The following is a 144,179-nucleotide window of genomic DNA, read 5'->3' on the forward strand; positions in this document are numbered from 1 at the left end:
GTCCCTTGGACTGCAAGGAGATCCAACCAGTCCGTTCTGAAGGAGATCAGCCCTGGGATTTCTTTGGAAGGAATGATGCTAAAGCTGAAACTCCAGTACTTTGGCCACTTCATGCGAAGAGTTGACTCAATGGAAAAGACTCGGATGCTGGGAGGGATTGGGGGCAAGAGGAGAAGGGGACAACAGAGGATGAGATGGCTGGATGGCATCACTGACTCGATGGACGTGAGTCTCAGTGAACTCCGGAAGTTGGTGATGGACAGGGAGGCCTGGCATGCTGTGGTTCATGGGGTCACAAAGAGTCGGACACGACTGAGCAACTGATCTGATCTGATCTGGGTGAAACTGCCACTTGGCATGCCCTAATTTCAAGAGAGACTTTGAAAGTTAGTATTTAGTGGCTCTAGTCTTTTTAGTGAAAGTGTATAAAGAGGAAGGAATCTAGGAACGCTGTGCACTGGCCAGGCAGTAAGACTCATCACATGCATTAAGAAGAGTTGCAACAGGAGAGAACAAAGAGAATGTCACTGAGGCAATATTTGAGAAACATGATGTCTGACATCATCTAGAATTTAGTAAAGACATGAATTAAAACTCATGACTGAAATTGCCCACTTATTTCCAAGCAAACTGAACAAGAAATTCACATCTTGTTAAAAGTTAAATTGTTCCTCCTAAAATGCAAAAAAAAGTGTTGAAAGCAACCATAAACAAAAGATGAGTTACATAGAAGGGAACAACAATTAGACTGACAGTTTTCAATAGCAAAGAAAGAGGCTCAAAGACAAGCAAACCTTCAAAGTGTTCAGTTCCGTCACTCAGTCATGTCCCACTATTGCGACCCCATGAACCACAGCATGTCAGGCCTCCCTGTCCATCACCAACTTCCAGAGTCAACCCAAACCCATGTCCATCGAGTTGATGATGCCATCCAACCATCTCATCCTCTGTTGTCCCCTTCTCCTCCTGTCCACAATCTTTCCCAACATTAGGGTCTTTTCCAATGAGTCAACTCTTCGCATGAGGTGGCCACAGTATTGGAGTTTCAGCTTCAACATCAGTCCTTCCAATGAACACCCAGGACTGATCTCTATTAGGATGGACTGGTTGGATCTCCTTGTAGTCCACAGTACTCTCAACAGTCTTCTCCAACACCACAGTTCAAAAGCATTGACTCTTCGGTGCTCAGCTTTCTTTATAGTCCAATTCTCACATCCATACACGACCACTGGAAAAACCTTATCCTTGACTAAATGGACCTTGTTGGCAAAGTAATGTCTCTGCCTTTTAATATGCTGTCTAGGTTGGTCATAACTTTCCTTCCAAGGAGTAAGCATCTTTTAATTTCATGGCTTCAATCACCATCTATAGTGATTTTGGAGCCCAAAAAATAAAGTCAGCCACTGTTTCCACTGTTTCCCCATCTATCTGCCATGAAGTGATGGGACCAGATGCCATGATCTTAGTTTTCTGAGTGTTGAGCTTCAAAGTGTTAAAAGAAAATAAATGTCACCTGTCTTGTAACTTGTTCAATTATCATTCAAGGATATAGACTATATAAAGGCATTCTCTTTCAAATAGTGGAAAATTTTATCACTCATACATATTTGGCTAAAGAATTAGAGAGACTTTACCTCAATAAAAAGGAAATTGATATCAGTGAGAAGGAATAGAATGTGAAGAGCAGTGTTATGGTCTGAAACCAAATGATCAAAACTTGACTGAGAATAATTGCAAAGAATTGCATGAATATACAACCTAGCATGATCATATAATTTGTTGTTCCAAACTGGGAGATTTTTGACAGTAAAAGGGATTACTAAAAATAATTTTTAAATATGAATTTTATAAAATATTTTTATTAAATATCTGGGTTTTATTAAACTAATAGGTCTTTATTATAAGAGTTACCCTTTTTAAATGTTTTTTGAAAGTGTGTTTTAGTTGCTAAGTTGTGTCTGACTCTGCAACCCCAAGGACTGTAGCTTAAATTAATATTATTTTTACAAAATTAAGAATATATATATATTAAAGCAAAATTTTCAGTCTCATTATTAATTTTTGAACCATTAAAATCAGTTTTTTAATTGTATTTATTTCTAAAACTATGCCAACATACCTTCTGTAAAATGTGCTTTTATTAAATGGTCTTATTGCTCTTCATTTTTAAATAAAGTTAAATACTTTTTTTTTCAAAATTGCATTTCATGGTCAATAAGTTTGAATTATTAATACATTCCCCATTATATTTTATTGATATGAAAATATTCACTCTAGATGAAGACCCTTGAAAAATCAAACTCTACTAAATACAGGATATTTTCAATTATAGTACTGTCTTTTTGCCTTGAATCAGAGTTTGTTTACTTAATAAATATCCTCAAAAGAAAAAACTCATAAAATCAGTTCTTCTCATCTAAGCTTATTTTGAATATTTCAATAAATTTTCATTTAAAAACATCGTTAAAGATAGACATTAAAGATATAGTAAGAAGTCACAGACTATCAATTCATCCAATTAAAAGTAGAGGATCAAAAGAATCTCTACAATTTGAGATATTCTAAAGCACAACTATTCTAAATTGAATATTATAAAGCACTTCACTGCTCATTCAACTTGTTCAATTCTTTTCTTGTTCTTATATAGGATAAATCTTAGTGTTTACCTGTTTGTAAGCTTTGTTGCCATGTGTTGCAAATTACTAAAATCTTCAAATCTTATATTTTCTAGCAGCTAATCTTATGACTTAAAATATCATTTATTTTCAAAATAAAGCAACAAACATAGTAGAAATATTTACAAAAGTTTTTGTAATATTTTACTGCTGTTAGATTGGCTTTAAAAAAATACTAACAGCTCAAACATTTTTGAAATGCAAAGTGAAAAAAAATAAAGAGTGAAGGTTACATGTACTGCTATGCTGAGTTTTTGTCTGTATGCTTATTCAACATTGGTTTTGTCATAAAAATTTTAGTTAATTACCCTAAATATATATGGGCAAAAATTATAAATTTTGACAGCTTCAAGTTTCTTGTCCATCAGTAGAAACATATGTCTTAAATATATACACATATATATATATAATTATATATACAATTACAATTTATGTGTGCTCCCAAATTAAGTCCAAGTACATTTCTGCTCCATGGATTTCTTACTTTAGTGTGAATATTGTTTTTATCATAAAGCTTTGCTCCACCAAAATTGGTTAAAATAGTTGTATCATTCATGTTGGATTTTAACTGAAATTCCAATAACACGTCAGATGTTTTAACAAAATAAGCCTTCAGGATTGTATTTCCTTTCAATTATTGGCCAACAAAAAGAAGTATTTGATGACATTAACTTTTTTAACTGAAAAAATTTAACTATTTTTGAAGCTCTTCTTGTACACATAGAGACAAGACATTAACATCTATTAATTCATTCTTCACAGTATGTAAGAAAGCTGGAATTAAATCAGGGGGTCAATTGATATATTTAGAAGAGTCCCTTGACATATATGAAAAATCATACTTTACAGAAAGATTATTTATATATATAAATGCATCTTCTGCAGCACTGAGTGTCATCTTCTTAAACAATTTAACTAAAATTTTTAGGTAGATTATGAGACTGACAAATCTGGAAATAAAACATTTTTTGAGTTTTACCACACATGTGCTATTTACAAATAAAACTACTTATAAAAATACTTAGCTAAATCTGGGGCAAGGGCTAAATTAGGTGGATGCCAGGAAATAAACTAGAAATATTCCAAGCAAATCAGAAAGTAAACTTATCCATATTAAACTCATATTATCCTTGGTCATTTATGTACAGTATGGTGGCATTTGGAGTGGTGTGCTATCAAAATCTGAATTCAAGTTTGTAAAATGTGTTGCCAATGTTATGTACTTAATCTAAAAGATTTAGGATAATTTACATGAAGTGTTGAAGAGAATTTTACAAGGCATAAAAACTATGATTATAAACTATAGTGAAAATGAAATCTTGGAAGATTTTATTCAATAAAATAAAGCATATTATAAAAGTTTGTGAATTTTGTGAGTCTACAGTTGTCACAATATTTCATTTTATGTTTCTTTTCTCTGAATGAAATGACAAAGCGCTATTGTTAAATGTCGGTCTTCACATAACTCCCTCATTCTCCCTCAAGCTAAAAATGATGAACTATCATTTTTTTCTCATTGATTTCTTTTCATATAAAAGTCAGTGCATAATTATTTCTCAACATAGAAACTATAAATAAGTTCTGAAACACTGTAAAAAGTCTTGCCACACAAATAATATTTCCTCTTGGTCTTTACCTGCTGTTCACCAGGATTCAAGATGAATTTTATAATGTATGACATGGCTAAGGACATACTTTAGTGAGAAAACTTACATAGGGTCAAGGTCAATAGGTGACTTTTTAGTGTGTGTTGAGGGGGGTGAAATCTGGAGAAGGCAATGGCACCCCACTCCAGTACTCTTGCCTGGAAAATCCCATGGATGGAGGAGCCTGGTAGGCTGCAGTCCATGGGGTCGCTAAGAGTTGGACATGACTGAGTGACTTCACTTTCACTTTTCACTTTCATGCATTGGAGAAGGAAGTGGCAACCAACTCCAGTGTTCTTGCCTGGAGAATCCCAGGGACGGGGGAGCCTGGTGGGCTGCCATCCATGGGGTCACACAAACATGACAGAAGTGACTTAGCAGCAGTGGGGAAATCTCTGACCCTCCCATCATTCCACAGAGATGTGTACAGAAGCTTTGAGCCTGTTGAAGCATTTAGTCCTCCTACTATAGTGTTGATGTACTGAAATATGAACTGTATAAAAAAGTATTGGTAATTGTATATGGAGTGTACCTGTTTCTCTGTAACTATTATGCAAACAAATACTGTGGATGCAAAAAAAAAAAAAGTCTTTTTTTATATGATAAACATGGGCAAATAGCTTTGTCATTGACAGAATGAATGAACTGCTAAACTTGGGGACCATCTATTTATAACATTGTTCTGGAAAAACTAGCATTTCGACACTTGGAGATTAACTCCTGAGGAATCCCTTTGTTGGAGGAGGAAGCCCTATTCCTATGGAAACAACCTTCCTAAAAGGAATCTCTGGTCTTAGACAGCTGAGGTACAGGCAACAAAAGGTGAGCATCCCCACTCAGCTTCAGCAATTGTTTGTGGCACTGCACGTCTTAAAAAAACTCATGTATCTTTATCTATCTATCGTCTATCTATTATCTATATACCACAACTATGAAAATATTGTCTTATATAAATGGTCATTTAAGATTAACAAGTTGTACATCATGCATGGCAAACTCTATAAAGATGACACCATTTTTAAACTTCATATTTATAAGAACAAAAAAGTCACCTACTACCGTTAACAACCACTGCTGGACTTAATATGATGGACCTGAATGAATATAGAATCAAAGTTCCTGCATGCCTTTTTCAAACATGGTATGTATAGATCTGATTCACTTTAAAAAACAAACAAAAACTACAAATTATTTACATTAAAAAAGCTATAATTTTTCACTTCTGGGACATACAGTATTAGAGCCTTATTATGGAACAACAGACTGGTTCCAAATACAAAAGAAGTAGGTCAAGGCTGCATATTGTCACCCTGCTTATTTAACTTATATGCAGAGTACATCATGAGAAATGCTGGGCTGGAAGAAGCACAAGCTGGAATCAAGATTGCCAGGAGAAATATCAATAACCTCAGATATGCAGATGACACCACCCTTATGGCAGAAAGTCAAAAGGAACTAAAAAGCCTCTTGACGAAAGTGAAAGAGGAAAGTGAAAAGGTTGGCTTAAAGCTCAACATTCAGAAAACGAAGATCATGGCATCTGGTCCCATCACTTCATGACAAATAGATGAGGAAACAGTGGAAACAGTGGCAGACTTATTTTGGGGGGCTCAAAAATCACTGCAGATGGTGATTGCAGCCATGAAATTAAAAGATGCTTACTCCTTGGAAGGAAAGTTATGACCAACCTAGATAGCATATTCAAAAGCAGAGACATCACTTTGCCAACAAAGGTCCATCTAGTCAAGGCTATGGTTTTTCCAGTAGTCGTGTATGGATGTGAGAGTTGGACTGTGAAGAAAGCTGAGTGCTGAAGAATTGATGCTTTTAAACTGTGGTGTTGGAGAAGACTCTTGAGAGTCCCTTGGACTACAAGGAGATCCAATCAGTCCATCCTAAAGGAGATCAATCCTGGGTGTTCATTGGAAGGACTGATGCTGAAGCTAAAACTCCAATACTTTGGCCACGTCATGCAAAGAGTTGTCTCATTGGAAAAGAGTCTGATGCTAGAAGGGATTAGGGGCAGGAGAAGAAGGGGATGACAGAGGATGAGATGGTTGGATGGCATGGCCAGCTTAATGGACATGAGTTTGGGTGAGCTCCAGGAGTTGGTGATGGACAGGGAGGCCTGGCGTGCTGCAATTCATGGGGTCGCAAAGAGTCAGACACGACTGAGAAACTGAACTGAACTGAATTGATCTATCCTTCCTGAGCAATTAAACATTAACATTTGTGAAATCAAAAGTTGCTAATAATAGAATTTTCTTTTTTATTTTGGAGCCCAAGAATATAAAATTCACTACTATTTCCATTTTTCCCCATCTTTGCCATGTAGTGAGGGGACTGGATGGAATGGATGTTTGGTTTTTGAATGCTGAATTTTAAGCCAGCCTTTTCACTCTTCTTTTTCATCTTCATCAAGAGAGTCTTTAGCTCCTCTTCACTTTCTGCCATTAGGGTGGTATCATCTGCATATCTGAGGTCATTGATATTTCTCCTGGTAATCTTTTTTTTTTTTTAATTTTATTTTATTTTTAAACTTTACATAATTGTATTAGTTTTGCCAAATATCAAAATGAATCCATCACAGGTATACATGTGCTCCCCATCCTGAACCCTCCTCCCTCCTCCCTCCCCATACCATCCCTCTGGGTCGTCCCAGTGCACTAGCCCCAAGCATCCAGTATCGTGCATTGAACCTGGACTGGCATCTCGTTTCATACATGATATTTTACATGTTTCAATGCCATTCTCCCCAATCTTCCCACCCTCTCCCTCTCCCACAGAATCCATAAGACCGTTCTATACATCAGTGTCTCTTTTGCTGTCTCGTACACCGGGTTATTGTTACCATCTTTCTAAATTCCATATATATGCGTTAGTATACTGTATTGGTGTTTTTCCTTCTGGCTTACTTCACTCTGTATAATAGGCTCCAGTTTCATCCACCTCATTAGAACTGATTCAAATGTATTCTTTTTAATGGCTGAGTAATACTCCATTGTGTATATGTACCACTTTTTTCTTATCCATTCATCTGCTGATGGACATCTAGGTTGCTTCCATGTCCTGGCTATTATAAACAGTGCTGCGATGAACATTGGGGTACACGTGTCTCTTTCCCTTCTGGTTTCCTCAGTGTGTATGCCCAGCAGTGGGATTGCTGGATCATAAGGCAGTTCTATTTCCAGTTTTTTAAGGAATCTTCACACTGTTCTCCATAGTGGCTGTACTAGTTTGCATTCCCACCAACAGTGTAAGAGGGTTCCCTTTCCTCCACACCCTCTCCAACATTTATTATTTGTAGACTTTTGGATCGCAGCCATTCTGACTGGTGTGAAATGGTACCTCATAGTGGTCTTGATTTGCATTTCTCTGATAATGAGTGATGTTGAGCATCTTTTCATGTGTTTGTTAGCCATCTGTATGTCTTCTTTGGAGAAATGTCTATTTAGTTCTTTGGCCCATTTTTTGATTGGGTTGTTTATTTTTCTGGAGTTGAGCTGGAGGAGTTGCTTGTATATTTTTGAGATTAGTTGTTTGTCAGTTGCTTCATTTGCTATTATTTTCTCCCATTCTGAAGGCTGTCTTTTCACCTTGCTGATAGTTTCCTTTGATGTGCAGAAGCTTTTAAGATTAATTAGGTCCCATTTGTTTATTTTTGCTTTTATTTCCAATATTCTGGGAGGTGGGTCATAGAGGATCCTGCTGTGATGTATGTCAGAGAGTGTTTTGCCTATGTTCTCCTCTAGGAGTTTTATAGTTTCTGGTCTTAGGTTGAGATCTTTAATCCATTTTGAGTTTATTTTTGTGTATGGTGTTAGAAAGTGTTCTAGTTTCATTCTTTTACAAGTGGTTGACCAGTTTTCCAGCACCACTTGTGAAAGAGATTGTCTTTAATCCATTGTATATTCTTGCCTCCTTTGTCAAAGATAAGGTGTCCATATGTGCGTGGATTTATCTCTGGGCTTTCTATTTTGTTCCATTGATCCATATTTCTGTCTTTGTGCCAGTACCATACTGTCTTGATAACCTGGTAATCTTTATTCCAGCTTGTGAGCCATCCAGCCCAGCATTTCCAGTGATGTACTCTGCATGCAAATTAAATAAGCAGTGTGACAATATACAGCTTTGATGTACTCATTTCTCAATTTTGAACCAGTTTGATGTTCCATGGCCAGTTCTAATTATTTCTTCTTGACTTGCATACAGGTTTCTCAGGGGGCAGTAAGGGGGGCTGTATTCTCATCTCTTTAAGAATCTTCCACAGTTTCTTGACACAGTCAAAGGCTTCAGCATAGTCAATAAAGCAGAAATAGATATTTTTATGAAATTCTCTTGCTTTTTTTATTATCCAGTGAATGTTGGCAATTTGATTTCTGGTTCCTCAGCCTTTTCTAAATCCAGCTTCTACATCTGGAAGTTCTTTGTTCATGTCTTGTTGAGGCCTACTACTACTACTACTAAGTCACTTCAGTCATGTCCTACTCTGTGCGACCCCATAAATGGCAGCCCACCAGGCTCCCCCATCCCTGGGATTGTCCAGTGTGTTGCCATTTCCTTCTCCAATGCATGAAAGTAAAAAGTGAAAGGGAAGTCGCTCAGTCATGTTGGACTCTTAGCGACCCCATGGACTGCAGCCTACCAGGCTCCTTCGTCCATGGGATTTTCCAGGCAAGAGTACGGGAGTGGGGTGCCATTGCCTTCTCCTGTTGAGGCCTAGCTTGAAGGATTTTGAGTACTACCTTCTGAGTATGTGAATAGTGTGCACAGTAGTTTGAACATTCTTTGGCATTGCCTTTCTTTGGGCTTGAAATGAAAACTGACCCTTTCCAGTCCTGTGGCCATTGCTGAGTTCTCCAAATTTGCTGGCATAATGAGTGCAGGACTTTAACAGCATCATGTTTTAGGAATTTAAATAGCTCAGCTGGAATCCCATCACCTCCACTAGCTTTGTTTGTAGTAAAGCTTTCTAAGGCCACTGGACATCACATCCAGGATGTCTGGCTCTAGGTGAGTGACCACACCATGGTGGTTATCTAGGTCATTAAGTCCTTTTTTCTGTAGTTCTGTGTATTCTTGCCACCCCCTTTTAATATCTGCTGCTTCTGTTAGGTCCTTGCCATTTCAATCCTTTATTGAGCCCATCTTTGCCTGGAATATTCCCTTAGTATCTCTAGTTTTCTTGGAGAGATCTCTAGTCTTTCCCATTCTATTATTTTCCTCTATTGTTAAATTAAGAAGGCTTTCTTATCTCTCCTTACTATTTTATTTATTTTATTGGACTTCAAAATCACTGAAGACAGTGATTGCAAAAATGAAATTAAAAGACACTTGCTCCTTGGAAAAAAATTATAACAAACCTAGTGTGAAAGTGTCAGTCACTCAGTTGTTTCTGACTCTTTGAGATGCTATGGACTGTAGGCCACCAGGCTCCTCTGTCCATGCAAATCTCCAGGCAAGAACACTGCAGTGGGTTGCCATTTCCTTCTCCAGGGGATCTTCCTGACCCAGAAATCGAACCCGAGTCCCCCACATGGCAGGCAAATTCTTTACCGTCTCAGCCACCTAGATAGCATATTATAAAGCAGAGACATCACTTTGCCAACAAAGGTTCGTATAGTCAAAGCTAAGGTTTTTCCAGTAGTCACGTACCGATATGAGAGTTGGATGATAAAGAATGCTGAGCACCAAATAATTGATGCTTCCAAATTGTGGTGCTAGAGAAGACTCTTGAGAGTCCCTTGGACAGAAAGGAGATCAAACCAGTCAATTTTAAAGGAAATCAACCCAAACATTCATTATTAACAGAAGGACTGTTGCTGAAGCTCTAATACTTTGGCCATCTAATGGGAAAAGCCAGTTCATTGGAAAAGACCCTGAGGCTGGTAAAGATTGAGGGCAGGAAGAGAAGGGGGTGACAGAGGATGAGATGGTTGGATGACATGAGCAAACTGAGGGAGATAGTGAAGGACAGGGAAGCCTGCCATGCTACAGTCCAGAGGGTCACAAACAGTTGAACATTTTATGCAAAGATGGGCACAATAAAGGATAGAAATGGTGTAGAGCTAACAGAAGCAGAAGATATTTAAAAAAGGTGGCAAGAATACACAGAAGAACTATACAAAAAAGATCTTCATGACCCAGATAACCACGATGGTGTGATCACTCACCTAGAGCCAGACATCCTGGAGTCCAAAGTCAAGCAGCCTTAGAGAGCATCACTACGAACAAAGCTAGTGGAGGTGATGGAATTCCAGTGGAGCTATTTCAAATCCTAAAAGATGATGCTGTTGAAAGTGCTGCACTCAATATGCCAGCAAGTTTGGAAAACTCAGCAGTGGCCACAGGACTGGAAAACGTTGATTTTCATTTCAATCCCTAAAAAGACAACGCCAAAGAATGCTCAAACTACTGCACAATTGCATTCATCTCACATGCTAGCAAAGTAATGCTCAAAATTCTCCAAGTGAGGCTTCAACAGAAGGTGAACCGAGAACTTCCAGATGTTCAAGCTGGATTCAGAAAAGTCAGAGGAATCAGAGATCAAATTGCCAACACTGGCTGATCATAGAAAAAGCCAGAGAGTTCCAGAAAGACATCTACTTCTACTTTATTGACTATGCCAAGGCCTCTGAACACAACAAACTGGAAAATTTTGCAAGAGATGGGAATACCAGATCACCTGACCTGACTTCTGAGAAATCTGTATGCAGGTCAAGAAGCAACAGTTAAAACCAGAGATGGAACAACAAACTGGTTCCAAATAGGGAAAGGAGTACGTCAAGGCTGTATATTGTCACCCTGCTTATTTAACTTACACGCAGAGCACATCATGAGAAATGCCAGGCTGGATGATGCACGGGCTGGAACCAAGACTGCCGGGAGAAATATCAATAACCTCAGATATGCAGATGATGCAACCCTTATGACAGAAAGCGAAGAGGAATTGAGGAGCCTCTTGATGAAAGTGAAAGAGGATAGGGAAAAAGCTGACTTAAAACTCAACATTCAAATAACTAAGATTATGGCATCATCCAGTCCCATCACTTTATGGCAAATAGATGGGGAAACAATGGAAATAGACTTTACTTTCTTGGGTTCCAAAATCCAAAAGCTAGCATCATTGTGAAATATAAAGCCACATCTTTTATTTTGGGTGACTGAAGCCATGAAATTAAAAGACACTTGCTCACTGGAATAAAAGCTATGACCAACCTAGACAGCATGTTAACAATCAGAAACTTTGCCAACAAAGGTCCATCTATTCAAAACTCTGGTTTTTCCAGTAGTCATCTATGAATGTGAGAATTGGACTATAAAGAAAACTGAACGCTGAAGACTTTTGGACTACGGTGTTGGAGAATACTCTTAAGAGTCCCTTGGACTACAAGGAGATCAAACCAGTCAATTTTAAAGGAAATCAGTCCCGATTATTCATTGGAAGGACTGATGCTGAAGATGAAGCTCCAATACTTTGGCCACCTGATGCAAAGAACTGATTCACTGGAAAAGACCCTGATGCTGGAAGAGTTTGAAGGCAGAAGAAGGGGACGACAGAGGATGAGATGGTTGGATGGCATCACTGACTCAATAGACATGAGTTTGAGCAGGCTCCAGGAGTTGGTAATGGACAGGGTAGCCTGGCATGCTGCAGTCCATGGGGTTGCAAAGAGCTGGACACGACTGAGCAACTGAACTGAACTAGAGACTGAACAATGGCAACAATGACAGAACTGATTTTGATTCTAAAAGACTGAATTAAAAATCACTGAAGCTGTATCGAGAGCAGGACAATTCAGTTCTGCAGTACACATAGAATGTTATCAGATTGTCTATTTTTAAGAGTCTCTGAAATATTACTGCTCAATATGGAAATGGCAACCCACTCCAGTATTCTTGCCTGGAGAATCCCACGGACAGAGGAGCCTGGTGGGCTACAGTCCACAGGGTCGCAAAGAGTCGGACACGGCTAAGCGACTTCACTTTCACTTTCACTTCATGCTGTTTATTTTCTGTCATCATACATCCATCACATTCTCTATAGCATGGGAAGTACAATTTTAGAAAAATGTGGGGGGCAAATAAACTACCAGAAGCACAAAATGCTTGTCCTCTGGTCTCCCTGAAATTTTCTTTACGTCAAGATAAAATGAAAGTCCTGCATTCATATGATTCAAATTGTAGGAAGATAGTAAATATTTCAAAATGCCAAAAAAAAAAAAAAAAAAAAGGCAAGATACCATAGTACACAAAGCATAGATTAATTGTATTCCTATTGATTCTCTTTCTACCAATAAGGCAATCAAGGTCAGGTAACGTAACCCACATAGCCTGTTTTTTTTTTACCTGCAAAATGGGGATAAGGAGATTATCTCAAGGAGAGAACTAATGGAAATTATTATGACTTATCACAATCATTTTAAGAGGGTCTCCTGAATTCAATGTCGATCAATACATTATTTACCAACAATGTAAATTTTTTTTTGGCTGAATAATATGAATCTTTATAAAATAAATTTGATCTTTATTTAGCTCAACTTTCTTTACAGTTAATAAATCTAAAATTCTCAAAGATAACTGTGGAAAAGCTTAGTTAAATTTGAATATGATTCTTTTTGACATACTTTCATAATATGCTGCTGTAAAAGTCAAAGAGGGTAAAGCTAGCATCATTGTGAAATATAAAGCCACATCTTTTATTTGAAAGTGAACTTCCTAGGACTAGTTTCTCTTATATTCTTTGGGAAACACTCATCTAATTCTTTTTAAAAGAATCCCATTGCTATTGCCACATGTTGTAAAGCTTATAAAATCATTAGAAAAACAATATTTTATTTCCACTCATTAATTATAATCTACTGTTTAGCTAACTCAGAAAATACACATGGTTATACTTTGTTGTGTTTGTAAAAATACTTTTTAAGTTGAAATGTTTTTCAAAAAGGGGAAAACTGCTTTGTTTTTCAGAGAACATGAATCCATCTGAAACAAGATTTTATTTTGCTTCTGGATTGTTGAATTTGGGGAATGCTATCAGTATGTCACTAAGGCTAATTGTTGACCATAAAGAATGTGGTTTTACTATGGAAATAAAAATATCCAACAACCAGAACAGGCATCTTCCAGGAACGTTGGTCAGTCACTGAGCATCACATTATGGGTCATGGAAACACTGCCTGAGCTTTGACTTGATACATCAAAAATGGAATATAATGTTTAATTCTTCATACACTTGAAGGCATTTCAGGAAAATTATAACAAAGATAAGGGATATTTTTTAGACAGTGTCCCACAGTGTCCATAAGGCAACAGACTACATTAGTCTTATTGCTGTTGAAACAAATTACCAACAATTTAGTAACTTAAAAGAGTGCAAACATATGATTTCACATTTTAAAAGTCTGAAATAGGTTCTTTGGGTTTAAAATCAAGGTGTTAGCAGGGCTGAATTCCTTCTGCGGGCTCTAGGAGAGAAAAAGTATCCCTGCCTTTTTTAGTTTCTGGAGGCTGCCTCCATTCCCTGGTTCATACCCTCTTCTATCTTCAATAAAAATCAGCAAATAAATCACTCTGACCTCTGCTTCTGTCATCATGTCTCCTTCTATGATTCTTCCTCTCCTGAATCCTTTTCTAAGGTCCCATGCGATTATATTGGGCCCACCCAGAAAAATATGTCCATCTCAAGATCCTTAACTTAATCATATCTGTAAAGTCCCTCTTGTCAGGCAATAAAATATTAATAGATTCCAGGATTAGAATATGAACATCTTTGGAGGGACATTTTTCTACCCACCACAACACTCCCCTTTTCTTCACATCCAAAAAAACAAAAACAAAAAAAAAAGAGTTGAAATCTTTGAGTTAGCAATCATAATTCTCAATTTCATGAACATCAACAGTAATGATTTAGATTTTCGGAGTACTGATAGAAGATTTACTTGCCAGGTGACTGAAAAAATATAAATAGCACCAGCAACTGAATTTAAGAAATGGAGAACATTACTTCAGAGATTTTATTACATACAGCTTACATAGACAGAGAATGATTTTGTCTCACAGCTACTATATCCATCAACTCAATTTTATCACTTTGCTTTTCTAAACAAGAAAGTGTTTTATAAATCATACACATCTGTCATCTTATTTGCTGCTGTATGAGGCATCATGTGTTAAGAATAAGTGTTTAGAGTTCAATGTGATATATCCTCTCTTTTTAATAACTTGTCTCTGCTTGGTATTTTCTCACCTTGCAGCAAAATTTTAGAGATTGCTGCGTTCTCCAATGAGTTATTATAAATCCAAAGAGACTTACCACATGCAAAGAGAAAAAAAAGTATCTGTTTGTTTGATAATTCACTGGGTCCATTCTTCATATCAGATAAATGCTATCTGACCATGTGAGAGGTAATAAAAGCCAATAGCCATTTTGTTAAATTCCTCTTCTGCGACATCTGTGTGTGGGTGATTACACACTTTCAGCATATCATGTGTGCTGGTCATTAGAGCTAGACCTGGCTCATCTAAATCAATTTGTAATGTATGTAGATCAGTTACAGATTTTCACTGCTAATGCTTCATAATATGACTCATATTCATAATTTACTTATGAATTACTAAATAAAAAATAAAAAGATAAAAAATAGCTACTCAAACTGAGAACAATTGCTTTTCTTTTTGACCTCATTACAGGTTTGAATTTCACTTTGCTTATATCCTGGATTCATATCAGTTCAAATAAAACATGACTACAGATAATTTAGGGCTACTGACCATCAGGGCAATCAGCAAACTTGCACTGCAGTAGAAGAGTGAACACCCTAGTATAATATCCTGAGTAATCTGCTCTGAAGACAATAATAGGGAGAGAGACACAATGAGAATTATTCTGACATTTCAGTAATTAAATTCATTTTGCGTCTAGATCAATCCGACTTAACTCTGAATTCCACTCTAGAATGGGTTTCAAGACATGTTTTCACTGTATTCAGGTACCTGAATGGGACCTTTCAGAAGATCTCAAAGGGAAATAACTCATTTGGTAACTGTACTTTCAGGGACTCTGGTACAGACTAGTCTAAAGAATAAATCACTGATGTGAAAGTAATGTGTCTCTGGAGGAACTGTCATTTTATCTTGTTCAGGTTTGGTTTCAGAGACACTGTGTCACAGGTGACATCGTACTGTACTTGCAAGTGAGCTAGAACTGGGCCAACATCTACTCCGTGAACACGGAACAAGAAGTTGGTGTTCTAGTGAGAGTCAGCAAGAGGTTCATGTTCCCTGAGGCAGATGACCCAAACCTTATAGCAAATAAGTTCATCTGCACCATTTTTCTAGATTCCACATATAAGTGACATTATATGATATTTGTTTTTCTCTTTCTGACTTATTTCACTCTAAATGAAAATCTCTAGATCCATCTAAATGGCACTATTTAGTTCCTTTTTATGGCTGAGTAACATTCCATTGTGTATATATGTACTAATCTTCTTTGCTGCTACTGCTACTGCTGCTAAGTCACTTCAGTCGTGTCCGACTCTGTGCGACCCCAGAGACGGCAGCCCACCAGGCTCCCCCATCCCTGGGATTCTCCAGGCAAGAGTACTGGGGTGGGTTGCCATTTCCTTCTCCAATGCATGAAAGTGAAGAGTGAAAGTGAAGTCGCTCAGTCATGTCCAACTCTTTGCGACCCCATGGACTGCAGCCTACCAGGCTCCTCCGTCCATGGGATTTTCCTGGCAAGAGTACTGGAGTGGGGTGCCATATCCACTTGCAAAGCAGAAATAGAGTCACAGATGTAGAGAACAAACTTGCAGTTACCAAGGAGAGAAACAGTGTGATGAATTGGAGGATTGGGATTGACATATATACACCACTATGTATAAAAGGGATAACTATTGAGCCCCTCCTGTACAGCAAAGGGAACTCTTCTCAGTGCTCTGTGGTAGCCGAAATGAGAAGGAAATCTAAAAAAGAGGGGACACATGTATACATATAACTGATTCACTTTGCTGCAAACGGAAACTAACACAATATCGCAAACTATTTTTATTGTTGTTGTTCAGTCACTCGGTTATGTTGGACTCTTTGTGACCCCATGGACACAGCACTCTAGGCTCCTGGGTCCTCCACTGTATCCCAGTGTTTGCTCAGATTCATATACATTGAGTCAGTTCAGTTCAGTTCAGTCGCTCAGTCCTGTCCGACTCTTTGTGACCCCATGAATCGCAGCACGCCAGGCCTCCCTGTCCATCACCAACTCCCAGAGTTCACTCAGACTCACATCCATCGAGTCAGTGATGCCATCCAGCCATCTCATCCTCTGTCGTACCCTTCTCCTCCTGCCCCCAATCCCTCCCAGCATCAGAGTCTTTTCCAATGAGTCAGCTCTTCGCATCAGGTAGCCAAAGTACTGGAGTTTCAGCTTTAGCATCATTCCTTCCAAAGAACTCCCAGGGCTGATCTCCTTTGCAATGGACTGGTTGGATCTCCTTGCAGCCCAAGGGACTCGCAAGAGTCTTTTCCAACACCACAGTTCAAAAGCACCAATTCTTTGACACTCAGCCTTCTTCACAGTCCAACTCTCACCTCCATACACGACCACTGGAAAAACCATAGCCTTGACTAGACAGACCTTTGTTGGCAAAGTAATGTCTCTGCTTTTGAATATGCTATCTAGGTTGGTCATAACTTTCCTTCCAAGGAGTAAGCGTATTTTAATTTCATGGCTGCAGTCACCATCTGCAGTGATTTGGGGGCCCAAAAGAATAAAGTCTGATGCTGTTTCCACTGTTTCCCCATCTATTTCCCATGAAGTGAAGGGACCAGATGCCATGATCTCCGTTTTCTGAATGTTGAGCTTTAAGCCAACTTTTTCACTCTCTTCTTTCACTCTCATCAAGAGGCTTTTTAGTTTCTTTTCACTTTCTGCCATAAGGATGGTGTCATCTGCATATCTGAGGTTATTGATATTTCTCCTGACAATCTTGATTCCAGCTTTTGCTTCTTCCAGCCCAGCGTTTTTCATGATGTACTCTGCATACAAGTTAAATAAACAGGGTGACAAGATACAGCCTTGACGTACTCCTTTTCCTATTTCTAACCAGTCTGTTGTTGCATGTCCAGTTCTAATTGTTGCTTCCTGACCTGCATATAGGTTTCTCAAGAGGCAGATCAGGTGGTCTGGTATTCCCATCTCTTTCAGAATTTTCCACAGTTTATTGTGATCCACACAGTCAAAGGCTTTGGCATAGTCAATAAAGCACAAATAGGTGTTTTTCTTGAAGTGTCTTCCTTTTTCCATGATCCAGCAGATGTTGGCAATTTGATCTCTGGTTCCTCTGCCTTTTCTAAAACCAGCTTGAACATCTAGAAGTTCACAGTTCATGTATTGCTGAAACCTGGCTTGGAGAATTTTGAGCATTACTTTACTAGCGTGTGAGATGAGTGTAATTGTGCAATACTTTGAGCATTCTTTGGCATTGCCTTTCTTTGGGGTTGGAATGAAAACTGCCCTTTTCAAGTCCTGTGGCCACTGCTGAGTTTTCCAAATTTGCTGGCATATTGAGTGCAGCACTTTCACAGCATCATCTTTCAGGATGTGAAATAGCTCAACTGTAATTCCATCACCTTCACTAGCTTTGTTCGTAGTCATGCTTTCTAAGGCCCACTTGACTTTACATTCCAGGATGTCTGGCTCTAGGTGAGTGATCACACCATCATGATTATCTGGGTCACGAAGATCTTTTTTGTACAGTTCTTCTGTGTATTCTTGCCACCTCTTCTTAATATCTTCCGCTTCTTTTAGGTCCATACCATTTCTATCCTTTATTGAGCCCATCTTTGCATGAAATGTTCCCTTGGTATCTCTAATTTTCTTGAAGAGATCTCTAGTCTTTCCCATTCTGTGTTTTTCTCTATTCTTTTGCATTGATCGCTGAGGAAGGCTTTCTTATCTCTCCTTGCTATTCTTTGGAAATCTGCAATCAGATGCTTATATCTTTACTTTTCTCCTTTTCTTTTTCACTTCTCTTCTTTTCACAGCTATTTGTAAGACCTCCCCAGATAGCCATTTTGCTTTTTTTGCATTTCTTTTCCATGGGGATGGTCTTGATTGCTCTCCTGTACAATGTCATGAACCTCCATCCATAGTTCATCAGGCACTCTATCTATCAGATCTAGTCCCTTAAATCTATTTCTCACTTCCACTGTATAATCGTTAGGGATTTGATTTGGGTCATGCCTGAATAGTCTAGTCGTTTTCCCTACTTTCTTCAGTTTAAGTCTGAATTTGGCAATAAGGAGTTCATGATCTGAGCCACAGTCAGCTCCTGGTCTTATTTTGCCTGACTGTATAGAGCTTCTCCATCTTTGGCTGCAAAGAATATAATCAGTCAGATTCTGGTGTTGACCATCTGGTGATGTCCATGTGTAGAGTCTTCTCTTGTGTTGTGGGAAGAGGGTGTTTGCTATGCCCTTGTGTTCTCTTGGCAAAACTCTATTAGCCTTTGCCCTGCTTCATTCTGTATTCCAAGGCCAAATTTGCCTATTACACCAAGTATTTCTTGACTTCCTACTTTTGCATTCAAGTCCCCTGTAATGAAAAGGACATCTTTTTTGGGTGTTAGTTCTAAAAGGTCTCATAGGTCTTCATAGAACCATTAAAATTCAGCTTCTTCAGCATTACTGGTTGGGGCATAGACTTGGATTACTGTGATATTGAATGATTTGCCTTGGAAATGAACAGAGATCATTCTGTCATTTTTGAGATTGCATCCAAGAACTGTATTTTGGACTCTTTTGTTGACTATGATGGCTACTCCATTTTTTCTGAGGGATTCCTGCCCACAGTAGTAGATATAATGGTCATCTGAATTAAATTCACCCATTCAAGTCCATTTTAGTTTGCTGATTCCTAAAACGTCGACGTTCACTCCTGCTATCTCCTGTTTGAGTACTTCCAATTTGCCTTGATTCATAGACCTAACATTACAGGTTCCTATGCAATATTGAGGTCTGACTATTTAGGTTGTCATACCTATTCTTTCTTGTTCATTTTATAATCCCGAGACAGCAACATGGTCACTTGAGAATAATTAAAATTTCAAGTTACTTAATCCCATGAGGGTAGGGTGGCAGGGCATGGGGTTTTGGGGGGCTGCCATCAAACAGCAAATAAATTTAAATTTCAGACTATGTGGAAACTTCTCATTATAAGTAATCCTTATCAAAACTACTAGTCAATGCATGACAAAGCATTTGTATTAAGAGGTGTTTTTTTTTTCTCTTTACTAGTTTCTTTTTTGAAATTTGTTGTATTTAGCAATTAATGTCCTTTTCTTCACAGTCCCTTTTTTAAAAGTTACAATATCACTATATTGAATATCACTAACATTGAGTCAGTGATGCTATCTAACCATTTCACCCTTTTCTTGCCTTCAGTCTTGCCTAGAATCCTTGTTTGTTCCAATGAGTCAGCTCTTTGCATCAAGTGCCCAAAGTATTGCAGCTTCAACATCAGTCCTTCCAATAAATTTTCAGGTTTAAGTTCCTTTAGTATTGACTGGTTTGATGTCTTTGCTGTCCAAAGGACTCTCAAGAGTCATCTCCAGCACCACAATTTGAAAGCATCAATTTTTCAGCACTCAGTCTTCTTTATGGACCAATTCTTACATCTGTACATGACTGCTGCAAAAACCATAGCTTTAAATATATGAATCTTTGTCAGCAAAGTGATGCCTCTGTTACTTCAATAAAAATTAATTTAAAAAACATCACAGCAGTCCAGGACCAGGCTCTATCTATCACTATCTTCTGATGCCACGTCATGTACAAATGAGTCTCTAGTGTGAGGGAAGCTGGACAGAAGACTGGATGGAAGATCATTCCTTCAAATTTGACTAATGAAGGAGGTGGCTGCAGACTGTTCTAACAGGGGCTCATTTGGAAGGGACATTAGAAAAGATCATCCAGAGGGAGAAAAAGTAAAAGACAAAGGAGGGAAAAAAATGAAGATAAAGACAGTCCTTGTTTTGAGTTAGAATAATGTACAATAAATAGTCTTATTCAGTTAGGATTTATAGATAAATCAACTATATAATTTTACATAGAATATTACTTTTGGATGGAAGGGGCAATCAACGTTAGAATGTTCAAGATTGCCAGCCACTCTAGGAAGTGAAAAAAAAAAAAAAAAAAAAACAGTGCTGGAATGCTGGCTTGTGCTGTTGTATCACTCTTATACCTGCCTTGTTAGAAGCTATTTTTATCTACTCTCTTCTTTTGGAACATGTTCCTACATTATCTTCTGTTAGTTACTGGTACTACTCTGGGGTTTCATCTTCTGGTTCAGTATATACTGGCTCTCCCCATCCTCTCCATTTTGGACAGTTGCTGTCCCCTCTTGGTCTCAGGCCTCTACAACTATGTTCTGCTTTTGGTTGTCAGCACACGATACAAACCATCTGTCACTCCCCAGCTCAACTCACCCTTCATATCATCCTGTTTTCAGTGTTATCCATGAACCTCCTACACAAAAGATGGGTGTGTATAAATACACAGACTCCTAAACCCCACTTTAAGAATATGGCAAGGTTCATTTATAACATTTACATCAAGTTTATTGGACTGCAGGATACATTTTGACAAAAACTGTGTTAAGTCTTCAAATTACTAGAAAAAGACAAACCTCTGTCCTTTCTTTTCCCTACCCCTAGTTGCTTAACTGAATTTTGTAGGTAAGTTGACCTACACAGAATTTCGAGGGAACAGAAGTATTGTGAGTAGCCACTCTGCAAAGTACAAATTAAGAATCAGGATTAAATTTTTATTTATTGATATAAACATATAACATTATTAAATATTTAATGATAGTCATGAGACTAATCCAGTATACTGCTGAAAATAGCAGATGCCATGCTGTGTTACTCATCATTAAGGTGCAAATTAATTATGTGTAAATCAGAAAATAGATTTCCAGGGTCACTTTCTGTGCTAAAAAAAATCACCAGCTCCCAATATAAGTTTATCTATTAGTAGAAGGTGAAGAATTTCAGTGACACTCTTTCAGAATGTAACACAGGCATTCTAGGCAGGCATGGATGGCAGGGCATGGGGTTGTGGGGGGCTGGAGGAATTTATACAGCTGCAATCAAACAGCAAATAAATTTAAATTTCAGACTATGTAGAAATTTCTCATTACAGGTAATCCTTATCAAAACTACTAGTCAGTGCATGACAAAGCATTTCTATTAAAAGTTTTTTTTTTTTTCTTTACAAGTTTCTTCTTTGAGTTTTGTTGTGTTTAGTAATTAATGTCTTTTTCTTCAAAGTCCCTTTTTTAAAAAAGTTACAAACATAAGATAAAGGGTTCATGTAACCTTTTAATGGAGCAATAAGGATCCTGGTTGACTTATGAAGTTAATTAATTCTAGTCTTTCCAAAAGAGATATGAAAGTCATTGTTTGGGAGTGGAAATAGAGAAGTAGTCTGACAAGTTGCTACAGCTTTTGATCACAGGCATGAACAGATTCACTGACAAAACTTAACAATTTTGTTATGTATTTGTGTAGACAACATGAGTACAACCCATGCCAGTAATTTGTTTTGCTCAAAATAATGACTTATTTAAAAACTCGCTACCTTTTCAGTATATGCAAATTAGTTAAGTGTCACATTGTGCTTTTTTCAAGAACATTTGTTAGCAATTAAGAGATAAAGATGATAAAAATGTTTATCCTCATGGGATTAAGTAACTTGAAATTTTAATTATTCTCAAGTGACCATGTTGCTGTCTCGGGATTATAAAATGAACAAGAAAGAATAGGTCTGACAACCTAATTCCTCAGACCTCAGATGGCATTAGAAGGAAAATCTTTACTCATGGGTGTCTTAAGACTAAAAGGTATTTCCACTAGAAGTCTCGGTATTTCAAGACAGATAATCAGAGAAGGTCCAAAACTAAATCTCATGTTACACAGAATTTGTAAGTGGCAATACAGTAGACAGGTGGAATTTGGGGGGAAATTCCCTAAAACCTCATGGCTTGGCATGCCTACTTCACATAATATTATTTAAATGTTTATTGAGAACTTTCTAGGCTCACATATTGAAGCTATAAACTTTAATTGTTTAGTCATCACTGTAAGCCTGTGGGGAAAGTTCTATAGTGATTCCAATTCCATAGCTGAGGCAAAAGGGAAGATCAAAAAAAAAATAAAATTGGGATCTCACCTCAGATGATTACAGCACAGCCTGCATATTTAAACACCATGCTCTTCTACCTAGTAAATTGTGATTTATGTGTAATTGTATAGGGGAGATACTTTGATCATAGGATAGAGCCATGCTCAAATTCTTCCAGGATGACAACTGCCTAATGTATGGTACGTAAAATTGATATTATCATTAAATGACAGCATTCTCACATTACTTACTGATTATAATACATTTTTAAAAGCTATATAGGGGACTTTTGTTTCTTATATATATCATGTCTCAGCTTTAGAACTTTGAATCACATGATACAACTACAAATACAAGAAAAAGCTTTATGATAGCATTTATCTAAAATGATTCAATATGAATCAATTCTTCAAAATGAAGATTTTTATATTTATAAATGTTCATTAATATTTAAGGTTACATCTTGGAGAAGGCAATGGCACCCCACTCCAGTACTCTTGCCTGGAAAATCACATGGATGGAGGAGCCTGGTAGGCTGCAGTCCATGGGATTGCTAAGAGTCGGACACGGCTGAGCGACTTCACTTTCACGCATTAGAGGAGGAAATGGCAACCCACTCCAGTGCTCTTGCCTGGAGAATCCCAGGGATGGGGGAGCCTGGTGGGCTGCCGTCTACGGGGTCGCACTGAGTCGGAAACGACTAAAGCGACTTAGCAGCAGCAAGGTTACATCTTAAGTTTTGAGATTTAAAATTTAACTTCAAAGATAAGCTTTCAGAATATTTGATCCACTTTTACATGTATCTTTTATTACTTTCTTGGAATTTGGGAAAATAGTCCTATTATTTTCATAATTCCAAGCAAAGAGCTGGTTATATAGTAGACAGTTAATAAATATTGGATTGATAAACTGATTTACCTTGTTTCTAAGCTTTGCCCCTGGTAATTTGTACTATTGTTGTTATTGTGCAGTCGCTAAGTCCTATCCAACTCTTCGTGACCCCACAGACTGCAGCATGCCAGGCTTCCCTGTCCACTATCTCCCAGAGTTTGCTCAAACTCATGTCCTTGAGTCACGGATGCCATCCAACCATCACATCCTCTGTTGTCCCCCTTCTACTGCCCTCAATCTTTGCCAGCATCAAGGTCATTTCCAGTGAGTCAACTCTTCCCATCAAGGGACTATAATATTAGAGCTTCAGCTTCAGTAGCAGTCCTTTCAATAAATATTCAGGGTTGGTTTCCTTTAAGATTGACTGATTTGATCTCCTTGCTGTCCAAAGGACTTTCAAGACTCTTCTTCAGCACCACAGTTTGGAAGAATAGATTCTTCAGCCCTCAGTCTTTTTTATGGTCCAGCTATTACATCCGTACATGACCACTGGAAAAACCATAGCTTTGACAGTACAGACCTTTGTCAGCTTTGCTTTCTTTGCTTTCTCATATGCTGTCTAGGTTTGTCATAGCTTTTCTTCCAAGGAGGAAGCTTCTTTTAATTTCATGGCTGCAATCACCATCCACAGTGATTTTGGAACACAAGAAAATAAAATCTGCCACTGTTTCCATTTTCCCCCTGTCTATTAGCCATGAAGTGATGGAACTGAATGCCATAATCTTAGTTTTTTGAATATTGAGTTTTAAGCCAGTGTTTCCACTCTCCTCTTTCACCCTCATCAAGAGGCTCTTTAGTTTCTCTTTACTTTTTGCCATTAGAGTAGTAGTATTTGCATACAGAAGTTGCTGATATTTCTCCTGGTAATCTTGATGCAGCCCTGCATTTCACATGCTGCACTTTGGATATCATGGGTTTCTGATAGCTCACTTGGTAAAGATTCTTCCTGCTGTAGGAGATCCTGCTTTGATTCCTGGGTTGGGAAGATCCCCTGGAGAAGGCATAGGCTACCCACTCCAGTATTATTGGGCTTCCCTTGTAGTTCAGCTGGTAAAGAATCTGCCTGCAATGTGCAAGACCTGGGTTTGATCCCTGGGTTGGGAAGATCCCCTCGAGAAGGAAATAGCAATCCACTCCAGTATTCTGGCCTGGAGAATTCCATGGACTGTATAGTGCATGGAGTCACAAAGAGTCGGACATGACTGAGCTATTTTCATTTCACTTCACTATGCATATAAATTAAATAAGCAGGGTGACAATATACAGCCTTGATCCCTTTCCCAATTTTGAACGAGTCCATTGTTCCATGTCTAACCATTGCTTCTTGACCTGCATACAGGTTTTTCAGGAGTCAGTTAAGGTTGTCCAGTATCCCCATCTCTTTAAGAATTTTCCACAGTTTGTTGTGATCCACACAAAGGCTATGAAGCAGAAGCAGATGCTTTTCTGGAATTCCCTTGCTTTTTCTATGATCCAATGGAGGTTGGCAATTTGATATCCTGTTCCTCTGTCTCTTCTAAATCCAACTTGTGTATCTGAAAGTTCTCATTTCACATAATGTTGAAGCTTAGTTTGAAGGATTTTGAGCATTATCTCGCTAGAATGTGAGATGAGCAAAATTGTGAGGTAATATGAACATCCTTTGGCATCGCTTTCCTTTGGGATTAGAATGAAAACTGAAACCTGTACTGGAAAAATCCAGTCCTATTGCCATTGCTAAGTTTTCCAAATTTGTAGGCATAAAGAGTGCACTACTGTAACAACATCATATTTTAGGATTTGAAATAGCTCAGCTGGAATTCCATCACCTCTATGAGATTTGTTTGCAGTAATGCTTCCCAAGCTCCACTTGACTTCACACTCCAGGATGTCTGGCTCTAGGTGAGTGACCACACCATCATGGTTACCTGGGTCATTAAGACCTTTCTTGTAGCCCTTTTGTGTTCTTGCCACCTCTTCTTAATCTCTTCTGTTTCAGTTATGTCCTTGCTTTTTCTGTCCTTTTTTGTGCTCATCTTTGCATGAAATGTTCCCTTGGTATCTGCAATTTTCTTGAAGAGATCTCTTGTCTTTCCCAATCTATTGTTTTCCTCTATTTCTTTGCATTGATCATTTAGGAAGTATTTCTTATCTCTCCTTGCTATTCTCTGGAACTCTGCATTCAGATGAGTATATCTTTCCCTTTCTCCTTTGCCTTTTGCTTCTTTTCTTCCTCAGTTATTTGTAAGCCCTCCTCACACAACCATTTTGCCTTCCTGCATTTCTATTACTTTGGGATGATTTTGGTGACTGCCTTCCATACACTCTTGCAAACCTCCGTCCACAGTTCTTCAGGCATTCTATCTAGCAGATCTAATCCCTTGAATCTACTTGTCACCTCCACTGTATAATCATAAGGGATTTGATTTAGGTTATACCTGAATGGCCTAGAGGTTTACTGCCATATTAAAAATCCTTAATGGTAAAATAAAACTTATTTTGGGGTTAAAACATTCTTCAAATGGGATTAGAAAAGGTTTTCCTTTTTTTCCTCCCTAAACATATCAGTTAATTCATTGTTTATCAGCTTTAAAACTGAAGGTTCCCTTTTTCCATTACTTGGGTCACTGAATGTTATCTGAGGGTCCAGCGAATGCTTTGCTTCCCTACCATTATATAAATTCTCTAATTTCCTGTAGAATTAGTAGCTGGTGGAACATATATGATGAATTTCAACTTTGACAACAGACTTTCGATGCTAAGTATGCTTTGTTCAAAGAAGTCTTATAGTTTAAAGAATTCCTATTCATTTCCTGGGACTTCCAGAGTCAATCTTCTTTGTAGGATGCGTTCCAAATTTTGACTTTGACAGCTCCTAGTTGTGCCTTTAGTAACCCTCATCCTAAATTAGATCTTCAAGCACTGAAGCTGTATCTTTTACAGTTGTATTTCTACCTGTATTAAGCTCTGTTTTTGCCTACTTTGGGACTTTTCATTGTTTGTTTATGTGGTTATGTGTTTTACCAAGCAGTAGTTGAAAAACCTAAAAATCAAGCTCTTATCACTGACGTAAAGAGGTCTGCCAAATACTAACTGCACCATAAATGTTTGTGAGTGATTGAACTGCTGTCATACAGAAATTCATGAGGTTTTGTCAGTGGCTCTGTTCCATGTCCTATTATGATGCTTTTTGTCAACCACCCATCATGATACTAAAAATGTCATTTACTCTTTCTCCTTTCCTTATTCTCCTACTCTTTTTCTTCTGATTTTGTTTCCATTACCTTTTTCTCTTCCTCCTCAAAATATAATATTGGGTTATATTCTATTTATATATTTTATTTATATTATTTATTTAATTATTGGGTTTCTCCTCACCATCAAGGCTGAGAAATTTCTACTCTGGCTTTAAAAAGAAAGAAAATGAAAGTCACTCAGCCATGTCTGACTCTTTGCAACCACATGGACCATACAATCCATGGAATTCTCCAGGCCAGACAGAATACTGGAGTGAGTAGCCGTTCTCTTCTTCAGGGGATTTTCCCAACCTAGGGATTGAACCCAGGTCTCTCACATTGCAGATGGATTCTTTACCAGCTGAACCGCAAGGGAAGCCCTTAAGTATGGATCACCCAATCAAATACTCCACCATCTTATTTTGAGTAATCAGATAGAGGATTTTGTGTTTTCACTAAAAATATTCATAAATGAAAAATGTACTGTATTAACCAGGATTCACCAGAGAAACAAAACTAATGGATCTGTCTATCTATCTATCTATCTTTGAGTTGGCACATATAATCACGGGGGCTAAGTCCCCGTGATCTGCTATCTGCAAGGTGGTGACCCAGATAAGCCAGTGATACAGCTCCAAAGTCTTAGGAGTCAGGGGAGCCAGTGGTATAAATCTCAGTCCAAGGACAATGTCTCAGTTGGGCAGGGAGACAGAAATAGGGCAAATTCTCCCTTCTTACCCTTTTCATTCTAGTCAGGCCCTCTTAATGGATTGGACCATGCCACCCCCTACCCCCATCTATTTTACTGAGTCCACAGATTCAAATGCTAATCTCATCCAGAAATACCCTCATAGACGCATTCCGAAGTGTTTAATCTGGGCACTCATGGCCCATCATGGACATTTCAGTGTCTGATATAGCCTTTGAATTCCAGGGGGTATAATCCAGTTTTAAGTCATTTTGCAAATTCAGAAAACTAATGTAGTCTTCTAAACTTCATAGGCTATCCAAGTCATATAAGGAAAAATTATAAAACACCCTTAAATCCCAAAAGATTTAACATCTCACTAAGTTAAGGACACCTTTAATTCATTCCTTTTGAATGGATCAGATGCTTTAGTAAAAAGTAAAGAAGGAAGGAAGGAGGAAGGAATATGAAAAGATTAAAACAACGGCAGTTTATTACTACCTGTTCAACATCAAACAGCCTTATTTCTTCTCAGTCTTGAAAAAATAAAAGCATCTGCTTTTGTTTCATGAAGACGTATTTCATTGAGGTTGCTCTATTTTTTAAAAAGTGATGTAGGATTGTGTAAATGTGATTATTATTCTGACCTATATCTCTAGACTCTACAATTTAGAATCATGGGAGGAATGACTATTGATACAATGTCCTATTCAAATAGAAAGACAATCCAATAGAAACACTCTCTTGCATTTGAAACATTTCATAATCTCATTGACAAAGGAACTTTGGAAGTTTTGCAATAACTGCATGCATAGGTCTCGGTAAAAACAAATAAAAATCCTCTTTTTTTTTTTTTTTTTCTTACAATGACTTTCTATATCCTAGATGCTGTGGTTTTGTTTGTTCAAGTTTCTACCCCCAAAAAAGTAGCTTTCCTTGCATATACAGTATCATGGTCAAAGTCTTTATCTTGTCTTCTTCATTGGTCATAGCCATCTTACACTCAAATGGTGTTAGATCTTTTTAATTGCATTATGCAGGCTATTAAAATGAAGCAATCAGGGAGAACCGGTTGCAAGTCCAAGAGAAGTGGTAAAAATCATATGCAACTAATACTTTTGCTCTTTGAAATGACTATAAAAGATACTGGCTATGTCAGCAGACAATTAGATCAGCAGTGCAAAGAAACGAAAATACAATACAGGAAAGAAAGCAACTTTTAAAAAGAAAAAAAAATTCCTTTTCAGTTGGCTCTCTGGAAAAATCCCCCCACACATCCAAGTTTGACTTGACTATATTTCTTATAAACTTCTGTCACACTGGTGGTTAAATTCACAAATAAACAAATTATTTGGAATGTTTTAAAAGCCTAGGTTCATTTGATGAAGAAGATGCCTAGAAGCAGTTGAGTCTCAAGATAATAGGAACTACTTACATAATTAAAATAGTCTACCTTTACCCATGACACTAAGTGTTTCAGAATTTATATAAACTCATTTTATTTATCAGTGTGCTTTGGAAATCCCTCTTGCAACATCGAATATAGAAGTAGTAACAAATAAAAAGAGGAAACGAGATGCTGCTTCTTTGGCAATATCTCAACTTCATTATCTTAAAAGCTGAGCGAAGCTGGTCTTAGTCACCTTTACATTAAGAGAAAACAAAAAGATATCTAAGAGTCAAAAATCATCATTCAGAGCTTTCTGCTTAGAGGAGATTCCAAAGAGCAATTTCTATGTTTACCCTCTGCCTGTTCAGCACTTTGGTGTCTGTCCCTACACGTCTCTACAATTCCCTTGCACTAAATAAGGCTGAATTTAACAAAGTGAAGAATTCAGTTTCACACATTGCTAAGTATGAAAATAGTGTTCCATAAACGAACTGCACTGCTAGCTTACGTTTCCTGAATGAAAGAGTAGATGACCGATGATGAAATGAACTAACAAATTGAAAGTTAGTATGTATAATGGAGAGGATTTGGTATGTGGCTGTGTTTCTCACCAATGTGTAACTGCCTGGGAATAATACAAAAATTGCCTTTTGCTTGATAGTATAAATTTTAAATCAATCTCTTTCAGTTAATCAGAAGAGAAGCTGGTCTGGTTCCTGCCACAGCCTTTCTGTTTGTTATTAACTTTGCTCAAAGAACTTATGATTTATTTATTTTTTAATAACCAAATCACACAGTATACAGTGATGGATCTGCAATGATTTAACTTCCAGGAGATTTGCAGCCTTTATTTTAAACAGAATTATATATCCCTTAGAAGTTTCACATTATTTTCAGCCATCCACAAATGTTGTATAAAATAGTTAACCACATTGAGAAAATTGGATTTAAAAAAAAAGTAGTGACGATGATATCTGCCTTCGGGCAGAGAATATATCAAACAGAAACTGAAAGATGAGTACTTAATACAATAAGAGTATAATATAAGGGGGGTTCTACATTGTACTACGGCCTAAATTCTCCTTCTTCTGCTAGTACATTCTTTCATTTTCCTGGGTAAACTTCCTTGACATACTCAGAATCAGATCTTCCCTTTGGAGACCTCCACCAATGTGGGTCAGTCCAGAGACCCGGAACTTGCTTCTGACATGCCCTAATCTCTAATCCCATCCCCTCTTTCCCTGAGCTCTACTGCTATCTGTTCAGAATCATCAGGACTAAAATAATTGTCATCAGCATCTTTTTACATCAATCACCACAGGAAGCTTGGCTCTCCAGGTTATACCTTATCTCTCAGATTTCAATTCCCAGGATGTACCCTAGCACCTTTCTATCCATCTTTCCCTCTCCCACAACTCCTTCAACTTTTCCTCCTTCATCATTAGATTCTCTAATTTGTCCCATTACTTTCTTGTTCTAACCAGGCTGACACACAGCTCATTCAGTTGGTGTTAGTCTCTTTACCTCCCTAACCATTGGACCTGGAAATGTGGTAGAGATTCTCCTTGTACCAATTACTACTTCTAGCATATCCTCTTTTCTTCCTCTCTAAAGACCTTCAGCCTAAATGACTCGTCACTTTTTTCCCTTTCATAAAGATTTGTTATATGAATCATTATGACTCTTTAAAAATACCCCGTTTTAACTTTTAGTGATGTTAAACCCACCATGAAAAGCTGCAGAAAGAACAGGGAGATTATTAGGGACTCTCCCCTATTTATTTCCACCAGGAAATTACTACTGCACACACTAGCATTAGAGAGGATGTATGTTCCCTGGAAAAGTTTAGTCAAAAGGGCTCTGAACTCAGAAATAAATGGACACATGGAGGCAGAGTGCTGTAACTAGGGTCTTTGTTGCTCAAAGAATGGTCCACAGAGTAACAGAATTTTTATTACCTGAGATCTTGTTAGAAATTCAGAAACTGAAAGTCTACACTAGAACTATGGACTCAAAATGCATATTTTACTGTGTATTTATAGGCATATTGAAGTTGAAGAAGCAATGACACTGTGTTAACTAAAAAAAATGTGGCAATCCAGTTGATTTTTACCAAGCAAGCCCCACAGCAAAGCCCCACAGCATCTATAGATGGTGATGTTTGAGGGAGGTTTTCAGAGGCAGAGATGGAAAGTTGTCTTCAAAATTAGTACTTCTTTCCCAGAGCTCAGAGTTGTCATTGGGAAGTAGTGTCCTAGCTGGAGACATTTCTCAGCCCAATTTTCACTGAACTAGTTCTGGCTACTCTAATATCTGTCACTTACAGGATGAAGATTTATTTTTTATTTTTTCAATTTTAATTTATTTATTTTAATTGGAGGTTAATTACTTTACAATATTGTATTGGTTTTGCCATACATCAGCATGAATCTGCCACGGGTATAAGATTGAAAAAGCAAATGTGCCCTCTCTAAAGTTCATCTTCACTTTCTGCCATGAGGGTACTACAAGACCCTATGACAAGTAGGATCACAAGGGAAAAAGTCTGTACTTCTAAATCTCTCCAGAGAGTAAAATCACCCATTAACCAGAAAAGTGAATAATAAAAATGTTCCATTGTGTTTGAGCCTTTATATTGTCTTTATTTTAGTGTCTACGTGTTACAGAAGCTATCTATGATTTATCCAATACAAATTCCCAACCAAATATCTGGGTGTGTGTGTGCGAACATACTAGGTTGATTCAGTTGTGTCTGACTCTTTGTGACCCCTGTGGACTGTAGCCTCCCAGGCTCCGTTGTCCATGGGATTCTCCAGGCAAGAATAATGGAGTGGGTTGCCATGCACTCCTCCAGGAAATATCTGGATGTACATCTGATCAACTTATGATAATGACACTGTACCTCATTGGAATTAACAGAGATTGACTAGCAGAAATTCTTGGCCCTGTTTTGCAGAACAAGAGGTAAGGGAACAGCTTGTAACAGCCCTTTCACTGGTATAAGCTCACTTTTCAGTTCAGTTCAGTAGCTCAGTCATGTCCGACTCTTTGCCATCCATTAGAATGCAGCATGCCAGGCTTCCCTGTCCATCACCAACTTCTGGAGCTTGCTTAAACTCATGTCTATTGAGTTGGTGATGTGATCCACCAATGCCATCCATCCTCTGTCATTCCCTTCTCCTGCTGCCTTCAATATTTCCCAGCATCAGGGTCTTTTCCACTAAGTTCTTCGCATGAGGTGGCCAAAGTATTGGTGCTTCAGCATCAGTCCTTCCAGTGAATATTCAGGATTGATTTTCTTTAGCAAATACAAGACCAGAAGCTGACTATGGCTCAGATCATGAACTCCTTATTGCAAAATTAATACTTAAATTGAAAAAAAATTGGGAAAATCTCTAGACCATTTAGGTAGGACCTGAATCAAAAGTCCCTTTTGTTTATACAGTGGAAGTAAGAAATAGATTCAAGGGATTAGATCTGATAGACAGAGTACCTGAAGAACTATGGACAGAGGTTCATAACATTATACAAGAGGTGGTGATCAAAACCATCCCCAAGAAGGAGAAATTCAAAAATGCAAAATGGTTGTCTGAGGAGGCCTTACAAATAGCTGTGAAAAGAAGAGAAGCAAAAGACAAAAGAGAAAAGGAAAGATATATCCATCTAAATGCAGAGTTCCAAAGAATAGCAAGGAGAGATAAGAAAGCCTTCCTCAGTGATCAATGCAAAGAAATAGAGGAAAACAATAGAATGGGAAAGACTAGCCATCTCTTCAAGAAAATTAGAGATACCAAGGGAACATTTCATGCAAAGATGGGCACAATAAAGAACAGAAACAGTATGGACCTAACAGAAGCAGAAGATATAAAGAAGAGGTGGCAAGAATACACAGAAGAACTATACAAAAAAGATCTTTATGACCAAGATAACCATCATGGTGTGACCACTACCTAGAGTCAGACATCCTAGAGTAGGAGGTCAAGTGGGCCTTAGGAAGCATCAATATGAACAAAGCTAGTGAAGGTTTTAGAAAAGGCAGAGAAACCAGAGATCAAATTGCCAACATCCACTGGATCATCGTAAAAGCAAGAGAGTTCCAGAAAAACATCTATTTCTGCTTTATTAACTATGCCAAAGCCTTTGACTGTGTGGATCACAATAAACTGTGGAAATTCTGAAAGAGATGGGACTACCAGACCACCTGACCTGCCTCTTGATAAACCTGTATGCAGGTCAGGAAATAACAGTTAGAACTGGACATGGAACAACAGACTGGTTCCAAATAGGAAAAGGAGTACATCGAGGCTGTATATTGTCACCCTGATTATTTAATTTATATGCAGAGTACCTCATGAGAAATGCTGGGCTGGAAGAAGCATGAGCTGGAATCAAGATTGCCAGGAGAAACATCAATAACCTCAGATGTGCAGATGACACCACCCTTATGGAAGAAAGTGAAGAGGAACTAAAAAGCCTCTTGATGAAGGTAGAGGAGAGTGAAAAAGTTGGCTTAAAGCTCAACATTCAGAAAACGAAGATCATGGCATCTGGTCCCATCATTTCATGGGAAATAGACGGGGAAACAGTGGAAATAGTGTCAGACTTTATCTTTTGGGGCTCCAAAATTGCTGCAGATGGTGATTGCAGCCACGAAATTAAAAGACACTTACTCCTTGGAAGGAAAGTTATGACCAACCTAGATAGCATATTGAAAAGCAGAGACATTACTTTGCCAACAAAGGTTCGTCTAGTCAAGTCTATGGTTTTTCCAGTGGTCATGTATGGACGTGAGAGTTGGACTGTGAAGAAAGCTGAGCACTGAAGAATTGATGCTTTTGAACTGTGGTGTTGGAGAAGACTCTTGCGAGTCCCTTGGACTGCAAGGAGATCCAACCAGTCCATTCTGAAGGAGATCAGCCCTGGGATTTCTTTGGAAGGAATGATGCTAAAGCTGAAACTCTAGTACTTTGGCCACCTCATGCGAAGAGTTGACTCATTGGAAAAGACTCTGATGCTGGGAGGGATTGGGGGCAGGAGGAGAAGGGGACGACAGAGGATGAGATGGCTGGATGGCATCACTGACTCGATGGACGTGAGTCTGAGTGAACTCCGGGAGTTGGTGATGGACAGGGAGGCCTGGCATGCTGCGATTCATGGGGTCACAAAAGTTGAACAAGACTGAGTGACTGAACTGATCTGACTGAGTGGAGGTGATGGAATTCCAACTAAGCTATTTCAAATCCTAAAAGATGATGCTGTGAAAGTTCTGCACTCAATAAACTCACTTTAGATAGTACTTTTTTTTCTCTTTATATGCATACTTGCTGAGTCTCGTGTAGCCTAGGTAATTTATCACAAGTCTCCTTAACCACCCCTATAGATAACACCTCAGATGTATGGATCACTACAGAAATAATGGGGGCTGAAATTGTTTTTCAGGAACTTGGAGTCAGCTCCTGTTTAGTTCAAGCTGGCTAAGACTGGCTGAGATCATCAGTCCCAAAACTGGGCCTTGGCAGGTGCCTGATGAAACACCCTTTGATGTCAGAGGGCCAAAAATTCCCTCTGATCACACTAAGCACCTCCAAATTTTAACATGCATCCTATGAAGAAGCATGTAACTCAGATATACCTGCACAGCACTCCAATTATCTCACCTTTCCCTTACCTCCAATCACCTTACACACCCCATGTCTAAGACCAGGGTGCTTCTTTATCCTGTAAATATCTCAACCCCCTCACCTATGAGGAGGCAGGTCTGAGCCTTTTTCTCAGGTCTCCTTTCTTGGCTGTCTTGTGAATAAATTCTTTGTCTGATGAAAACCTCTGGCACCTCAGCATTAAACTTACTGCAGGGCAGGCAAACAAACTTTGTTTGATAGCAAAGCTTAGCAAATCAGTAAGGCCAAGTTCTGTACACAGTTTCCAATTACCATGTTAGTGCCCCACTCTTAAATATGAATGGACAGCAAATGTCACCAAGTATCTGACAAAAGCATCTAAAGGACAAATAGGCATATAGAAAGGGGGAAAAGTCATTTTAACACCAGGAAAAGCAAAGAATTATACAAGAAGGAAACAAAAATCAGAGTGTATTACAGAATTTATATGACCAATATATACGAAGTCAAAATAACATAAGCAGGAAACATGGCTTGACAAATAACATAATTATGTTGGGAGACATAGGAGAGAGAGAGAGTAGGGAGAGTGGGGATATAAGACAGAGAAGTCTGTATTTTCCAATCAAAATTGTATATGTTTACATTTAAAAAATCAAAACATATCAGTATACTTATTTTATTTATGTATAGGGAAGTAAAAACAGGAAGATACAGTTAAGCAATTGACAACAATATCCTCAGAGCATAAATCTGGGGTGAGGAGAGACACAAAGTGAATACGGGTTTGTCATTTTAAGGCTGTTAGGGCATTTTAACTCCTAAATTATATGAACACATAAATAAGTAAAATAAAAATTAAATTAAAATTTAAAAACATGTGATTTTATTTTTTTCTTTCTTCACTCTACCTAGGATCATAATACTTTATTTGAATTAGTTAATTCTGCAAAAATTCCATTTTATCTCCCCATCCTACCTATCATTAATTTTGTAAATTTGTTCAAATTAAAGATGAGAATCTATGTTTTGGTGGAATGCTTATATGTTAAATTTGCATGTAAACAGTCACGCTGAACACAGACAAATAAATAAAGATCTGCCATTTATCCCACTGATGGTATTATTTTACCATAAGCATACAGAAGTGAAAGTCGCTCAGTCATGTCTGACTCTTTGCAACCCCATGACTGTATAGTCCATGGAATTCTCCAGGCCAGAATACTGGAGTGGGTAGCCTTTCCCTTCTCCAGGGAATCTTCCCAACCCAGGGATCAAACCCAGGACTCCCACATTGCAGGCAGTTTCTTTACCAGCTGAGCCACAAGGGGAAGCCTTAAGCATATGGAGGTTAAGTCTAAATCAATGCATTTGATTTTCCAGTTAAATTATCAAAAATTTCAAATAAAGGAATTGTTTTTGTTAATAAACTATGACTTAGAGAAGGTGTTGAGGCACAAGAAATTTTTCTCTACTCTTCTAGGTTTTTCTCATTGGTCTAAGAATACACTGACATGAAATAGATTAACAAAAGAAAATCAAACAAAAAATAACATGCACACATGAAAAAGATCCAGGAAATTGAGTAACTTGCCAAAATGGCCAAAGTGAAGCCCTCACCTTAAATCCCATCTCCAGCTAACTAAAGACAAAAGAATATGCTGAAGGTGGGAAGAGGCAGTTATGAGAGGGTACCAAGAACAGCACAATAAAAAGGGAGATCATGGTAAAGATTTAAACCCGTGCCTACTCCATGGGCTTCTCTGGTTCCTCAGATGGTAAAGCATAAGCCTGCAATACAGGAGACCCAAGTTCAATCCCTGGGTTGAAAAGATCCCCTAGAGAAGGAAATGGCTACCCACTGTGGCAAGAATCTCCAGTATTCTTGAGTGGAGAATTCCATGAACAGAGGAGCCTGGCGGGCTATAGACAATGAGGTCCCAAAGAGTCAGACAAAGCTGAGGACTACTTCACTGATGAGCATTTCTGGAGTTTGGTCATCCTCCTCTCTAGGTATAGATGGAGACTTCTCTTACAAATGTAATTGTCTCTTGCTGTTATTGTTGTTCAGTTTTCCAGTCATGTCCGACTCTTTGCAACCCCACGGACTTCACCACGCCAGGCCTCCCTGTCCCACACCATCTCCTGAAGTTTGCCTAAGTTCATGTCCATGCATCAGTGATGCCATCCAGCCATCTCATCCTCTGACACCCTCTTCTCCTTCTGCCTTCAATCTTTCCCAGCACTAGGGACTTTTCCAATCAGTTGGCTATTAGCATCAGAAGATCAAAATACTGCAGCTTCAACAGCAGCCCTTCCAAAGAGTAGTCAGGATTGATTTCCCTTATGATTGACTGGTTTGATCTCCTTGCTGTCCAAGGGACCTCTCAGGAGTCTTTTCCAGCACCACAGTTCAAAGGCATCAATTCTTTGGTGTTCTGCCTTCTTTTCACTCCAGCTCTCACAACCATACATGACCACCAGGAAGACCACAGCCTTGACTATATGGACCTTTGTCAGCAGAGTCATGTCTCTTCTTCTCAACACACTGTCTAGGTTTGTCATAGCTTTCCTACCAAGAAGCAATCACCTTCTGATTTCATGGCTGCAGTCACCATCTGCAGTTATTTTAGAGCCCAAGAAGAGGATATCTGTCACAACTTTCAGAGTTCCTCCTTCTATTTGCCATGAAGTAATGGGGCCGAATGCTACGATCTTCATTTTTTTAACATTTAGTTTTAAGCTGGGTTTTTCACTCTCCTTCACCCTCATCAAGAGGGTCTTTAGTTCTTCTTTGCTTTCTGCCATTAGAGTGGTCTCATGTGCATATTTGAGGTTGTTGATGTTTCTCCTCTTGATTCCAGCTTGTAACTCATCCAGCCTGGCATTTCTCATGATGTGTTCAGCATACAGGTTAAACAAACAGGATGACAGCAGACAGTCTTGTGGTACTCCTTTCCCAAACTTGAACCAATCAGTTTTCCATACAGGTTCTAACTGTTGCTTCTTGACCTGCATACAGGTTTCTCAGGAAACAGGTAAGATGGTCCTGTATCCCCATCTCTGTAAGAGTTTTACACAGTTTGTTATGATCCACACAGTCAAAGGCTACAGCATAGTTGAGATAGATGTTTTCTGGAATTCCCAGAAACAGAGATAGATGTTTTCTGGAATTCCCTTGCTTTCTTTATGGTCCAGCAAATGTTCAATTTGGTCTCTGGCTACTTTGCCTTTTCTAAATCCATCTTGGACATCTGGAAGTTCTTGGTTTGCATAATGCTGAAGCCTAGCATGCAAGATTTTGGCATGACCTTACTAACATGGGAGATGAGTGCAACTGTCCAAAGATTAGCACATTCTTTAGTACTGCCCTTCTTAGAAATTGGGATGAAGATTGACCTTTTCCAGTCCTGTGGCCACTACTGAGTCTTCCAGATTTGCTGACATATTGAGTGAAACACCTTGATGGCATCATCCTTTAGGGTTTTGAATAGCTCTACTGGAATTCCATTATATCCACTAGCTTTATTAACAGCAGTGCTTCCTAAGGTCCACTTGACTTCACACTATAGAATGTCTGGCTCAGGGTGACTGACCACGCCATTGTAGTAATCTGGTTCATTAAGATATTTTTCGTACAGTTCTTCAGTGTATTCTTTCCATCTCTTCTTGATCTCTTCAGTGTCTCCTAGGTCGCTACCACTTCTGTCCTTTACTGTGCCCATCTTTGGGAAAAGTGTTCCCTTGATATTTCCAATTTTCTTGAAGAGATCCTAATCTTTCCCCTTCTGTTGTTTTCCTCTAGTTTTATACACTGTTCATTGAAGAAGGCTTTCTTGCCTCTCCTTGCTATCCTTTAGAACTCTGTAGACAGTTGGATGGACCTTTCCCTTTCTCCCTTGCTTTTTGCTTCTTTTATTTCTTCAGCTATTTGTAAAGCCTCCTCAGATAACCACTTTGCCATCCTGCTTTTGTTTTGTTTTCTGCCTCCTGCACAATATTAGAGACCTCCGTCCATAGTTCCTCAGGCATACAGTTTACTATATCTAATCCCTTGAATCTATTCATTACCTCAACTGTATATTCATAGGGGGTTTGATTTAAGTCATACCTCACTGGCCTAGTGGTTTTCCCTACTTTCTTTAGCTTAAGCCTGATTTTTTTTATGAGAAGCTGACAATCTGAGCCACAGTCAGCCCCAGGTCCTGGATGAATAGCTGTAAGAAATGTTTCTTATAAATGGATAACTCCTACTTGGTTTTCAGGACCTTCTCAGGTCTACTGTTTCTCAGAAAATAATCAGCTTAAAACAATTAAAATGCCAAAGAGACAAATTTTAGGGTGGCAACTTCTGCTCCCCTACAAAGGAAAAAGAAGATAAGAAGTTGAAGAAGAAGAAAATATTACCATACCTAATTGTAAACAATGTACTTCAACAGTCTTCAAAAGCCATTTTGAACTGTTACAAAGAAATACCAATGGTGGGGTTCCAAACTGAAATCAAAATATTGCTGTTGTTCGGTTGCTAAGCCGTGTCCAACTCTTTGCAACCCCATGTAATTATATAGTAATTACATAAACGGTGAGTATAAAATGCCAATAGGGTCTTCCTTAGATTCCTCTTGGAAGTCACTGCTTAATTCCTTACACCATACAAGCTTCTGCCATATATAAATACCTAGGCCAAAGCCACATGAGAAGAATAGTGAAGTAAATAACAGAACAGCTAAGTTGGAAGTCTCCAGTCCTAAAATACCTTGAAGTTATAATACTGAACATTGTAATTGACAAGTTTGTTACTGAATAGCTAAAAACTATTTTTTAAAATTCCTGTTATCACTTTACATTTATGATCATGTTTTTTCACCAACATTACAAGCAACATAGGAAATGCTCCTGCTAGTATACAGATTTATTGCCACAGTGTCTTGATTTTGTTTGTTTGTTTGTTTTTTAACATGATTCCGGTTTTACTTTATGTTAGGTAGTTAGAATAGGAAAAAGGAGTCCAAAATGGCGATGGCTAAAGGACAAAGAAGGGAAAAGCCCACAAAAATGGAACAAAGGAAGGTCTGAGGACTGGAGTGAGGACTTCAGGTAAAACAAACAGCCCTCCTGGCTAGCTGAATTTACATAGGGCATGCCCAGGAGGAGGAGGAAAAAAAAAAAACGTATAAAAAGAGGAGTCAAAATTGAGCTGGGGCTTCTCTTCTCTTCATGTCTTTTGGGTCAGCCCACCCTCATGCCCCAAGGATGTATTTTCCTTTGCTTTCTAAATAAAACTGAGCTATAATATGGAGCTGTAACACTGGTCCATCCATCGCTTCAAATTTTTATTGTGACGAGACAGAACCGAGGAAATTACAAACTCCCTTGACACTTTATAAAAAGAAAAATTATTTTCCACTTTAGTCTGATCAGAGGCTAAATCCAGACATAAGGAGTAGAGATAGGAAACAAAATGAAAATGATTCACTTCAACCTTCTATTTCTAAAGACTGCTGCTTCAAAACACAAAGACCTCCTATGCAGTAATTATATTTTGTTACTTTACATAATAATACAGCTTACAGTCACTTCTGTTTTCTAAATTACCTGGAGGCAGCAAATTGTTCTGGCAATTATCTGATTTTCTACTTAACTAGGACAGAGTTCTCAAACTGTGAAGCTGATCACCCAACGATGACTTCAGTCTTTTCCTGGGGATGTGAAAGCCAGTCCAAAGAGAAGGATGGTGTATTTTCCTGCTCAGTAATTATTTTCACTAATGGTTGAGAAGGCATTTAATTAGGAATTTTTGGTACATTTTATTTCTTTTGGATGTAGTATATCCTTTCTCTTCTATATTGTGAAATAAAAAAGATATTTATGTGTTTCATTAGCATTCAAACATTAAATAACAGTTGTAATTTATATTGGTTGCTATTCAGTCATGTCCAACTCTTTGTGACCCCATGGACTGCTGCACACCAGGCTTCCCTGTTCTTCACTATCTCACTGAGTTTGCTCAAATTCATATCCAATGAGTCAATGATGCCATTCAACCATCTCATTCTCTGTCACCCCCTTCTCCTGCCCTTAATCTTTCCCAGCATCAGGGTCTTTTCCAATGAGTTAGTTCTTTGCATCACAAAGTATTGGAGCTTCAGCTTCAGCACCAGTCCTTCCAAAAAATACTCAGGGCTGATTTCCTTTCAGATTGACTGGTTTTATCTCCTTGTCGTCCAAGGGACTCTCAAGAGTCTTCCCCAACACCACAGTTTGAAAGCATCAATTCTTCAATGCTACCCTTCTTTACAGTCCAACTCTCACATATGTACATAACCACTGTAAAAACCATAGCTTTGACTAGGTGGAGCAAAGCAAGTCTATGGTTTTTAATATGCTGTCTAGGTTTGCCATAGCTTTTCTTCCAAGGAGCAAGCAAGCATCTTTTAATTTCATTTCATGGCTGCAGTCATCATCTGCAGTGATTTGTGAAACCAAGAAAATAAATTCTGTCATTCTTTCCATTGTTTCTCATCTATTTGCCATGAAGGTATGGGACCAGATGCCAGTATCTCTGTATTTTGAATGTTGTTTTAAGTCAGCTTTTTCACTCTCCTCTTTCACTTTCATTAAGAGGCTCTTTAGTTCCTCTTCAATTTCTGACATAAGGGTGGTGTCATCTGCATATCTGAGGTTATTGATATTTCTCCCACAATCTTGATTCCAGCTTGACCTTCATCTAGTCTGGCATTTTGCATGATGTACTCTGCAGGAGTTAAAAAGCAGGGTGACAATATACAGCTTTGAAGTACTCCTTTCCCAATTTGGAAGCAGTCCATTGTTTCATGTCTGGTTCTTACCTCATATAGGCTTCTTGACCTCATACAGGTTTCTCAGGAGGCAGATAAGGTGGTGTGGTATTCCCATCTCTTTAAGAGTTTTCCACAGTTTGTTGTGATCTACACAGTCAAAGACTTTATCATCAGTGAAGCAGAAGTAGATGTTTTTCTGGAATTCTCTTGCTTTTTCTGATTGAACAGATGTTGGCAATTTTATCTATGGTTCTTCCGTCTTTTCTAAATCCAGGTTGTACATCTGGAAATTCCCAATTCATATACTGCTGAAGCCTGGCTTGAAAGATTTTGAGCAATAATTTGCTAGCATGTAAAATAAGTACAATCATGCAATAGTCTGAACATTCTTTGGCATTGCCCTTCTTTGGAAATGGAATGAAAACTGACATAGTCCTGTCCCATGGCCACTGCTGTTTTCCAAATTTGCTGGTATATTGAGTGCAGGACTTTCACAGTGTCATCTTTTAGGATTTGAAATAGCTCAGCTGGAATTCCATCACCTCCACTAGCTTTGTTTGTATAACACTTCCTAAGGCCCACTTGACTTTGCACTCCAGGATGTCTGGCTCTAGGTGAGTGATCACACCATCGTGGTTATCTGGGTCATAAAGATCTTTTTTTTTTTTTTATAGTTCTTCTGTGTATTCTTTCCACCTCTTTATAATATCTTCTGCTTCTGTTAGGTCCATACTGTTTCTATCCTTTATTGTGCCCATCTTTGCATGAATTGGTCACCAGATTAATAATTTCGTTCTGTTTGCATCTCAGAGTAAAAGTGTAAATATTTTAAAGAATCAGATAATAAGGGTTGTATTTGCTTTATAATATATGCTGCTGCTGCTAAGTCACATCAGTTGTGTCCGACTCTGTGCGACCCCATAGACGGCAGCCCACCAGGCTCCTCTGTCCCTGGGATTATCCAGGAAAGAATACTGGAGTGGGTTGCCATTTCCTTCTCCAATAATATATGCCACATATGCTTAAAGAAAAAACTTTTTTCTATTTTTATGTATGGATTTACTTTTGGCTATATTGGGTCTTCACTGCTACATGGGCTTTTCTCTGGTTGCAGCTACTAGAGTGTGGGCTACTCTATAGCCGTGGTGCTCAGGCTTCTCATTGTCATGGCTTCTGCTGTTGTAGAGTGCAGGCTGTAGGGCAGGCAGATTTCAGTAGTTGTGGCACATGGGCTTAATAGTTGAGGCTCCCAGGCTCTAGAGCACAGGCTCAGTAGTTGTGATGCATGGGCTTAACTGCTCCCTAGCATTTGGGATCTTCCCAGATCAGGGATTGAACCTGTGTCTTGTTGCACTGGCAGAAGCTGATTCTTTACTACTGAGCCACCAGAGAAGCACTGAAAATATTGATAATCGTGCTGTTTCTGAGATATTATAATATTCCATTTTTTTTTGACTTAATAAGTCATTGTCTATTCTTCTACCTTCTCACCTCAACATCTTCTTTTGTCTTTAATTAGAATTGGTATTTAACATAGTGGCTTGGTCCATTTAGGGGAGTTACTCTGTTTTCCTGGGTCTCCCCTATTTTTCTCCTATTAACCTGTCTTTTTCTTTCAGGGGGTTTCTGAGCCAAGAAACTAGAAAGAGAGAGGGAAATTATTTTTCCTCCCTTGCCAGATCACAGAGAAACTACTTGTTGCCTACATTCTAGCCACCCTGATGAAGCAGGGTACAGAATCAGAAGTAATGTTGCCACTGAACAGTAAGTTTTCACAAAGCCATGCTCTGTATAAGTAAGAAATCTTCACAGCTCATTAGTTGATCTATTCCCCAGAACAGGCATAAACAATCTTTACTCTTTGTAAATGGAACAGCCATAGGAATAATATACATGTTATGGCTTATCTCTACTCTGTTTAATTAACCAGAAGTCTAACTTTTTCATTCTGACTTATTATTTTAAAGAATTCTTCTGCTGATATTTCCTCCATTTTATATTTTTCTGGAATACATATTTTTGTATTTGTATATGCAAAATGATCTTTATTAATTCCAGCAAGTTCTCAATAATGATCAGAAAATTGCAGAAGAAATAATGTAATCAGTGTTGACATTTACATATATTTACTAGTGATAATTTTGTTTATATTTTCTGAAAAGAAACTAATTATTATCTTCAATTTTGTATTCTACTTTATGTTCCACTTAACATTATTTTTTGTGAATTTTCCATATGCATGTAATTCAAAAACATATCATTAAATAGATGTACCGAAGTCTTTAGAGCCATGTTGGGAGGATGTTAAGCAGTTACTGCAATTTTCTTACCCAGTTCAAAGATGTGTTAACTGAAAAGACTATAAATTAAGAGAGAGTGGAGTTCTGCTTATACTATGCATTAGTCTAATGGCACACATTTGTTTCTATAGAAGAGTAAAGAAACCAGAGAAACTAAAATATCATATTGAAATGCTAGAGTTTACTGAACTAAAGCAAACTCAAGTGAATTCTTGGACCAGCTCCAGAATATTACTGAATGAATGAAACATGCCCCACTTAATACAATAGCAGTCAATAAGAACTGTGGAAAAAGAGAATATTCACCTTGTTTATAGCCAATAAAATTTAACTTTTCAAGCCAAACAACATATTTCTGATAACCTGTCAGCAGGGTGTAACCTTCAGATATCGAATAAAGCTTTATCTATACTTGAGAAGAATTCCAGAATATCAGACTTCATTTTGTATAATTATGATCCTGTTCATAGACAAATAAAAAAGACTTTAAATCATTTGAACTTTTTGCAATGTCTGTGACCTTCATTTTGATAAATTCTCTCGTATGGCAGCTTCTAACCATCAAGACTTATTTACTTAGACATCTGCTACATAACTGTTCATATACTTTCATTAACCACCATGTACTAGAAACTTCTATGTAACCTCAAATGTTCTGTGTGCTTTTCTCCTAGCTGTGGAACCCTGTGAGACTTAGTTTCAACTTGCCCATCACTTGAGTGCTATGGGCTAGGACTATTCACTCCGAAATATATCATTCACTTGGTTCTCACTATTCAAAGGTTATGCTATAAATCATTCTTCACCCAGAAAACACACCAAGACTTGGAAAACTAGGCAAGAACTCTTTCAGAGGAATCTCTGTAGATTATTTGGAAAGTGGACCAACCATAAAGTCTCAATAACCGAAGGATGTAGGACTATGAGTGTGCCTATTAAAATGGCAAATGAAGTTCCAGAATATTGCAACCTGCTTAAGAATATGTTTTTATATTAGAATTGATTAGCATGAGTGTGTTTTGTAACTATGATAAAACTTCATAAATGGCACTGCATAAAAATCATGAACTTTGCTATAAAATAGACTTTGATTAAAATCCAGTTCAACTGGTTAAATGACTTCAGAGACTCTCTGGAGTCACGTATAAAATGAGGAAAAAGAATTCCTAGCAGAATGAATTATTTTAAGTATTTGAAATAGTTAACTAATCTAGTCAGAAATGGGACCCCTGCTCTGATACTGTGTTTTCATTCCAGGTCTCTATAATAGGTATTCCATATGCCTCCAGATAATGACAGAGCTCTGGCAGGAAAGCTGAACCCATAACTGTAATAGGTATCTATCCTTGAAAGGATAAACCACTGGTTTTTCAAGTACAGAAGGTGATTTTGGAGTTAACTTGCCACAAGTGGTTGGTTAGTCTCCCTCCAAAATAATATCATATTGGGGGATTCACGTTGGGTTCCATTACTATAAATTGTTTATTCAGAGGCAGAAGTAGCTTGATCACCATTAGTACACAAGACCATACTGTCAGACATGTACATGAACTCCCATCAACTACATCAACTGTGGGCACTGACAGTGGGAACAGTGATTTCCTTGAAGATGTCACCACTACATCCTAAAAAATGCTTATGGTGTATTTTTAGTTCATCTATAAAATCAATTCATAAACATACAAATTATTGAGAATATGAGACTTTTCAAGAATACAAACAAAAGCCCTCAGGGAGATCAACTTAGAAAAAGGATATAATTTTAAAAGCTGTAAATATAAGACTATCAATGGGAAATCACAGTAACATTCAAAACCCCAAAAGAATGGGCACCACTGCTTCATGGAGTACTGAGGATGTAATTAGTAACATTAAAAGATATACTAAATTGTTATCTTCTTAAAATAGAACAGTCAGAGTAAGCAGAAAACAATGATAAATACATGTGAACATGTTTTGATCTGAAAACATGTTTTCAGATCCATGTTTCTTCAAAGAGAAAACTATTTCTTAGCAGGTTTATTGGTGACTATTAAAAAAACCATGCTGATAATCTTCCTGAAAGCATATTCATCTAGCTCTTCCTTTAAACCCACAAAGTGACCATAAGTCTAATCCAGAATCACTTCACATACACAAGTACTTTTGCCAGCTACCTTTCATCTACAACTCACTTCCTTATATCTTATTCAAAATTATCTTTCAGCAAATTCTCTTTTCTCAAACAAACTGATTTCATCAGGGGAAAAAAAAAAGTGTGGAAAGAAATGTGGATGATTGTTTTCAGCCTGATTTTTTTTTTATTGTACCCATTCACTGCCTGACTGATGTTAAACACAATTGTTTCTAAAACCACGCAATGTGGGCTTGAAGTACATATTCATGATATATGATACTTAGATATAATCAGTTGGAAGATTAACCTAACTTGCTATAGAAATAAACACTGCACATTTCTATATTATTGTTGCTTATTATATAGAGAACAGGTATACTTCAGAAATCTAACATTCTCACTTTATCTCCCTTTTATTTCACATGTCTAATTCAGTGATGCATATGACTATATAACAACTTTTGCTTCTAGTCTGGTTTTCCAGTTCTTTCAATTTTTTGAGAACTGGATTAGAAATATATTACAGTAACAGTGTCTCTGTATACACTTAAGCTGATGTTTCAAAAAGTGAGACTATTTTATTTAATTTGTCTTTTTACTTTATGAAAATAAAGAACAAGTAAGTACTCTAATCAGCACATTTACACTTTTAAATATTGCACTTAATTATATCCTTCTGCTTAACAAAAAAGAGACAATTGAAGGTAGTTAGAAGTGTTTTCCATAATGGGTTTCTATTATAAGATGAGCTAACCCTCTAAAGGGTATGCATTAATGTTTATGAATTCAATACTGCAAGTCTATTAATTCTGCCTCAGGGAAGAATTCAGAGAACTATTTTAACAGCAAAATCTGAATTTTGCTAGAATGATGACAAACAATCATAAAAACACATCATTTAAAATGATATCTGCTCATATGTGAATATATGAAATACCAAAAAGGGTATATTCAAGCTTATCCTTTTACTAAAAAGGGTATAGAAATTAAAATTTGATGGTAAATCAGCTTCTTAGTGAACAATGCACTGTGATAAGACAATCTTGAAGACTACTAAAATAATCGTTTTGTCTAGTAAGTTTACTTGAACTACCCTTCATTTCATTTAGAGAGCTGTTTTCACTGATGTTTTTACATGAGTTGGACAACCAGCTCAAATACTTGTTCTGGATTAGACTTAACATGAATTAACTGGAAAACAAGCATAACTTGTTAAGTTTATCTAGCTGTCTTTTAGAAACAACTGTTCCATTTGAGAAGAGTCATTTATTCAAGAATGAAGGTTCATTGGGAAAGTGAAAACAGGAAGGGTTGTAGAATATAATTGTGTATTTTTTTAATATAAAATTTTTAAAAAGATGAAATAAAAAATCCCATGGGTTTGGATATCTCTTCTATTTAAAAATTCTCATGTGATCATGATAAAAAAGGAATCCAGAATATTAAAAACCTCAAAGAAACTCTGATTTCTGAAAGACAGACAAAAACTCAAAATCTTCCTTATTCCTAAAACATTAGTACTCAGATCACTTTCTGCATTAACAGTGCCAAGCCCCAGTAATATGACTGTTCAGTTTAGGTATCAAGCTGTGAACAAAATCTTTCCTTAAAGTTCACTTAAATGCCCCACATAATACAACATTGAGTGATGGACAGACACATATCCCTCTGATCTCTTCCTAAACTTGTCAGTCATGTGCTCTTTGTCCCAGTTTTGCCCAAAAGACTTTAATAATCAAATGGATTTCTGGTATCCCTTTTCTTGTATGCAACTGTATGTTTTATTACAACTAACTCAGGTAGGGTTTATAATTACTCACAACATTAAAATTAAAAAAAATTTCAAACTATAGGTACGATTAGTTAGAAGCCCTTTGCTTTGTTCACCTCTAAGCACAAGGAATGGGAGAAGGCAATGGCACCCCACTCCAGCACTCGTGCCTGGAAAATCCCACGGATGGAGAAGTCTGGTGGGCTACAGTCCATGGGGTCGCTAAGAGTCTGACACGACTGAGCAACTTCCCTTTCACTTTTCACTTTCATGCATTGGAGGAGGAAATGGCAACCCACTCCAGTGTTCTTGCCTAGAGAATCCCAGGGATGGGGGAGCCTAGTGGGCTACTGTCTATGGGGTCGCACAGAGTTGGACGTGACTTAAACGACTTAGCAGCAGCAGTAGCAGCAAGCACAAAGAATAAAATAAACAGTGAAATTAAAAGAATACTTTTTGTGGCTTCCCTGGTGGCTCAGTGGTACAGAATCCACCTGGCAATGTAGAATACATGGGTTCAACTTCTGATCCCAGAAGATCCCATATGCCACAGAGCAACTAAGCTCCTGTGCCACAGCTCTAGAGCCTGTGCTCTAGATCCTGGAAGCTACAGCTACTGAGCCCATGTGCTGCAGCTTCTGAAGCCCACGTGCCTACAGTCTGTGTTCCACAACAAGAGAAATCGCTGCAGTGAGAAGCCCACGGACTGCAACCAGAGGTTTGTCCCTGCTCTCTGCAACTAGGGAAAAGCTAGTGCAGCACGCCCATGCACAAAGATCCAGAATAGCCAAAAAATGAATAAAATAAAATAATAATACTAGTAATCATTAATTGGTTCCATATTCTTTCTTACTGCTATGTTACTAGTAGAAGCGAAGTCCCTCAGTCGGGTCTGACTCTTTGTGACCCCATGGACTGTAGCCCACCAGGCTCCTCCATCCATGGGATTTTCCAGGCAAGAGTACTGGAGTGGGTTGCCATTTCCAAGCACACACTTAATATATCTTTTAAAAAGATCATGCTTAATTAACTTAGTTGGTCAAGTCACTCAAAAGTACTAAAAATCAAAATGCCTAATTAATGGTTAACAAAAGCTATATGCTCATCTTTAAAAAAAAAAAAAAAAAAACTCTTTATTGAGACATAATTAACATGCTATAAAGTTTACCCAGTTTTAAAGTTTACTTTGGCTATTCTGGATCATTTGCATTTCCATACAAATTTGATCATCAACTTATCAGTTACTGGAAGAAGTAGGTTAGAATTCTGGAAGGGAACGTGTTCAATCAGTAGATCAAATTAAGGTGAACTCCATCTTGACAAGGGGCTTCCCTGGTAGTTCAGCAAATAAAGAATCTGCCTGTAATGTGGGAGACCTGGGCTCAATCCCTGGGTTGGGAAGATTCTCTGGAGAAAGGAAAGGCTACCCACTCCAGTAGTCAGGCCTGGAGAATTCCGTGGACTGTGTAGTCCATGAGGTTGGAAAGAGTCAAACATGACTGAATGGCTTTCACTGTCACTTTCTTTCCATTTTGATAATATTGTCTTCTGATCTATGAACATTGTATGGGTTTCTGTTTATTTAGAACTTTTTAAATTTCTTTGAACCACATTTGCACGTTGTCAGTTTCTACTTTTATTAAATTTATTCCTAGGTTTTTAAGAAAGTTTTTGCACATGGAATTATTTCCTTAATTTCATATTCATTGCCACTTATAGAAATAAAGCTGATTTTTACATTGATCTTGTATTTTGCTGCTGCTGCTACTGCTGCTGATGCTGCTGCTAAGTCGCTGCAGTCATGTCTGACTTCATGCGACCCAAGAGATGGCAGCTCACCAGGCTCCCCCATCCCTGGGATTCTCCAGGCAAGAACACTGGAGTGGGTTGCCATTTCCTTCTCCAATGCATGAAAGTGAAAAGTGAAATTGAAGTCGATCAGTTGTGTCTGACTCCTAGTGACCCCATGGACTGCAGCCTACCAGGTTCCTCCATCCGTGGGATTTGCCAGGCAAGAGTACTTGCTTATTAACCCACATATTATTTTTAACAGTATCTTGGCAGGTGTGGATTGCTTAGGATTTTCTGTGTTCAAGATCATTTCATCTGTGAATACAATTTTACCCTTTCCTTTTCAATCTGGATGCTATTTCTTTTTTCTTAATTTTTTTCCCTAATTTTTCTGGCTAGAACCTCTAGTACAAAGTCAAATAAAAGTGGAGAGTGGAGACATAATTGTTTTGATCCTGATCTTAGGCAGAAGCACCCAATCTTTCTTTATAAATGGTAAGAATTATTCTTTTTTTTTTTTTTTTTGGTTTTTTCTCCAATTTTATTTTATTTTTAAACTTTACATAATTGTATTAGTTTTGCCAAATATCAAAATGAATCCGCCACAGGTATACATGTGTTCCCGATCCCGAACCCTCCTCCCTCCTCCCTCCCCATACCATCCCTCTGGGCCATCCCAGTGCACCAGCCCCAAGCATCCAGCATCATGCATCGAACCTGGACTGGCAACTCGTTTCCCACATGATACTTTACATGTTTCATTGCCATTCTCCCAAATCTTCCCACCCTCTCCCTCTCCCACAGAATCCATAAGACCGTTCTATACATCAGTGTCTCTTTTGCTGTCTCGTACACCGGGTTATTGTTACCATCTTTCTAAATTCCATATATATGCGTTAGTATACTGTATTGGTGTTTTTCCTTCTGGCTTACTTCACTCTGTATAATAGGCTCCAGTTTCATCCACCTCATTAGAACTGATTCAAATGTATTCTTTTTAATGGCTGAGTAATACTCCATTGTGTATATGTACCACTTTTTTCTTATCCATTCATCTGCTGATGGACATCTAGGTTGCTTCCATGTCTTGGCTATTATAAACAGTGCTGCGATGAACATTGGGGTACACGTGTCTCTTTCCCTTCTGGTTTTCTCAGTGTGTATGCCCAGCAGTGGGGTTGCTGGATCATAAGGCAGTTCTATTTCCAGTTTTTTAAGGAATCTCCACACTGTTCTCCATAGTGGCTGTACTAGTTTGCATTCCCACCAACAGTGTTAGAGGGTTCCCTTTTCTCCACATCCTCTCCAGCATTTATTATTTGTAGACTTTTGGATCGCAGCCATTCTGACTGGTGTGAAATGGTACCTCATAGTGGTTTTGATTTGCATTTCTCTGATAATGAGTGATGTTGAGCATCTTTTCATGTGTTTGTTAGCCATCTGTATGTCTTTTTTGGAGAAATGTCTATTTAGTTCTTTGGCCCATTTTTTGATTGGGTCGTTTATTTTTCTGGAGTTGAGCTGTAGGAGTTGCTTGTATATTTTTGAGATTAGTTGTTTGTCGGTTGCTTCATTTGCTATTATTTTCTCCCATTCTGAAGGCTGTCTTTTCACCTTGCTAATAGTTTCCTTTGATGTGCAGAAGCTTTTAAGGTTAATTAGGTCCCATTTGTTTATTTTTGCTTTTATTTCCAATATTCTGGGAGGTGGGTCATAGAGGATCCTGCTGTGATGTATGTCGGAGAGTGTTTTGCCTATGTTCTCCTCTAGGAGTTTTATAGTTTCTGGTCTTAGGTTGAGATCTTTAATCCATTTTGAGTTTATTTTTGTGTATGGTGTTAGAAAGTGGTCCAGTTTCATTCTTTTACAAGTGGTTGACCAGATTTCCCAGCACCACTTGTTAAAGAGATTGTCTTTAATCCATTGTATATTCTTGCCTCCTTTGTCGAAGATAAGGTGTCCATATGTGCGTGGATTTATCTCTGGGCTTTCTATTTTATTCCATTGATCAATATTTCTGTCTTTGTGCCAGTACCATACTGTCTTGATAACTGTGGCTTTGTAGTAGAGCCTGAAGTCAGGTAGGTTGATTCCTCCAGTTCCATTCTTCTTTCTCAAGATCGCTTTGGCTATTCGAGGTTTTTTGTATTTCCATACAAATTGTGAAATTATTTGTTCTAGCTCTGTGAAGAATACTGTTGGTAGCTTGATAGGGATTGCGTTGAATCTATAAATTGCTTTGGGTAGTATACTCATTTTCACTATATTGATTCTTCCAATCCATGAACATGGTATATTTCTCCATCTATTAGTGTCCTCTTTGATTTCTTTCACCAGAGTTTTATAGTTTTCTATATATAGGTCTTTAGTTTCTTTAGGTAGATATATTCCTAAGTATTTTATTCTTTCCGTTGCAATGGTGAATGGAATTGTTTCCTTAATTTCTCTTTCTGTTTTCTCATTATTAGTGTATAGGAATGCAAGGGATTTCTGTGTGTTGATTTTATATCCTGCAACTTTACTGTAGTCATTGATTATTTCTAGTAATTTTCTGGTGGACTCTTTAGGGTTTTCTATGTAGAGGATCATGTCATCTGCAAATAGTGAGAGTTTTACTTCTTCTTTTCCAACTTGGATTCCTTTTATTTCTTTTTCTGCTCTGATTGCTGTGGCCAAAACTTCCAAAACTATGTTGAATAGTAATGGTGAAAGTGGGCACCCTTGTCTTGTTCCTGACTTTAGAGGAAATGCTTTCAATTTTTCACCATTGAGGATAATGTTTGCTGTGGGTTTGTCATATATAGCTTTTATTATGTTGAGGTATGTTCCTTCTATTCCTGCTTTCTGGAGAGTTTTTATCATAAATGGATGTTGAATTTTGTCAAAGGCTTTCTCTGCATCTATTGAGATAATCATATGGTTTTTATTTTTCAATTTGTTAATGTGGTGTATTACATTGATTGATTTGCGGATATTGAAGAATCCTTGCATCCCTGGGATAAAGCCCACTTGATCATGGTGTATGATCTTTTTAATGTGTTGTTGGATTCTGATTGCTAGAATTTTGTTAAGGATTTTTGCATCTATGTTCATCAGTGATATTGGCCTGTAGTTTTCTTTTTTTGTGGGATCTTTGTCAGGTTTTGGTATTAGGGTGATGGTGGCCTCATAGAATGAGTTTGGAAGTTTACCTTCCTCTGCAATTTTCTGGAAGAGTTTGAGCAGGATAGGTGTTAGCTCTTCTCTAAATTTTTGGTAGAATTCAGCTGTGAAGCCGTCTGGACCGGGGCTTTTGTTTGCTGGAAGATTTTTGATTACAGTTTCAATTTCCATGCTTGTGATGGGTCTGTTAAGATTTTCTATTTCTTCCTGGTCCAGTTTTGGAAAGTTGTACTTTTCTAAGAATTTGTCCATTTCTTCCATGTTGTCCATTTTATTGGCATATAATTGTTGATAGTAGTCTCTTATGATCCTTTGTATTTCTGTGTTGTCTGTTGTGATCTCTCCATTTTCGTTTCTAATTTTGTTGATTTGATTTTTCTCCCTTTGTTTCTTGATGAGTCTGGCTAATGGTTTGTCAATTTTATTTATCCTTTCAAAGAACCAGCTTTTGGTTTTGTTGATTTTTGCTATGGTCTCTTTTGTTTCTTTTGCATTTATTTCTGCTCTAATTTTTAAGATTTCTTTCCTTCTACTAACCCTGGGGTTCTTCATTTCTTCCTTTTCTAGTTGCTTTAGGTGTAGAGTTAGGTTATTTATTTGACTTTTTTCTTGTTTCTTGAGGTGTGCCTGTATTGCTATGAACTTTCCCCTTAGGACTGCTTTTACCGTGTCCCACAGGTTTTGGGTTGTTGTGTTTTCATTTTCATTCGTTTCTATGCAAATTTTGATTTCTTTTTTGATTTCTTCTGTGATTTGTTGGTTATTCAGCAGCGTGTTGTTCAGCCTCCATATGTTGGAATTTTTAATAGTTTTTCTCCTGTAATTGAGATCTAATCTTACTGCATTGTGGTCAGAAAAAATGCTTGGAATGATTTCTATTTTTTTGAATTTACCAAGGCTAGCTTTATGGCCCAGGATGTGATCTATCCTGGAGAAGGTTCCATGTGCGCTTGAGAAAAAGGTGAAATTCATTGTTTTGGGGTGAAATGACCTATAGATATCAATTAGGTCTAACTGGTCTATTGTATCGTTTAAAGTTTGTGTTTCCTTGTTAATTTTCTGTTTAGTTGATCTATCCATAGGTGGGAGTGGGGTATTAAAGTCTCCCACTATTATTGTGTTATTGTTAATTTCTCCTTTCATACTTGTTAGCATTTGTCTTACGTACTGTGGTGCTCCCGTGTTGGGTGCATATATATTTATAATTGTTATATCTTCTTCTTGGATTGATCCTTTGATCATTATGTAGTGACCTTCTTTGTCTCTTTTCACAGCCTTTGTTTTAAAGTCTATTTTATCTGATATGAGTATTGCTACTCCTGCTTTCTTTTGGTCCCTATTTGCATGGAAAATCTTTTTCCAGCCCTTCACTTTCAGTCTGTATGTGTCCCCTGTTTTGAGGTGGGTCTCTTGTAGACAACATATGTAGGGGTCTTGTTTTTGTATCCATTCAGCCAGTCTTTGTCTTTTGGTTGGGGCATTCAACCCATTTACATTTAAGGTAATTACTGATAAGTATGTTCCCGTTGCCATTTACTTTATTGTTTTGGGTTCGAGTTTATACACCGTTTTTGTGTTTCTTGTCTAGAGAATATCCTTTAGTATTTGTTGGAGAGCTGGTTTGGTGGTGCAGAATTCTCTCAGCTTTTGCTTGTCTGAAAAGCTTTTGATTTCTCCTTCATACTTGAATGAGATCCTTGCTGGGTACAATAATCTGGGCTGTAGGTTATTTTCTTTCATCATTTTAAGTATGTCTTGCCATTCCCTCCTGGCTTGAAGAGTTTCTATTGAAAGATCAGCTGTTATCCTTATGGGAATTCCCTTGTGTGTTATTTGTTGTTTTTCCCTTGCTGCTTTTAATATTTGTTCTTTGTGTTTGATCTTTGTTAATTTGATTAAATATGTGTCTTGGGGTGTTTCTCCTTGGGTTTATCCTGTTTGGTACTCTCTGGGTTTCTTGGACTTGGGTGATTATTTCCTTCCCCATTTTAGGGAAGTTTTCCACTATTATCTCCTCAAGTATTTTCTCATGGTCTTTCTTTTTGTCTTCTTCTTCTGGAACCCCTATGATTCGAATGTTGTAGTGTTTAATATTGTCCTGGAGGTCTCTGAGATTGTCCTCATTTCTTTTAATTCGTTTTTCTTTTATCCTCTCTGATTCATTTATTTCTACCATTCTATCTTCTAATTCACTAATCCTGTCTTCTGCCTCTGTTATTCTACTATTTGTTGCCTCCAGAGTGTTTTTAATTTCACTTACTGCATTATTCATTATATATTGACTCTTTTTTATTTCTTCTAGGTCCTTGTTAAACCTTTCTTGCATCTTCTCAATCCTTGTCTCCAGGCTATTTATCTGTGATTCCATTTTAGTTTCAAGATTTTGGATCAATTTCACTATCATTATTCGGAATTCTTTATCAGGTAGATTCCCTATCTCTTCCTCTTTTGTTTGGTTTGGTGGGCATTTATCCTGTTCCTTTATCTGCTGGCTATTCCTCTGTCTCTTCATCTTGTTTAAACTGCTGAGTTTGGTGTGTCCTTTCTGTATTCTGGCAGTTTGTGGAGTTCTCTTTATTGTGGCGTTTCCTCACTGTGTGTGGGTTTGTACAGGTGGCTTGTCAAGGTTTCCTGCTTAGGGAAGCTTGTGTCGGTGTTCTGGTGGGTGGAGCTGTATTATCTTCTCTCTGGAGTGCAATGAAATGTCCAGTAATGAGTTATGAGATGTCTATAGTTTTGGGGTGACTTTGGGCAGCCTGTATCTTGAAGCTCAGGGCTGTGTTCCTTTGTTGCTGGAGAATTTGCTTGGTATGTCTTGCCCTGGAACTTATTGGCCCTTGTGTGGTGCTTGGTTTCAGTGTCGGTATGGGGGCATTTGATGAGCTCCTGTCAATGAATGTGCCTTGGAGTCAGGAGTTCCCTGGAGTCAGGGTTTGGACTTAAGTCTCCTGCTTCTGATTATCGGTCTTATTTTTACAGTAGTTTCAAAACTTCTCCTTCTATACAGCACCATTGATAAAACATCTACATTAAAGATGATAAGTTTCTCTACAGTGAGGGTCACTCAGAGAGGTTCACAGGGTTACATGGAGAAGAGAAGAGGGAGGAGGGAGTTAGAGGTGACCCAAATGAGATGAGGTGAATCAATAGTGGAGAGAGTGGGCTAGCCAGTAGTCACTTCCTTATGTGCAGTCCACAACTCGACCACTCAGAGATGTTCACGGGGTTATACAGAGAAGAGAAGAAGGAGGAAGGTAACAGAGGTGGCCAGAAGGATAAAAGGGGGGAATGAAAAGGAGGGAGACAGATCCAGCCAGTAATCAGTTCCCTAAGTGTTCTCCACCGTCTGGAACACACAGAAATTCACAGAGTTGGGTAGAGTAGAGAGGGGTTAGGGAGGAGACACAGGCGACCTGGTGGAGAAAAAGGAGGGTCCAAAGGGAGAGAGAGCAGTCAAGCCAGTAATCTCACTCCCTAGTGAAAAATGGGTCCTGAAGATTGGGTCCTTATAGGTACAAAATTGGTAACAAATACATAAAAGCAAAAATTAAAAATCTAGAGTAGAGTTTGGAATTTCAAAAATACGATGTTAAAGAAAAGAAGAAGGAAAAGAAAGAGAGAAAGAACGAACAAACAAAAACAAACAAGGTCGCGAAAATTATAGAGAAAGTACAGGTACAAAATAGATAACTAATACCAGAAAGCGAAAATTAAAAATCTAGAGTAGAGTTTGGAATTTCAAAAATACGATGTTAAAGAAAAGAAGAAGGAAAAGAAAGAGAGAAAAAACGAACAAACAAAAACAAACAAGGTCGCGAAAATTATAAAGAAAGTACAAGTACAAAATTGATAACTAATACCAGAAAGCAAAAATTAAAAATCTAGAGTAGAGTTTGGAATTTCAAAAATACAATGTTAAAAAAAAAAAAAAAGAAGAAAAATAAAGAGAGAAAACAAACAAATACGAACAATGTCACAAAAATTATAAAGAAAATACAGGTACAAAATTGATATCAAATACCAAAAAGCATAAATTAAAAATCTAGAGTAAAGTTTGGAATTTCAGATATACAATGTTATATAAAAGAAGAAGAGAAAGAAACAGAGAAGAAGAAAAAAAAAAAAAAGTCACAGAAATTATATAAAAAAAAACTATAGGTACAAAATTGATAACATATACCAAAAAGCGAAAATTAAAAATCTAGAGTAGAGTTTAGAATTTCAAAAATATAATGTTAAAGAAAAGAAGAAAAAAACAAAAACAAACAAAAAAAAACAAGGTCAAAAAATTATAAAATACATATATATGAAGTTTGCTGAAGAAGAAAAAAATAGGGTCTTTTTTTTTTTTTGCAAAGTAATAGGATATAAAGGTGAAAATTAAAGGAACAATAGAGGACTTAAAATTTTTTTTTTAATTAAAAAAAAGAAAGAATGATCGTAAAAATAATAAAAATATATCTAGGACTTTTTTTTTTTTTTTTTTTTTGGTGGGTGTTGTGGGTTCAGTTCATTTTTGGCTAGTTCCTTGGTCAGATTTATATTTCTCAAGATCTATAGGCCCCTTCCTATGTAGTCCGTAGTAACCACAGGGTTTTGATCTATTGCCTGTAGCTTCCAAGGCGTTTCCCTCTGTTATATCTTCTTCTGTTTGCTAGTCTCTTCAGTATCTGGTTTCCGCCCTGACTCAAAGGGCACGGTGGAGGACACTTTTTTTTTTTTTTTTTAAGGCTTACTTGTTCAGTCGCGCTGTGGGGAGGGAGGGAGGGATGCTGCAAACAAATAACACTGGCGTGGGCTCGCAGTGCCTCAGCCACCCTGGGTCTGCCCCCGCTCACGGCGCGTGTAGCCTCCCTGTCCACACTGCTCGGACTCTAGGTTGTTCCGCCGGGAACAATCCGAGGCTGGCCCTGGGCTGCATGCACCTCCCAGGTCCAAGCCGCTCAGGTTCAGGCACTCGGGTAGTCCTCAGAGGCGCAGACTCAGTTGGGCCTGCGTTTTGTGCTCTTCCCAGGTCCGAGCGCCAATTTGCTCTTCCCAGGCGAGCGCCAATGCTGCGACTTATCGCCTCCCCGCCACTCGGTTATCTGGATGTAAAACCGGCGCACCTTCTCAGGCAGATGTTGACCGTCCAGACCCCCAAGAAGTTTTAGTTAGCAAAGAAGCCTGCTTACAGTTTTATAGATAATGTCTCTCTGGGGCTGCGATTGCCCCCTTCCGGCTCTGGCTGCCTGTCACCGGAGGGGGAAGGTCTGCAGCCGGCTATCTCTGTTCAGTCCTTTGTTCCGTGCGCGGGCCTGGCGGTCTTAGGTTAGGGCTGGCTTTTCGCGTGGTAGGTATCCCACAGTCTGGTTTGCTAGCCCAAATTATTTCGCTCAGATAGCGCTCAGGGTATTCAGGCCAGATTCTTACTCTCAGCGATGCAGCCCACGCCGTGCCTCCCTGCCCAGCCCCGGTTTGCTAATGGCGGATGCAGGCGTCTGCGCTGCTTCTCTGCTGGGGGAGTTACCGTAGGGCTCGCAATCTGCAAGTTTTAAATTGTTTATTTATTTTTTCTCCCTGTTATGTTGCCCTCTGTGCTTCCAAAGCTCGGCACAGATTCGGCAGTGAGAAGGTTTCCTGATGTTTGGAAACGTTTCTCTTTTTAAGATTCCCTTCCCGGGACGGAACTCCGTCCCTCCCTCTTTTGTCTCTTTTTTTTTGTTTTTAATATTTTTTCCTACCTCCTTTCGAAGAGTTGGGTTGCTTTTCTGGGTGCCTGATGTCCTCTGCCGGCATTCAGAAGTTGTTTTGTGGAATTTACTCGACGTTTAAATGCTCTTTTGATGAATTTGTGGGGGAGAAAGTGTTCTCCCCGTCCTACTCCTCCGCCATCTTGGCTCCTCCTCCCTATAAATGGTAAGAATTATTCTTAAGGCAGGCAAAGAAGCTATAAAGTTCTTTTGGCATGGGGGAATATATTTTAACATTGCAGGTAGTTTGTTAAATCTAACCTAGAAAGATCACTGCCCAAACAGACTTAATTGGGATCATTCTAAAAATCAGAAAGGCTTCCTAGGAAGAAAGTAGGATTTTTATATGAAATTTTCATTGTAAAGCATATAATAGTTTAAGTATTTTGGAGATTTTAGGCATATTAGCTATTTCTATTCAGTGAGTAAAAAGAGATTTTAAATATCAATATCATAAAAGTTCTATTACACAAGTGCCAGTCTATATTTGACTTCTATATTATCTGTCATCCCCAAAGAAACTATTTCCTATAGCATTGAATGCTAGAGTACAATGCAAACATTCTTTCATTCTGAGTGCACAACAGGAGTACAGAAGAATATATGATGATTTCAGCTTTGCACTGTCTCTTTGAAAAAGACATAATCAAGTTTACCTTACACAGTCTTACATTTTGTTCTATCTATCCACATCTCCTCCATGAAACTTTCATTCCACCACAAGAATATGTTAAAAGCTAACAATCATTAACTCATTGATCTTTATAGATCCTATTCTTGGAAATACAAATGATTCTCTAACTCAGAGGCCAATAAACAAATACACGTGACATCTGGGTTTCCCCTCCCTCAGTACCAGATCCTAAAGTAGGGAAAACCACTAGACCATTCAGGTATGACCTAAATCAAATCCCTCATGATTATAAAGTGGAAGTGAGAAATAGAAATAACGGACTAGATCTGATACAGTGCCTGATGAACTATGGATGGAGGTTAAATTGTACAGGAGACAAGGATCAAAACAATCCCCAAGAAAAGAAATGGAAAAAAGCAAAATGGTTGTCTGAGGAAGCCTTACAAATAGCTGTGAAGAGAAGTGAAAAGCAAAGGAGAAAAGGTAAGATATACCCATTTGAATGCAGAGTTCCAAAAAATAGCAAGGAGAGATAAGAAAGCCTTCCTCAGTGATCAATGCAAAGAAATAGAGGAAAACAATAGAATGGGAAAGACTAGAGATCTCTTCAATAAACTTTGAGATACCAAGGGAACATTTCATACAAAGATGGGCTCAATAAAGGACAGAAATGGTATGGACCTGACAGAATCAGAACATATTAAGAAGAGGTGGCAAGAATACACAGAAAAACTACAAAAAAGATCTTCAACACCCAGATAATCACCATGGTGTGATCACTCACCTAGAGCCAGACATCCTGGAATGCGAAGTCAAATGGGCCTTAGGAAACATCACTATAAACAAAGCTAGTGGATGTGATGGAATTCCAGTTGAGCTTTTCAAATCCTAAAAGATAATGCTGTGAAAGTGCTGCACTCGATATGCCAGCAAATTTGGAAAACTCAGCAGTAGCCACAGGACTGGAAAACGTCAGTTCTCATCTCAATCCCAAAGAAAGGCAATGCCAAAGAATGCTCAAACTACCGCACAATTGCACTTATCTCACACTAGTAAAGTAATGCTTAAAATTCTCCAAGCCAGGCTTCAGCAATACATGAACCGTGAACTTCCAGATGTTCAAGCTGGTTTTAGCAAAGGCAGAGGAACCAGAAATCAAATTGCCAACATGCCCTTGATCATTGAAAAAGCAAGAGAGTTTCATAAAAACATCCACTTCTGCTTTATTAGCTATGCCAAAGCTTTTGACTGTGTGGATCACAACAAACTATGGAAAATTCTTAAAGAGATGGGAATACCAGACCACCAGACCTGCCTCTTGAGAAACCTGTATACAGGACAGGAAGCAGCAGTTAGAACTGGACATGGAACAACAGACTGGTTCCAAATAACAAAAGGAGTACGTCAAGGCTGTATACTGTCACCCTGCTTATTTAACCTTTATGCAGAGTACATCATGAGAAATGCTGGACTGCATGAAGCACAAGCTAGAATCAAGATTGCCAGGGGAAGTATCAATGACCTGAGATATGCAGATGACACCACCCTTATGGCAGAAAGTGAAGAACGAAAGAGCCTCTTGACAAAAGTGAAAGAGGAGAGTGAAAAAGCTGGCTTAAAACTCAACATTCATAAAACTAAGATCATGGTATCCGGTCTCATCACTTCATGGCAAATAGATGGGGAACCAGTGGAAACAGTGGCAGACTTTACTTCTTGGGCTCCAAAATCACTGCAGATATTGACTGTAGCCCTGAAATTAAAAGATGCTTGTTCCTTGTATGAAAAGCCAGGAACAACCTAGACAATGTATTCAACAGCAGAGACATTACTTTGCCAACAAAGGTCCATCTAGTCCAGGCTATGGTTTTTCCAGTAGTCATATATGGATGTGAGAGTTGGACTATAAAGATAGCTGAGCACCAGAGAATTGATGCTTTTGAACTGTGGTTTTGGAGAAGACTCTTGAGAGTCCCTTGGACTACAAGGAGATCCAATCAGTCCATCCTAAAGGAGATCAGTCCTGGGTGTTCATTGGAAGGACTGATGTTGAAACTGAAACTCCAATACTTTGGCCACCTGATGCGAAGAGTTGACTCATTGGAAAAGACCCTGATGCTAGGAAAGATTGAGGGTGGGAAGAGAGGGGTTGACAGAGGATGAGATGGCTAGATGGCCTCACTGACTCAATATGAGTTTGATATGAGTTTGAGTAAACTCCGGGAGTTGGTGATGGTCAGAGGCCTGGTGTGCTGCAGTCCCTGGGGTCGCAAAAAGTCGGACACAACTGAGTGACTGAACTGAACTGAACTGAAACTCAGTTGAGCTTACGTTAAGCTGTGCTTCTCTAACCCACTGCAATAGCCTTGAAGAAAGTCTTCTTTGCTTAACTTGGGAACAATTTTTGCTTTGACAGTGCTTTTTATAATTATTATTATAATCAGCTTTGTTTATTGACATTTATGTTTAAAACAAAAGATTTACTCAAGGAACTCTTATCTCAAATAATTTTTTAGAATGTTTTCTCAAGCTACATTTTCTCTAATTTTTCTTGGGTGCATGTGTCAAAAACATTAAAGAAAGGATTCAGGGTATTAGATAAATAGAAACAGCTACAATGAATTAATGTGATAAACTAACTAATCTCCTTAAAACACAATTTTTAAATACAACTGTTGATCACAGAAGCAGCTGAATAATTTATAGATGAAAACAAAACAATCCAATCATTGCAAATAATTATCATCTTTGCCATAAATATACAAACTGCACTCCTATTCTCAGCATAATAAAAGGGACAGGAGATATCCAGTGATAATACTTTTCATCCTTGCCCCTGTTGACCATAGCCCACTGATCCCCTATGAAAAATATGTGTGTGTGCTCAGTCATGTCCAACTCTTTGCGGCCCGTGGTCTGAAGCCCACCACGCTCCTCTGTCCATGGGATTCTCCAGGCAAGATTATTGGAGTAGTTTGCCATTCCCTTCTTCAGGGAATCTTCCCACCCCCAGAGACTGAACCTGTGTCTCCTGCATCTCCTGAATTGGCAGATGGATTTTTTACCACTGAGCCACCTGGGAAGCCTCCTATGACAAATAGTATCCCTATATTCCATACAGGTAAGCTGGAGGACGTGGGTTTCTGAACTCAGGCATGGATTTCTAAAAACGAAATCATATTTTAAATGATCAAAGAAAATTTCTCTTTAAAAATATACTTTTAATGTGAAAAAAGTCACCATTTGGTTTGTCTGTTAAAGTGTATTTGTAAATAATTGGTTTTTAAAGGTGTACTAACCTGTGTTGAAGAACCTTACTAACCTACTTCAATTAGCCGAGCATTAATATCGACTTGAGGCAATAGTACACAGTGGTTAAAACCACTATAGTCCAGGGATTCTGGACTATAACTGACTAGTTTAATGTTCCAAGTCCACCCCTCACTAGTTGTGTGAGCTTGAGCAAATTATCTACACTCTTTGTACATTCAGTGAATCACACGTACAATGAAGGTTCTTAGTATCTATTTACAGAGCTGTGAAGATTAAATGGTTATATGTAAACTTGACTTGAAAATGTCTGCAGTATGCTAAATGCTATATAAATGCATGCAGTTTTTATAAGGAAAAATTTCGTTCATTGAAAAGAATTCTTTCTCACATTGTAATCTCAGTGTACCAAGTGGCCATTTAAAATGCTTACGTGAATTAGGTTTTTAGAGCAAACTAAATGCAGGTATTAACACAACTCCAAAAAGTATTCCAATCCTATAAAATGTACTTCCAAACATCTCGTATTTATTTTTAAGGCTTTTTAAGGAATAAATAACATTACAATGCAGTATAAAGATTTTATTTTTGCCATTCTTATATTAGTTTAAGGTGACTAATCAATCATCCATCCATGTTTCAGTCAGGAAAAGCCTGATAATGCTCAGTGACAAAGAGTTTCCTTTTATTTCTTGTCTCCCAGTGCCTTCTGTGTACCTAGGCAGTAACTGCCTCCCATATAGCCATTTAGCAATGTTGATTGATAAAGAATCTGAACCTATCGCTTTTTGGTCAGGGGGAGGGGAGAATAAAGTATCACATCTGACTATGAGTTTCTCAGAGGTACAGATCACTTCTGCTCTCAGCTGTATACCTGTGGCAGATTCATTTTGATATATGGCAAAACCAATACAATATTGTAAAGATAAATAAAATAAAATTTAAAAAAAAGAAAGAAAAGTAAAGCATCGCTGTTTTAACCAAAAAAAAAAAAAAAAAAACATTATTTCTAACGTGCTGACTGCAAAAAGATGAGTAATAAGAAAAAGAATTGTTTATTGAGTGGCCATTATATCTCTACCTTAGTCTGTCCTCCAAATATTCCTTCACATGAAATACCTCCTTAAGGGAGATAGCACAAAGTTCCATCAGTGTATCCAGTTCAAAGGCTTATTTTGAGTGACATGCAGTAGTGTCTATATCAGGTCAAGGCATGGCTTTGTTTGGTGTAGGTATCTCTGAACTAAAAATATAACTTAAGTCCCTTCTACATTCCAGTATAATGTAAAGTTTGCGTGAAATGACTGTAAAAATCACTACCCTTTTGAAGAAGGAAGAATGGGTGACATGCAGGAATGCAGTCTATTTGATTTATTAAGAAATTGAGAACATAATACTATGAGAGACAGTAAGGCTCACTAATTATTCTATTTGTTCCATTATATTTCCACACACACAGGGAGGTCTGCCACATATCTATCTGCAACCCCACTGGGAAGGTACTGTAAGGGACCCCATGTCTTTGACTATTATCAATGGAAGGAATAACTACCAAAGGACCATTAATACCAACTATGAATGTTCTTTGATCCACAGAACATTTGTAGTTGGTATCAATGGTCGATTGGTAGTGTCTGTCTTTATGCTTCATGTCCATTTCTGAAGTGGACACTTGGGTACTATGCACTCTTGATGGCTGAGGAGATATTTCAATTCATTTCCTTAACCTAAAAGGTTTGCACGATTTAAAGTAATATTGAGCCTTAGGCTTAAACATTTTGCTGTAAGATGCAATATCTCCCCAAAACTGAGCTTCTTATAAATTTGATTCCACTTAGTTCATAGGTACATTCTTAGTCTTTCCAACATAAGTTTCAGATGCACTATAATTTTTTCTCCCTTGTCCCCATCCCTCTGTATGTGTTTAGAGGCTACATGATTTTCTAGACTCCAATCAGATTTTTGCCTCAAGTTATTTTTTTCAGTTTAAAGTATTTATTGTCTTCATATTCTTGGTCTGATTTTTTTCTCCCCTGAAGCAACTAAATCAGTTTAAAGACCTTGCTGGATTTTCATATTTTTACTGGTTGGGAGTCCAGAAACTGGACTTTCTTAATCCTGAGAGGCCCAGATTTTGTGTATTATATTTCTTCTCCTGCATTTTTGCGTAGAAACAAGCCAACTTTTATCTGAAATCATCACCTTCATGTAATATCTTGCCAAAACAATCATCTAAAACTATTCAAAAGTCTAAATTTTTCAACCTCTCTTTCCCTAAAAGCCACACATTCATTTTTTTAATCACTGTGAATCCCACTGGTTGGTGATGCTTTCATTTTGTTTTATTTTGAGATATATGATCCGCCTCCTTAAACCCTGCAGGTATGTAATTTGCCAGATAATTTACTACTGTAAAGATCACCAACTTTTTTAAAGTTTTGATATAAGTTCAATGCTACCCCATACATCAGGCTTTTGACACTCAAAAGTTCTACAACTTTGGTTCCATTAACAGTGTTTGTCAGGATAGGCTTGGATATTCTGCACTAACAACTGCCCAGTGTACAACGGCCAGTGTTAGCGACTTACAGCAACAAAAGCTTATTTCCCTCCCATACAAAATTCGGCATCTCTCTAAGCAACTCTACAGTAAAACTGTGCACCAGTAACAGAAGTTCCATTATTTGAGTTATACCGTATGGAATTGTGGAGGACTCTCTTCACTTCTGTTCATAGCCCATTGACCATTACCACTGACAGTGCCCCTGCCTAATTTCAGGGGTGAGGCGATGTAAAGGAATAAATGCAATAGTTGATGAGCATACCACCTCTGGTCAGTATTACTTTCTAGATTTCTCAATGAATTAAATAAATCACATAATGCAATCTCTGTCTGTTGCTGATATGCTTTGGTTAAAGCTTTTTCTTGTGTGGAAAGAAATCTCCAACAACTGAACATGTGAGCTTAGTATAATAAGCATATTATTTACTGCCATTGTAATTATATTAGGAAAATAAGTTGAAATCTAGGGCTGTTGTGTTCAGTAAAATTGAGAGAAAGAATTTGCATAAAAATTTAAATACTGTATAGATTAGTATATTAACACATATATATGGAATTTAGAAAGATGGTAACGATGACCTTATATGAGAGACAGCAAAAGAGACACAGATGTAAAGAACAGAATTTTGGACTCTGTGGGAGAAGGTGAGGGTGGGATGATTTGAGAAAATAACATTGAAACATGTATATTATCATATGTGAAATAGATTGCCAGTCCAGGTTCGATGCATGAGACAGGGTGCTGGGGCTGGTACACTGGGATGACCTTGAGGGATGGGATGGGGAGGGAGATGAGAGGGGGGTTAAGGATGGGGAACACATATATACCCATGGCTGATTCATGTGAATGTATGGCAAAAAAAACCACCACAATATTGTAAACTAATTAGCCTCCAATTAAAATAAATAATTTTTTAAAAATGAATTTAAATATTGTATAGATTAATATTATATAACCCTCAAGCTTAAAATCTATCTTGTGTATAAGAGTCTTAACAGAAAATGATCAAAGGATAATTAACATGAACAATAAGAAGCACTATTAAGAAAATACATAAATAAAATTCAAAAACTAGTTTTATTTTGAAAGTCAAAAGTATTTAGGATAAGTAAGACTCTGTGAGTCAAAAAGTGATAAGATAATAAATTGCTGACTTAGCCTAAGACAGATTGTACAAATGCAGTGTGCAAAAAAATAATAATAATATAATATTAGATATTAAAATATTTCAATTTACTCTTTTTCCTTAAGGACAATAAACAAATCTATATGCAATTTAAGTATGCACATATTTTCAGAGAAACATATTTTTAAAGTTTATGACATTAAAAATGTCATTCAGCTATCAATAGTTAGCAAATTTCTCTCATTTGAAGGCCATTTTATAAAATAGTTTGCAACTAGAAATGGTGTGTATATCAAAGTCTATCTGAAAGGTGCTTTAGTTCTCATGAAAGATGAAAAATAGATTCATCAGAAATTTTACTCTGCAATAAGCCTTAACATATCACACAAGACCATCTGAACAAAAGAAAAAGCCTTTAATATTAAAATATTTTTAAGCTATGTCATCTGGTCCATTAGACACTAGTTTGATAATGCACTTCTCCATTTGCAGTTAACTGTTATTTAAAAAAAAAAACACACATTTACACTCATTAATAGTACAGATTTGAAAAACAGGAAATGAGACTTTTAAAGGCACTATTTCAAATATTTGCTGCTCGATATTTTCCTAGCAATCTGAACACTGGGAACAATCATCATTTAAAGGCAAAAATTAAAGTGAGTCTGCAAAATTAATTGAGCATTATCCCTTATTGCACATACTGTAATTGCTTCTTATAATGAAACTGAACATTATTTTGGTCATTAGAATGGAATTTTTGAATGCTACTAGGATTCTTTATAGGAAAAATAAGGCATTTCCCATTGAAATATACCACAGGAAAATATATAGAAAAAAATAAATTTAGAATTTGATTGTAGAATAAAACCATGTTTTAAAAAAAATGCATCATGCAAGCACAAGATAAATTATCTGACCACAGTTAACTTGTGAAGCAGAATAGCAAATGGACATACCACCCGGGGCTCATTACTAGCTTTGCTTTTAGCTCTGAGATGGGGTTCCAAGAGCAGAGTTTTCCATTAAATCCAGAGTCAGACAATTCAATATTAGGAGGCTTGGGACAAGGGAGGGAGCAGGTGCCTTGGGGACAGGAGGGAATACAGAGTTCTGATCCACATTTTATTCCCCACTAGATGCTTAATGCTGGACCAGGAAATATGCCAACTTACGATCCTACTGGGCAGAAACTTCAGCCGGCTGTTCTTGGAATTCCACATCTAATGAGTGCCAAGGCTCATTAAAGGTTCATTACTAGTCGCAGTCTCCCAGTTCTTTGGGTTTCTGTTCAGTAGAACAGTTGAAATACTGCACTATGTTTAGAAAAAACTGAACTACACTTCCACATGTTTGCTTCATTAGCTTAGTCCCCTCAAAGGCAGAACCATAGACAAAGCCTTGCAAGGCAATTAAAGTGATCTCAGGAAATTGGGGGCAAGGAGAGTTTAACAGGAAAACAAGGAAAGCAAATTAAAAGATGTATTATTTCATTACCAATCAAGCTGGAATGACAGTATTTGATCTTGCAGGACATTCTGAAAAGGTTTATGAAATGCATATTGGAACTTGAAGCCCAGAGGACAATTGAGAAGTGTTTATCCATTAACTTCTGCCCCCATAGATATTGACTCTCCAACTCCAGCTGTCCGACCATGAGCATCCATAAGATACTTTCTATAATTTCAAGCTGTGTCCTCAAAAATGCATGGAATATGAAGCTAGAGGAAGCCTTTGTTCAAAGTAAAACATGATCAAATTGCCCCTGTATGAGGCTGAGAAACATCTGCAAGGAACTGGGCTCTACTAACACTGGCTGCTGTCAGAGATGCATCCAGGAGGATGTGGAGTGATGCCCAAGAGGTTCTCACACGTTGGCTTAATTAAACGTCAGACCAGAATTAAAGTACTGGGAATATGAATGAGAGGGAAAGGGGAAGAAAGAGGTTCCAGGACTGCTTCCTAAACACAACTAAACTATTTGACCACCACCTCTTCATTTCTTTCCCTTCATACATGGTAAGCAGTGCCTCAGAGGACTGGCTTGGAAGGAAACGTACATAATACTATTAAAAAGTCAGTATAGTCAAAGATAATATCTTAACATGATGACCTTCAAATGAAAGTTGAACAGCCACAAAGAAAGAATCAATATTAAACAACATTATTACTAAGTGAATTATTCTGAGTAAATTTGGTATTCTGGCTAAGAAACAATGAAAAACAGATGCTGTGAAATACATGGGGGTGGTAATTCTCCCCCATGATGTAGTAGGAAGAGCTCTGAACTTTAGCTAAGAAGCTGTGGGCCTGAATTTGGGGCCTGAAACCCTTTTATTGTATAAATTTGGAAGTCTCTTAACATCTTTGAGTGTATGCAAAGCTGAACTAGTGCTCACAAATGTAACTGGTTGGGTACAGGGTCAAACAAGATGATGTGCTGGAAGATGCTGTTTTCCTGGGCCATTGTTTATCTTGGTCATTATGACTTTCCTGGTTCAGAAATTTCAGAGGCCATCCTAGATTGATCCCCAGACTAAGACTAGTTCTAGCTAAGGAAGCCCAATCCAGTCATTCTCCATCCCTGCCAACTCTGAAGAGCCTATCGACAATTTTGGTAATCTTGTCTACACACGTAAAATTCTGAATCCTGGTTAGTCTTTCCCAACTTACATTCAAAACAACTTAGTCTTTTGATTCTGTAACTGTGCCTCTCAACATTAACTGTTATTCAGTTCAGTCGTTCAGTTGTGTCTGACTCTTGGTGACCTCACAGACTGCAGCACGCCAGGCTTTCCTGTCCATCACCAACTCCCGGAGCTTATTCAAACCTCTGGTTATTAGCATATACATTTTGATGGTTATCCCTGAATATTCTTATTTTCCTAAAGTTGAAACTTCCAATGTTAGGATTTTTTTCCAGCATTTTAAAAGAACCATGCCATCATTTATACTTTGTTGCTCTCTTTAGATTTTGACTGAAATAATCCTCTCAACATACTAAGAACAAAAAAGTCATATTTTTAATCAATACCTGACCTAGTACTGGCTATGATATAATTTATTTATCTTTCAGTTCTTGAATTATTAAATTAAGGCAACTATTTGGATTACAAACAAAACAAAACATTTCAACCTGCTATGTGTTGTTCAGTTGCTCAGTCATGTCCAACTCTTTGCAACCCCATGGACTGCAGCAGGTCAGGCTTCCCTGTCCTTCATTATCGCCTGGAGTTTACTCAAACTCAGTCCATTGAGTCAGTGATGTCATCCAATCATCTCATTTTCTGTTGCCCCTTCTCCTCCTGCCTTCAATCTTTCACATCAGGCTTTTTCCAATGAGTAGGTGCTTCACATCGGGTGGCCAAAGTATTGGAGCTTCAGCTTCAGCATCAGTCCTTCCAATGAATATTCAGGACTGATTTCCTTTAGGATTGACTGGTTGGATCTCCTGGCAGTCCAAGGGAATCTCAAGAGTCTTCTTCAGCACCACAGTTTGAAAGCATAAATTATTTGGCACTCAGCCTTCTTTATGGTCCATCTCTCACATCCATATGTGACTACTGGAAAAACCATAACTTAAACAAATGTTTAACATAGGTTAAACAGCTTTAACCAGAGACTAAAACAGTCCTTCACCAAAAATTTACAAAGGCAGAACAACAGAAATCTTCAGAAACACCAAGAAATATATTTCATAAATAAACTGTAATTTAAAATATTGAGATGCTAGAGGTGATTATAAAAGCAAAAGGGACATTTAATAGGAGAATTATTAGAGTGGAAAATTCTTAAATAGATGGGAATACCAGACCACCTGACCTGCCTCGTGAGAAATCTGTATGCAGGTCAAAAGACAACAGTTGGAACTGGACATGGAACAACAGACTGGTTCCAAACAGGGAAGGAGTACGTCAAAGCTGTATATTGTCATCCTGCTTATTTAACTTATATGCAGAGTATATCATGCAAAATGAAAGGCTGGATGAAGCAAAAGCTGGAATCAAGATTGCCAGGAGAATTATCAGTAACCTCAGATATGCAGATGATACCACACTTATGGCAGAAAGCGAAGAAGAACTAAAGAGCCTCTCGATGAAAGCGAAAGAGGAGAGTGAAAAAGTTGTCTTAAAACTGAACATTCAGAAAACTAAGATCATAGCATCTGGTCCCATCACTTCATGGCAAATAAATGGGGAAACAATGGAAACAGTGAAAGACTTTATTTTGGGGGGTTCTAAAATCACTGCAGATGGTGACTGCAGCCATGAAATTAAAAGATGCTTGCTCCTTGGAAGAAAAGTTATGACCAACCTAGACAGCATATAAAAAGCAGAGACATTACTTTACCAACAAAGGTCCATCTAGTCAAAGCTATGGTTTTTCCAGTAGTCAAGTATGGATGTGAGAGTTGGACTATAAAGAAAGCTTAGTGCCAAAGAATTGATGTTTTTGAACTATGGTGCTGGGGAAGACTCTTAAGAGTCCCTTGGACTGCAAGGAGATCTAACCAGTCAATCTTAAAGGAAACCAGTCCTGAATATTCATTGGAAGGATTGATGCTGAAGCTGAAACCCCACCTGAGTTTGGCCACCTGATGCAAATAACTGACTCATTTGAAAAGCTCCTGATGCTGGGAGGGATTGGGGCAGGAGGAGAAGGGGATGACAGAGGATGAGATGGTTGGATGGCATCACCAACTCAATGGACATGAGTTTGAGTAAACTCCAGGAGGTGGTGATGGACAGGGAGGCCTGGCATGCTGCCATGGGATTGCAAAGAGTCAGACATGACTGAGAGACTGAACTGAACTGAATGGCTCAAGATAAAAATATAAACTTAAAATTGACTTTATACTAAAAGTATAAACTAACAGGCTGGAATAGAAAGCATAAAGTTCCAGATGTTTTTAAGTTAAGTAACTGTTTTAATTACATTCAAATATACTGCACATCCATCAAACTTTATTATATTTTCTATGGCACTAAGATATAGATAGTTACATGTCCTGACTCCATGCAGAGAAGAGGATGGTCTCTGCTCCCTTATTCCTATCTCCTTCCTCACTCTTCTACAAGAGGTGATAGTGCTAATTGATTATAGAATATTAATTGGGCCAGTCTACAACTGAAGCCATTAATTATTTAAAGGGAAAGTGCATATGCTCTGCCTCAATTACTACTCCTATCAATATAAGGCCAGTGGTCAAGGTAGGACATGTCACCATCAGGCCCTGTTATCATGCTTAGTCCTCTTTCTCACCATATATATGACTAGCCAGAGGGTAGAAAGACTCATCAAACGGACTTGATCTCAGAGGCAAAAAGATGCATATCCTCCCAAGTTTTAGCAGAACAATGGGTTGAGGAATATTTGACACTAATCCCCAAACAAAATAGTTTCAACTTGTACCATTTTGCTATTGCTTCTTGCCTTTGTCATAGAAATGTTTATTTTTGCTCATACCTTCTCTCTTGACAAGTTACAAATTATTTTTTAAAGTTGCAAGAATATTATACATTTGTATTCTCTGCACTTAACATTCATCAGTTGTTAACATTTTATCTCATTTGTTTTTACTCCTTTCTCTGATACTTTTGTCTCTATTTTTGTCTCTAGACAGATCATGGATGGATGGATACACATACACACACAGACACATTTTTCCTGAGTTATTTCAGAGTTAAGTGCTAACATCACAATACCTACCCTAAATAATTATTTATCTCATGAGTTAAAGGCTATTCTATGAGAGTAGCAAGAGATGAATGCAATATTACATATTTAAAGGTAAAAGTAATTCTCTTCAGAGGTCATTATATCCATTATATCTTTTATTTTGTCTATTAGAAAAACTGAGCCACAGAAAGGTGATTTGATTTGCTTAAAGTAACACCATCAGTTTGTGCCAGCATGAGATCTTTTGATTCCTGAATCAGTGCTCTGATAACTTCACCTGATTATCACGATGTAACAGGTTGGAAATAATATCAATTAACTCTGTATATCAACACACTGAAATACAGTACTGATTAAAATACTGTGACATGGAGTTACCTTCTTAATGATAAATTCTTATTCAACTAGCTAGCTAAATCATACCAGATAATTAACTGTTTTCTGCAATAAGAACATGACTCTAGAATTCAGATATATTAAAAAATACTCCAATCATAAAATGACATTGCTTCTATTTTTCTTCCCATGAATGATTTTGCTTTAGAAAATTTATAAGGTATGGTAAATGTCTTCAACTAGCACCAAAATTTCTTAAAAAGGAGAAAGGTCATTAAAATCCGGAGACCCACTGCTCTTCTGTTTTCTATCTTCTCTATGTGTTGAATATCTTCCTAAAAAGTTTGCTAAGAGGGGAGAAGATGTATTGAACATTTTAATACTTGGATACAATAAAGATTAGAAATATTTTTGGTTTTCATTGAGTCACTATTTAATGAAGATAATATGGAGATGTATATAGAAGCCAAGGGAGATATGAAATTTATAATTGTGATTCACTAAACTAGCTTCCCAAATTCCAATATTCACAAGAAATTTAGATAAATTTTTTTTCAAAAATTACTTCTCATTCAAGTCATACTGGGTGTGTCTGATTTTCTATGCATAGGTATGAAGTACTTCAAAGAGGTTTAAGTAAAAATCATCCTTAGATGTATCAAGAAGGACTACCACCACTATGATCTCCCTCACACATGCAAGTCACTCTATATAGAAAAAGGATGTGATCTGGGATCCCAGAATTATTAGTTACAATAAAATTGAACAGATTATGCTGCCCAGGCAAAGGACAGCATAAGTAAATGACGGTAGCAAACAAGTGAATGACGGTGCATATATCTGCCTTCAACTCTGGGCATAGATCCATATTTAGAGGAAAAGGGACTGGTTGGAAAAGTACTAGTGTGGAATAAGAAAATATACATTTCTCTTTGCCCAAAGGTTTTCTCAGTATTACATATTTTAAAAATAACTAAGACAGATTAGCAGAGCATAAAATGGAAAACAAATTTAACTGTTCAATCACTTTTATGGAGGATAATGGTTACTAACTTTCTGGAATTCATTACTCATCTAGTTACCAAGTGTCCCGGTTCCCCAACTTCATCCTAAAAGCATACCCTACCTCATTCTGGGAATGGCAACCTCCACTTATATTAATCCTCTAATATTTACTTTAATAGTCATATATTGTGTATATCTGTAAAAGGAATTTTTCAAAGATCTATTTGTGATTATTTATTGTGATTATTTAAATTTGCGCTTTCACATTAAAAAGTGAAGAAGGTTCATCCTCTGTTCTGAGATTCTTTCCCTCTATAGATCATTTTTGCCCCTAAATAAATAAAGGCAGATTACTTATTGATGTTCAGAATATTACCATTTAGGATGGAGGTATATTTTGACTCCAAATGTTCAGTAATTAACACAAAAGCTGTCATAGATAAAAAGAGTAAAATAATGGGGCATGACTGTAATCCAATAAAACTTATTTGTGGGCAAAAAAAAAAAAATTTTTTTTTACAGTGCTCAGCAGGATTCAATAAAAGGAATGACCTGATTTACCGAAATTGATCTGTAAGGATAATAGTAGAGCTAACAGGATTACCAATTATTTTCTTTTGCCTAGACTTACCTTTTTCCCTTCCTTATACTTGCTGAGCCTTGTCTTGCCTTTCTTACAAAAAAGAAAAACAGTACTCACTTTTTCATAGTTAGTAGAAAGGATTATAGCAAAAAACAGCAAAAACAAAGACAACAAAAACAAGCAAACAAAAAAGGATAACATGTCTGCACTCATCGAATTTACATCCTCTTGAGGGATATAGACAATAAAGCAAGTAAATAAATATGGATATGTTGTATGCATTATGAAAATTCTATGAAAGAAACAAAGTGCATGAGGTGATAGAGAATTTGAACCAATAATACTTGAGATGTCTGAAGGATACCAATGAGTTGCTCCAGAAAGCTGGAAACAGAGCAGTGCAGGCAGAAGGAGCAGGAAGGACCTGAGAATGGAAAGGGCTCTTGTATTCCACAAACACAAGCACCAGTGTTCCCAGAGCATAGTGAATAAGAGGGAAAGTGGTACAGAAAGCTGACTATGAAGAGATCAGGCAGGCTTCGGAAAGTCCATGGTAAATATTTCTGGCTTTGATATAATGATAAGCCCTTAAAGTATTTCAACAAGAGAAGTTACATGACAGGTTGGCTGCTGTGTGGAGAATGGAAACTAAAGTAAAAAGGAAGATGAGTTCAGAAGCTACTGAAGTAGCTAGAAAACAACAGTGGTCTAGGTAGGAAAAGAAAGCCAAAGATGAGCCTTCCTAGCCAATGTGAGAGCTGTAGAGACAGAGAGAGACCAATAAGAATCTGCTTTCCATCACTGGCAAGAGTAAGGGCTATTGTATGGTAATAATAAGGAATCTTTAATTAACATCTCTCTGTAAAAAACAGTATACACACAGATACACACAAATATATTCACTGTAAATTTCTCTGACAAAAAGAATGTGTGGCAAATATTTACAAATTTTATTATAAATTCTAGAGAGCCAAGAGATTCTAATAGAGTTCTTTGATTTTTCTAAGGAAATCTTATACCACAACCAATCCATGATTGCAACTGTTGAAAGAGCATATTTCCAGATGCTTGGTACTGGTGCGCTGGGATGACCCAGAGGGATGGTATGGGGGGGGGGGGGGGAGGACGGAGGAGGGTTCAGGATGGGGAACACATGTATACCTGTGGTGGATTCATTTCGATATTTGGCAAAACCAATACAATATTGTAAAGTTTAAAAATAAAATAAAATAAAAAAGAAAGAAAGAGCATATTTCCGACATGAATGGTGACTGATATTTCCACTTATGTGACCAATTAAAATGAAACTGAAACAACACAAACTTCTGTCATAACTTCACCCATTCATTAATGACATGAGCCACTTTGGTGAATCAGCTTACTAGTTTTTAAGTAATGAAAGAATAGTTGCTCACTTTTTCTGTGGAATTCCCTAAAAGCTACAACTATAACACAATTTCAATTTTGTCTCCATTATTAACATTTTCTTCATCAATTTAAGTCTAGACAATCAAAAAATTATAAAATCTATGGCGGATTGTAGTGTTTGCTAATTATTGTGGTATAAATACTCTACACATGGACATCACCAGGTGGTCAATACCGAAATGAGACTGATTATATTCTTTGCAGAAAAAAATGGAGAAGCTTTATATAGTAAGCAAAACTAAGACCAGGACCTAACTGTGGTTCTGATCATGAACTTCTTATTGCCAAATTCAGACTTAAACTGAAGAAAGTAGGCAAAACCACTAGATGATTTAGGTATGACCTAAATCAAATCCCTTATGATTATACAGTGGAAGTGAGAAATAGATTCAAGGGATTAGATCTGATAGACAGAGTGCCTGAAGAACTACGGACTGACGTTCATGACATTGTACAGGAGGGAGGGATCAAGACCATCCCCAAGGAAAAGAAATGCAAAGAGGCAAAATGGTTGCCTGAAGAGGCTTTACAAATAGCTGTGAAAAGAACAGAAGTGAAAGGCAAAGGAGAAAAGGAAAGATATACCCATTTGAATGCAGAGTTCCAAAGAATAGCAAGGAGAGATAAGAAAGCCTTCCTCAGTGATCAATGCAAAGAAATAGAGGAAAACAAAATAATGGGAATGACTAGAGATCAATTCAAGGAAATTAGAGATACCAAGGGAACATTTCATGCAAAGATGGGCACAATGGACAGAATGAAATATAGATCAATGGAATAAAATAGAAAGCCCAGAGATAAATCCACGCACATATGGACACCTTATCTTTGACAAAGGAGGCAAGAATATACAATGGATTAAAGACAATCTCTTTAACAAGTGGTGCTGGGAAATCTGGTCAACCACTTGTAAAAGAATGAAACTAGAACACTTTCTAACACCATACACAAAAATAAACTCAAAATGGATTAAAGATCTCAACCTAAGACCAGAAACTATAAAACTCCTAGAGGAGAACATAGGCAAAACACTCTCTGACATACATCACAGCAGGATCCTCTATGACCCACCTCCCAGAATATTGGAAATAAAAGCAAAAATAAACAAATGGGACCTAATTAACCTTAAAAGCTTCTGCACATCAAAGGAAACTATCAGCAAGGTGAAAAGACAGCCTTCAGAATGGGAGAAAATAATAGCAAATGAAGCAACTGACAAACAACTAATCTCAAAAATATACAAGCAACTCCTACAGCTCAACTCCAGAAAAATAAATGACCCAATCAAAAAATGGCCAAAGAACTAAATAGACATTTCTCCAAAGAAGACATACAGATGGCTAACAAACACATGAAAAGATGCTCAACATCACTCATTATCAGAGAAATGCAAATTAAAACCACCATGAGGTACCATTTCACACCAGTCAGAATGGCTGCGATCCAAAAGTCTACAAATAATAAATGTTGGAGAGGGTGTGGAGAAAAGGGAACCCTCTTACACTGTTGGTGGGAATGCAAACTACTAAAGCCACTATGGAGAACAGTGTGGAGATTCCTTAAAAAACTGGAAATAGAACTGCCTTATGATCCAGCAATCCCACTGCTGGGCATACACACTGAGGAAACCAGAAGGGAAAGAGACACGTGTACCCCAATGTTCATCGCAGCACTGTTTATAATAGCCAGGACTTGGAAGCAATCTAGATGTCCATCAGCAGATGAATGGAAAAGAAAGCTGTGGTACATATACACAATGGAGTATTACTCAGCCATTAAAAAGAATACATTTGAATCAGTTCTAATGAGGTGGATGAAACTGGAGCCTATTATACAGAGTGAAGTAAGCCAGAAGGAAAAACACCAATACAGTATACTAACACATATATATGGAATTTAGAAAGATGGTAACAATAACCCAGTGTACGAGACAGCAAAAGAGACACTGATGTATAGAACAGTCTTATGGACTCTGTGCGAGAGGGAGAGGGTGGAAAGATTTGGGAGAATGACATTGAAACATGTAAAATATCATGTAAGAAACTATTTGCCAGTCCAGGTTCGATGCACGATACTGGATGCTTGGGGCTAGTGCACTGGGACGACCCAGAGGGATGGTATGGGGAGGGAGGAGGGAGGAGGGTTCAGGATGGGGAACACGTGTATACCTGTGGTGGATTCATTTTGATATTTGGCAAAACTAATACAATTATGTAAAGTTTAAAAATAAAATAAAATAAAATAAAAAAAAAAAGAAATGGTATGGACCTAAGAGAAGCAGAGGATACTAAAAAGAGGTGGAAAGAACACACAGAAAAACTATACAAAGAAGATCATCATGACCCAGATAATCACCATGGTATGATCACTCACCTAGAGCCAGATATCCTGGAATGTGAAGTTAAGTGGGTCTTAGGAAGCATCACTACCAACAAAGCTAGTGGAGGTGATAGAATTCCAGTTGAGTTATTTCAAATCCTAAAAGATGATGCTGTGAAAGTGCTGCACTCAATAGGCCAGCAAATTAGGAACACTCAGCAGTGGCCACAGGACTGGAAAAGGTCAGTTTTCATCCCAATCCTAAGAAAGGCAATGCCAAAGAATGCTCAAACTACTGCACAATTGCACTCATCTCACACACTAGCAAAGTAATGCTCAAAATTATCCAAGCCAGGCTTCAACAGCATGTGAACTGTGAACTTCCAGATTTTCAAACTGGATTTAGAAAAGGCAGAGGAACCAGAGATTAAATTGCCAGCATCCATTGGATCACCAAAAAACCAAGAGAGTTCCAGAAAAACATCTACTTCTTCTGCTTTGTTGACTATGCCAAAGCCTTTGACTGTGTGGATCACAACAAATTGGGAAATTCTGAAAGAGATGGGAATATCAGACCACCTGACCTGCCTATTGAGAAATCAGGAAGTAACAATTAGAACTGGACATGGAACAAAAGACTGATTCCAAACAGGGAAAGGAGTACCTCAAGACTGTATATTGTCACTGTGCTTATTTAACTTATATGCAGAGTACTTCATGAGAAACGCTGGCCTGAATAAACGAAGAAGAACTAAAGAGCCTCTTGATGAAAGTGAAAGTGGAGAATTAAAAAGTTGTCTTAAAACTCAACATTCAGGAAACTAAGATCATGGCATCTGGTCCCATCACTTCGGGCAAATAGATGGGGAAATTGAGGAAACAGTGACAGACTTTATTCTCAGGCTCCAAAATCACTGAATCAGTGAATGCAGCCATGAAATTAAAAGGTGCTTGCTCCTTGGAAGAAAAGTTATGACATTATATTAAAAAGCAGAGACATTGCTTTGCCAACAAAGGTCAATCTTGTCAAAGCTATTGTTCTTCCAGTAATCATGTATGGATGTGAGAGTTGGACTACAAAAAAAAGCTAGGTCCTGAAGAATTGATGCTTTTGAACTGTGGTGTTGGAGAACTCTTGAGAGTCCCTTGGACTTCAAGGAGATCCAACCAGTTCATCCTAAAGGAAATCAGTCCTGAATATTCATTAGAAGGACTGATGCTGAAGCTGAAACTCCAATACTTTGGACACCTGATGCGAAAAACTGACTTATCTGAAAAGACCCTAATGCTGGGAAAGATTGAAGGTGGGAGGAGAAGGGGACAACAGAGGATGAGATGGTTGGATGGCATCACCAACTCAATGGACACGAGTTTGGGTAAACTCTGGAAGTTGGTGATGGACAGGGAGGCCTGGCGTGTTTCACTCCATGGGTTTGCAATGAGTTTGACAAGACTGAACAACTGAACTGATCTGAAATACTCCCAATGTGGACATTTTCCACCTATTAATATTGTACCCTGAATACGGAACACACAGTTATATAGTACATCCTCTATACAGATACAGTAAATATAACCTCAAACATACAGATAACACTGCCATGTGGCAACAAATAGTTAGAATGTGATAAAATCTGAGTATTTACTACCATCACTTTTAGTATACTTTAACTGTAACTTTATTTAATTTATATCTAAGTAATGGCTTTATTTAAGAGCCAGCTCACAACATTCCTGAAAACATAACAAACATCCCATGAGTCAATATGAGCTGCTGTGAGCCAGTCTGGCATATCACTAAAGTAGGGTCATATGACAGATATAAGGGACTAGATCTCTCCCTGGTAGGACTCTATCTTGAGACCCAAGCTTGCTCCTCTGCCCTAGACTCCACTTTACCCTGGGATAGGAAAAGAAAGTACCTATGAAGCTGAGCCATAGTCTAGAGGAAGCCACTGAAATTATATCATCCCCAAGAGAAGAACATAAGAATCCAAGAGCAAGTTTTTCCAGGATCAGTGATCAGAGAACAGTTCACTGAGTGACTGGCACAATTTTTATACGTCATCCTGGTGAAGTAAAAGTCACTCAGTTGTGTCCTACTCTTTGCCAATCTGTGGCCTACCAGGCTCCTCTGTCTTTGGAACTCTACAGGCCACAGTACTGGAATGGGTAGCCATTCCTTCTCCAGGAAATCTTCCCAACCCAGGGATCTGAATCACCAGGAAATCCCAAGAATACTGGAATGGGTAGTCTATCCCTTCTCCAGGCGTTCTTCCTGACCCAGGAATAGAACCAGGGTCTCCTGCAATGCAGGCGGATTCTTTACTAGTTGAGCTATCTCTTGGTACCTATTCCCCATCTCTTGAAGTTGAAAAGTGCTTCTTGTGAGTAAATCACATAAGTGGGTTACAAATAAATTAGAATCTGTACCCATTTCTTAGTGATGCAAGTAGTTCAAAAGCTTCTAAAGGTCAGAGATTTGTTGCTAAAATACTTGGTGCAAAATTCAATAATCTAGCTTAATATTATGTACATTAAACATAATCAATACAATCTAATATAGGAAGTAAAAAGGTCTGGGGCAGTTTTAAGTTGCTCTCCCTTCATTGTCCCCTGGTGACTCAGTGGTAAAGAATCCACCTGCCAATGCAGGAGATGAGATGCAAGAGACGTGGATTAGATCCCTGGGTTAGGAAGACACCCTGGAGGAGGAAATGGCAACCCACTCCAGTATTCTTGGCTGGAGAATTCCATGGACAGAGGAACCTGGAGGGCTACAGTCCATGGGTTGTAAAGTCAGATACAACTAGCAACTGAGCACTGAGTACCCTTTGTTACAGATCTTTGCCTCTCCCCTTATATCCCAGAAGCCATTGTAGATACATACATGACTTTTTTGGTAACCAAAAGACACTACATTTCTTTCAAGTCAAGGAAAAATAAATGCTTTCAGGCACATTCACTGATGTTACTAATTCCCAGAATTAATTTTTTAAGATCCTACAGTTGAATGCATCAATATGGTTCCTACGCTAATAAAATTATAACAGCACCATGCCTTTTTTTAATATAAATCACTGCAGATGGTGATTGCAGCCATGAAATTAAAAGACGCTTACTCCTTGTAAGCAAAGTTATGACCGACCTAGACAGCATATTAAAAAGCAGAGACATTACTTTGCCAACAAAGGTCCGTCTAGTCAAGGCTATGGATTTTCCAGTGGTCATGTATGGATGTGAGAGTTGGACTATAAAGAAAGCTGAGGGACGAAGAATTGATGCTTTTGAACTATGGTGTTGGAGGACTCTTGAGAGTCCCTTGGACTGCAAGGACATCCAACCAGTCCATCCTAAAGGAGATCAGTCCTGGGTATTCATTGGAATACCCAGGATGTTGAAGCTGAATCTCCAATATTTTGGCCACCTGATGCGAAGAGCTGACTCATTTGAAAAGACCCTGATGTTGGGAAAGATTGAAGGCAGGAGGAAAAGGGGACAACAGAGGATGAGATGGTTGGATGGCATCACCGACTCAATGGACATGAGTTTGGGTAAACTCTGGGAGTAGGTGATGGACAGGGAGGCCTGGCATGCTGCGGTTCATGGGGTCACAAAGAGTTGGACACTACTGAGCAACTGAACTGAACTGAACTGATGTTTGCATACTATAGACTGTTTTACTCTAGAAATAATAGCAAAATATTTTAAAGATAAATATTTTAAAAACATGGATAAGTAAATATATCTAAATTTAGCTTTGCTTATTCTCAAACTACTCACACATTTTATACCCTGATAATGTATTCATGAATCTACTTATTTTAGCCTTTGTTATAGAACTTCTAGCTGTTTCATTTGCATATATGCAAAATATATTTTATATTAAGAGAGGAACTTGGCACCTTTTTAAATCTTGTGGTACATAGTGCTATGAAGTGTGCACACTGTCCAGCTCTTTGTGTTCCCATGGACTATAGTCTGTCAGGCTGTCCATGAAATTCTCCAGGCAAGAATATTGGACTGGGTTGCCATTTCCTCCTCCAGGGGATCTTCCCAACCCGGGGACTGAATCCCTGTCTCTTACATTCCTACATTGGCAGACAGGTTCTTTACCACTAGTGCCACCTGGGAAACCCCACGCTTATGGAATAATTGTGCTAATTTCTAATCCCAAACCCTACATACAGAATTTTTCATAGATTATATATTCTTAATATCTCTGTACTATTTCACTCATGATAAAACAGTCAGAATGTGTTAGTTTCAGAGAAATTAAGCAAGAAAATATTATTCCCAACCTATGTAAAACACATGTTTAAATAAGCACATAATTCACTTAGTCAATCAAGTACTATGGTTAGGCTCTTGTTGCTAGGGAAGATTGTTTGCTGTGTACCTTTCTCTGGTTTTAAGATTCTCCACAACTCTAAAAAACTGTTTGATAAGTATTTTACAGACTTTTTACACTTTTCTTTTTTATTGGATTATACTTGCTTTACAATGCTATGCTAGCTTCTGCTGTACAACATCATGAATCTGCTATCACTTTTAATTTGCAAATGGATATGAAAATAATTCCCAATAGCTTATTTAAAGTAGTATAGTTCAGAACCTTCTTTCATTCTACTCATTCCTTACAATAACCTTTCATAGATAATTAGTTTACAATGTACCTGAGGTTCTTTAAGTATTTAGGGATATTCTTAAAGTTTTAATGGTTATTATTAATAATTGAAAATAAAATGTGTATGAAGCCAATTTTTCAAAACACTTGCATAATATCATGACAGGCTCAATTTATTCATTTTTTTGGTGAGTCATCTCAAATTAGTCATATTTCATCTAGTGATAATTACAAACTTTGGAAATTTCTTAGCAATATTTTTGTGATTAATTAACTATAGTAAATATGCTGAACATAGAAGAATTAGTAAATATGAACAAAATGCCTATGTGTTTCACACCTTACAACATTGAATTTTATACCTTAACAAATAAACAAAATAAAGGTAAACTTATATAGAATGTCTATATTTGCATATGCAAATATCAATGGTAGAGACTCCACCTGCCAATGCAGAAGACATAGGAAATGCAGGTTCAGTCCCTGGGTCAGGAAGACCCCTAGAGGAGGCCAGGAAGAATACCTAATCCAGTATTCTTGCCTGTAGAATCCCATGGACAGAGGAGCCTGGGGGGCTACAGTCCATAGGGTCACAAAGAATTGGACATGACTGAGCATGCAGGCACACAACTGCTTATCAGTGTTAAGCACAAAATTTTAAAATGAAAATTCTAATTTTTATGTTTAAATGACAATCACTCTTAGGAGCAAAATATTTTTATTGTGGATTCTTCCTGCACAGCAGAAGAACCCTAAAAGTAATAGAATATGTAGGATAAGTGAAGTTAAAGTCATTCAGTCATGTCCGACTCTTTGAGACCCCATGGACCATACAGTTTATGGAATTCTCCAGGCCAGAATACTGGAGTGGGTAGTGGTTCCCTTCTCCAATGTAGGATACGATGCTAGCAAAAGTGTTTTCCTCATATGATACAGTCTCTAAAGGTTAGTGGGCTTACATACCATTAAAATTTTAATGATTATACATTTATATAAATATCTAATATCTAATACAGATCTAATTACTAAAACATTCCTGGAAAATCAAACAATTAAACAACAAAAGCCAGTTTACCTGAAATTACTACAAAACTGCAATGTCAGTGGTGAAATAGAAACAAATGTAGACAATCAAATGTGAGGAAATTAATTGACCATAAGACCACTGATATTAGTGATGTTTGTTGCATTCAATTTTTCAGGTTTACAATAGTTCTATGTAGGAAGAATTATATCTAGTGTCATTCAAACTCATGCTTGAGAGATACACCAGTATAATGAAAGAGAGCCCTTAGATTTTAGGATGAAGAAATGCAGGGTCTGATGATAACACTTGAATTTTAAAAGACACTGATATATGACAAATCACTTAGGAAAATATTAGTGAAGTGTTGATAATAAGTATAAAAAAGTCTACTTCTAAACTTCGTCATTTTAATTTAAATCACTAGGAATGTCTTTCTATTTATTATCACTATATACACTAAAATGTACTGAGTTTATCTATTTTCATCAATATAATGTATCTGGTTTACAACAGAAACTCCTTCATATCTAATTCTGTTGGTTCCTGAAGTAGTTTAGGTTCTTAGAGAAGACCCTCAGGAGTAATTACCCACGTCACAAAACCATTATTCCATTTCAGATATTTAACAAGACACATGACTAGAATATCAGTGATGCACAAAATCAGTGTTGAGATCTAGGAAAACCAGTTTAGCAATTTTCCCCATAGTGCATGTCTCCAGACAACACTAAGCTGCAAATATTTGTTGTATCTTAATGGTATTTACAGTAATATGCACTGGATTCCTTCATTTCATTTTGTTTTCTGGAGTATATATAAATTAGATAAGTCAATGTTAAAATGACATATGGCCAGTCATGAATGAAAATAAAATTATAGGCAGTAACACTTTGTAACAACTTAAAAATCACCTTCCAAGGTAGCAGTGATTTTCCTTGCTTGTATTTTCCAGACCTCCTTCTACTCCTGTTTTAAGCTATATTTTCTTTAGGACTTCATTATGTTCCTTGGGAGACAATTTCACACTCTATTAGTCACAGGCAATTTCATCACATTACTAGAAGTATAAACACCCACAGTTTTGCACCTCTTGAAAGCACATTTCTTCCTTTTGGTATTTAATAAACTGTAGGCTGGAACTTGAATTAAGGGGTAAATTTACCCCTTCTGGCAGAAAAGTGGGGAAAATCTTATTTCCCAATTTCAAATTCTATATTACATGAAGATAAGCTGCATATGTTTTTTGTATATGATACTTTTTTGTATCAGAAAAACTCCCCAAAACTTGGAACTAATGCAAGTAATTGGGGTATACATCTTTTCAATATTATACTCTGAAAAAAGTTACCTAAAGATTGTCTTTCCTTTCTCCAGGTGATCTTCCCAACCCAGGGACTGAACCTAGGTCACCTGCATTGCAGGCAGATTCTTTACCAGCTGAGCCACAAGAGAAGCCTAAGAATACTGAAGTGGGTAGCCTATCCCTTCTCCAGTGGATCTTCCCAACCCAGGAATCAAACCAGGGTCTCCTGCACTGCAGGCAGATTCTTTAACAACTGAGCTACCAGGGATGGTCAGATAGCATCACTGACTCAATGGACATGAGTTTGAGTAAACTCCAGGAGTTGGTGATGGACAGGGAAGCCTGTCATGCTGCAGTCCATGGGGTTGCATAGAGTCGGACACGACTGAGCAACTGATCTGAATTGAACTAAACTGCAGGATTTTCTAAGAGAATGTGCTTAGTTTATTTCATTATTTGTTAAATGAAAGGCCCTAATTAAAGGCCCTGGATTTAATGAAGTTATTTATTAATACTTATAGTTTTTTGATAAAGATGAAAGTTGTTTTTGTCTGCTTAGATAACTCCAAAGATGTGTGATCTATTGGATATTAAAAAGTATTCAATCCAATTTAGCAATCTTATCCTAAAATCTTTTTGATGAGTTTCCTACAAATACATCAACTTGTTAAGTGCTCTTTGAACCAGTCATTACATCTTACTGGTCCCTTCAGAAACTAATGTGTTAAATAAAAATTTGATATGGCCACATTTTCTGAGACTTCTCCCCTTGTTTGAAAAGCTAACTCATTGGATAAGACCCCAATGCTAGGAAAGTCTGAGGGCAAGAAAAGAGGACAACAGAGGCTGAGATGGTTGGATAGCACCACTGACTCATTGGGCATAAGTTTGAGCAAACTCAGGGAGATAGTGAAGGACAGGGAAGAGTGGCATGATGCAGTCCATTGGGTCGCAGAGATTCAGACATGACTCAGCAACTGAACAACAAAATTTCTATTTGCCTGAGAGTCATGATTTCGCTTTTTAAGTTATGTTTTAATCTATGCAATGGTCAAAATTTATCCAAGCAATATGAGTAATATTACTTATTCTGCTAAAGATCCAGAACTTATCCAGATTTTTTCTAAGAAATTCAAATACTGGAATAAGACTTTATTAGCAGTCTTACAACAGGAAGATCCTGGTTGAATTAGTCTCCGTGTGCATCTTACTCTTCCTTAGTCATCATTCTTCATGTAGTTTACAGTTTGATAACATGTCAGATCAACTTCTGGTGTCTCAGGTGGTAAAGAATCTGCCTGTAAGGCAGGAATCACAGGTTCGATCCCTGGGTTGGGAAGAATCCCTGGAGAAGGAAATGTCAACCCACTCCAGTATTCTTGCCTGGAGAATTCCATGGAAAAATGAGCCTGGTGGGTTACAATCCACGGGGTTGCAAAGAGTCAGACATCACTGAGTGCTAACACAACAACAACAACATTTCAGAGAGGTTATAAAAATATTGAGTATCATTCAATGCATTTACATTCCTAAAACCTCATCAAAAGTCATTTCCACAACAATTTATGTCTAGTACATTTCAACACGTATCACATAACAATACTGACTTACTTGTTAGTTAATAAAACTTCCTCATGATATATTCAATAATTTGTCAATCCATATCCTCAGATAGGCATAGACATTTACAAGTGTATGTATCTAGACAATTTTCACTGCTTAATTAAAAAAAATAAATCTCTTCTCACATCTATAAAAATATGTTTGTTATATACAAGTTTCACTGTATCATTGTTTTTGCATATTAAGAAATATCAATTTTTGTGCCAAAAAACAAACATAGAAAGTGAAGAAAAAGACAAACTACGCATTAGCAGGTGGAATGACCTAGAGGCTGAAATATAAAGCAGCAAAAAATTGAGACAACACAAACTATATACTGAGTTAATAATCACCTCTGATACATGCCATAAAATAGGAAATATAAAATTGTACTCAGGCTTAGAAGTAGATGAGAAGTATTAAAAGAAATTTAAAATTATCACTTACCCTGAATTCATCAAAGTAAAATTAGAAATCTCTATCGTATCATTGGGAATGTATATCAATATTCTTACTTTGCCTAGAAATAGTTGCTTCAGGTATTCAAATTTATCTATGCATTAATTGATGACAAATACTGTATTTACGGTCCCTCAATAAACTTTGTGCATTTGGATCATTTATTTGAGGTGGAAAATTAAAGACCATTTATTTGACTTTTGCCTGGGTGTTGCTTCACAGAAATCATTTCCAGAGGCCTGGAGATATAAAATACCCTAAAGAATATTATCTTAATTCCATTTCAGAGATAGATGGGTAAAAAGTAAATAGAAGCCATTTTCTTCAGCCACTTTTCCAATACCAACTTAGTCAGCCATTCCCCACAAGAATGAGCTTCATAATTAATAAGGCTTAGAAATAAGGCTACAAATAAGGCTCTCAAATCTCCAAGTATATCAGATTCCTGTGACTAAAAAAAAAACTAGCAAGCTGGTTTAATTGCATTCTAGGATCTCAATTATCTCATGCAGATGATCTAGCACAGAAATGATATACTTCAAGCAACACAAACGCATTTAAACAACAATTTTCCCAAGGATGCTTGAAAATCGACTTTCTTCTGTATGCTACAAATAGATGCCAAGAACTGGATGATAGTAAAAGATATTAGCAACACGGTTGGTTTTATCTAAAGTGTGGTTATAGCAAATGTACAGAGAAATCAAAGTTCGGGTTTAAAATTGTATAAAACAAGAAAAAGTATTAAGCCTAGGAGTTTATTAGCAGTCTAGGAAAATAGTAACCGAGTCTTCTTCTTGATAAGCCTTATTTTTCAAATAGTTTTTAAAATTAAAAGCATCTAGGCAGAATTATATTCACATCATATGTGCAGAATTCAAAGAATTATCACCAAGATACAAATATGATTACCACCAAAGTCAATAACAATACCACTGATACCACATCAGAGGTTCATCACATACTATTTTACAATTGCTACCCTTCATGTCTCCCCAGAGATAACTATGACCCTGAATTCTAAAAGCCTTATTTTTTTTTTTAATTTTTGAATTTCAAATAAATTGAAGCATACAATATGTATATTTTGGCTAGTTTCTTTCACTCAAAATAGGTTTGTGGAATTCACTATAACTCTATCAATAATGATTTTACATATATATACAGTATCCTAAGATATGAATATACCACACTTTATCCATTTTACTAATAATGGGAGATTTTCACTTTGGGGCTACTAAAAACGATGTTGCTCTGAACAGCTTTGGACACGCTTGGTGCACACATACACAAAATTATCGCTTTGGTACATATATACAAAAAAGTCTATTGAGAACCCACTCAGGAATGGAATTCATAGGTTATAGTATATATTTACAGAGAAGGCAATGGCACCCCACTCCAGTACTCTTGCCTGGAAAATCCCATGGACAGAGGAGCCTGGTAGGCTGCAGTCCATGGGGTCGCTAAGAGTCGGACACGACTGAGCGACTTAACTTTCACTTTTCACTTTCATGCATTGGAGAAGGAGATGGCAACCCACTCCAGTGTTCTTGCCTGGAGAATCCCAGGGACGGGGGAGCCTGGTGGCTGCCATCTATGGGGTCACACAGAGTCGGACACGACTGAAGCGACTTCACTTTCACTTTTCACTTTCATATATTGGAGAAGGAAATGGCAACCCACTCCAGTGTTCTTGCCTGGAGAGCCCCAGGGAGGGACGGGGGAGCCTGGTGGGCTGCCGTCTATGGGGTCGCACAGAGTTGGACATGACTGAAGCGACTTAGCAGCAGCAGTAGCAGTATATATTTATGTAAACTTTAGAAGACACTACTTAGTAGTTTTCTAAAACAATTTAATGATTAATAATCACATCAGAATTGGAATTGTTCCACATCATTGTAAGATCTTGATATTAACATTATTTTAATATTTAGTCATTATTACAATGTATAGGATGTTCTATAGAGGTTGCATTTTCCTGTTGAATAATGAGGTTGAGCACCTTCTATTATTTTTATTGGCCATTTGGATATCTTTTTTTGTGAAGAGCTTACTCAATCTCATGAATTTTTCTGTTGGATTATCTGTCTAATTTTTATTAATATGTACAAGATTTTTATATACACTGGACAAAATACTTTTGAGCATTATTTATGTTGCAAATGTATTCACCTACTCAATAGCTTGACTTTTCACTCTCTTAGTAGTGTCTTTTGATAAACAGAATTTCTTAATTTTAATGAAATAATATTACTCATAGCTTATTTTAGTGATATTTATATCCTATTTTATAATATTAACAATCTCCATTATGATCTTCAAGGATTATATGAGAACTTTACCATTCATATTTAGACATATAATCAGGAATTGGGTATTATCTATTGTGTCAAACAGTGATTAAGAATTTCCCCCTCTTTTTTTATATATACAGTTGACCCATTACTATTCATTGAGATAAATCATCCTTTCCTCACTATTTTTCAGTTATACTTTCTTATCATAAAGCAACAGTCATTGTACCTGTGTATGCCTATCTCTTGACTCTATTAGATTACTTGTCTCTCATTGTACTAATTTAGTTTGAAAAATAAATATTGAAACACAAATGTATTCTATTTTAGGATGGTCTTAGCTATTCTTTTGGAGAAGGCAATGGCATCCCACTCCAGCACTCTTGCCTGGAAAATCCCATGGACGGAGGAGCCTGGTAGACTGCAGTCCATGGGGTCGCTAAGAGTCAGACACGACTGAGCGACTTCACTTTCACTTTTCACTTTCATGCATTGGAGAAGGAAATGCAACCCACTCCAGTGTTCTTGCCTGGAGAATCCCAGGGACGGGAGAGCCTGGTGGGCTGCCATCTCTGGGGTCGCACAGAGTTGGACACGACTGAAGCAACTTAGCAGTAGCAGCAGCAGCTATTCTTTTAAATTTTTAATATGCATTTTAGTCATGGTAAATGTTCATAAGCATTTTGGTAGAATTTTGGTTGATATCATACTAAACCTACATGCTTTTCCACCAAACCCAATGTGTAGCAGGAAAGGCAGATGACTACATCTGAATTGACTGAAAAAAGAGGCAGAAAGTTTAAACTATATATTGCCATCCCCATACCTTATTCAAAGGACAAGTTCCAATGACAAGCAGTAAGTGTCAAAAAGAGATGTCACCTCAGATCCTTTGGTTCCCTTACTCTCTGGTAAAAAGATAAATATTCATATTCATCACCTTGATCTGTTGCCAATCGTTCCTTAGTGAACAATAAAACTTCAACATAGTTCAAAGAGCAACATCCGATGCACCAGGTCCAGATTTGGGGCCCAAATTTTCCATTCTGAAGTATATAACTCAACAGCTCATTGAATCTCACTGGATTTCATTTCTCTCAACAATAAAATAACAAGGTCAGCTCCATATTTCCTAAGGCTACTTACTTCTGTAAAGAAAATTCTATTCTTTTAAAAGGATTTTTAAATTTGCTTTAATTATTTTGTGTTTGAAAGTGAAAGTAAAGTAGCTCAGTCGTGTCCGACTCTTTGTGACCCCATGGACTACTGCTTACCACGCTCCTCCGTCCATGGGATTTTCCAGGCAAGAGTACTGGAGTGGGTTGCCATTTCCTTCTCCAGAGGATCTCTCCGAACCAGGGATCAAACCCAGGTCTCCCGCATTGTAGGCAGACGCTTTACCATCTAAACCATCAGGGAAGCCTATGCTGCTGAACAGATAGTTTCACTCTTCCCTAGGATACAGAGACACAAAGAACAATGCTCCCATTCTAATTAAAAAAAAATTATAAGAGGTGCATAAGCTACAACATACAGACATTCAGAGGGTAAGTGACTCTGGCTGGGGAACAGGCTGGAGTCACTGAAACAATAAAATGAAACCATTTATCAGTGGGTGGTGGTTAGAGATACACTGCCACCATTTACTCTTGCCTTTTAACTTTGTAACTTGCTGATTAGAAACCAAATCCAATCAATCTGAACTGAAGACATCTACATCTGAGAAATAAGGATAAATGTGGCAGTCTCCTAGAGGCATATGGAAACACATATGTGTAGGAAAAGTCTAAACGGTATTTGAAGAAAAGAACTTAATATTCAAAAGTGTTTTAAGAAAAATGTTTAAATATATATTAAGTAGTTGAAGGATATGTACAAAATTGGAATTAAATGTTTGGAGAAATGTATAAGTCCTTTATTAATATTTCTATGACAGAGTGATCTTATATTTCAGAGGGCATCATTTTGACAAAACTATATGAAAACACTGACAAATATTTTAAAAATCACATGGAAAGTACTCATTCACTGAAATGATTGATCCCACTTGTTGTGGCTTTAATGTGTTTTTTGTATAACTGTATTTGTTACCATCTCTGAGACTATTCATAAGGCTTTGATGAAGTGCATACTAAATATGCTGTAATAACTGTTTGAAGCTTCTGTCAAATATGACTGTGCTTAGTAAATCATGCATCACCAATGTTATGATTTGCAGTAATAAAGTTATACTATGGTAATTTTTTTGGAACACTGAAGCATATGCTACCAGATGCCACAGGCATACTAATTAACAAGAAAATTAGCTTATAGATACCAGACCACGGTAACGTATCTGTAACCAAAGCTTAACGTATAACTCAGAAAGTAATTTGAAATTTTAAGGTTAGTATTATACACAACTTAGTATCCTTAATAGCAGTATACAGACAAAATATTCATGGTCTTTGGAACAATGTGGATATAGAAGGTATGCTATTGATCTAATTATTCTATCTTTCCCTTTCAGACAGGAGTTATGCTGAGAAAAGCAGTTTCTCACATTCTGTGATCAACTATCTTTATCAAACATATCTTTCACATTCCACTGGATACTCTCAAGAATAAGAACATGTTTCAGGGTGGAATTATCAATAAGTCGAACAGGTACTAGTCCAGTCTTTTTTGCCTCAGACTTCTTAAGGGCAAAACAGAACCTTAGATGAAGAGCCAAAAGGCCTCCCAATCAAAGGTATTCCTGCCTCTATTAAGCAGTTTTAATAACTAACTGATTTGCAGTTACACAGATCAAGTTTTTATAATAAAAATGCTACTACTTTACACTGCTGTAGGCTTTAAAGTCCTACAGATTACTGTGTGCCACTGAAGTTAAAAGCCTGAGTTCTGGAGACAGATGGACAAATTCCTAAGGACAAACTTCAACTCTAGGACTTGCGATCTTTGTGATCTTGGGAATGTTATCTAAACAGTCACAGCTTCCTTCCCTTGCAGTGGAAATCACTGCAGTATGTATTTCAAAGGGCTGTTGAGCAAACTGACATACTCCATGTAATGTTAAAACAATGCCTGCACATAAAAAATATTCAACAACTTTAATAAGTTATTGTAAGTTTTCTTCCTGCAGCTCAATGATGTTGTTATCACATTCACAATTATCACAAATGAAGAAATGAACAATGAAGAATTTAAATGGCTTTCTAAAGTTTAGGGCTGATGCTGAAGCTGAGGCTCCAATACTTTGGCCACCTGATGTAAAAAGCTGATTCATTGGAAAAGACACTGATGTTGGGACAGATTGAGGGCAGGAGGATAAGGGGGTACAAGGATGAGATGGTTGGATGACATCACTGACTCAATGGATGTGAGTTTGAGCAAACTCTGAGAGATAGAGAAGGACAAGGAAGCCTGGCATGCTGCAGTCCATGGGGCCACAGAGTTGGACACAACTTAGAGAACAACACCAATCAAAGTTTAGGGAGGTGATAAGCTACAGAGTTGGAACTTGAGTCCACTACCCAGATTCTCTCTAGAGTTTCTCACTTCAGTTCAGTTCAGTCGCTCACTCGTGTCCGACTCCTTGGGACCCCATGAATTGCAGCACGCCAGGCCTCCCTGTCTATCACCAACTCCTGGAGTTCACACAAACTCAGGTCCAATGAATCGATGACACCATCCAGCCATCTCATCCTCTGTCGTCCCCTTCTCCTCCTGCCCCCAATCCCTTCCAGCATCAGAGTCTTTTCCAATGAGTCAACTCTTCACATGAGGTGGCCAATGTACTGGAGTTTCAGATTTAGCATATTTCCTTCCAAAGAACACCCAGGGCTGATCTCCTTTAGAATGGACTGGTTGGATCTCCTTGCAGTCCAAGGGACTCTCAAGAGTCTTCTCCAACACCACAGTTCAAAGGCATCAATTCTTCGGCACTCAGCTTTCTTCACAGTCCAACTCTCACATGCATACATGATCACAGGAAAAACCATAGCCTTGACTAGACAGACTTTTGTTGGCAAAGTAATGTCTCTGCTTTTGAATATGCTATCTAGGTTGGTCATAACTTTCCTTCCAAGGAGTAAGCATATTTTAATTTCATGGCTGCAATCACCATCTGCAGTGATTTGGAGCCCAGAAAAATAAAGTCTGACACTGTTTCCACTGTTTCCCCATCTATGTGCCATGAAGTGATGGGACCAGGTGCCATGATCTTCGTTTTCTGAATGTTGAGCTTTAAGCCAGCTTTTTCACTCTCCACTTTCACTTTCATCAAGAGGCTTTGGAGTTCCTCTTCACTTTCTGCCATAAGGGTGGTGTCATCTGCATATTTGAGGTTATTGATATTTCTCCCGTCAATCTTGATTCCAGCTTGTGCTTCCTCCAGCCCAGCGTTTCTCATGATGTACCCTGCATATAAGTTAAATTAGCAGGGTGACAATATACAGCCTTGACGTACTCCTTTTCCTATTTGGAACCAGTCTCACTACTTTCCCACTAATTGATACAGACATGGATAGAAATGACTTGGGTTTATTTGATGGACTGTGTCAATTCTAGGGATTATTTTATGCTTAGTGATTACTTTCAGCCTTATTTGACTCTATATAAGCATAACTAGGTCTTCTCCGATGGCTCAGTGGTAAAGAATCTGCCTGCAGTACAGGAGACGCAGGAGACGTGGGTTTGATTTCTCCTTTGGGAAGATCTCCTGGAGGAGGAAATGGCAACCCACTCCAGTATTCTTGCCTGGAAAAAATCTCATAGATGGAGGAGCCTGGTGGGCTACATTCAGAAAGAGTCAGATAAGACTGAGCGACTAAGCATGCATACCAAGGATGACTAACCCATCATGTTAAGGATAAATATCTTAGAATTCTTTCTGATTTCTCCTCAAATTCTAAACTGAGATGTGCATTTGACAAGCTGCATTGCTGATAACAGCTATTGAAAAATGACTGCAAGAAAGCTACGGAAAGTTAGCTTCTGCTCCATGCCCTTCTGTGTGGTAAACGTTCATGACACAATTCTTAAGGAAACTTAAATAAACAAGTGTGGAGAAAATAAACTGTGTTACAAAATGTAAACCATTCAAAATAATACTAAACACTATAACTGTGTACTTTAACCTATAATTCTTTGATTTTATAGGACAGTTATTTGCAACTGAAAAGACACAAAAATTTTCCAGTTGCAAACTGGGAACAAAAAACAAGTTGCAAAAAACCATAAGTCTATCTATATGAGTTCTTTAGGAAGACCCCCCTCCTTGTAGCTTGCAGGCAGTGTTGAACCCTGCTGAATTGTCGACCTAAACTCTCATTTTTACACTCTTTTTATTTCCTTCCAAAGATTTTAAACCTAAAATTCCAGAGAAATAAAAGACATTTCCATGGGAATCCTGAAATCACCAGTATTGCCCATCAGAGAACAAAAGTTCTCAAAACACTACTTGCTGAGGCAGGTTTAGAAGGATTATTCTGAGAACTGCCTTGCAAATTCAAAGAATGAAGCCTAGGTGACCTACATCGAATGGGACATGAAAATATGTTTAACATGCAATTCCAAAAGCATGACCACTGATAGAAATAGAATCATGTCATCCTTGTTAAAAACATGAAAATCATTAGCAGATTTCATTGACTCCTCAATGACCCTATGAAAATAGTTTGAACCTAAAGAACCAAATCTAATTTTGAACAGGCATTACCACTGATAAAATTTACTCTTTTTTGAAAGTATATTTATTATCTCAAGTGCACAGAAAAATTTTTCTTTCCCTATCTCCCTTCTCTATGTTTTATTGTCTCTCTCATTCTGTGTGTAAAGTCTAATAGATTATTTCATAAAATTTCTTAAATGCCAACTAACCCCTAAGCTGGCCAGTCTCATTTAGTGAAAAACAAAATTATATAATTTTAGAGTGCAGTTTTATTATTTTTCAGTATAGGAAAATCTATACTAAGATTAACTTCAAAATACAACAATAATAAAATCTACACACGCAAAAATCTTTCTACGTGCTCTGTGAGGAGGGGTATTAAGGATCAGTTGTCTACAATTCTGATCTCTTAGACTAAAAGGAAATAATAATATCTTTATAACCATGAGCCAAATTCACGCCGCTTCCATTCAGTCCTCAAAACTCAATATATGTTTGGTGAAATTTTGATGTTACCACCTTAAAAATGTGTTAGTTTTTCTCCCAGTCTTTAAGGGTTACACAATGTTCTTTTATTTCTGGATTGCGATAACATCTGTATCCCAAATCACTATAATTAAAGAAATTCTCATCACGCAGTTTTACTTATTTCTTCCTATACTAGATACTACTAGCATTTTTATGGTTCTACACATTGTTGTTTTTGTCTAGTTGCTAAGCCGTGTCTGACTCTTTGCAACCCCAAGGACTGCAGCACGCCAGACTTCCCTGTCCTTCACTATCTCCCGGTTTGCTTAAATTCATGTCCATTGAATCGGTGATGCTATCTAACCATCTCATCCTCTGCTGCCCCTTTCTCCTCTTGCCTTCAATCTTTCCCAGCATCAGGGTCTTCTCCAGTGAATCAGCTCTTTGCATCAGGTGGCCAAAATATTGGAGCTTCAGCTTCAGCATCAGTTCTTCCAATGAATATTCAGGGCTGATTTCCTTTAGGATTGCCTAGTTTGATTTCCTTGGAGTCCAAAGGACTCCAAGAATCTCCAGAACCACAATTCGAAAACATCAATTATTTGGCACACAGCCTTCTTTATGGTCCAACTCTCACATCTGCACGTGACTACTAAAAAAACCGTAGGTTTGACTATATGGACCTTTGTCGGCAAAGTGATATCTCTGCTTTTTAATATGCTGTCTAGGTTCGTCATAGCTTTTCTTCCAAGGAGCAAGCATCTTTTTATTTCATGGCTGCAGTCACCACCTGCAGTGATTTTGGAGCCCAAGATAATAAAATCTGTCACTGCTTTCACTTTTTCCCCTCTATTTGCTATGAAGTGATTTGACTGGAATGCCACAAATAGCAGTCCTCAAAATGAGAAATTTGCCTAGGTTCTGAGAACAGTCCTAGTAATGCTGGTTGTCATTAAATTTATGATAAAGTTAAGATTTAAATAACTAAAAGTAGTAATTCTTAGATGTATACTGCTGCTGCTGCTGCTGCTAAGTCACTTCAGTCGTGTCCAACTCTGTGCGACCCCATAGATGGCAGCCCACCAGGCTCCCCTGTCCCTGGGATTCTCCAGGCAAGAATACTGGAGTGGGTTGCCATTTACTTCTCCAATGCATGAAGGTGAAAAGTGAAGGTGAAGTAGCTCAGTCCTGTCTGACTCTGAGCGACCCCCTGGACTGCAGCCTACTGGGCTCCTCCATCCACGGGATTTTCCAGGCAAGAGTACTGGAGTGGGGTGCCATCACCTTCTCCGAGAGGTATACTACTGAGTTATAATATCTTTAAATATATGATGTTTGTATTCACCAAAATCTATATTAAACTGATAGTAAAAGATACCTCTCAATATAATGGCATAAACATGATGTTGTCGAGTTTTCTTTTGCAAAAAACAGGTCTCTATTCTTTGTAGTTGGTGTCTACCCTCAAGTTTACCTCATAGTAACAAGATGGTTGGGAGAAGGCAATGGCACCCCCCTCCAGTACTCCTGCCTGGAAAATCCCGTGGACGGAGGAGCCTGGTAGGCTGCAGTCCATGGGGTCGCTAAGAGTTGGACATGACTGAGCGACTTCCCTTTCACTTTTCACTTTCATGCATTGGAGAAGGCAATGGCAACCCACTCCAGTGTTCTTGCCTGGAGAATCCCAGGGACAGCGGAGCCTGATGGGCTGCCGTCTATGGGGTCACACAGAGTTGGACACAACTGAAGCGACTTAGCAGCAGCAGCAACAACAAGATGGTTGTGGAACTCTAACAATTACATCCACAGCCCAAGCAGGAAGAAAAACAAAGGAAGATTTCTGAGATGACCCATGAGACTTTTTTTCCAGCTTTCTTCAGATACAATAAACATATAACAATGAGTTAAGTTTAGGTATACAGCATAATGATTTGATACACATATACACATTGTGAAATGACTAGCACAATGTTTCGGTACCATATCTACCGCCTCACACAGTTACAAGTTCATTTTTCTTGTGTTAAAACCTTTTAATATTTATTCTCCTTAGCAACTTTGAAATATACAATACAGTTAACTACAGTCACCAAGCTTCACAGTACATCACTAAAACATATTTATCTTATAACTGGAAGTCATTGGCCTTTTACTTAAATCTCATCAGACCTTATTTATGAAAGAGAAACTGTGAGTTACAGTTGTTATTTACTGGGTACACTGCCAGCCGAAACAATAAAGTTCATTTATGGAAGACCCATAGCTTCAACATACTCAATGGTGAAAGTGGAAACTTTTTCCTTTAAAAATCAAGAATAGACAATGGAGCTCACTTTCACCACTTCTATTTAGGTAGTATTGGAAGTCCTAGTAACAACAATCAGATAACAAGATAGAAAGGCATCCAAATTGGAAGGGAAGAAATAAAACTGTCACTATTTGCAGATGACATGATACTATATGCAGAAAACCAAAAAGGCTCCCCTAAAAAAATCTATTAGAATTAATAAATGAATTCAATGAAGCTGCAGGATACAAGATTAATACATGAAAATCTGTTGTTTTTCTATGCACTAATAATGAACTACCAGAAAGGGAAAGCAAAAAACCAACCTTGTTTAAAATCACATCAACAAAGAACAAAATACCTAGGAATAAACTTAACCAAGGAGGTGAAGGACCTATACTCTGAAAAATATAAAACACTGATGAAAGAAATTGAAGATGACCCAATATTTTTATTGAATTTTAAGTTTTAGGATTAGTTTTGTCCTATCGCTTGGGTTCATATAGTAGGAAACATTTTATACATATGCCTTATGTTCTTCTAATCTTCATCCATCACTTATACTCATTAATATCTTTTATCCAATTATTTTTAAATGTTTGCATATTGTTATCTGTCTTAAGACATCATCCAAGGTATTTACATACTCTTTTTTGAATTATACTTTGACCTTATTTCCCAAATGATTTTATATGTTATTTTAAATTATTTTATGAGTCATTTCAAGTTACTCTAGAAATCTTCCTTTTCTTTAAACACGTTTATCTCATCTGTGTTTATCTAAATCTGATTGATTCATTCATTCTTTTATAGCTTTCATTTCTTTAACATGTTTCATTCATATTAAAAAACTATTCATGTCATTATTTGTATAAATTTTTATTCTGATTGTTGTTATCTCTTAAAATTGTAGTTGCAATTTTTCTGTAATCCCTTTACATTACTTATATTTTATCAAGATAGATTTTCTATACTAATAGTAGAGAAAGGTGGGACAGAATAGCTTTCTAATATTTGTGATTTGGGACTCTCCTAATGGCACAGTAGGAGATTAGAAAATACAGTCTGTGTATCTTGGGGATCTGACTCCTTTGTTACCTGGTCCTGTATTTTTCCTTCCTTTGGTCCTTTTCCTTCTCAGGTAAGTTTTCAGTCTCAGCAATATTTTCACATTGCAGGCCTTACTGGGAAAGAGCATCAGCTGGATAGCTTGAGAATTCGCTTGTCCAGTGTGACCCATAATAACTAACCTTTTAGTGCTCCTTCTATATTTGTTCCTTGAATGGTATCCTTGGAACTCCCCTTTCAGTCTAGGCTATCTTCCTGAATTTGGCCCACTGAACTTCCCATGCTAACTGGGATTCTGGACTGCATATCATGGTATTAGTTAGATGCATAGGTTTTCCTGCTACAAAGTTCATCAAAAGTTACTTTCATTTCCTTTGCTTCCTCCCAAAAAGCTATTAACACCAATTGTGACTTAATGCTCTTGGTGTTGGCTGACAGTTATTTTTCAGGCTTCTTAGGATTATAAAATAATTTTTGTGAACACTGAATATGTGTTTTTAAAATTTTGTTTGGCTAGTCCTGTGCTTTTTTTTCGTCCTTAACTGGGGGTGGGTGTGTCAAATATATACCAGTGCTAATATATCTCATTCAGAATGCTCTCAGTTTTTCTTTTGTCTTATCTGTTTATATTTTAATGCTGCCACATCAACATACCCCTATCTCATTTTTACTCTTCTTTAATATCTTTCATAATTTTATTCTCACATACATTTGAGCTCATGTTAATGGGGAGGCTAGTATTGGAGAAAGGTAAATGGAAATAAAGAAGGAAATCATCATTTTGGTATCTATATTCACATCTTAACCACTTCTTCCATAGTATAAATAATGCATCAAAAGATAAATTATTTTCCTCCTTAAAGACAGAAAAAATGAAACTGGTGGAAATGCTCTTCTTACTCAGCATCCAAGAGCACTTGAGGTGAACTGTTAAGGATTCTGACCCCCACTGACCTTTATTGCTTTTGTGAATCAGTTGGCAGACAGGACAATTATGACTTTTTTAAAATAAACTTCACTTTTAAAGTGCCAGTTCTAATACAGTATATGTTTTAAAATACAGTATATGTTTACATTTTATTTTGTGCTAGAATTTCATCTGATGGAGCCAGTCATGAAACATTAAATATTTCATTATATTACTAAAAATAACACAATTGCTACTAATAATCTCCCTAACATTTCACAGTGCAATGTTATATTCATAATCTCCAAAGCCATGTGAGAGAGGTACAAATTCTTTGATTTAAAAAGCACAGGAAACAAACTCCATTAAACATGGTTCACAAGCAGATGTGATTTCTATTGTGGAAAGTACTTTCTTGATTTATAAAACCGTCATGAATGAGGGTCACAAAACACTTATTTTTACAGACACCCTTACAGGAAAGGTTAAGGCCTGTATAAAATGGTTCAGATGCCCTTAGTGTGAGGAAAGGAAGCTACGTTTCACGCAATGCCTTTGTCATTTCTCAGTTGTGTTTCTCCCCTGCTCATTATTTATGTTTTGTATGTTCTACAAGCTGACCTCATCTCCTTTACTCTTACTCACTCTTCACAGGCAAGGGGACATCACTGAGGAGCTAAGGCTTGTCATCTAATCAGATTAACAACCGCGATGTTAGAGGGCTTTACTTGTATTATTAAGACAAATGAATGGGAAATTTATTGTGCTTAGCGATCAAACTATGAGCAAGCTTTTGGTCAGTCCTCTAGCTTCATCTAGATCAGATGAGAAGAAAACACATCTGAGATTCTGCAGCATACTAGTTTGATGTTTCTATTTGTGATCTCCCATATTGGTTTAGAAAATACAATGACTGGATGTTTCCAATCATTTCTAATGGGAACAAGATAAATAATCCAGGAATCTTCATAAAATATCTTAATATAAATACTTCAATGGTCCTCTGAAGTGTTGTCCTGCAATTCCTTAATCGGTATCAGTCATAAACAAGAAGTACAGTAAAAAACACGATGCCCATATTTAATAATAACCCACCAAAATGGCTAGATTTGAATTAAAAATCAAAGTTGGAGTTTATAACATCCTTTGATTTTATATGGGTATTTTCAAAACACCTGCCAATTAATTACTGCATCGAAACAAACTTGCAAGGTGGACAGAGTAACTATTCATACCACACAGATGTGGAAACTGAGCAACTGCAGTCATTTTGTGACCTTCAGAATACTCAGCTTAGTGAAAACTCAGCTCCAGTCTGTCCCCTCCACCATGTTGCTAACGGACGTAAGTTATCACTGGGATCCACACACACTGAGGAGAAAAGGCATGTAACCTGGGCTTTTAGGACTCAGCTAGGGTCATGCCCTTCTGCTCATCTGGATAAAATATGCTGCTTTTGTCTCTTTTTAATATTACCCATGAAGTGCTCATGTTTTCTGGTTGCATCATGATGGATCACTAAATGAGGTAATCCATTCTCTTTTTGTTTTCATCAGAACATTTTATGAGTCTAGAGAATTAGAAAGCATTCTGCAACTGTTTTGGCAGACAGAAGAGTGGAAAAAGAGTAAATTGCCTAATCAGAGGAACCGAGGTTTGCAGGCTCAACACTAAAGGTTTAATGACAGGGTCTCACAGGGGTCGCTGATCTGATTACAGGCTGTTTTTCTAATCCACTGCCCAACTTACCTTTAATTCTAAATAAGTGAAACTGAGAATCATGTCCTGACAGAATCTTTTGTTAGCTTTTGTCCCAGCTGCCCAAATAGGAAGACCTGAAATAGAAGATATTCTTGTACCACCTTGCTCAGAAATCTGTAAGTAAAATAAGAATGCCAGGCCAAGACACATGTTCCCAGGGCATGAGTTTTTCTTTTTTAAAAAATTTGTATTTTATATTGCCATATAATTGATAAAAAATGTGTTAGTTTCAGCAAAGTGATTCAGTTAGACATGAATCTGTACTTTTTCAAATTATTTCCCCATTTAGACTGTTACAGAATACGACCAGAGTGAATTGCACTGCCTCTATGTTTTCATTTAGACATTTATCAAAACTCTATCAATGTTAAGGGCTTCCCTGGTGGCTTAGACGGTAAAGAATCCACCTGGAATGCAGGAGCCACAGGTCACAGGTTCAGTTCCTGGGTGGGGAAGATCCCCTGGAGAAGGAAATGGCAATCCTCTCCAGGATTCTTGCCTGGAGAGGTCCATGGGCAGAGAAACCTGATGGGCTATCGTTCGTGGGGTTGCAGAGTCAGACAGGACTGAGCCACTAACACTTTCACTTTCTAACAATGAAAAAGCATATAAATGAAAGTAACAGAATTTTTGTTACCAATTGTTATTTTCATTCACAGGTGATTCAGAAAAGGGTCAACTTTGGGAAAAGATCTGAGATAATAGGTTACGTGATATGTCTGATAAGTTACATATGTCTCAATTTGTTGCTTCTAGTGAAGTTCAGGTTTTATGTAATAAGAAGGCAAGATGATCATCTTGGTCCACTCACATGCTGAGAAATAAGAGGATGTTCTTTCCTTTTTCAATACTTTAAGTTAGAGGGCAAACATCAGTAAAAATAGTGGCCTGCACATAACACAGTATACATACTTTATAACGACAGTAGACTGTTGAACCCTGGAAATAAATCTATGAGCAAGAAGCAGAGGGGAGGGTGAAATCAGCCCACTTTAAGAGTGGAAAATTTATCAAAGAGCAGAAAATTGATGTAAAATTCATAATGCTTATATTTCCATTTTTCCTTAGTTGCATTTTTTCATCTTTTTCATTTTAAAGAAAGTTACAAATAAATGTAACTAAGCAAGACTTCACTGGGTATTATACAGGCTGGACAATTTGGAGGTTGGTGTTATACAAATACTACCTAGTAGGATGTGGCATAGAATTTCCTAGCTCAGTACAGCTATATTGGTTTCCAAAACCCTCTATGGATTCCATTTAATCCTTCTTTTTCAGACTGAGCCCCTGATACTTTCAATCATCAAGGCCTGGTGATTGAATCATTATCCTTTCAATGACTATTTCTTCTCCTTCTATCAAAATTTACCCACTATGCCCCAGAATTAGTCTCTCCAAAGTAATAATAGGCCTCTCTGAGAAATAATTATGTTTTAATAAACCAAAGAGGAAAGACTTTGGCTGACATCTTATTTTGTCTCAGGTATGATTTCTTATCTTAGGTCAGTGATATTCAGTCTAAGTTGTGCAAAGTCCTGGAAATGCATGAAAACTTATACACAGCCATGAAAAAGTTTAAGTGATTCAAATTCAAATACTATTTCCTGAAATTAATATGTCTAAAGAAAACCCTGAAATTAGCCTTCATATCATTTCTACTTTTTAACTCCTCTTTTAAAAGATCCTTCCTTCAATGTAAAAAAAGAAAATAATGGTAGAAAGAGAGAGAAAGTATCATCTAATCTTATATCCAAAATTTTTCTACAAATATCCATACATTTCTTTCCATGATATCACAAAACATAACACATACCAGAACAGTGAAGTACTTGAACTTTTGTGTTAGACCTCAATTCTAATCTTATTCACTTATAAATTGGGTGACTTTATGTAAGTCACATGGCTTCCTAGGTGTTTCAGTGGTAAAGAATCCACCTGTCAATTCAGGAGATGCAGGAGATGTGGGTTTGATCTCTGGGTCGGAAGATCCCCTGGAGAAGGAAATGGCAACCAATTCCAATATTCTTGCCTGGGAAATTTCATGGACAGAGGAGCCTGGTGGGTTGCAGTCCATTGGGTAACAAAATGTTGGAGATGACAGAACAACTGAACACACACACATATGCATGTAGGCCATGCAACGTAGAAGTGTGTAAATAATATCACACATGTTTTTTCCTGTGGTCATGTATGGATGTGAGAGTTAGACTGTGAAGAAGGCTGAGTGCTGAAGAATTGATGCTTTTGAACTGTGGTGTTGGAGAAGACTCTTGAGAGTCCCTTGGACTGCAGGGAGATCCAACCAGTCCATTCTGAAGGAGATCAGCCCTGGGAGTTCTTTGGAAGGAATGATGCTAAAGCTGAAACTCCAGTACTTTGGCCACCTCATGCGAAGAGTTGATTCACTGGAAAAGACCCTGATGCTGGGAGGGATTGCGGGCAGGAGGAGAAGGGGATGACAGAGGATGAGATGGCTGGATGGCATCACTGACTCGATGGACGTGAGTCTGAGTGAACTCTGGGAGTTGGTGATGGACAGGGAGGCCTGGTGTGTTGCAATTCATGGGGTCGCAAAGAGTCGGACACGATTGAGCGACTGATCTGATCTGATCTGTTGATAAGGAGAAATATCTACAAGAAGTAAAAGGTTATAATAGTTCTAGAATAACTAATCTTCAGATTGCCAAGTTCATGCTTTCTTTTCTAAAACTAATCTGCCTGAGAAAATAGGACATCGTGCAATTTCTCCTATCTAACCTTTCACATTGGAGAAGGAATTGGCAACCCACTCCAGTATTCTTGCCTGGAGAATCCCATGGACAGAGGAGCCTGGCAGGCTACAGTCCATGGGGTCTCAAGAGTCAGACTTGACTTAACAATGGAACCACCACCAACCTTTCAGATGCATTTCTCCTGAGGGACAACCCTGTGTATGAGAAATAAGTGGAGTGTTGGTAGGAAATGTTAATAGCAATGGAGGCTTTTATCTTCCACCCAAGACAAATTTGGGTCTTTTCTATCTGTTCATCTTAGAATAAGAATTTAAAGGTTATTAAAAAATGAAGTCAGATGTTTTTCTATAAGAAATAATTATATTGCAATTTGTTTGATTACTTTGACGATGAGGATTGGTTTTCCATTTATGATTTATGATGGATATTTACCATAAGTTGAATGAGCTAAATCAGCAACTGCAACTTCTGAGTATATCAGGTTAAATAGGGTGCCTCTGAGTAAAACTTAAATTAAGATGGTTACAGCAGCACTGTTTGCAATAGTCAAGATGAGAAAGTGACCTAGATGTCCACTGACAGATGCATGGATAAAGAAGATGTGGAAAAAAAAAAAGAAGATGTGGTATTTAAACACAATGCAATACTAATCAGCCACAAAAGATAATGTAATAATGGCATTTGCAGCAACATGGAGGCACACAGAGATTTCATTCTAAATGAAGTAAGTCAGAAAAAAAAGACAAATACAATATATCACTTATATGTGAAATCTAAAATATGATACAAACGAGCTTATTGACAAAACAGAAACAGACTTACAAGACACAGACAAGGAACTTACAGTTACCAGAGGATAAAAGGCATGGGGTAGGCATGAATTAGGAGTTTGGGATCAGCAAATACAAAAATACTATGTATAAAATAGATAAACAACAAGGTGTCACTGTACAACACAGGGAAATGTATTTAATACCCTATAATCAATTGAAAAAGAATATATATATATATATATATATATATATATATATAACTGATTTACTTTGATAAATACCAGAAACTAACACAATGTTGAAGGTCAAATATATTTCAATTAAAAAAATTATTTAATTAAGGAACTGATGCATGTTAGTGAATTATTTTGATATACTGTCCAGAAACTGAAGAAATAGATGATTTTATTTAATAGAGTGTCATTTGGAAGTCAGATGGTCTTCTAGTCTTTGTTTTCTTCAAATATTTAAGATTTAAATGAATCAGAAGCTGATAGAGCATCAAAAATAACGATAAAGTACAATAATCTTCAGCTTTAAATTTAAAATTTTAAGAAAATGTGTGACATGACATTAATAAAATTCCCAGTATGTATTAACAGAAAATATTTTCACTACTATCATCAATAAAAATAGTAGAAATGATCTTAAACCCTGTTTTATAATAACAATAAGAGAATCATTTTTGGACATATCAGTTCAGTTTACTCGCTCAGACATGTCTGACTCTTTGTGACCCCATGGACTGAATGAAGCACATCAGGCCTCCCTATCCATCACCAACTCCCGGAGTTTACCCAAACATGTCTATTGAATTGGTGGTGCCATCCAACCATCTCATTCTCTGTCGTCCCCTTCTCCTCTCACCTTCAATCTTTCCAGCATCAGAATCTTTTCAAATGAGTCACTTCTTCACATCAGGTGGCCAAAGTACTGTAGTTTCAGCTTCAACATCAGTCCTTCCAATGAACATTCAGGACTGATTTCCTTTAGGATTTAGTTTCCTTTGGAACTCCTTGCAGTACAGGGAACTCTCAAGAGTCTTCTCCAACACCACAGTTCAAAAGCATCAATTCTTCAACGCCTAGATTTCTTTATAGTCCAACTCTCACAACTCATACATGACTTCTGGAAAAACCATAGCTTTGACTAGATGGACCTTTGTTGGCAAAGTAATGTCTCTGCTTTTTAATATGTGATCTAGGATGGCCATAACTTTTTTCCCAAGGAGCAAGCATTTTTTAATTTCACAGCTGCACCATCTGCAGTAATTTTAGAACCCCCCCCCCAAAATAAAGTCTTTCACTGTTTCCATTGTTTCCCATCTATTTGCCATGAAATGATGGGACCAGATGCCATGATGTTCATTTTCTGAATGTTGAATTTTAAGCCAACTTTTTCACTCTCCTCTTTCACTTTCATCGAGAAGCTTTTTAGTTCTTCTTTGCTTTCTGCCATAAGTGTGGTGTCATCTGCATATCTGAGGTTATTTATATTTCTCACAGCAATTTTGGACATATGAACTATGCAAAAAATAGAGTCCCTTTTTTCATTAATAGGAACATTTACCTTAAAATCTTTTCTTTATGTTTAGTAATCACTTGTCAAATCTTATATATGTCTGTTGCTTTGATTAACCCTGTACTAATTACATTATAATCTAGTCCAGGAGAAAATTTTTAATATTTAGAATCTTAAATTAATGGAAAATAAAAATGTTTAATTTATAAATACAGTTTTCTCACAGAGAAGTATGAGTAGTTTATTTAATATTTAACTAATAAGAGACATGAGTCTATAAATATATTAACAGTATAAAATTCTCCAGCAAATGAAATGTAAATCAGGTTGAAGATTAAAAAACATGATAACAATTTTTAATAATTAGGAAAAGTTTTCTAATGTAATTATTAAATATCTGGTTGTAGATATTAAAGTCAATCCTAAAGGAAATCAACCTTGAATATTTATTGGAAGGATTGATATTGAGGCTGAAGCTCTAATACTTTGGCCACGTGATTCAAAAAGCCGACTCATTAAACTGTTATGGTACTTAAATTCTATGGAAACTTTATGTAAGATTTATATAATTTTATGAATAAAATCACACTACTTTTTTAAAGAAAAAGAATATATATATATATATATATATATATATATATATAACTGAATCACTTTGTGGATGCTAAATACAACATTGTATCAACTATACCTCAATCAAAAAAACAATATAATGAATTTTTTCATTTTCAAATGTACGAAGGAGTCTATACTTATTTTCAAAATAATCCTTAGGAGTTTGTTTCAGTTCAGTTCTGTTGCTCAGTCGTGTCCAACTCTTTGTGACTCTATGAACACAGCACACCAGGCCTCCCTGCCCATCACCAACTCCCAGAGTTTACCCAAACTCATGTCCATTGTGATGCCATCTAACCATCTCACCCTCTGTAGTCCCCTTCTCCTGCCATCAATCTTTCCCAACATCAGGGTCTTTACAAATGAGTCAGCTCTTCACATCAGGTGGCCAAAGCATTGGAGTTTCAGCTTCAACATCAGTCCTTCCAATGAACACCCAGGACTGATTTCCTTTAGGATGGACTGGTTGGATCTCCTTGGAGTCCAAGGGACTCTCAAGAGTCTTCTCCAACAACAGTTCAAAAGCATCTTTCTTCTGCATTCAGTTTTCTTTATAATCCAACTCTCACATCCATACATGACTACTGGAAAAACCATAGCCTTGACTACATGGAACTTTGTTGACAAAGTAATGTCTCTGCTTTTTAATATGCTCTCTAGGTTGGTCATAACTTTCCTTCCAAGGAGTAAGTGTTTTTTAAATACATGGCTGCAATCACCATCTGCAGTGATTTTGTACATAAGCAAAAATTTGAAGACCCCTAGTCTAAGCATATGCATTCCATAAAGGCCATCTGATTTGCTGAAGATCTGACTCACTTAACTACTCTACCTTATTTATTTTTAATCCTTAACATCCAATATAATGCCTAGCAAAACATTTCCAAAAGAAGGAATAATAAAACAAATATGAGATACTCCTAAGCAAAACTGAGATTTTAGCACATTACTTTTTTGAAGCATTTATATATATACCATTTACATATAAATTTATTGATCAACAATGGCTTTTAAGATATTTCCTGATTGGAAATACACAGGTCTATTTTAACACAGCTTAATGTGTTCTTCATCTCAGGGACAGTTGCCTTTTGCAAAGAGAATACTATATTTCAATTTTGATTCAATCCATTGAAGTTATCTTAAGCTGTTCCTATATACTACACACTTTGTTAGTGGTTGATGATATGTCAGTGAAGATAGTCATGGACTTGCTTTCATGGAAATTTCATTCTTACAGAGAGGGAGGATTTAAATCAGTAATAACAAGTGTGATAATGGTCACAAAGGGAACATATAAGTGAGTATCGAGGTACAGAGCACAGGGGTATAACCCAGTCATTGAGGCCAGAAATATACGTGCCAGTGAAGAAACATGGCACAGAATTATATTTTGACCGCTTGAAGAGTAGAAATGTACATATATATATATATATATATATATATATATAATTAAATAAATTTTGAAAATAATATATGCAAATGTATGTGTGTGAGGGTGGTGATTCATACCTCCCAAACTTAAGTGAACTATTGAGCACTTAAAATGTTCAAAACCATGAGCTACCACACAATTGACTAATTTCACAAGCTAGCAAGGCAATACTCAAAATCCTTCAAGCTAGGCTTCAATCGTAAGTGAACTGAGAAATTCCATATGTACAAGCTGGACTTAGAAAAGGAAGAGGAACCAGAGATCATATTGCCAACATCTGTTAGATCACAGAAAAAGAAGAGAATTTGAGAAAAACATCTACTTCTGCTTCACTGACTATACTAAAGCCTTTGATTTTGTGGATCACAGCAAACTGGAGAATTCTCAGAGAGATGAGAATACGAGACCACCGTACCTGCCTCCTGAGAAACCTGTAAGGAGGTCAAGAAGCAACAATTATGAGCTGGTTCCAAATTGGGAAAGGCTATATATTGTATCCCTGCTTATTTAATTTATATGCAGAGTACATCATGCAAAATGCCAGGCTGAATGAAGCACAGCTAGAATCAAGATTGCTGGGATAAATACCAATAATCTCAGATATGCAGAGGACACCACCCTAATGGCACAAAGCAAAGAGGAATGAAAGAGCCTCTTGATGAGGTGAAAGAGGAGAGTGAAAAAGCTGGATTAAAACTCAACATACAAAAAATGAAGATCATGGCATATGGTTCCATCACTTCATGGGAAATAGATGGGTAAAAAATGGAAACAGTTGACAGACTTAATTTTCTTGGGCTCCCAAATCACTGAAGACAGTGACTGCAGCCATGAAATTAAAAGATGCTTGCTGCTTGGAAGAAAAGCTATGACAAACCTAAGCAGAATACTAAAAAGCAGAGACATCACTTTGCTAACAAAGATCTGGAGAGTCAAAGCTATGGTTTTTCCAGTAGTCATGCCCAATATTTTACTGGAGAAGAGTGGAAAAATAGCTGCAGAAAGAATGAAGAGGCTGGGTCAAAGTGAAAGCAATGCCCAGTTGTGGATGTGACTGGTGATGGAAGTAAAGTCCAATGCTGTAAAGAAAAATATTGCATAGGAACCTGAAATGTTATGTCGATGAATAAAAGTAAATTGGAAGTGGTCAAACAGGAGATGGCAAGAGTGAACATCAACATTTTAGGAATCAGTGAACTAAAATGGACCAGAATGGGCGAATTTAATTCAGATGACAATTACATCTACTACTGTGGGCAAGAATCCCTTAGAAGAAACGGAGTAGTCCTCATAGTCAACAGAAGAGTCCAAAATGCAGTACTTGGGTGCAATATCAAAAACAACAGAATGATCTCTGTTTATTTCCAAGGCAAACCATTCAATACCACAGTAACCCAAGTCTCTGTCCCAACCACTAATGCCACAGAAGTGAAGTTGAATGATTCTATAAAGATCTACAAGATCTTTTAGAACTAACATCAAAAAAAGGATGCCCTTTTCATCATAGAGGATGAAAGCCAGGCAAAGGTTAACAGAGTTTTGCCAAGAAAACATACTGGTCATATCAAACACCATGTTCCAACAACATAAGAGATGATTCTACACATGGACATCACCAGATAGTCAATACAGAAATCAGACTGATTATATTCTTTGCAGCCAAAGATGCAGAAGCTCTATACAGTCAGAACAACCAAGACCAGGAGCTGACTGTGGCTAAGATCACAAATTCCTTATTTCAAAATTCAGACTTAAATTGAAGAAAGTACGAAAACCACTAGACCATTCAGGTATGACCTAAATCAAATCCTTTATGATTATACAGTGGAAGTGACAAATAGATTCAAGAGATTAGATCTAATAGACAGAGTGTCTGTATAACTATGGACAGAAGTTTGTAACATTTGTACAGGAGGTGGTGATCAAAACCATCCCCAATAAAATGAAATCCAAAAAGGCAAAATGTTGGTCTGAGGAGGCTTTAATAATAGCTGAGAAAAAGAGAAAAGCTAAAGGCAAAGGAGAAAAGGAAAGATATATCCATCTGAATGCAAAGTTTCAAAGAATAGCATGGAGAGATAAGAAAGCCTTCCTAAGTGATCAATGTAGAGAAATAGAGGAAAACAATAGAACGGGATAGACTAGAGATCTCTTCAAGAAAATAAGAGATAACAATAGAACATTTCATGCAAAGATGGACACATTAAGGACAGAAAAGGTATGGATTTAACAGAAGCAGAAGATATTAAGAAGAGGAGGCAAGAAAACACAGAAGAACTACACACACACACATACAAAAGAAAAATCTTAATGACCCAGATAAACACAATGGTACGATCACTCACCTAGAGCCAGACATCCTGGAGTGTGAGATCAAGTGGGCCTTAGGAAGCATTACTATGAACAAAGCTAGTGGAGGTAATGGAATTCCAGCTGAGTTATTTCAAATCCTAAAAGATGATGCTGTGTGCCTGTTCGGGCGCCACCTGCCAGGGTCCAGCCCCAGCTGATTCAGGGTATTCGAAGCGGGGACGGCGTCGGTGAGGGTCAGGATACAATAGCTTCAATTAGATATTAATTAAAGATATAAAGAGTAATAGAATGAGGATAGCTCAGTGAGGAAATTCAGTGGAGAAAAGAGGCTGAATAATTCAGCCAGAAGGTAAGAGAAAGAACGACATGGTGAGACCAAGTTTCGGTGAACAAGGCCTGCACTTTATTTTCCAAAGTCTGTTTTTATACACTGAGATGTTATACAAAAGTCACGCGGGGACAGCAGTCCTGACTTTTATTAAAGTCAGGTGCTTCACACAAATGTATACAGAAGTCTTAGGGGTGTTACATCATCTTCTGGCCAGGGGCGCCTGCTGACAATTTACGACCCTCTCCTTGTGACAGTGGTCAGAACACTTTTTTCTCCAAGGGTGATTATTCTTAAAACAGACGCCACCCAAATAAAGTTACATTCCTATAGGGTGAGGGTGTAGTGGGTTTTAGTTAAGGAAAGAATTTACTAACGTCATTAATATCAAAGGTTAATACTTATTTCTTCTATATATTCATTAATGTGTGTAAGGGCAGGGGATATGGAGACTTAGCAACAAACATTGGCTCAACAAATGAAAAACCCTTCACCAATACAATTTCTAATCAGCCCATTATACTTATACTAATAGTTTTCTAACTTTTCTAAGGAACCTGTTTTTAGAAGGTTTAAAGCATCTCGTGCCTCTCACAGTTGGGAGGCTGTGAGCAATCACATGTGGCCGGACAAGCCTGTCAGGCAGGCTAGAGAACCTTCAGAGGAGTTTGTAGGTTAAAACACTCTTATCACGCCCAGGAATTATTATTAACTGGAGCTCTAAGTTAACTCCTTCTCTGAAAGAGGTGGTGGGGGACAGCCCCACGTAAAGTCAGAGGTGTAGGTGAGAGCACAAAGTAGTAAAGTAGGCAGGGTCTGGTTATGGGGGTAGATGCTCGAGGATTTCCAGGGGGACTCCTGAGGCTCGATCCCGCCTTTGCATATGTCCAGCCTCCTTCCTCATGACCTTTGTCACGGGCGGAGTACCTCACTCTGGCCCCCAACAGCTGTGAAAGTACTGTACTTAAAATGCCAGCAAAGTTGAAAAACTCAGCAGTGGACACAGGACTGGAAAAAGTCAGTTTTCATTCTAATCCCAAAGAAAGGCAATGCCAAAGAATGATCAAACTAACACACAATTGCACTCATTTCTCTGTTAGCAAAGTAACACTCATCATTTTGATATTTGGCAAAACTAATACAATTATGTAAAGTTTAAAAATAAAATAAAATTAATTAAAAACAAACAAACAAACAAACAAAAATTCTCCAAGCTAGGCTTCACCAGTACATGAACGAAGAACTTCCAGATGTTCAAGCTGGATTTAGAAAAGGCAGAGGAACCAGAGATCAAATTACCAACATTGGATCACATAAAAAATAAGAGAGTTCCAGAAAAACATCTGCTTCATTGACTATGCTAAATCCTTGACTGTGTGGATCACAACAAACTGTGGGAAATTCTAAAAGGGATGAGAACACCAGACCACCTTACCTGACTCCTGAAAATCTGTGTGCGGGTCAAGAAGCAACAGTTAGAACCGGACATGAAACAACGGACTGGTTCCAAATTGGGAAAGGAATACATCAAGACTGTACACTGTCATCCTGTTTATTTAACTTATATGCAGAGGTCATCATGTGAAATGCCAGGCTGGATAAAGCACAAGCTGGAATTAAGACTTTTAGGAGAAATATCCATAACCTCAGATATGTAGATAACACCACCTTCCTGCCAGAAAGTGAAGAGGAACTAAGGAACCTCTTGATGAAAGTGAGAGAGGAGAGTGAAAAAGCTGGCTTAAAACTCAACATTTAAAAAACTAAGATCATGGCATCCAGTCCCATCAGTTCATGGCAAATTGATGGGGAAAGAATGGGAACAGTGACAGATTTTATTTTCTTGGGCTCCAAAGGTGACTCCAGTCATGAAATTACAAGATGCTTGCTCCTTGGAAGAAAAGCTATGCCAAACATAGACAGCATATTAAAAAGGAGAGACATTACTTTGCTGACAAAGGTCCATATAGTCAAAGTTATGGTTTTTGCAGTAGTCACGTATGGTTGTGACAGCTGGACCATAAATAAGGCTGAGCATTGAAGAATTGATGCTTTTGAACTGTGATGTTGGAGAAGATTGTTGAGAGCCCTTTGCATTGCAAGGAGATCAAATCAGTCAATTCTAAAGGAAATCAACCCCGAAAATTCATTGGAATGACTAATGTTAAAGCTGAAGCTCTAATACTTTGGTCACCTGGTACAAAGAGCCAACTCATTGGAAAAGACCCTGATGCTACTAAAGATTGAGGGCAAGAGAAGAAGGGGCAACAGAGTATGATATAGTCGGATGGTGTCACGGAGTATATGGACATGAGTTTAAGCAAACTCTGGAAGATAGTGAAGGACAGGGAAGTCTGTCATGCTACAATACATGGGGTTACAAAATGTCAGGCTCCACTGAGTGACTGAACAACAACAAAGACCCTTATAGAAATAAAAACTCAAATATGCTTGAAAACAACTTATGTAAAATTTTGCAATAACTCTGAGGGTTGAATTATAATGTATAAACTTTATCTCTCAGTAAGACACATACCCACAGTTTTTGAGATTTTAAAATACATTTACATTGCCTAGAACTTCACTGACTATAAAATTTATTTAAAATTGTGAAGCATACAAAGCTTACTTTTAATTCAGGAATCTTTTTTCTTTCCCCTCCAGTAGCTAATCCACATTTTCTAACCATGCTCACCAGTACAATAGGTCCAGTGTCCAGGCCACTGTAGCAGACAGACCAGCTTTGAGTGCCTGATTACTAGTTCTGATTCTCTATGATCTTAGAAAAGTTACCTATCTTCTCATCATCATATCAACAGAACAAAACAAGATAAAAATATCTAATTTACAATCATTTTACATCTTAAGGGAGATAATGAATGGAAACATGTCTGTTATAAAATCATCATTAAACATATGTGAAATCCTTTATCTTTTGGCACTCTTTGGGATCTTACATTTTAATCTTGAAATTTAAGGGCAAAATTAAAAGCCTTGCCACATGTGAAAAATGCTTCGGGACTCAGGATGTAAGCAGATGGAGGAAATTTGGAAAAGGGAGTTAGGAGGGTCTTACCTGGGACTTCTAAATGCAATCATAAAGATAATTGTTTATTCTGCCATTTCGGGAAACCATATTTATGTATCTGATACAGGTTATTCATATTGCTTCCCTGATTGGCACACGCACACATACAACCACACACACACACATATCCATATACAGATAAAATTGGGAGTGGACAGGATTCAACTATTTGTTTTCAGTCCCACTGACCAGTTTTCTGAGATTCCTCTAATTTCTTTACAGCCTTGAGCAACTGAGGTAGTTGTATTTTCTTTCCTGGTTTATTACTCATGTTTTATCACCTGAAATACCTCTGGGAAAAAAAACGAGAGGTAGAACCTTATTTTTGGTAGTATAGTTTCCTTCCAACTAAAATGAAACCCATTGCTCAAATCCCAGAGATTGCATAAACACAGAAACTTAATTTCCTGCAGGCATTCATTCATTTCAGACCTATAACAGTATAGTGTAAAGAAGCCATCCAGAAACTTACCATGACCCTCGAAAAAGTCAGCATGTTTGATGTGGAAAAAGTACTGCACTTTTTATGAGGTTTCAGTTACTTCTGCTTTATGCTTTTTATTTATACAATTACTCGGAGGAAAGAAATGGTAGGGAATTTTTAATCATGGCAAAACATAGTAGTTTTTAAAAGTAGCTTTTTCACTGAAATGGTAAGGCGGCTGGATTTATGGGGAAATCACTGGAGGATGAAGATATTATTTTTCTAAAGTATCAGCTGAAACCCATCTGTGTACCAATGTCTGGTGATGTCTTAATTCGCAACCTTATTATCAAAGGCTCTCAGAAAAGGTCATCAAACAGACAAACAAAGCCATTTGTTAGCAACAGAGATTTTGTTAGAGAAAAAAACATGAGTCACAGTTTTGCACTCTCCATCCAGAGAAGTAGAATATATAAATTCTTCTAAAAATTATTATGCATTAAAGCAATAAAGTCCTTCATCCCAGAAAATGTTATACTTCCTTTTACCAACTTTTATTAAGCTTTTTCATCTCTTACTATTTCATTTTCAAAGCAAAAAAGTTCCCTGTAAAGAAATGGCAAAATGTTAAAGGCCTTTTTTTTTTTTTTTTTTTTTTTAATGAAAAAGGGAAAACAGTTCAGATCTCTGGTTTTCACTTTCCAAGCATGGTTGTTTTGTTTTCATTTGGTTTTCTTTTTAGTATATGTAAACATTGAATAAAAATCACATAGAGAAACCTTTAAAAGAGAAGCTTTAGTAACTGTGGGCACACGTATTCCTAGGTAAACCATGCTACTTTAGGATGATTTAACACTCTCGTATGCCTAATTCAGGAATTGGTCTCCTGAGGAGAACACTAAGTTCTTATGGCCTTTGGGGTGCACTGACACATAATTCCTGCTGGGTAAGGAGCTAAGAGAAAAGATTTTCTGAGATTTTAATATCAGAAAACTTGTGATATCACAGTTCTAAAATTAAAGAAAGCAAAAGAAGCAAAGTACTTATTTTTATCCATAGGAGACCAGGCTATTTGGGACCTGATAGAGTGTTCCTGCCACAACAATTAATATCCATGTGTCAATGACAAAGAATTACTTTTCAGTTCAGTTCAGTTCAGTCGCTCAGTCATGTCCTACTCTTTGGGACCCCATGAATCGCAGCACGCCAGGCCTCCCTGTCCATCACCAACTCCCTAAGTTCACTCAGACTCATGTCCATCGAGTCAGTGATGCCATCCAGCCATCTCATCCTCTGTCGTCCCCTTCTCCTCCTGCCCCCAATCCTTCCCAGCATCAGGGTCTTTTCCAATGAGTCAACTCTTCACATCAGGTGGCCAAAGTACTGGAGTTTCAGCTTTAGCATCATTCCCTCCAAAGAAACCCCAGGGCTAATCTCCTTCAGAATGGACTGGTTGGATGTCCTTGCAGTCCAAGGGACTCTCAAGAGTCTTCTCCAACACCAAAGTTCAAAAGCATCAATTCTTCGGTGCTCAGCCTTCTTCACAGTCCAACTCTCACATCCATACATGACCACTGGAAAAACCATAGCCTTGACTAGATGAACCTTTGTTGGCAAAGTAATATCTCTGCTTTTGAATATGCTATCTAGGTTGGTCATAACTTTCCTTCCAAGCAGTAAGCATCTTTTAACTTCGTGGCTGCAGTCACCATCTGCAGTAATTTTGGAGCCCAAGAAAATAAAGTCTGACACTGTTTCCACTGTTTCCCCATCTATTTCCCATGAAGTGATGGGACCGGATGCCATGATCTTCGTTTTCTGAATGTTGAGCTTTAAGCCAACTTTTTCACTCTCCTCTTTCACTTTCATCAAGAGGCTTTTGAGTTCCTCTTCACTTTCTGCCATAAGGGTGGTGTCATCTGCATATCTGAGGTTATTGATATTTCTCCCAGCAATCTTGATTCCAGCTTGTGCTTCTTCCAGTCCAGCGTTTCTCATGATGTACTCTGCATATAAGTTAAATAAGCAGGGTGACAATATACAGCCTTGACATACTCCTGTTCCTATTTGGAACCAGTCTGTTGTTCCATGTCCAGTTCTAACTGTTGCTTCCTGACCTGCATACAGATTTCTCACGAGGCAGGTCAGGTGGTCTGGTATTCCCATCTCTTTCAGAATTTTCCACAGTTTATTGTGATCCACACAGTCAAAGGATTTGGCATAGGCAATAAAGCAGAAATAGATGTTTTTCTGGAACTTTCTTGCTTTTTCCATGATCCAGCGGATGTTGGCAGTTTGATCTCTGGTTCCTCTGCCTTTTCTAAAACCAGCTTGAACATCAGGAAGTTCATGGTTCATGTATTGAATTACTTTTAAGACACTTCAAAAAACTGAAGTCTCCAAATAAAACCCACAGAACCTCTTTCTGCAAAGAACAATGACATTCATTCATTCATTCAAACTTTCATTAATTTATTCAGCAGTTCATCAATTTACTGAGTAGTTTATCTGCAGTCAGCATTATTCCAGGTACTGGAATATATCAATGGAAAAACTTCCCACCCCCAAAGTAGCTTCTATATTCTTGGAGTATAAGGATAATGAAATAGATAATACAAAAGTATGGATAACTAAATGGACAAGAGAATTTCACACAGTTGTAGGTCTTATGAAGACTATAAAAAATAATAAGAGGGAGAGAGAGAATGGAAGGGTCTAGGAGCAGTTTCTGAGAAGGTGATATCTGAGCCTGAAATATGAGTACTCACAAGCAGCATGATACAATAAGATGGTGAATGAAAGAAATTCAAGTAGAGGAAACTGTAGTTAGTGTATTTTAGAAAAACAGAGTCTGTATGGTTGGAGTTCAGAAGGTAAAGAGATTAAACAGGAGATAAGGTTAGAGAGGTAAGTAGGATAAAAATCGTCAGAAACTTGAAGATCATAAGCAAATCAGATTTTAAATCCAGAGACACTGATGTATAGAACAGTCTTATGGACTCTGTGGGAGAGGGAGAGGGTGGGAAGATTTGGGAGAATGGCATTGAAACATGTAAAATATCATGTATGAAAAAAAAAAAAAAAAACTATACTTCCAAAAAAAAAAAAAAAAATCCAGTGGGACATAATTGTAGAATCAAAAGCAGGAGATTGACTTGATTTGATTTATACTTAAAAAAGAATATCTGGCAAGAGAATGGAAAATGGATTATAGACAAGCAACAGAAACAGGTAGAAATGATAGTTGCTATAATAGAGTAATAGCAGCAGACATGGTCAGAAGCATGGAAATTCATGGAGACCTGCCTATGGACAGGAAGAGGATGTGGGGAAGTAAAGAAATCAATCAATGAATCATATCTAAGTTTTTTGCTTGAGTAAATGGATGGGCTGAGAGCCATTGCCTGGCATGGAAAAAACTAAGAAGAAAAAAAAAAAAACGTGTTGGAAATAGAAATCAGAGATTTCCTTTGTCAATATTAACTTCAAGATATCTCTTAGACATTTAAGTAGAGATTACATGTAAAAAGTTGGCCATACCAGACTAGGGATATTCCAACACCCCCAAGTCTATCACACACACACACACACACACACACACACACACACACACACACACAAAGACAAAGAAAAGCAAGCTGAGAAGGAATACCAGTGAAACAGGAGAAACACTGGAGAAGGATGGTGTCATCAGAGTGAAGAGGAAATGGTTCAAGAAAAAAGGGAGTAGATAGCTGTGCTGAATGCTGAGAAATCAAGAAACACAAGGACAGAGAAGCAATGGTTTTGACAAGAGCTGTACTGGTGGATTTGTGAGGATATGTATTAATATTAATGAAAGAAGGTTAGAATATTCTGTGATAACAAACAAATCCTCAAATATCAGTAGTTAAGCTCAATAAAGGCTTCCTTGCCAAACAGGTGATGTCCTGAGGTCAATCACTGAACTCCTTTCCAGTTCGCAGCCCTCATTCATCTTGTATAATGCCACTTTAAACAAATCGCTTTTCAGTTTGTCACAGCAGAAGAAGAAAGACAACATGGTATATTTTTAAAAATCTGGCCTGGAAAATGTTTACATAAATTCCATACACATTATCCAAAATCCAATAACATGGCAAAGAAAACTGGCAAATATAGAAGAGAACACGAGTATCTGCTGAGCACAGTGTCTACTTGGGATAGCAACCTAAATTACTGCACTGAAGACAGTATGAGAGATGACAAATTAGAAAGAAAGAAAAAGGACAATACAAATACTTTCCATTTCATAAAAGCCTTCCTTGACCCCACCTCCTCCTCAAACTACCAGTCCATTTCTCTGCTCTCGTTTGTACTTGACACCTTGAATTACCAACCAACATCTTAATAATAATCTTAATAAAACTTTTACTCTGTCATGGGCCAATGATAAAATTTTTGAACATAACTGGCAAAAAATATCTGATACAATTATATGGTTTGGAATTGTTACATAATGAGCATTCATAGGACAAGGACAGTAATTTTTTTTAACCTTTGTATGATTAATGGACGCCCCCCCCCCCCACACACACACAAATAGGAACTGCATCAAAGAAAACAAACAAGTGAAGTGAAGTTGCTCAGTCGTGTCCAACTCTTTGTGACCCCATGGACTGTAGGCTACCACGCTCCTCTGTCCATGGGATATTCCAGGCAAGAGTACTGGAGTGGTTTGCCATTTCCTTCTCCAGAGGATCTTCCCGACCCAGGAATTGAACCAGGATCTCCCGCATTGTAGACAGACATTCTACCATCTGAGCCACCAGGTAAGTTCTAAAAAAAACAAAAGTACATGACAAATTTTGAGTTAGGTACTTATGGAGAGAGAACCAGTATTTATAAGTTTTTCTATTTGTTAGGCATGTTAATGCATTGTTATAAAAACCACATAGTAACATTAATTAGTATTAGGATCTTATCTGAAAGGTGAAATTTAGGCTCTAAGATGAAATTTTAGTAAGCGACATAGCTGGGGTCTCAAATCAGTTGATTTTGATTTCAAAGTCCATGTTCTTTCTACCCCTTGATGATTTCTGTTCAAAGTTCAATAAATCAGGGTGCTTATCTATTCTATTTTAAAACTCTAAGATCAAGAGCTTCTAAAAAATGGCCTTTGAGGGAAAAAAATCTTCTATTAAAACTATAATTCTAATAATTACTTCTAATTTAAATTTCAGTCTTCTATCAAGGAGCTGCTTTTAGAATACCTGCATTTTGATATTTCACATGACATCAAACCCAACACCCACCAAACCTGATTTACTTTTTAAAAGCTACTCTCTCCCCAAGATTCTCATTTTACCATGGCATCACTTTTCCTGTCACCTCACAATTCAGTCTATTGACCTATCGTCAAGTTGTCCATTATTCTTAGTACATATTTTCTCTGCTAGTTTAAAACTCTTTGAAGAAAAGACCCCGTGACTTCTCCATCTTTTTATGTCCATTATCTCTGCCATTACCTTATTTATAACAGGTGCACAACACATGTTTGTTGATGTCTTTAATGACAAAATATAACTTTAATTCACTCTTCTATTTTTACTACATTTACTACCTAAATCTAAGGTCTTATAAGCTAGTTACTATGACAGCTCCATCACTGACCTCCTAGCTCCCATTAGGTCTCCTTATAAGTAATCCTATAGACTCCCTGGAGGAGGGAATGGCTACCCACTCCAGTATTCTTGCCTGGAGAATCCCATGAACAGAGGAGGTTGGTGGCTTACAGTCCATGGAGTTGCAAAGAGTTGGACCTGACTGAGCAACTAAGCATTCACTATATACTATAATCAAGCAAAAAAAAATTATAAAATACTACTTTATCATATCGGTTCTCCTTTCCCAATTCTACAATGGAATTATATTGACTATTAATTTAGATGAAAGTTCTTGACATACAAAGTCTTCCTAATCTAGGTCATCTTTGTCTACCAACCAATGAACAGGTAGGGTTTTAAACACCTAGAATAGATATACACTTCCTTATACTTCACTTTAAGTATAACTAAAAACTCTGAAAATGATGTATAAAACAAATATAAGAAGACTATTACAGAGTGAGAGAAGAAAAGGATAGCTAGAAACCTCAGGACTCAGGAACAACACGGTGGTGAGACCTCTGGGTTTCTTTTGGCCTCATGTAACCCAGATTTACAACTGAAGAACCCAGAAACCTGAACGCACCTATAATCATAAGCAAAAAAATATCTTCAAGAAAAGCCTTACTCAAAGGATCAATCTATGAAAGCAGAAAATGTTTAGATAATAACTGCACTACCCCCAGCAAATATCACAGGGAAGGTTGTGACCCCACTCTGCCCAACGCCAAGGCTGAATGAAGAAATTAGACTGCAAAATTTGAAGCTATAATAAGGCACCTCAGCATTCTTGCCAGAATGATGTTAAGAGGAGGCTAGGTTGAAAGGCAGGATGTTCAGCACCACCCAGCAATAACAATGCCTCATACCATAATGATGCCAGTGAGACCAACTGGGGAACAAAACTCTTACCCACAAATAGCAATGATGAGGAGGCCAAATTGCAGGTGTTAAAATCCTAATGATAAGCCTGGACTTCTACACCCACCAGAATGTAATAAGATAGCAGAATGATGTTCAGAAAAAAGTAATCTAAAAAAGAAGGTTTAGCAACTTTGTAGATATTGACTAATTCTAAAGTATTAAAAGGGAAAACATCTAAAACAGCCAACACAATGTTAAAGAATTAAAAAAAAAAAAAAAAACAATGAAAACAGACTAACAAGATTTACTATAAATGTACAGTATAGTATTGGTGACAGTGTGGTACTGGTGAAAGACTAGACAAAGAGATCAAAGGAACAGAATAGAGTCAGACCCACAGAAATATAGACAATTAATCTTCAACAAATGAGCAAAGGCAATACAGTTGAGCATATTTTTTTGCAACAAATGGTGCAGGCACAAGTGGACATCCACATGCCAAAAAATAATAATAATAATCTAAACATCACCGACTTGATGGACGTGAGTTTGAGTGAACTCCGGGAGATGGTGATGGACAGGGAGGCCTGGCGTGGTGCGATTCATTGGGTCACAGAGAGTCAGACATGACTGAGAAACTGAACTGAACTGAACTGAACTGAACTGAAACATAGACCTTGGAAAAGGAATTGGCAACCCACTCCAGTATTCTTGCCTGGAAAAACCTGTGGACAGAGGAGCCTGGTGGGCTGACATCTATGGGGTCCCACAGAGTCGGACACGACTGAAGTGACTTACCATGCATGTATGCATTGGAGAAGGAAATGGCAACCCACTCCAGTGTTCTTGCCTGGAGAATCCAGGAGGAGGAGGAGCCTGATGGGTCACCATCTATGGGGTCGCACAGAGGTGGACACAACTGAAGCGACTTAGCAGTAGTGGCAGTAAACAGAGACCTATACACTAAACTGAATTAAAATAAAAATACAACATATCATAATTTGTGTGATACAATTAAGAGGAAATTCTTCCCTGGTGGCTCAGATATTAAAGAATCTGCCTGCAACTCAGGAAACCCAGGTTCAATCCCTGGGTTGGAAGATCCCCGAGTAGGGAATGGCAACCCAGTCCAGTATTCTTGCCTGGAGATTCCCATGGACAGTGGAGGCTGGCAGGCTACAGTCCATGGGGTCGCAGAGTCAGACATGACTGAGTGATTAACACTACATATTCAAGAGGAAATTCACAGCACTAAACACACTCATTAGAAAAAATGAAGTCTGAACTGAGTAATTTCACCTCCAGCTTCAAGAATTTAGAAAAAGAAGAGCAAAATAACCCCAAACAAGTGGAAGGAAGGAAATAATGTAGAATAGAAATGAATGAAATTGAAAACAGAATAGTAGAGAAAAATCACTGGGACAAAGTGCTGATTTTTCAAAAATGCAAATAAAATTGACAAACTTCTAATAAAATGAAAGAAAAGAAATTCATTGATAGATAAGACACATGGATCAATGGATATCAGATCCACGACCCATGAATCTACCCATAGAAAGAGTCCCAAGCGATTTTGGACAAAGTTTATATAAAATTCAATGGAGTCTTATAAATAAGGCTGCTAGAGCAATTGGGCCATTGGACATTCATAGACAAAACAAATAAGCACAAATCTTATAGAAAAACATATTATCTTCAAGAACTATGGTGAGGCAAAGAGTTCTTAAACTTGATGTCAAAACTACAACCCATAAAAGGAGATATTGATAGACTATACTTCACCAAAATAAATAGATTTTACTCTGTGAAAGACTGTGTTAAGAGGATAAAGATATGAGCTACAGTGACAGAAAACATCAAATTACAACTAGCATCTAGAAAGATAAAGAATTCTCAAGACTCAGTGTTAAAAAAGAAAATAAAAAAGAAAACAATAATCCAGTTTTATACACAAAGATACAGACAGTTCACCAAAGAAGATAGATATACAAGTGCAAATAAACATGAAAAAGTGATCAAAATCTTTTCCTAAAACATCACTATACACCAGTCAGAATGGCTGAAGTCAAAAAATAAAGATAACTCTAAACACTGATAAGAATGTGGAGGAAATACATTACAAATACTTTTCTACTGAAAATGTAAAATGGTACAGCCACTCTGGAAAATCATTTGGTAGTTTCTTAATAAAACTAAACATTCAACTACCATATGACCCAGAAATTTCACTCCTGAGGATTTATCCCAGAGAAATGAGGCTTAAAATGAAGACACAAAACTGTATATGAATGTTTATAGTGTAATCATAACGGTTCAAAACCTGAAGCAACCCAGATGTATTTCAATAAGCGAATGTTTAAATAAATTATGGCACACTGATATCATAAAATAATTTATAAATGCAACCACCTCTAAATGAATCTCTAGATGATTACGCTCAGTGAAAATTATATATGTACTCCATTCTTATATAACATTAATGAAATGGTAAAATTATGAAAATAGAAAACAGAGTAGTGGTTATCAGGGGTTAAGGTGAGGAGAGGAGCAGAAGGGAAATGGATCTAGCTGTAAAAAGACAACTGAAGGACTCATGTGGTGACAGAAGTGTTCTCTGTCTTGACTTTATCGATGTCAATATCCTGACTGTGATACTATACTACAGCTCTACAAGATGATATCACTGGAGGAAGCTGGGTAAAGAGTAAGGGGATCTTTTCATTATTTCTAACTGCTTCATGTTAAATAGTGATTATTTCAAAATAAAAGTTTAATAAAAAATTAAACATACGAGGGAATAGACACCATTTTCATTTACTTAGATACAGGATTCAAACTAAGAAACATGAATCCTCAGATTCATTTATAGAGCCAGCTGATTTCTTCCTGTGCATGCTCACTCAGCCATGTCCTGACTCTTTGTGACCTCATGACTATAGCCTGCCAGGCTCTTCTGTCCATGGGATTATCCAGACAAGATTACTGGGGTGGGTTGCCATTTTCTTCTTTAGGCGATCTTCCTGAGGCAGGGATCAAACCCACATCTCCAGCACTGGCAGGCAAATTCTTTATCACTGAGCCACCTAGAAGGAATGAGGCTGAAGCTGAAACTCCAATACTTTGGCCACCTGATGCGAAGAACTGACTCATTGGAAAAGACCCTGATGCTGGGAAAGATTGAAGGCAGGAGGAGAAGGGGACAACAGAAGATGAGATGGTTGGATGTCATCATTGACTCAATGGACATGTGTTTGAGTAGACTCCAGAAGTTGGTGATGGACAGGGAGGCCTGGCATGCTGCAGTCCATGGGGTCACAAAGAATCGGACATGACTGAGTGACTGAACTGAACTGAACTTAGCCACCTGGGAATCCATGATTTCTTCCTAAACTCCTTCTTTTAGAATAACTCATCAGGAACTTCCCATTTCATATTTCTGATCTTTGCGATCAAATTTACAAAATTACTCTTGATGGGAAAGAGCTTTCATGATACGAGTGAAGTGAAAATACCTCATGTATGGCCTGCTCTTCTATTGTTTAGGACTCTTTTTTGATTCTTTGTCTTCATGATATATTTGTTTGGAGGGCCCCATGATCTACCTGTTTCTGTCACTTCCAAGAAATAAACCACAATGTCACCCAGAAACAGGTAGTGACGTACTTCATGATTTTATTCTGCTCAATTGCTTACAGTTGCCTTTCTTTACTTTGCCACGTCAGTAGCTTTCAGACAACCCTTCTATCTTACAGGAATCTTTTCTATTTGATTTTTCATATGTTCAGCTTGGTAGAGCTAAGTCACTCAGAATACAGCTTCAGTGGCCAGTAATCCTGCTTCAGAACTTTATTGGATCATGTAAAATTCTCAAGCAAGAAACTCACATAACTAAATCTGACTTTCCAAGCTGGATTGTGTATATAGGTGAAATGGCTCCCCAAATGGTGGCTCTTTCAAGGCACTTAAACACATTTTCAAAAATAAAAATCAAACAAATATTTGTAGAGTGCTATATATGTACCCATCACTGTATGTCACTGTAAAGAATCCCAAAGAAACTCCTGATAGGAAGACACCAGCTTGATTGGGACAGAGGCACATGGCATCAAGAAGTAGGAAATCGATTAACATTAAAGAAATACATAATATGATCTCTAACCTAACAATTGTAGAAAACATTTTATTAATAACTAGTTTTTCAATAAGAAATGTCAAATATTACCATATTTATGTACTTTTAAAAATTTTCATGGAATCTTTACCGTATAAGTCTAATGCTATTCTAAACATCAGGATGTGTATTATACTGGAAATACCAGAGACAGGGACCCTGACTTTAAACAGCTGGCATTTTGGTTGGAAAATGCATCTTATCATGGGAAAATATATAAGTAATACATAATAATGTAAGAAAATAAAAACATATTTAATAAGAAAAGCACTTCAGAGACCAGCAACCAAAAAGTATCAAAATGTAGTAGAGACATTTTTATAGGAGTGTGACTAGAGATGGGACTTATAAATAAATACTGGAGTGTTGACGGAATTGGCAGATAGTCACATGAAAGTTTAAATCCCAAAGATTCTATTTTTTAACCATATTTTCACAGCTTAGATCCCTTTTCTTAGGCATCTTCTCAGTGAACTGCATTCTGAGCTCAGGACCTTCCTTTCTTCCTGTTAAGTTTTCATCCATTTCCCCCACTCAAAGTCTTACCCTATAACTTCAGTCCCTTGCTCTCTTTTATTTATGCTTAAATATTCTCAGTCTTGGCTGCTTACCTAGCTTCCAGAGATCTCCACCTCCCTTTCCTGGGTACTTGCTGAAAGGAATCTCTTGCCTGGACATAATCTGTCAACTGACACTGTATATTACCCACCTGACTGTATTATCTGCAGGCAGGATTCTCTTCAAGTGTGTTCCCTACCCCAATGTGCCTTCCAAGTTCCTATTGTTTTGGTATCACGTTCTGTGCATCACTGACTGTAACTTATTGAACACTTAAACCACTGAATCAGATCTGTTTCACCAAACTGTCAAAATGACAGATTTACTCACTATTTTGTTTCTTTGAAATGACCATCTAGTCTTCTAAAGAATGTACACAAGAGTTTCATGAGGGTGGATTATACTGAATGAAATCCTCACTAAAAACAGTGAATTTTTGAATTTAATTTAGGATTGCAAAAAGGTCTTAGAGGGAAGTGATTGTAAGTCACGCTAATGGAATAACAAGTACTAGAGTTCAATACAAAGTGATAATGACGTACACAGTGCAAGATGTGCTATATTATATTTGCAAGCATCACAAACATTTAGTTCTCAGTCCTGTCTGACTCCTGGCCACTCTATGAACTGTAGTCTGCCAGGCTCCTCTCTCCATGAGATTTCCAAGCAAGAATACTGGAGTGGGTTGCCATTTTAAAACAGGACAAGTATTAGGAAATTAATGCATACAATAATCCTGGCAATGTCAGTATGAAAGAGGTTTGGTCACTTATTATATAGGAAAAATTAAACAGACTGGAAAAGAGGCTGCTGTTGCTGCTGCTGCTAAGTTGCTTCAGTCGTGTCCGACTCTGTGCGACCCCAATAGACGGCAGCCCACCAGGCTCCTCTGTCCATGGGATTCTCCAGGCAAGAACACTGGAGTGGGTTGCCATTTCCTCCTCTGATGCATGAAAGTGAAAAGTCAAAGTGAAGTCACTCAGTCATGTCTGACTCTTAGCGACCCCATGGACTGCAGCCTACCAGGCTCCTCTGTCCATGGGATTTTCCAGGCAAGAGTACTGGCGTGGGGTGCCATTGCCTAGATAATAGATATTAGATAATTCTAGTAAGTGTGAATGAAGAGTGATAAAATCACTATATATGTCTTAGTGAAAAACAAAATTTGAAAAAACTACCAGCAATTTTTTGATCCCTATTTATGTAAGAATGGTAATTCCTTTAGTGATTAGAGTTATAAATGATTTCTATTTTGATTAAAACCTATAACTACAGAAATGTAAAAATTTGAGGTCTATTTTGAACTGTGTTGTTGGAAAAGACTCTTTAGAGTCCTTGGACTGCAAGGAGATCAAACCAGTCCATCTTAAAGGAAATCAGTCCTGAACATCCATTGGAAGGATTGATGCTGAAGCTGATGCTCCAATACTTTGGCCACCTGATGCGAAGAACTGACTTGTTGGAAAAGACCCTTATGCTGGGAAAGATTGAAGGCAGGAGGAGAAGGGGACAACAGAAGATGAGATGGTTGAATGGCATCACCAACTCAAGGGACATGAGTTTGAGCAAGCTCCGGGAGTCAGTGATGGACCGGGAGACCTGGCGTGCTGCAGTCCATGGAGTCACAAAGAGTCTGAGCGACTGAACTGAACTAAACTGATGGCAGGCTAGGATCTCATAGCATAAAACTCCAAATCCAAAACCAGTAGGATTCATTTTGATATTTGGCAAAACTAATACAATTATGTAAAATTTTAAAATAAAATAAAATTAAAAAAAACAAAAAACAAAACCAGTAGGGCAGTTAATCACCACACCAGTGCCTGTTTCCTACTTCACACACCCTTAGTTTTTGTGGTTTTTTGTTTGGTTGGCTGGTTGGTTGGTTTTTTTAACGCTGCAGTATTTCAGGTCCAGCTCTCCAGAAGTCAGTAAAGGAGCATGTCATTAGTTATGTCTTCCCTCCCCTCCAATGGTCTTCAATTACCATTTTAGTATTGCAATGATAATTTGAGTTAATAGAAGCTAAACTAATTAAACAAACAAACTCTGCTTAATATCTCCCATCTGTCCCTGGGAATATAATCAACTCTCCCTTTATCGTTCTGTGCCCTGGATGGCTGCTGTCCCTGGTCCACATTCCTGACTCCTTTGCACTCTAGTCTTTGGTTGGCAGAAGAAGGGAAGGAAGGAGGAAATATGACTGGAGTTTACTTCCTGAGCCCTCTCACTGTGGTCGCTGTAGGCCAGTGGTAACAGTGGGTCTTCTTCTGGCAGGGACTTCTCTCTAGGCATTCTTACTAGTCCCTCTCACCTCTCCACTTCAGACAGGGTTGGCAGACATTCTATTCCAATCCCAGGGAAGCAAACTATTCATGTATTTCCCCACAAAATGTTCAATTTTGTAATAGCCCTTTATTATATTCACTTCCGCTTTCTCCAATTTGGTTGTGCTATCATTTCCTGCTGAGACATAACTGACATCCAAAAAATTAAACACATTGCTTTCTGGCATCACTTCATGGAATATGGATGACATTAATAAAATTTCCAAATCTTCCCATATTCTAACATGCTGTTCACTACATACACCTTGAACTACTCACAATAAGCATAAAAGGTAGAAAAGTTGGATGCAGATATTGACAGATTTTAGGAATATTCCTTATTGGAGAGCTGCAGTTTTGCTAATGAAATTTCAGAAACTGCATATTGTATGAATCATTTTGTGTGTTTGGAGTATTTGGTGATGTTAGCGAGGGACAAATAAGGGTTGTAAGGAAAGCCTACTAGTTGTATCAAAGCTTTGGGAAAAGTCAAGCCCTTTACATCTATTATTGATATTGATTATTTCATTTAATTGTTTTTCAGAATGAATTTCTTTACAAGACCAGCTGGAATGGATTTACTCTTTAGAGGTCACACTGGCTATCCCTAAAAATGCCTGTTTCTGTGTAAACCTCCACACTGTCTATCCAAACACACTCAATGACAGATTCTTTCCTCTTTCTCTTCCTGTGAAACCCAGTTTCTGTCCAACATCTAGAACAATGACAGCTGCTCCCTGAGGTCTATGCGGATGTCTCCAAAGGCTATTACTTTCTCTGTATTTTCAAACTCTTAGGTGTACCTCTACATTAGCATCCCTTTAATATATTAAAATTAGAACTCTAAATATGGTGTGAGTTTCTGGATAGCAAAGGTCTAATTTATTTCTCTTCCCCTAGTATCCAGTTCAGTATATAACAGCATACAATAATTATTTAATGAATGAATTAGTGAATGTATTAGCTACCCACAATCCAAACTCTCATAGAGCATTTAGATTCTGTTCTTATAAAGCCCCAAATGTGTATTTCTTACTGTAAATAAGGGATCACTTTCTGATCAAAAATAATTAAACATATTATCTATTAAATTATTTTAATACTTAATTTAACAGTTGTTACTTCAACTGAGCTGGGATATTTTATTTCTTGATTTTACATAAACACAAACTTCAACCATATCTGTTAAAACATATGCGTTGTTTTCCACTTAAATTAACTGAGAAAGAATTCATGAAACAAAAACAAAAAAATACAAAGCAAATTCTGCAAATGGTCATAAAACGGTAACTGTTTGAAAAGGATACGGGAAATCTACTTGAATCTTTTTTATGCACTATCTAACATTAAACTGCTCACTGAAATCTTTAAAAAGCCTGAGATGAATATAATGAATGACTATGGAGGAAGTCAGCAGATGGTATTCCTCAGCTATAATACAACTGGACATGATGACTAAGGATACTGTTGTAAAACTTGTCCACAATTTCAACAATGAATGCTATAAATTTCATAGGTCTATAGGCTGACCAAACCAGCACGATTCTTCTCACTGTTAAGACTGTAAATATAACTGCTTATTCTATTGGGCTTTTCAGTCCTGCCATCTCACTATTCTATCGTTGCTAAGCAACCTTGGTGGTATTATGGCATGCTTACTTAAAAAAAAAAAAATAGAATCACCAAAATGTGTTTGCTGATTTATTTATTTGAATGGAAATGATCCAGGACCAAAATAAAATCTTTTCAATGTGACAGCTGGCACTGACTGGGTAACAACTTGCAACTTGACTGTAATCGCAGTTAAGACAATGTTTTTCTCTGAAAAGGTAGACTCCTATGTACCCTCTAATCCCAAATGTATATTTGTTTAATTATTTTTGGTCGGGTTTGCTTTTGAATACCTGAAGATAGATTTGGCCTTGGAAGTTCATGTGAAAAAGTGTTATATGTAGCGGAGCCCAGGGCCAGGACGTTTGTAGGACAATACGAAGTATGAATTATTGCAACTGTAGTACTCAGTGAGCAAACTAACCCATCAAGCTATATAAGTTGTCACAAAATGTACTGAGGCATTCCGTTCCACTCAGGTGAGATAGGACGAAGGGCAGAAAGAAGGAGTCTGAGTCATAAAATCTTTCCTGCCTCAGGGTAATAGTAACTTATTTCACTATATTTATAGGTCACTAATGGTAACTGATCCAAAAAAAATGGTGGCATCGAATTGTCCTTGGCCTCTTGTCAAAAAGAAAGAAATCATCTATGAATATAGTCAAGGGCCAAAAAAGAAAAAAAAAAAACACACACACACAATAATAGACAACACTATTAGCATAAATACAGGAATAATCATAGTATGTAATTTATATGGTCTATCTTCAATGTTTTTTCTAATGGAATTATTCAAATTCTAGTACATGCAGAGAATATTTATCACACAAAGGAAAAGTCTACCAGTACACTATTCAAACTTATGAGGCTAAATTCGCTATATTCACTTTGACTGTTCCTGGGTGAAGAGAATAATACAATGAATCATACTTTCCTCCCTCTATTTCTCCTTTTCACGTTAGATGGTTTTGTCACGAAAAGCTGAGATATTGGAAAATAAATTCAGCTCTTTCCTGTACTCTGTATCTCAGAGCAGCACACATACATTTTTCTAGTTCTTAATTTTTATCCCTTCATGCTGTTCCTAAGCTGCCCTTTCCCGTGATAACTTATGCTAAAGAAAACTGCATTATTTAGTGATATTACTCATGGCTACCATTTACTAAGGACTTGATATGTGACCAGAGTTGATACCATTCTAGATTATTCTTTGCTTGTTTGCCCAGTGTAATAAAAATCCATTAAATAATACAGAATCTCTGTTTCAGGGAAGAATGGATATGAAACCAGTGAAAATTCAAATTTTTTCTATGATAAGCACCACAGTAAAACAATACAATGAAATAGGGTAGCTATTTTATTCCTAAAATATAGATTATGATTCCACTCACTCTTCTGTTATTCTGCTGAAATACTTTTAAATGGTGTTATACCAAGACATAAACTCTGCTGAGAATCATCAGACATGTGTATACTATAAAGAAGTCACACACTTCTTGTTTCCATAACCTTTATGGCTAAGCTCTTTTAATCAAGCCTATAACATCTATTCTCTGTTTTATATTGCTAATTGTCACAAACGTGGTATAACACTCTTACCCATCAGTTTAGGGTTTAGAAATTCATATGGGAACTCTGGGAAAATTTAGTGTCACAGAATTCATTGATGAATTTCAATTTCATACAATACATGTTTAAAAGTTTACTTATGAGTAAGTTTGTGTCTGGCAATAATTAGTCTGTTTGACTGAATGATAACTGAATTAGCTAATTATTTGAATATATTAAACTGCCAAGCTTGAGCATATATTGATACAAATAAATCATTCTTAAGTTTTAAAATTTGTTTAAATCAATGTCTGCATTATATTGCTTCCCAGGTGGCGTTAGTGGTAAAGAACCCAACTGCCAATGCAAAAAACGTAAGAGAAGCCTGCCAATGCAGAGATGTGGGTTCGATTCCTGGTTTGGAAAGATCCCCTGGGAGAGGTCATGGCAACCCACTCCAGTTTTCTTGCCTGGAGAATCCCATGGACTGAGGAACCTGGTGGGCTACAGTCCACAGGGTCGCAAAGAGGCAGACATGATTGAAGTGCCTTAGCAGCAGAAGCAGTTGCATTAATTTAGTTGACTACTTTGAAAGACATAGACTATATTGTAAAAATATTTCGAACTTTATTAAGCAAACAATGGAATAAACTTAAATTCTACCTTTAAATAAATATATTCATTGCTTACTAAAAAATAAACAGTTTTGTTAATTAGACTCCTCTAGTTGGTAAAGAATCCACCTGCAACGCAGGAGACCCTGGTTCGATTCCTAGGTCGGGAAGATCCACTGGAGAAGGGATAGGCTACCCATTCCAGTATTCTTGGGCTTTCCTTGTTGCTCAGCTGGTTAAGAATCTGCCTGCAGTGCGAGAGGCCTGGGTTTGATTCCTGGGTTGGGAAGGCTACCCACTCCAGTATTCTGGCCTGGAGAATACTGTATTCTTCATGGACTGTATAGAGAATTTTATGGACTATAGAGCCCATGGATCTCAAGGAGTCGTACACAACTGAGCAACTTGACATTCTTTCTTTCACCCTGAAACTCAATTCAGTTTTACGTAGACTTGTTATACCATGTGGCTTCAACTTGTGCTTATAGATGACATTTCAATTGACTCAAGAGTTTCTGGTTTTGCATTCATAAGACAGTAAACATTTTTATGCCATAAAACTGTTTAACTCAAATGAATGGCACTCACACGTGGGCTTCTAAGCTGCATTTATACATCTCATATTGCAGTGTACTTACATAAATCTGCCTCTTCTGGAGAGCATGCTTCCCTTGAGAGGTTCACCTGAAATGTCAGATCAACTAGAGCATGAAGAACTAGCCTAGGGAACAATTCAACAGTCTGAAAGTATTCAGGCTGAGTTAAAACAAATACTTTCTTGTTTATAAAGCAAGATCTACTTATTAGCACCTATTTAGGTATTACTTTAAGCTTTTAAACATAGATCTACTCACATTTTGTGTTTCTGTCCATGCTGCTGCTGCTGCTAAGTCGCTTCAGTCGTGTCTGACTCTGTGCGACCCCATAGATGGCAGCCCACCAGGCTCCCTGGTCCCTGGGATCTTCCAGGCAAGAATACTGGAGTGGGTTGTCATTTTGTTCTCCAACGCATGAAAGTGAAAAGTGAAAGTGAAGTCACTCAGTCATGGCCGACTCCTAGCAACCCCATGGACTGCAGCCTACCAGGCTCCCCTGTCCATGGGATTTTCCAGGCAAGAATACTGGAGTGGGTTGCCATTGCCTTCTCCATTTCTGTCCATAGTGGACAGGAAAAGAGAAACAGCAGAAAAAAAAAAAAAAAGGAAAATGAGACTTATGCATGCTTAGGATGCCAATTATTCTGAAATAAAATGTTTTATGGCTAAAAGTTACTAATAGTCAAATGCTTAAAATAAATATTATGCCTAAAATATCTAAAAAGTAGCATATCTGTATTGCGATAACCATTTAATCATAGCTCAGTGTTAACTTCATCACATTTGAAGAAAATCTAAATGTACAAATTCTTTATTTATTTATCTACCTTATAAAGTTGCCCATCACATAGAGAGAAGTAAGTCAGAAAGAAAAACACCAATACAGTATATTAATGCATACATATGGAATTTAGAAAGATGGTAACGATGACCCTATATGCAAGACAGCAAAAAAGAGATAGATGTAAAGAACAGACTTTTGCACTCTGTAGGAGAAGGCGAGGGTGGGATGATCTGAGAGAATAGCATTGAAACATGTATATTACCATATGTGAACTAAATCACCAGTCCAAGTTCGATGCATGAAACAGGGCACTCAAAGCCGCTGCCCTGGGACAACCCTGAGGGATGGGATGGGGAGGGGGGTGGGAGGGGGGTTCAGAATGGGGGACACATGTACACCCATGGCTGATTTGTGTCAATGTCTGGCAAAAAACCACTATAATATTGTAAAGTAATTAACCTCCAATTAAAATAAATAAATAAATTTAAATTTAAAAAAATAATAAAGTTGCACAGAAGATAAAATTTATCATCATCTTACAGGTTAAAACAATCTTTGATTTGGGGAAATGATCCTTAACAAGAAGTTAAATAAAACAACTCTTTCCTGAACACTTCAAAATACTTTTGGGTAGTAGGTATTAAACTATATAGGCTAATCCTACGTATTAGAGATTCTCACTTTCTAACATTCTTTTCAAAATGCTCCTAAATCTTGCTTCTCTGAACAGCAACAGATAATGAGATGTGGACTTCCCTCGTGGCTCAGAAGGTAAAGAATCTGCCTGCGATGCAGGAACCAACCCCTAGGTCAGGACAATCTCCTGGAGAAGAGAATGCCTACCCACTCCAGTGTGCTTGCCTAGGAAATCCCATGGACAGAGGAGCCTAGTGGGCTACAGTCCATGGAGTGTCAAAGAGTCGGACACATCATTGAGCAACTGACACTTTTCACTTTCATACTTTCACCTCTCATATATGTCTGTTTTTTTTTTTTTTTTAATTGCATCCTGTGATGTTGAAAGGGGAACAATTAAATAAACTACAGAGGACCGTATATGGCAGAGTTGTCTCCTAAGAGCCCTTAAGAATAATTTTTGGATGTAAATATCCAATGGTCACTCCAAAAACTTAGGCCAAGGAACCATACTTTCAAAGTTGTCTTTGATGCTGCTTCCTGAAAATAGGGTCCTTACTTTTTAGTCACAATCACTGACTTCCTCCATAATACCTTATCTACAGGTGATCTAAGAGATGCTTGAATGTCATGTAATAACAAACAAACAAAAAAAATGGTCTGCAAAAAAGTCTTACTTGGGGCTTTCTCCCTAATTAAAACCCTTATCCTCATAAACAGTTAATATTCTCTACCTTAATAACATTACTTTTAGTTGTTGAAGCACAACGATGTTCATTTAATAAAAACTGAACTTATTTGGAACACTCATATAAAACTATATATTTTCCATTGAACATAAGAATGTCCTATGTATTCAAACATATTCACCTTTCCTTTTAGGTTTTTAAATGCAACAAATACTTACAGTGAGAAAAACTTTTTTCCTTTATGATATTTTCATGTGGTAAAGAACCCACCTGCTGATGCAGGAGATGCAAATTTGATCCCTAGATCAGGAAGATCCCCTGGAGAAAGAAATGTCAACCCATGCCAGTATTCTAGCCTGGGAAATACCATAGACATAGGAGCCTGGTGGGTTACAGTCCTTGGGATCACAAGGAGTTAGACATGACTTAGCAACTGAAAGACAGCAACAGTCATTTTCACTATATATTTCAGAGAATTCCCCATCACGGATTCACTGTTACTAAGGAGCTAAAATTTGGACTATGAAAATAAAGGAAAATAACAGTGGCAAACCAGGAGTTAGTGTGTCTTTCCCTTTTTATTTATGCTCCTTCTCTTCCACCTTCCAAATTTTGTGAGAGTGCTTCTATTGGCAAATTACAACACATTGGATATCACCAGTATGGTACTGGAACAAAAAACAGACATATAGATCAGTGGTACAGAATAGAGAGCCCAGAAATAAATCCATGCATACATGACCAATTGTTGTTATTGAGTCACTAAGTCATGTCCATCTCTTTGCAACCTCATGGACTGCAGCATGCCAAGCTCCTCTGTCCTCCGTCCTGAAGTTGGCTCAAATTCAATAACTAAAATTCAAATTCAAACTGAAAAGCTTTCACACAATGAAGGAAACCACCAAATGAAATGAAAAAGCAACCTACTGAATGGGAGAAAATATCTGCAAATGATATACCTGGTAAACCACTAATATCCAAAATACACAGAAAACTCATGCAATTCAACAACAACAAAAAATCCAATTAAAAAATGGGAAGAGGACTTGAATAGGCAGTTTTCCAGAGAAGAAATACAGATGTTCAACAGGAATATGGAAAGATGTTCAACATCACTAATCATCGGGAAAATGCAAATATAAGTTACAATGAGATCTCACCTTACACCTGTGAGAATGACTATCCTCAAAGAGACAACAAACACATAGTATCAGTGAGAATGTAGAGGAAAGGTAACTCTCATGCACTGTTACTGGAATATAAATTGGATCAGCCACTATGGAAAATAGTATGGAGGTACCTCAAAAAATTAAAAATAGAACTACTATACAATGCAGCAATTTCACTCCTGGCTATTCATCCAAAGGCAACAAAAAACAGTAATTCAACAAGATACCCCCCTATGCTTATTTCAGCATTACTTATAATAGCCAAGATATGAAAGTAATCTAAGCATCCATTGATGAATAGATGAAGAGAATGTGATATATACATACAACAGAATAGTAATCAGACGTAAAAAGAATGAAATCTTGCCATTTGCAACATAAATGAACCTAGAGTGTATTGAGCTAAGTGAAATAGTCAGACAAAGAAAGATAAATAAAGTATGTTTTCACTTATGTGTGGAATCTAACAACAACAAAAGAATAAATATAACAAAACAGAAAACAGACTCACAGATATAAGAAACAAAGTAGTGGTTTCCAAAAGGATGAGGGATGAAAGATGGATGAAATGAGTAAAAGGGATTAAGAGGTAAAACTATTTAATACCAATTATAAAATAAATAAGTCACAGGGATGAAATGTATAACACAGGAGTATAGTCAATAATACTGTAATAACTTTGGTGCATAATATAGAACATATTATAAAATTAATTTCATTGGACTATAGTTGATTTACAATGCCGTGTTAGCTTCTGCTGCACAGCAAAGTGAATCAGTCATACGCAGACCTATATCCACTCTTTTTTAGATTCTATTCTCATATAAATCATTACAAAGTATTGAGTAGGAGTCAATTGCTATTCATCACCAAGACAGGGTACTATGGCTGTAACTACGGAGAGTAAGCAATGAGGAAGAAAAAAGGGGTTCAGTGACAAGTATTCATACAGAATTCTTATTTAGCCAGTATAGATACAGAGTGTAGCTACTTGCACTCATTGCCTGCCATGGTCATTTCATCTGTCCTTTTACCTTTAATTTTTCCTTCAGTTCACTCACTCATTCATGTTCGACTCTTTGCAACCCCATGAACCGCAGCACGCCAGGCCTCCCTGTCCATCACCAACTCCCGGAGTTCACTCAGACTCACGTCCATCGAGTCGGTGATGCCATCCAACCATCTCATCCTCTGTCATCCCCTTCTCCTCCTGTCGCCAATCCCTCCCAGCATCAGAGTCTTTTCCAATGAGTCAACTTTTTGCATCAGGTGGCCAAAGTTTTGGAGTTTCAGCTTTAGCATCATTTCTTCCAATGAACACCCAGGACTGGTTGGATCTCCTTGTAGTCCAAGAGACTCTCAAGAGTTTTCTCCAACACCACAGTTCAAAAGCATCAATTCTTTGGCACTCAGCTTTCTTCACAGTCCAACTCTCACATCCATGCATGACCACTGGAAAAACCATAGCCTTGACTAGACGAACCTTTGTTGGCAAAGTAATGTTTCTGCTTTTCAATATGCTATCTAGGTTGGTCATAACTTTCCTTCCAAGGAGTAAGCGTCTTTTAATTTCATGGCTGCAATCACCATCTGCAGTGATTTTGGAGCCCAGAAAAATAAAGTCTGACACTGTTTCCACCGTTTCCCTATTTCCCATGAAGTGATGGGACCAGATGCCATTATCTTAGTTTTCTTTTTTTTTTTTTTTTTAATGCTTTCAATTTTTCACCATTGAGGATAATGTTTGCTGTGGGTTTGTCATATATAGCTTTTATTATGTTGAGGTATGTTCCTTCTATTCCTGCTTTCTGGAGAGTTTTTATCATAAATGGGTGTTGAATTTTGTCAAAGGCTTTCTCTGCATCTATTGAGATAATCATATGGTTTTTGTTTTTCAATTTGTTAATGTGGTGTATTACATTGATTGATTTGCGGATATTGAAGAATCCTTGCATCCCTGGGATAAAGCCCACTTGGTTATGGTGTATGATCTTTTTAATGTGTTGTTGGATTCTGATTGCTAGAATTTTGTTTAGGATTTTTGCATCTATATTCATCAGTGATATTGGCCTGTAGTTTTCTTTTTTTTGTGGGATCTTTGTCAGGTTTTGGTATTAGGGTGATGGTGGCCTCATAGAATGAGTTTGGAAGTTTACCTTCCTCTGCAATTTTCTGGAAGAGTTTGAGCAGGATAGGTGTTAGCTCTTCTCTAAATTTTTGGTAGAATTCAGCTGTGAAGCCATCTGGACCTGGGCTTTTGTTTGCTGGAAGATTTTTGATTACAGTTTCAATTTCCGTGCTTGTGATGGGTCTGTTAAGGTTTTCTATTTCTTCCTGGTCGAGTTTTGGAAAGTTGTACTTTTCTAAGAATTTGTCCATTTCTTCCTCGTTGTCCATTTTATTGGCATATAAGTGTTGATAATAGTCTCTTATGATCCTTTGTATTTCTGTGTTGTCTGTTGTGATCTCTCCATTTTCGTTTCTAATTTTATTGATTTGATTTTTCTCCCTTTGTTTCTTGATGAGTCTGGCTAATGGTTTATCAATTTTATTTATCCTTTCAAAGAACCAGCTTTTGGCTTTGTTGATTTTTGCTATGGTCTCTTTTGTTTCTTTTGCATTTATTTCTGCTCTAATTTTTAAGATTTCTTTCCTTCTACTAACCCTGGGGTTCTTCATTTCTTCCTTTTCTAGTTGCTTTAGGTGTAGAGTTAGGTTATTTATTTGACTTTTTTCTTGTTTCTTGAGGTGTGCCTGTATTGCTATGAACTTTCCCCTTAGGACTGCTTTTACTGTGTCCCACAGGTTTTGGGTTGTTGTGTTTTCATTTTCATTCGTTTCTATGCAAATTTTGATTTCTTTTTTGATTTCTTCTGTGATTTGTTGGTTATTCAGCAGGGTGTTGTTCATCCTCCATATGTTGGAATTTTTAATCGTTTTTCTCCTGTAATTGAGATCTAATCTTACTGCATTGTGGTCAGAAAAGATGCTTGGAATGATTTCTATTTTTTTGAATTTACCAAGGCTAGCTTTATGGCCCAGGATGTGATCTATCCTGGAGAAGGTTCCATGTGCGCTTGAGAAAAAGGTGAAATTCATTGTTTTGGGATGAAATGTCCTATAGATATCAATTAGGTCTAACTGGTCTATTGTATCGTTTAAAGTTTGTGTTTCCTTGTTAATTTTCTGTTTAGTTGATCTATCCATAGGTGTGAATGGGGTATTAAAGTCTCCCACTATTATTGTGTTATTGTTAATTTCTCCTTTCATACTTGTTAGCATTTGTCTTACATACTGCGGTGCTCCCGTGTTGGGTGCATATATATTTATAATTGTTATATCTTCTTCTTGGATTGATCCTTTGATCATTATGTAGTAACCGTCTTTGTCTCTTTTCACAGCCTTTGTTTTAAAGTCTATTTTATCTGATATGAGTATTGCTACTCCTGCTTTCTTTTGGTCCCTATTTGCATGGAAAATCTTTTTCCAGCCCTTCACTTTCAGTCTGTATGTGTCCCCTGTTTTGAGGTGGGTCTCCTGTAGACAACATATGTAGGGGTCTTGTTTTTGTATCCATTCAGCCAGTCTTTGTCTTTTGGTTGGGGCATTCAACCCATTTACGTTTAAGGTAATTACTGATAAGTATGATCCCGTTGCCATTTACTTTATTGTTTGGGGTTCGAATTTATACACCATTTTTGTGTTTCCTGTCTAGAGAATATCCTTTAGTATTTGTTGGAGAGCTGGTTTGGTGGTGTAGAATTCTCTCAGCTTTTGCTTGTCTGAGAAGCTTTTGATTTCTCCTTCATACTTGAATGAAATCCTTGCTGGGTACAATAATCTGGGCTGTAGGTTATTTTCTTTCATCATTTTAAGTATGTCTTGCCATTCCCTCCTGGCTTGAAGAGTTTCTATTGAAAGATCAGCTGTTATCCTTATGGGAATTCCCTTGTGTGTTATTTGTTGTTTTTCCCTTGCTGCTTTTAATATTTGTTCTTTGTGTTTGATCTTTGTTAATTTGATTAATATGTGTCTTGGGGTGTTTCGCCTTGGGTTTATCCTGTTTGGGATTCTCTGGGTTTCTTGGACTTGGGTGATTATTTCCTTCCCCAGTTTAGGGAAGTTTTCAACTATTATCTCCTCAAGTATTTTCTCATGGTCTTTCTTTTTGTCTTCTTCTTCTGGAACCCCTATGATTCGAATGTTGTAGCGTTTAATATTATCCTGGAGGTCTCTGAGATTGTCCTCATTTCTTTTAATTCGTTTTTCTTTTATTCTCTCTGATTCATTTATTTCTACCATTCTATATTCTAATTCACAAATCCTATCTTCTGCCTCTGTTATTCTACTATTTGTTGCCTCCAGAGTGTTTTTAATTTCATTTATTGCATTATTCATTATATATTGACTCTTTTTTATTTCTTCTAGGTCCTTGTTAAACCTTTCTTGCATCTTCTCAATCCTTGTCTCCAAGCTACTTATCTGTGATTCCATTTTAATTTCAAGATTTTGGATCAATTTCACTATCATTATTCGGAATTCTTTATCAGGTAGATTCCCTATCTCTTCCTCTTTTGTTTGGTTTGGTGGGCATTTATCCTGTTCCTTTATCTGCTGGCTATTCCTCTGTCTCTTCATCTTGTTTAAACTGCTGAGTTTGGTGTGTCCTTTCTGTATTCTGGCAGTTTGTGGAGTTCTCTTTATTGTGGCTTTTCCTTGCTGTGTGTGGGTTTGTACAGGTGGCTTGTCAAGGTTTCCTGGTTAGGGAAGCTTGTGTCGGTGTTCTGATGGGTGGAGCTGTATTTCTTCTCTTTGTTCAGTCGCGCTGTGGGGAGGGAGGGAGGGATGCTGCAAACAAATAACACTGGCGTGCGCTCGCAGTGCCTCAGCCACACTGGGTCTGCCCCCGCTCACGGCGCGTGTAGCCTCCCTGCCCACACTGCTCGGGCTCTAGGTTGTTCCGCCGGGAACAATCCGAGGCTGGCCCTGGGTTGCATGTACCTCCCAGGTCCAAGCCGCTCAGGTTCAGGCACTCGGGTAGTCCTCAGAGGCGCAGACTCAGTTGGGCCTGAGTTTGTGCTCTTCCCAGGTCCGAGCAGCTCAAGTGATGAGGTGTTTGGCGAGCACCAATGCTGCGACTTATCGCCTCCCCGCCACTTGGTTATCTGGGTGTAAAACCGGCGCACCTTCTCAGGCAGATGTTAACCGTCCAGACCCCCAAAAAGTTTTAGTTAGCAAAGAAGCCTGCTTACAGTTTTATAGATAATGTCTCTCTGGGGCTGCGATTGCCCCCTTCCGGCTCTGGCTGCCTGTCACCGGAGGGGGAAGGTCTGCAGCCGGCTATCTCTGTTCAATTCTTTGTTCCGTGCGCGGGCCTGGCGGTCTTAGGTTAGGGCTGGCTTTTTGCGTGGTAGATATCCCACAGTCTGGTTTGCTAGCCCAAATTATTTCGCTCAGATAGTGCTCAGGGTATTCAGGCCAGATTCTTACTCTAAGCGATGCAGCCCACACTGCGCCTCCCTGCCCAGCCCCCGCTTGTTAATGGCGCGTGCAGGCATCTGCGCTGCTTCTCCTCTGGGGGAGTTACCATAGGACTCGCAATCTTCGAGTTTTAATTGTTTATTTATTTTTTCTTCCTGTTATGTTGCCCTCTGTGCTTCCAAAGCTCGGCACAGATTCGGCAGTGAGAAGGTTTCCTGGTGTTTGGAAACTTCTCTCTTTTTAAGACTCCCTTCCCGGGATGGAACTCCGTCCCTCCCTCTTTTGTCTCTTTTTTTGTCTTTTATATTTTTTCCTACCTCCTTTCGAAGAGTTGGATTGCTTTTCTGGGTGCCTGGTGTCCTCTGCCGGCATTCAGAAGTTGTTTTGTGGAATTTACTCCATGTTTAAATGCTCTTTTGATGAATTTGTGGGGGAGAAAGTGTTCTCCCCGTCCTACTCCTCCGCCATCTTGGCTCCTCCCCCCACACTGTTTCTTTGATCTTAGTTTTCTGAATGTTGAGCTTTAAGCCAACTTTTTAACTCTCCACTTTCACTTTCATCAAGAGGCTTTTGAGTTCCTCTTCACTTTCTGCCATAAGGGTGGTGTCATTTGCATATCTGAGCTTATTTATATTTTTCCCGGCAATCTGGATTCCAGCTTGTGCTTCTTCCAGCTCAGCATTTCTCATGATGTACTCTGCATATAAGTTAAATAAGCAGGGTGACAATATACAGCCTTGATGTACTCCTTTTCCTATTTGGAACGAGTCTGTTGTTCCATGTCCAGTTCTAACTGTTGCTTCCTAACCTGCATATAGGTTTCTCAAGAGGCAGGTCAGGTGGTCTGGTATTCCCATCTCTTCCTTGCTGCTAAGTTGCTTCAGTCGTGTCCGACTCTGTGCAACCCCAGAGATGGTAGCGCACCAGGCCCCCCTGTCCCTGGGATTCTCTAGGCAAGAACACTGGAGTGGCTTGTCATTTCCTTCTCCAATGAATGAAAGTGAAAAGGGAAGGTGAAGTCGCTCAGGTTGTCTACTTGAAAGTTACACAGTCGTGTCCGACTCCTAGCGACCCCATGGACTGCAGTCTACCAGGCTCCTCCGTCCATGGAATTTTCCAGGCAAGAGTAGTGGAGTGGGGTGCCATTGCCTTCTCTGATCTCTTCCTTAGTCCTACCCAAACGTTTTCTGGCTCTCCTGCTCAAAGCTGCAGGATTTCCAGGCAACATTATGGAATTTTACATTTTTCACCACTGCTAAGAGGGTCATATAGGCCACTTCCAGCTTCCAGCTTCTCCATATACCCAATTTTATCCATGCGATTTCCTACACTTCACTCTTAATGTTGCCTTGTCACACACAAGGTGTGTGTGTGTGTATGCTAGTCACTAAGTAGTGTCCCACTCTTTGCAACCCTATGGACTGTAGCCCACAGGCTCCTCTGTCCATGGAATTCTCCAGGCAAGAATACTGGAGTGGGTAGCCATTCCCTTCTCCAGGAGATCTTCCCAACCCAGGGATTGAACCCAGGTCTCCCATATTGAAGAGATTCTTTATCATCTGAGCCACCAGGGAAGCCCAATGTTGTCTCAAGGACTTTCAAAAAGAAATACTTTTTTTTTTTTTCTGTCTAAAATAGTATGCTCTTCAAGAAATACTGTCCATTTAGTCAGTAAAAATACACCTAAGAAATATCCAAAGTAGTAATCTCTAAAATTAATCTAGCCATGCATATAAAAGGTTAAGCTCTGTTAACTAAGCAAAAGAATTTGGTGTGAGTAATGTTTCAATGATGATATTAATGATTGCATACATACTTGGTCAAGGTGAAATTATCTTCTCTACATATTTTAAGTGAATATATTTGAATATTGAATGAGTGTATTTCAATGAAAGTGTTAATAATGAGGGCTAACCCTAGCAAAAACATTTATATGAAAAGCACTTCTTTGCAATGGCAACTACTTAAAGACTGATCCAAGGATTTCCAGAAACAGCATCTTCACATATTTGACGGTCCACAGTATGCTTTGCTCCAGCTCCAGAAGTCTCAGTAGATTCTCTTTTCACACTTACCCTCCGTACAATCCTCATGCATGCTGTTCTCCTCTTTCACTTTTGACTTGGATTCTTCTCCTAACCACCCCTGCTGCCACCACCATATTCAACCGTGTTTTTTCCTAACCAAATTCCCTAGATGTTTAATGTAGGATTTATGATATAGCTGGCATTATTCTAGTGCACTAAGTTCTATTTTCCTTTTTTTTACATTGCTTTTATTGGAGTATAGCTGCTTTACAGTGTTGTGTTAGTTTCTACTGTACAGCAAAATGAATCAGCCATATATCCTCTCTCTTTTGTATTTCCTTCCCACTCAGGACACCACTGAGGATTAAGTAGAGTTTCCTGTGCTGTACAGTATGTTCTCATTAGTTATCTATTTTATACAAAGTATCAATAGTGTATACGTGCCAATCCCAATCTTCCTTCTATTTTCAATGGAAACCATTATTCCTTCACATTTTTAGAAAATACTGGATGTATGCACATGCCTCCTATATTGTTTGTATGTTTAGTGACAATATTACTAATCATCTATACAAGATTACAGTTTATTGTAGAATAGGAATTTTTTTCATATTTGTGTCAGTTATAAGAAACAACTGAAAATCTTTTTCTCAATAAGGAGTTTAGTTCGTTTTCTGGTAAGAAAACTTTATCTGCAAGCTATATTATAAAAGAAAGGCCAGTGATTAACTCCTGCAATAATCTTCTATTGCTTCTAGTCACATGTAAAAATTAAGTGAGAATGGATTCCTCTAATATAGGCTGTATTCAGAAGATGGAAATGGTGTAAAGTGTAGTGGAAAGAACAGAGCCTTTATCTCTAATGATTATTTCTTACTGAAAGAGGCAGGAAAGAGTAACAGTGACAAGACCCATATCCTCTCATTTAGGGATCAAAAAACATGCAGCTTATAACCAAAGATAAGCGAAACCAAACTTTCCCATGGAATGTAATGAGGAACAAGGGAATGAAGAAAAATTTTAATAGGTTGGAAGATATTCTAGGAAGGACAGGCAGAGTTCTCTGCATGACCCACCTAGGATGACTAGACCCTGTCCCTATCTTACCAAGCTCCTGTCTCATTAAAAATCCCCAAGTCACACTACCAAAAAGCTGTTTGAACTAATGATCAATGGATCTCCTTGTTACTTCATTCATTTCATAAAATCATAAGAATAGGGTTTGGTTTAAAATTAGGATTTAATTTGAGATGGAAGAGAAATGAGAGGGAGGGGAGTACAGAAGGAAAATAAGCTTAAGAGTAACCAAAAGGCATTAGGAAAGATAGTAGATAGTTAAAAAGGTAAAGGGCAAGGGAAAAAGATGTCAATTTTACCATAAGTAACATCTCTATCAGACTTTTTTTTAATCGATCAGAGTTTTAAAATTTAGATATATTACTATTCCTGGAAATCTGACTTTATGGAGCAAGTCACACCCATTAGATTTCTGACATCACTTTTATTAACATATTGATTATAGCCCAGATTAATGTAATTCTTAGAAATTACCCATCTTCCACAGAAATGTAACTTTTATGTTCATTATGGTACCCCTAATTTCTGGTCTTGATCTAAAAAAAAGAACAATTAGCAATTAAATGTAAGGGCACAATACCACTGAGCTTCAGCTTATTGCCTGAAGTTTAGAGTCAGTGAGTTGCTATGAGTATTTAACAGAGTAAGAACTTCACTATGGCTTAGAAAAGTTTAGAATTTAATCAGAATTTTGTACTGGCTTTCATTATTATTCATATACACAGAAATAAAAGAAGGTAAATTCAAACATCAAATGAACAAATTGTGTTTTCTTTTACTCTTTTGC

This window comes from Bos indicus x Bos taurus, chromosome 4 (assembly GCF_003369695.1).
Source record: "Bos indicus x Bos taurus breed Angus x Brahman F1 hybrid chromosome 4, Bos_hybrid_MaternalHap_v2.0, whole genome shotgun sequence".
Classification (NCBI taxonomy): domain Eukaryota; kingdom Metazoa; phylum Chordata; class Mammalia; order Artiodactyla; family Bovidae; genus Bos; species Bos indicus x Bos taurus.